The 142,594-nt window shown below is 38.7% G+C and overlaps 3 protein-coding genes across 8 annotated transcripts in view; 2 read left to right on the plus strand and 1 right to left on the minus strand.

Moving 5' to 3' along the window:
- Positions 1 to 18,446, plus strand: part of LOC108670635 (cytoplasmic protein NCK1-like) — a 28,147-nt gene extending 9,701 nt beyond the window's left edge. Inside the window, exons 3-8 of one of the 3 annotated variants that reach the window (XM_018158108.2) lie at positions 3,734 to 3,778; positions 8,395 to 8,588; positions 9,380 to 9,663; positions 10,219 to 10,383; positions 11,011 to 11,178; positions 12,256 to 18,446. In XM_018158108.2, coding sequence (XP_018013597.1) covers positions 3,734 to 3,778; positions 8,395 to 8,588; positions 9,380 to 9,663; positions 10,219 to 10,383; positions 11,011 to 11,178; positions 12,256 to 12,456 — 1,057 coding nt within the window. In that variant the 3' untranslated portion in view covers positions 12,457 to 18,446. Of the gene's footprint in view, positions 1 to 3,733; positions 3,779 to 7,498; positions 7,837 to 8,394; positions 8,589 to 9,379; positions 9,664 to 10,218; positions 10,384 to 11,010; positions 11,179 to 12,255 lie in introns of those variants that run through there. The other 2 variants (XM_047883867.1, XM_018158109.2) reach the window with 2 other exon arrangements.
- A 3,668-nt stretch (positions 18,447 to 22,114) lies between these two features.
- Positions 22,115 to 99,568, minus strand: LOC108670634 (chloride channel protein 2). Of its 4 annotated transcripts, XM_018158104.2 has the most exons (27): positions 54,194 to 54,450; positions 44,235 to 44,550; positions 43,651 to 43,799; positions 43,201 to 43,322; positions 42,005 to 42,219; positions 41,353 to 41,560; positions 40,888 to 41,013; positions 37,740 to 37,824; positions 37,119 to 37,220; positions 36,701 to 36,803; positions 35,283 to 35,435; positions 34,400 to 34,553; positions 33,746 to 33,861; positions 33,237 to 33,351; positions 32,804 to 32,944; positions 32,161 to 32,278; positions 30,718 to 30,897; positions 29,827 to 29,868; positions 29,387 to 29,461; positions 28,533 to 28,641; positions 27,813 to 28,211; positions 26,475 to 26,683; positions 24,555 to 24,663; positions 23,959 to 24,033; positions 23,407 to 23,562; positions 22,789 to 23,066; positions 22,115 to 22,665 (listed from the first exon to the last, which is right to left on the minus strand). In XM_018158104.2, exons 1-27 carry the CDS (start codon positions 54,208 to 54,210, stop codon positions 22,659 to 22,661), a joined length of 3,879 nt encoding a protein of 1,292 aa, XP_018013593.1. In that variant the 5' UTR covers positions 54,211 to 54,450; the 3' UTR covers positions 22,115 to 22,658. The 4 variants fall into 4 exon arrangements, with proteins under 4 accessions (XP_018013593.1, XP_018013594.1, XP_018013592.1 ...); XM_018158105.2 differs by having other exon boundaries at positions 22,115 to 23,066; positions 28,542 to 28,641; positions 54,194 to 54,449; XM_018158103.2 differs by having other exon boundaries at positions 22,115 to 23,066; positions 54,194 to 54,449.
- A 12,565-nt stretch (positions 99,569 to 112,133) lies between these two features.
- Positions 112,134 to 127,296, plus strand: LOC108670628. Its single transcript, XM_018158098.2, has 6 exons — positions 112,134 to 112,233; positions 116,346 to 116,462; positions 117,913 to 117,998; positions 122,618 to 122,777; positions 123,808 to 123,939; positions 127,127 to 127,296. The coding sequence occupies exons 1-6, from the start codon at positions 112,134 to 112,136 to the stop codon at positions 127,240 to 127,242; spliced, it is 711 nt and encodes a 236-aa protein (XP_018013587.1). The 3' UTR covers positions 127,243 to 127,296.
- The last annotated feature ends 15,298 nt before the right edge of the window (positions 127,297 to 142,594 follow it).

A 142,594-nucleotide genomic window follows, 5' to 3' on the forward strand; every position in this document is an offset into this window, starting at 1 on the left:
AGGTAGTAACACTGCGAAGATCGTTGTGGCAGGCAGAGCAGGTAGTAACACTGCCAAGATCGTTCAGGCAGGCAGAGCAGGTAGTAACACTGCAGAGATCGTTGTGGCAGGCAGAGCAGGTAGTAACACTGCAGAGATCGTTGGGGCAGGCAGAGCAGGTAGTAACACTGCGAAGATCGTTGTGGCAGGCACTGCAGGTACTGTCTCTTATACACATCTAGATGTGTATAAGAGACAGGTTAAAGCCTTTACCGCGGTCAAGGCGTTCAATGCAGTCAAGGCGCTCAATGCAGTCGAGGCGTTCAATGCAGTCAAGGCGTTCAATGCAGTCAAGGCGCTCAATGCAGTCGAGGCGTTCAATGCAGTCAAGGCCTGAAATGCAGTCAAGGCCTTCAATGTTGTCCTAACATGAAAGCCAACCAAAGTTGAATCTTGTCTAGACGCTTAATTGTTGTGGCGATGTTATCGCGTTACCAAGGCGTTCGAACGTTGGCAAGGGATTCCATTTTGCGCCAACCTGCGCGCCTGGCTTGCACCCAACCTGCGCGCCTGGCTTGCACACTCAAACAGATCACTGCGTTCCAGCGACGCGCGAAAGCGCTACTCTTGCTTGTAAAAATCATGCGGCAAAGGCGCGTAAAAAAACCTTGGCCAGCCGCTGCGCGTAGTTCGGGCGCCTGTGCACGCGTCGAATTGAGCGCTTACAATGGCGGCGCTTAACGGCACTGACGACGGAAAATAAAGCAGCTTGAGAAAAAAATTTTTATTTAAAAGAATCATAAGGACTATTCCCGCAGAGTCACAAATGTAATGCTAGTTAGTACTATATGTAGAATTTACGCTTGAGGCATAAAATGCTAAAATTTTAAGCATTTGAGAACTTTAGAGTCAAATAAAAGTATTCAATAATACAAGTCTAATAATTCATGTGCAAGATATACCTAGCCTAGGTATAACATTCTATAATATCATAAGCTTCAGGTTAATCTTTTGGCGCACTTTCTACACACAAACATTTTTAGAAATCATGAGTTTGAATTAACCGTCCATGATCTTCAAGTTGTCTCAGCAATAACACAGACTGCAGTCGAACGGCTGTGTGTTTCATATCCTATTCAAATCACCTCTCTATTCGCGGCAAAACAAACGCCAACGATGATAACAATAAAGCATGTGAATGTTGTCCGTGCGTTTAAACACTATTGCATGGCATTTTAAAGTTATTATACTATCACTATTTTGACATTGATGCAATGTAATTATATATGTTATGTGAAAACTTGCCGGCAAATTCAGCGTTTATGTTGATGTCCGGCTAAGACGACATCCGCCAAGTGGCTTCTCCCGAGCGAAAGTTTTATATATATTGAACGGAAACGGCGTACGAACATTTTTGGACGGTTCATTTAGTTTTGTTCAGCCATCTAGACACGTTAGCGGTCTACGCTCAACGCGCAGACTTCTTTCAGTGCACCCAACCTGTGCGCCTTGCTGCAGGTTGGTTACAAATGCGTTAGGTTCTTATCCTCTTGCAGGTGCAAATATACATAGCGTTTTTTATAGGCCTGTCTGTTGGTGATTATTTTATATTGACTTGTCATTTAGCTGCCAGCTTAGGTTTCAATGCCTGCAATGTTAATTTTGATTTACCAATTTATTGTACCCACAATCTAGGATTGTCGAACTGACGATAGAACTGGACTCCTAAGCGTTTTTATTTTTTTCAGCCGCTTCTTTAAAATACATCAAGTACATTATTGCAGTCAATATCCAAGAAAGGCAGCAAATTGTAATTTCACCTTAAATTTTTATAATCACTTTGATATCCAAAAACTGCTCGGATGAAATTTTCTGAACATGTTTAATGTTAAGAGACTTGTGACGACGACAGAAGATAGATCACGTGTACGTGTATGAATAATTCTAATGCTGTATCACATACGTTAGTGTGCTCCCTAGCCGCGGATGTGTTTAGCTGTGTTAATGTGCACACAACGAAAGGCTGTATAAGCAGTGTGTGCACAGCTTGTGTTTGCTACGTTGTCTGCTTACCTCATATGTGCCCTAAGCAGATGTTTACCACGCGCACCTCCTCTATATGAGGCGCTCACAACGCTAAAATGCGTGCACCTTTCTTGCCTTAGAATTACGAAAGATTTTCGTGCGTTTAGTATAGTTAGACATAATTTCATAAGGAATTACGAATAATTTTCGTGCGTTTAGCATAGTTAGACATAATTTCATATTTAGTACCTATGCAAGTTTTTCAAGTTGTCTATTTAGTCATTAGATGAGAAAAATGTAGTATTAATATGTTGCTAGAATATGTATTATTATGTAGCCAGTACCGGTATATGGTATTAGTATATAGCCAGTATATGATAATGGAATGGAGCCCGAATATGTTGCATTCATGGGTAGTATGCTGGCAGAATATGTTAGTAGTAGTCTATGTTGTTAAAAGGTGAAGGTCTAGAGAATGTCGTCTCGAGTGTACTTGTAATAAGCGTCGTGGACTTGAAGGTGTCAATTTACATCGATCACCGGAGAATTTTTCGAGTTTGTTCCTTTTCTTTAAAATAATTTTGATTTCTATAAGAATGTCTATTTCGATTTTGTGTTGATTTCCCGCGTTGCGCGTCGCTCGAATGGCCTGAGTTTCCCTGGCGTCATTTGCACGTTGTTTTGTGACATGAACTTGCCACTCGATCGTTTGTTCGTTCAGCATGAACTTGCCACTCGATCGTTTGTTCGTAAGCATGAACTTGCCACTCGATGGTTTGTTCGTTCAGCATGAACTTGCCACACGATGGTTTGTTCGTTCAGCATGAACTTGCCACTCGATCGTTTGCTCTTTCAGTTTTGAGTTGACTGACTTAGAGAAGTGCAATGGGTGTCAAGAATCCATATATTAGGTATGGATTAGATTTTTGCTCACAACATTCCTCATTATATGAATAGCTTATACTCTCTCTTGAGTGAAAAAACGAAAATTCTTGTTTATTTTTATTTATTTTGTTCGATAATTGATGTTACTTGCATTTGAATTTGATGTTCTGTAATGTGCACGTGTTCCGCATGCTTTCATTCACATCTTATGGCTGTTACGTAATTTCTCAAGTATCAAGTTTTATTTACTAAAAATAAAATTTTATTGATGGAGAATCCAGCATTTCGTAGCGAGTCGTTGGTTACAATTTTGCTTCGCAAAAGGCCATGGGCGTTACTCCAGTTATCTGGCGCACGAAGTACGTTTCAATTTAGTTTAAACACAAGACTATTTTTCTCTTGAAATATCACTGAAAATACATTCGGGCAATTACAGTGAAACGATGCATTTAGTTGTATAAACGACACGCGAGAACTCTCCAAATTTTTAATTACAGTTGTTTGCTGTTTAATCGGATATTGACTTCATTCTATTTTTTTAATATGTAATTTGTGTTCATTTCTTACGTTATAGGCTGAACTTTTAGCTTCTACTTATCAGCCATCACAGTCAGTATGCTAATAATATCTTGCATCACATGAAGTTCACAAGTATTCCAATGATAAGACTTCACTTTATTTGTGAACTAATCCACTGCAAGTAGTATCGTTATGATTCATTAACTATTTGCACGATAGCATTCAGCTAACCATACTACCCCCTCATCATGGCCATTAAGACAGGCACACAACCAACAACATGAATGCATCAACTCATTGGCAACATTCTTTTTCTGCACTTTAGATTGAGTCAAGCCGCCTCAAGCTTACTGCCCGCCAGTCCTGGACCGTGAGTAATTCTGATATGTCCCTCCGGGTTCTTTGGTTCGTCAGATCTTTTGCATAAAATTTCCTTATTGTTATGCCTAAGTCTGTTCATGATGAACTTTCAGCATGGGAAAACGTCATCGTCATTTGGTATTACGGAGAACACCACGATTGTGATCACGTGTCTCGCATTGCCTCACTGTCCTGATGGCAGTGCAATCATATACAGTGCGACTGATAAATTATTTCTGGTTGTCTGATTATTGGTTTCTTTGACTGATGATTGGTTCTTATCTCCATTGGTTGGTTTCTTAAGGAGATAACTTTTATCGTGTTTATTTCTCACCAATTTCCGGATGCATAGGTGCTGGCATTTCCTGGTATGTTTAGGGCATTAATATCGTTCCGGCAATAAATGTACTGTCTTGACTACATGGTATAACTTGGGATAAACTCTGGTGCCCTGTTAGAAAAATGACCGTTAACGGTATTACCGGCGTTTCAGTGGCCGGTTGGCACGTGAAGAGAAACACCGTTTCACCGTTTTTATTCCAATTTAACACCAGAAATCCGTAAAACATCTGATAAAAACGGCGAAACAGTTTATTTTCACGGGGCGACCGGCCACTAGGATGCCGGTGGGACCGTTTTTTCTAACAGTGTATATTCTGTTCATTGTTTGCATTTCACGATCTCATTCTTGTATGCTATCTTGTTATCAGCTATTCCCTTCGCTTAAATTGGCCATCTTCCCAATGCTCTCACTTCTATATCGTGGGATTCAGTTCATAAATGCATTGATACGGTACTCGTATTATTTGAAATGGCCGTGTACGATCTCATTTTATTAAAAGTATGCACTTATTATACAGTTCTTATTTTTTTTTGTTCATGGTAACGGATTTTATTATGCCGTTATCGTTTACGTACGCCGTATTCCGAACATAATTAAATTTGAAGTTTTGGAATTCCGTAATTTTAAATTACAAGTATAAGCAGTCGAGGCTCAAATTTCAATCGTTCAATTGAAAAGGAGCACTACAAAGTCGTAATAGCGCTTCTTGCGAAAAAATTCAGTGAGTAATAATTCGGCTGCAACATTAATTTTTATTCAAATCACTTTTGCAAAATATCGTTGTATATATATTTTTTAAAATGTTACTTCCACTATGGATTTGCGATCAGGTAAATCGTAATGCACGCGTCGCTAGGTTATGAGGCTTGCTTTATTCAGTGCACGTATTACTCGTATTGCTCGCACCTGCGTTGTTCATTCCGGTCACGATACGAAAGAGACCGTGTGCTCACGAGACCGTGTGAGCACGAGGCCGTGTGAGCACGAGGCCGTGTGAGCACGAGGCCGTGTGCTCGCGAGACCATGTGCTCACGAGACCGTGTGCTCGCGAGACCGTGTGCTCGCGAGACCGTGTGCTCGCGAGACCGTGTGCTCGCGAGACCGTGTGCTCGCGGGACCGAGTGCTCGCGAGACCGTGTGTTCGCGAGACCGTGTCCTCACGAGACCGTGTGCTCGCGAGACCGTGTGTTCGCAAGACCGTGTGCTCGCGAGACCGTGTGCTCGCGAGACCGTGTGCTCGCGAGACCGTGTGCTCGCGAGACCGTGTGTTCGCGAGACCGTTTGCTCGCGAGACCGTGTGCTCGCGGGACCGTGTGCTCGCGAGACCGTGTGCTCGCGGGACCGTTTGCTCACGAGACCGTTTGCTCGCGGGACCGTGTGCTCGCGAGACCGAGTGCTCGCGAGACCGTGTGTTCGCGAGACCGTGTGCCTTCTCAGCTGTGAGCTCGCCTTATAAATTGTTGTTGTAATAACGGCTTGTGAACGCTAATCGAGTGCCGACCTGTATATATACTTTCAAAAAAAGTTAAGAGATCGTAAGTTTATCAGCCAATCATTGACGGCCTTTCAAACAAAATCCACCAATCATAGACAAGAAAATAGAGCGTAAGTATTTACGCTAACTTAGCGAGTTTTGGTATGGCCCCTGTTCTCTAATACTGACACCTCTGCTTAGTTCTTCTATACTCGTAGTCGTATACACTTACTTAAATTATCACGCTTGGTATCTATCTTGCTTTTAAATAAACTTTTATTAACATGCTAAATTTTCAATTTTGCTTTTATATGTTAATTTGGGTATAAAAATGGTTAACTTGGCGTTATATAACGAGTCAATTTATGTTTAATTGTTTATTATGTTTTATTAAACATTACACTGCTATTGTGATGATAGTTTGATAATTCTTGATCTTGAAATGGTCTTACGGTTATCAAATTTTAAATATGAAGGCATGTCTTAAATCGATAAATGCTTAATTGTTGAGTTTGATTTATTTTCTGAGGGATAACTTGCAAACAATCTTCACACAGCCCGTAACAATGTTCTCTCGCAACTCGTCATCAATTGAAATTTATTGGCTGGCTATCGGCGTCGGACGAAAGACTTATTCATCAAGGACAGACATTATATCCTGAACTCGTTGTTTATCTTTTACCAAATGTTATTGCCTTAATAAATAATTAATACGTCAAATTGATTGATTGATAATGTAATTTAATGCACGGTACTTGCCTGTCGTAACTGAAGCATCTTACGTCTCTTACGGTTGCTAATGAAAAATGATGATATGCGAAGTGCACGATAGTTCAAATGTGAATTGGTAAATAAAGATCGAGTGAACGATGAGCATGTTAGTCGCCCGGCAGTTGTAGGTATGGCACGTAGCATTGGTCACGTAAACGTCTTGATGCGTGGTCACGGAGCGGCCCGATTGCGTGCACTTGATGCGTGTTGAAGCGATCAATACAGGGGGAGTTGAGGGGAGCGCTTGAGGCAGACGTGAGGGGAGTGCGAGTCATGCATATGCCCCAACACCCTCTCCTCAGCTCTACAATCCATGTCATATATGCACACGTTGCACAGTACTCGTACTGAATAACATGGTGAATAAATAATTCTGGTTTTGTATATTAATCGAGCATCAGCAAGATAAGAGAAAGAAAATTGGTGTTCAGGACGAATGCCAATGTGTGAAACACGTACGCAATGCAGCCGTTTCACGATATACATGGGGAAATGTTCTCGTCTTGCTCTAATTATCTGAAGGGATTATCCTTACTTTAGGGATTTTTCGTAGTTGTTTGCTGTTTTTGTGTCGGATTAGCGCAAAGAAAGGCACATAAATAGTTTCCACGATGAGGTATTGCTGAGTGTTGCTGATAGCCTGACGCTGCAGTAAACGATTTCGCCGCCCTTTCCCTCCTACCTGGCAACTTGTGATGGAATTTATATGTTTGCTGGTTAGTTCCTTTCACCGAATGACCCGCAACATTGATGCTAATAGAAAAGCTTATTAGCATTTTATACTCAAATCTAGTTCAAGTGTAAATGTCTTTATTTGTTGTATTGGTGGTGATGAATGAAATGAATCAAACCGTGATTACGCTAGTATTCTGTCTTGTGTTTATCACGCTGTCTGCATAACGGGAAAACTTTTTTCATGCAGGGCTGGCAGTACGCAAAGGATTGCTAATTTTTCTCGCTTTTTGCCTGTGATTTTCTTCAACAGGATAAAAAAAACAATTAGTGGAGTTTTCTAATTGCTAGAGATCCTGAAACTGATCTTCGAATGTACGAGTATTAAGAAAGAAAGCGTTTAATGCTTACAGATATACAGATATATATTCAAGCCGAGCCCTTTGAATATTCGAGGCTTTTCTTTTCTAATTCTGTATGACAACTCCATAAACAATGTTTTAGCACGTTTATCTATTTTGATATAGTTTTAGCTTTTAAACCTTATCGATTATCGAAGAAGATGTGCTTTACCAAAAAATAACCATCGTCAAATCTTGAAAAGGGCTCTGTGCCTCAACTGAGTAACCAAAATCGTCAAAATTTAATGCAGAAACTATAGTGACTCTAACTGCGTTTGTATGCTCTGGAAATTAACGTAAACTTGAATTTCTGTGAGTGAAGAAAATGATTCTCGGACGGTTCATAGCATCACGTGCACCGTATTGAGCGAGCCAAATCTCTTCGGCGGTATGAACTTTCTCCCAGAGTAAGTATCTGGTCCACGAGTCTCTTGCTTCCCATTATTCATGTATGAGCACAATACCACTTAATATTATAGCTTACTTTGTAATTGCCGATACTGATTTTGCGGACATGAATAATTTTTCTTGCAATGTATTTTCAAGTCACTCATCGTCGAAAGAATCAACAGCGTCTGCTATACTTAAGCTTAAAATGTTGATTTGTTTGTAGCGTCAACAGAGAAGAGGAGGCAGTTCACTGTAGCAGTATATAGTAGATGCCAGATCAGGCCATTCATTCTTTATACTAGTACAATGTTTAGTTATAAGTTCCCCAAACAATTGGTGCTATCGTTATTTCTTCTTATATTTTTTAATATAAAACATACCTCGATACGTGTCAAAAATTGTTATTTTGCCCCCGAATCCGGACAAAAACTCTTGTATAACTTTTTAGAATATCCCATTGCTTTTCGTGATTGCTGTAATCGTATTAACCATCACTAAATAATTTTATATTTGAGTATACTCTGTGCAATATAGATACCAGGTGCCGTTTTATGTAATATTATCTTATTTTTCAGCATTAAGAAGCGCGTAAAGAAGGGGAGCAGCGTAGGTGGGGGGACTAAGATGTCGGGAGGCAGTGGCACCCCCACGCATGGGGACAGCTTGGGTAAGGGCGGCGCCCCCGTGGACCTATCAGACGCCATCGGCTACGCCGTCGTCAAGTATAACTACCAGGCGCAGCAGATGGACGAGCTCTCGCTAGCCAAAGGTGCGTGTCTAAAGCTGCCTTCACTTGACAAAGGTGCGTGTCTAAAGCTGCCTTCACTTGACAAAGGTGCGTGTCTAAAGCTGCCTTCACTTGAACCTCGAACCATAACCTCGAACCATACCTCGAACCATAACCTCGAACCATAACCTCGAACCATGACCTCGAACCATAACCTCGAACCATAACCTCGAACCATAACCTCGAACCATAACCTCGAACCATAACCTCGAACCATAGCCTCGAACCATAACCTCGAACCATAACCTCGAGCCATAAACTCGAACCATAACCTCGAATCTTCACTTGCTACAACCTCAAACCTGGCTCTTGAATACAAAGGTGCGTGTCTAAAGCTGCATTTACTTGCCATAACCTCAAAGCTGGCTCTTGAATAAGCCATATTTTTCATATAGTAGTTGCTATTTTTTCTTGAATGGTTGCTACTTTTATCGATTTGATTTGTTTCTGATAGTTGTATTTCATCCTAAATTTGATGCCCAATGTCAAGCAGTCATTCGTCAAGAAGTGCAATGGAGAAGCCAGCTTCTAAAATAAAATTGTTTAAGTTAAATTTTGATCAGAATACTGGACTACTAAAGTTCACCTTATTTGGTTAGATCCCGTGTCCAGCCATAAGGTGGGATGTAACTTTTTGTCCGTATCTAGATTTCACATTTTACGAAACCATTACAATTTTCGCCCTGGTGTCTATTGCTTATTCATTCTATTGTCTACTGACATTAATTTCTAGCACTATTCATCAGATTTTGATTTTCGCGGTTTCGTTGCAGGCAGCCGTGTGCAGATATTAGAGAAAAGCAACGATGGTTGGTGGCGTGGCCACGTGAACGGTTCGGTTGGGTGGTTCCCTTCAAACTACACGACTGAGGAGCCTCCTGACGAGGACCATACCTATACCGTGGCCGAGAACGTCCTTGATGTCGTGGTGGCTCTCTACACCTTCACGGCACAGAACGAACATGAGCTGAGCTTCAGTAAAGGAGACCGCATGGAAATCTTAGACCGGCCTCCTTCTGACCCAGAGTGGTACAGAGCGCGCAACACGCAAAGAGAGGTGAGTGTTGAAACATCGGTAGACGGAACACGCCCAACGTTACATCCGACGACGACTCGGAGACGGAGGACGACGAAGGCGGCGCATCAGCGTGACCTTGGACTACGACGTCCTAAACTCATCATAAGCTCATAGTTTTTGGTTAGAGTTGTCTCCATTTGCAGAGTGGTACAGAGCTCGCAACACGCTAAGAGAGGTGAGTGTTGGAACACCGGTACACTCATAGTATTTGGCTAGAGTTGTCTCCATATGCAGAGTGGTACAGAGCGCGCAACACGCAAAGAGAGGTGAGTGTTGGAACACCGGTACACTCATAGTATTTGGCTAGAGTTGTCTCAATATGCAGAGTGGTACAGAGCGCGCAACATCGAAGCTTTTTACCTTATAAGATAATATCAGAACCGCAATTTTTCTTTAAATAAATCATGATGCCAAAAGATTTACTCATAGATTTGTTACATTTTTGCTTGTCTCATGTACTTTGTATTTAATTCATTCTCACCTATTGCTATAAGTCTTCATGCAGCTTGGTTTTAATGAGTCTTTGTTCGTCAGGTTGGTCTGATCCCGCGTAACTACGTGAAGGAGTTACACGAGGTCGTGGACACGCGCACGCCCAGCAGAGGAGGGAACGCGAACACTGCAGCCAGATCCTCTCAGGCGCCCCCCGCCACCAACGGCGGCTCCCACGGGGCGTCTGATGCCGCACACGTCACCCAGGTGACACGCATGCCCCGCACTCTGCCTGACGCCATCCCTTTGTGTTTGAAGCGTTAAATTACCTATAAAGTTACGCATATAATCAAGCCGTATTAAGTTACGCATATGATCGAGCTGTATTAAGTTTAGCATATGATCAAGCCGTATTAAGTTACGCTTATACTCAAGCCGTATTAAGTTACGCATATGATCAAGCCTTATTAAGTTATTAATTTCGTAAACTCGTATTGATCTACACTTATGATCAACCCGTGCGAAGTTACAAGTTATGCATGTGATCAAATTATACTGAATTACACATGTGATCAAACCGTAATAAGTTATGCATATGATCAAATCGTACAAAATTACGCACGGGATCAAGCTATCTGAACTTATGCTCATGATCATTTCGTATGTAAATTAACATGGATGAAAGTCATCCTTTCTCTGGTCTGCCGCCTAATTTTTCTTCTTGCCATAAAGATGGTCAACAATAATGTTAGCGTTTGTACTCTTACAAACGAATAACTTTATATGCTGGCAAGAGTCAAGCTATCATCCGAGCTCCAATTCTAGTTTGCAATAGTTGTTTGCAACTTTAGTTTGCAATTCTAGTTTCATATTGACGTGGCAACTCAATCGCAGGGCGTGAGCGGCCTGTCCATCAGCGGCGGTGGCGGTGTAGACAAGAGCGGCATGCCGCTGGCCGCCAAGGAGTGGTACTACGGTCCCATCTCGCGCGCCCAGTGCGACACACTCCTCAACACCCGCGGCCATGACGGCGACTACCTCATTAGGGACTCTGAGACTAACGTGAGGCGCCTGGTGGTGATGTGTACCTCATTAGGGACTCCGAGACTAACGTGAGGCGCCTGGTGGTGATGTGTACCCCATTAGGGACTCCGAGACTAACGTGAGGCGCCTGGTGTTGATGTGTACCTCATTAGGGACTCCGAGACTAACGTGAGGTGCCTGGTGGTGATGTGTACCTTATTAGGGACTCCGAGACTAACGTGAGGCACCTGGTGTTGCTGTGTACCTTATTAGGGACTCCGAGACTAACGTGAGGCGCCTGGTGTTGCTGTGTACCTTATTAGGGACTCCGAGACTAACGTGAGGCGCCTGGTGTTGCTGTGTACCTCATTAGGGACTCCGAGACTAACGTGAGGCACCTGGTGGTGATGTGTACCTCATTAGGGACTCCGAGACTAACGTGAGGCACCTGGTGCTTCTGTGTACCTCATTAGGGATTCCGAGACTAATGCCAAGCTCATGAATTTACACCAGGTATCCACATTATAGGTCAATGAGCAGGATTCTTGGTTTTACTCTTTGTCTGTCTTTACATATCCTGCACATCGCCTCTTGGTGTCAATTTTGCATCTTTGTATTTTCTTTCTGATGCTAACGTCACTTTTTGGCTACTATGAGTCGTGTGTCTCAGCCATTTGAGACATTCTGCCTCTTTCATTTGGCCCCCAAGTGAAATTTGTGTCCTCTTCAATTCCACCAGACAATTATTTCCACCATACATCCTCCCAAAGTATATATTAGGGCTGAAATATGAAAAACAATTCCTGTTCATTTGTTGCTTCATCAAGTCTTGCTTCATCAGGTATCAAATCAACGTTTGACGTATATACTCGAATAAAAATTACCCATATTAAATAAATAGTATTGGTCGTCTCGTGTCCGACATTCAAAAAATTGTTAATATTATTTTGTATTAATTAATTTTATATTAATATTAATTTTTTCGCTTGGTTCAATACCAGCTGGTATTGAACCTTATCTTAATGACGTGAAAACATCCGTGCTACGATCGTAATCTTAGTACAATAACTTGATTATTTGACTTACACAGTTGATAATATTATAAATGTTTTGCAGGCTGGCGACTTCAGTGTATCGCTGAAAGCATCAAACCGCAACAAGCATTTCAGGGTTCACGTGGAGTCTGGCTTCTACTGCATAGGTCAACGCAAGTTCAACAATCTTGACCAGCTCGTGGAACACTACCAGCGCTCGCCTATTTACACCAGCCAAAAAGGAGAAAAACTTTATCTTGTTAGGCCCTTGCCGAGGTTATAAGGCTCGCTTCTTTCCCTATCTGTGCCCTTGGATGAAGTCTCGAGCTTCATTCCGAACGAATCCGATGTCCTTTAATGAAGTCTAAGGATTTCATCTTCGAATGTAATGCTCACGAATAAGGACAAAATCAGTAATTTATATGATTGTGTTCAAGATAAAAAAACGATTGCCCTTCATCTTTTGATTGCTGCTAATTACCGAGTGAATGACAATGTGGAGACTACGGCTTTTAACGCTTATGATCTAGATCATCCTAGTATTTAAAATCGTGATCAAGAGATGATTAATGCTTTGATAAGTGAACAAATTATTAAGTGAATTCTATAAATATCGAGGAAGTATCTCCCTTTACAATTTTCAGTAATTCGTTGGAATGATAAACGAATTGGATGGAAAATGTATTCAGGTTCTTTCTTGCAAAATGTGTAATTTAATTTCAGTTTGACTAGTGGATTATTCAATGTGCTATAAAATTCTGGAGTTCAGAGAGTAAAACTTTTGGCCAGGGACTGCTTTACGTTAGATTGAACCGTGTCCGTGAACTGTACTGCCAGAGACTGCTTTGTGTGAACAAGTTCTGCAAAAATTATGTGGCCGACCACTGAGACGTTGAGTATATTTAGTCAGCCGCGAAACTGAGGTAACATTATAAATTATCAAGTGTGCGTTTCAGTATGGAAATCGATACCCGAATATTTTTTTCGTGAGCAGCATACAGTAAATGAAGGTATTTGCAGGGTACTGTGTGGAGTTGATGTGCTATTTACGTATAAGTACGTATAAGAAGCTCTGATTAGGAATGCCATCTAGTCGTCAATGGAATGGTGTGAAGTGAGGCTCGTCTTGGAACTGAAGCTAGCTTACAAATTAACTTCAATTTACCCTCAATATTTTACCTTTTACGGCTCTTTATGAAGGTACTGTACCATTCATGCAAGCACAACAGTTTGCATCAATGATTGCCAGACTTTGTATTCATGGATAATAATTCATTGTAATTATTATCATGGATGATAATAATTCATGTCCTAGCGTCGCCGTACGTATGCCCTCAATACGTGACTGCAGTTCTACAGAGTGCAGCTTTGTCCACAATATGCAGCAATATTGTCACTCATTCATGCTAAATTCATTTTGAATCATAGTGATAATGTATATGAATAATAATTACAGATTTATTCATCTCGAGAGTATCTTATGCAAAGACATTTTGTGTTTAGAACCAATCGCTTTTGTTACAATGGATGATTTTGTTTTGTTCACTCGATGCTGCTATACCGACCCCCCAAACGGTAGTAAAGTGATTCTCTTTAGCGTTTCTGCAGACTCAAAGTTCAAGACCGATGCTTCGGAAAGAAACATCTATGGACTTATATTATCTATTAAGGAACTAATTATCATGACGATAAGTGGAGGCTTCGCCTTCTCATTTTAGTATTACTGTTTTATACCTTAACTTTAATTAGCATGCTTATGATATTGGACTAGCCCGGCTACCAGTAGTGTCACTTGAATGAAGTTTAGCCCCTGCAGAGACCATTGAAAATGACAGTGGGGTCCCGGTGCTCAGTTCTGCAGCAGTGCCTCTTGGAGCCCCAGCACATCCGGGGAGTTTTATCACTGGATGTGTTCCGACGCCGTTATTCAAATGCTGATCCAACCTGTGACTCAAGTTCATGATGATTTATTCACCTGCGGTAACTGAAAATGATTAATTTTCTTCGAGACATTGAAGAACATTGCTGTTCAAATTAACACGAGTGACAATATTTATTCATGAAGTGTTGTTCAGTGTCCTACATTGCTTTAAATTCTGGAATGCTTGCACACGGGTGACGCTAGAGGAGTGTAAGACAAAGAGATTTGTTGCCTTCATTTGTAAATTGAGCTTCAAACTTTTAATTCAGAGCGGAGAAGTGTTACCGGTACTTGATTTCATTTATGTTTTTTTTTGTAGAAATGGAAAATTCATAGCTTTCTGGATTTTCTCAACAAAAAATTTTGCTTTACCGAGGCGCTGCTGTAGAAGTGAGATTTGGTGACCGTGTACTACTTTTTCAGTAGAATTTAAGGACAAACTATTTGCATTATTGTACTGTGCTAAGTGTCCATTGTAATGAATACTCTAGTGTTTAGTGTATGATAATGTGCCGCGCACGCTGCGGGATATGAGGTGTCGCAAAATCGGCAGCTATGCTTACCCTTCCATACATCGTGCAGCGATCCATACATCGCAACGCGTGAAGCGACTCAAGTGCGGAGCTTACTGGGCGAGCCCTATGAATGCCTGTGAACTTCAGCTTCTGATTCTTTTGGCGTATAGATGGTCTCGCGTCCGAATTGTGTAATACTTTCTATTGAACTCTTTGTGTTGACAGCGTCAGAAAATGTTTGGAGAGAAACTCAATCTTGTTAAATTTATTTTTTATATAAGCTGATGCCAGTCAAAGCAATAATTCCAGGACTCACGGTAGCTACAGAGTAAAAAGCAAATTCCGGTAAATTTTCCCTAAGCTGAACATTAAACTGACTGGCAGTGGAAGGAATAACCCATGGCGAATCTACATTGATATTAAGTACATGTCTCACAGCCACCTTGTACGCTGCCGGCCCCTGTGACGCATATTCTTCCCATTTATTTCTTATTTATATTATTCTAAAAAAGTCTTCTTTGCCTACGCTGACCTTATTCCTGGTGGGTAGAGGCTGCCTGATTTCTTCCTTATTTAGATTGTGTTGGTAAAGCCCTTACCTGCGCCGATCGTATTAATGGTGAGAAGAGGCTGCGCCCGCCTTGGATAATTTTAATGTATTTTCTGCTAGTAATTGTCTTTGCATTACATTGGTCACTTTCACAGAAATATCCTATGAGAAATGGTATGTAGGTATATGTAAACGGCATAAATAATCAATAATTACCGGTAGCTAGAAAGTTGCGTACGTATTGCTGGCTCATCTCGCCAGAACGAATGTTAAACTCAAATGACGCTCAATAATTCGATGACTGGGACGTTACGGTTCCTATTTAGCCTAAACCCAATTATATTTTTTGTCAATTTTTAAAAGCAGAGCATTACTTCATTTTATATGTGTTTTGATACGTTGCTTCTGTTGTAGAAACTTGTACATTTGGTGTGAAAAGGGCAAGAGTGATTTTATTTATTTTTTTTGCGACAAAACTCAGAAAATGTTTCAGACTTTAATACTAAAATTACGGGACGCCGAATTTTTATACGAAAATCTCCCGTGTCATTCCGGTGAGATCGATTGATCTCAGCATCTTAAATCAAAATCTATCCTAGGATTTGTGCTCTGCTTGTTTCACAAACACTGTGATTCTCCTCATAGGTAATCCTTAAGGAACGATTCGTGGTGCTTTCCTTACAAGCTCTTTCCAAGGTGCTCGTCTTCGCCCAGAGCTTCCAAGGCTTTCTACTGTATTGAAATCAATCCCTTTGCCTATGATGTCCTACTTGATGTTCACTTGAATCTTGTGTGGAGCCTATAACCTTGTAGTGTTCAGTTAGATACGTGAATTTTTGAGGACTGTAGAAATTCTATGTTACTCTTTCAATTGTTTTTTCGCCATTCTTGTCATCTTATCAGATCTGATCTAAACTCCTTTTATATTTCATTTTGTTTCAGGATTCTTTCAGGTGGCTGAAAATCAAATATGATGAGTGCTCATTTCTATCGTAAATTGTTTGCTCTTAATTAAGCGACGGTAGATTCTTAGCTCCTCATTCTCAAGGTGCATGGTTCATGAATTTCCTGCCGGAAAGTTCGGAAAGATTCGATGTTCAGTATTGGTGCAAGCAGGTTCCTCCTTTAGTTCTAAGTTCGAAGTCTGCCCTGCTCAAGTTTTCGCACCTTGATTGCTTTGACTTACAAAACAATTTTGCGCTAAACTCCATTGATAACTGAGCTGCTGTGATCCTTGTGAATTATAGCCTACCATTAACTTGATTTATCCCGCCTTGACTGTCCTATAGCTAATCTATTGATCTGTAACAAGGGATCTTCCTGTGAAAAGTCGTTGTAATTAATCAAGACGTATAAAATCTACTTATGTCTGTAGTTGTTCGAATAGATTCGGAGTACTAGTTAGAAGATCTAACTTTATCTATGGCTGCAAGACGTCGCATTTAGAACCGCGATTATGACTTCTCATTTGTTTATGCCTCTGCCCCGTCAATGCAGGGGTCGTCACTTTGTAGCTTCCAGATTTAAGTTAATTATGAAACTTCTCATTGAAAGTGCTCATTCATCACGTTGATTTACGAATATTCCTAAGAAATTCCAGCTGCTGAACATTATTTATTTCCCTGTTTATCCCTTGATTGACCTTATTTTATAAGTTACGTTTCCTTCTTAAACTGTCTCTGATTGAGTGTAAACCTCTGTCCAAAGATTACATTAGGTTTGTTGTTATGTTTATTTTCAACATTCGTTATTCCTCGTGCAAATATGGAGAAACCGCTACATGTGTCAATACACGTGTATGTATCACGCGTCACATACACGTGTATGTATCACGCGTCACATACACGTGTATGTATCACGCGTCACATACACGTGTATGTATCACGCGTCACATACACGTGTATTTATCATACGTATGTGTCACAATATGTGCATGGATTGCATGTATCACAACACGTATTGCAGGCCGTATCTATGGTACCACTTATACTCTTTACTGGCTCAATGTAACGAAAATACTTGTATTTTATTTTTTGTAGTTGCGCGTTGAAATTCTCTACCCTTTCATAGACTAATTATTGAATTTAGATTATCTCGTCCGCTATTTCTATAGACTTGAAATATAATATAATTTGCCATTCGTGGAATATGTGTTGCAATATTTCTTGTCAAGTCCGCGTCTGTGTCTTAAGATTTGTTGTGGTTCGTATATGCGTTTTTTCGTTACATCAACGCCCGTAACGTCAAATTGATGAACTGTTGTGTTCTTATCAAATCTTATTTGATTTTTTTTAAGCCTATTCGTCATGTTATTCAGAAGGTTCCTTCGTTATATAGAAATGTCCCAAATCTTTGTTTTCTGATGGCTATTTTATTCAAATTACTGTGAATATCTCGTTTAAAAATGGATCCTAAAAATTGATAACATGTGATCTGATTTAATTGCGAAGAAATTACTTTCAGCAATCAATTAGATATCGGTATATATTAGTTTGATTGAAATTAAATATTTATTGGTAATTTTCTCGGAGAAACACTGGGCCACGCTCGTATTTTCCCTCATTAGTTCAATTATTTTCACACTGACGCAATGAAGTTATAGTTAACTTGTTCTTGTTGCTCTTAACGCCACGGGAAGCCACTAACCTCCCGGCAATGCAAAGGCTTGCTTGTGACGCCGTCTTGGACGGCAATGTTTGCGTTACTGTGAATTTTTGTGTGCGCCGTCGCAATATTAGTTTCCCTGCCTACATATAAAATTCATTATTGTATGACGCGTGCGCGTATGCGTTAGTAATCCGCAGCTTTATTCATCTCGCTTTTCATTGAGGGACAAGTTTCGTAAATGTTGCATGGATACTCATTCGATGAATACATTTGATGTCCACTACATCTTGAACAAATCAGACAGCTTACGACTCAGCTTTATCGTATTGACTTGTTTGACAAGGTAGATTCAGTAATGCGTTCGTACATTATACGTTGTCGGGAAGTATGAGGAAAGCTAGGTCGCTCTTTGATGTCACCGACGTAATCGATGATTTAATGTCCCGTGCTGTGTTTTGTATTAATCCTTGCCATATTTTGCTAAGTTTGCGATGTAATGAGAGCGCTTGACACATCGTATTGAGGAAACGTTATCACAGCATACTGGCCGAGTGTGTCGCCAACGACGATATATCTTTAAGCATATTTCCGTTTCAGATTGGACTGGTGTAGCTTCTCCCAAAAATGTCGATAATTTTATGCTTGTACAAATGTAATTACGCAGTAAATCACTTTTGAAAGAAAATTTTGTATCCTTTTTGTTAAGAAAGTATATCCAGCTAGATAGAATAATTGTTGCTGAACGTTAGTAATTCGGCGTTCATGCAGTAGATCGTTAAGCAATTGATAGAAAATTATTAGGTCGAAATTACTCGCACAAAAATAACTGGTATAATAACTGGCACTACCGAAGAATAGCTATTAGCTCAAACCAAGCAGGCAATTAACGAATCCAGCTGCATATGCATAAATCATTCGCCTCTATTTTATGCTCCTTACACACACGTGTACTTGGGTAATTTAAAAACAAACATTTTATGGGAATTGTAATGCAGCTTACATTACAAAAATCAGAAGAAACTGTCTTGGTCGCTTGGTCAGGATAATGTCCCAGTTTCCGAAATAAAAATCCAGATCTCAAGAACTCGTGAGCAATGTGTCGTTTGGTGAAGACGAAAAGCTGAAATTTTCTCTATAAAACATGCTGATACAAATTCACAACATTCGTCTCATTAACAGAAAAAAAGTTCAATAGAGCCACATGGCCTATCTCAATGACTAAACATTGATTACAGGTTCGAAAAATATGTTCAAGCAACGCTTGATTCGAAAAAATAAAGTCGCGTGATGAATTTAGGCACCACCGCACCAGCAATCGAGTTTGAAAGCTTCAGCGAAAACGAATATCGTTCAGCCGACAATTCCACTGTGTTCAATTTCTTACATGAATATTTTTCCTGTACAACGAGATAGGCATAAACAAGTATACGCAAGAAATTAGTGAATCATCTAAGGATCGTGTTATCCGAAGTTAAGGCACTGATTCCAGAGTTCAAACGATGCTTCAATCTTTTGAATTTGAAGTTCCCATCTTAACAATTGTTCGCTCAGCCTATCAATACTTGAAGACACAATAATTATTTCTAGAAAAAATTAATATTACTTACAACATTGGCTGCAAGAAACAGGAACTTCAGTTCCATTAACGGTACGGGGAGAGCGGGACGGGTCCACATTATATCTTCATTACAAGATGGCCACCAGAACATTGACTGGATATGCGTATCACAGATTCAGATTTAAAGCGTTTCTAATTCAGACATTCTCATCTCGAATGCCTGGCTAGAAACAGGAACTCAAAGTAGAAGCCGAGCGAGAACCGAGTACATTTTTACAGCTTTAGCTTGTCTTAAGTTTATTGAAAGCGGTAGTACCCCTGAAAAATGGAAACGGGGTTTCGATGGTTAGAAAATCAAGGATTTTAAATACACTCCTTCTAAAAGAAAGGCACGTTTGAATGGGCCCAGTGGTTAACGAAAAAAGTTTCCCAGGATCACATAATAGAGAAATTAGCATTTGCGCTTTTCATCAGAAAAAAGTAGTTTTGCCGTCCAAAAGTACTAATTAAGTTTCACTTAAATAAAATTCTAAAGTGTTAAAGTCGTAGACTTATATGCATAGACATAAGCTTTTGTTTTAGTTACGAAACTCCTAGAAAAATGGAATGAGCCCTGAGGCGATAAGAATTTATTTAAAAAGAATATAAACATCCTAATTAACTTCGAGTGTCTGGTACTGCCGTACAAGACATTGACTCAAAATGTCGGAAGTCAATCTTGCACATGTCTCAAACTAAAATAATCGACCACGTGAATCCTCACAAAGTTAATTTTTGCAACAAATTAGTAAGCATTGCGCCAAGTCGCACGACTGCTACAGCGATCAACGCGTCATACTTATGCTTAATAAATAAACATAAAACACTATAATTATATTGACTTTCTAAGTGATAGTTGAGCCTAAGAAGAGGCCTTCTAGCCAACAGTAGGAATGATCACTCGTTTGCAGCGTTCAAAGACTCGATATTTAGGCCAGACAATACATTCGTTTCCAAATCATAAGTGAGAAACGAGTCAGGCATAACTGGAAAAGGCGAGTTTTTCGTCACATTAGAACATTCTTGAATGAAACAGGTACTGCATGTAAATACTAGTGATAGCCGGCAGGGAAATTTCTACACGGAATGGAAGTACAATTTCACGGCTTCATCGAAAAGATACAGGCAATCGGAAATAATACGAGGTCTGAATTGAACGATGAACTGATAGGGTACAGGCAATTTGAACTAAGGTCATGTGTGAAGTAATGTAAGGTCTGAATTACTCTATGCAAGGTCTGAACAAAGTTAAGGGCTGAACAAAAGTAAGGTCAGAGGTAAGGATCAAAGATAAGGTCAAAACTCGAAGAGACTTAAAGAGCGCAGGTAAAATGTCTGAAAATTTAAAGTAGAGAGCATAATTAAAGCCTGAATTCTCGTACTCAATAAATGACTCATTTAGTTGAAGATAAATATGGCTTCTCAACGCATGGAATGATTCATTACCTACATCGTAAGTAGAAATGATTATGTGATAAGACATATAAATTATGACAGTTCATATACCACGACAACGTAGCGATAACCTAAGGCACGACACATGAATCAAGTACAAGCTTATTGCGTCGAATATATAGTACATTACCAGTATTTACAAGCGACAATAACAAAATGACGGCTTATACAACAACAACAACATGTTATAAAAGATAGATATAGATACATATTATATCCTATGATAGGATATAATCAGTCAGACATGCGACATTGCATATAAAGTGAATGTATAATGTAGCAGGATATATATTGTCTTAACATAAACTCTGCACATCATGAGCAAACTGGCGGTGGTGTCATTCACAATCGACACGAGAAGAAAATGTTCAGTTCGATGGATGAAAAAATATAGTTTGAAGACGAGAAAATATTTAATCATTTCGTGGTCGTCCCAGAGCCAAAAATCGCGGCATTAGAACGTGTCGCTCGCACTGGCGAAATTTGCACAGTGCTGAAGCGAGGACGGAATTATAAATTAACTCAGAAACTGATATGGATTTTGTGAAGATTTACTCTATTTCATTATTAATGAAACCTTCACACTCTCAACACATACACATAAAATTATATTCAGGAATTAGTGTCTTTTACAAGTTGCGTGTAGCATATGAGAGTCTTGAGCCATGTTACGCAAATGTTTACAGGAATGAACAAATTTCGATACCAGAAAACTTGAACCTTTTAAATCATGAATGAATTTTTTTGCTCCGCCACGAAGACAAATTTTCATCTATTTTGATCTATCTACATTTTTGATCTAAAATCAATTCAAATCATAAGAAACCTGTTCAGTTCTAAGCGATTATTGCATCGCCTCAGCACTCATGTCGTAGGCCTTTGAAAGAAATGATTCATTTTGCTTACAAAACTGAGGTACAATTTTCCAGCACGATCGAAAATGCTTCTTACCTATAATGAATTAAATTTATCTTGGCTATTAATATTATCTCAGCTACTAATATTATCAAATCAAACCCCACGAATCTTAATTCTGACCAGTATTATGTGGTTTTTAGTGACGATAGGCGAGGTAAGTGCAGTTTCTGCAGAGTGGCGACCTATGTGTCATTGACGATAGTTTTTCTAGTAAAATACAGGAGGTTAAGAGGTATCCCCCCGAGTGTTCTAGGGTAAATACTGATAACTTTCCCCAAAGTCAAGGGAAATTTTGGTCCTTCATTTGTGCCGGAAACAAGCTTTGGTGCATAACGTAGACAAGGCACGGTTTTTTCAAGCCCAAGTTAAGGCTTTAAGAAACAATGATTAATGAATCAGTCGACTAAGCACGAACTTAGAAATGATTCCTCACTGTAACTAGTGACATGTTCCTGAAGTGAGCAATGCTTAGGAGTCAAAGGATAGGAAATGAACCAATTGAAAAATTTCATTTCCTTGTCCAGAAGAACCAAAAAATTTCCTTCAATCCGTTGACTTGTGCTGAGCTTCGCTAGAGAATAATAATAAATAGATCTATTTTAAAGATTGATAACACTTAAGTAGAGTTCTTTCATTTAGATGGTAACTTTATAATAAGGATTCGGTAACAGCAGCTAAAATCACCGAATAACGTTAAAATACCGTATTTTCATTCCAGAATTCGTGTGCAACTGTTGTCTTAAAAACATGCTTCTGTATTCAATTAATCGCAAGATGTTGCCAACAATAATAAAATTCTAGGTATATCCTAAAGGAAATGCGTAAAATTTAAAACATTGGATCGCGGGTCATTGGAATAACCTATGACATGCGTCCGTTATCATGATGACGGATGTTATTGCCCCATCTGTTGTTGATGACATCATGACATGCGTCCGTTATCGTTGATGACATCATGACATGCGTCCGTTATCGTTGATAACATCATGACATGCGTCCGTTATCGTGATGACGGATGTTATTACCCCATCTGTTGTTGATAACATCATGACATGCGTCCGTTATCGTGATGACGAATGTTATTGCCCCATCTGTTGTTGATAATTCCAGCTTCTACGTCGTCAGGGACGCCTTCTAGTCTGTCGTTAAGTTGGATGGCGACGTGGGCATGGCGACTCTGTATTGAAGAGCCATTAGATTTGCTATTTTCATCAACGTCTGTTGTTTCAACAGCTTTTGTTGCTGCTACTTCAGGTGTTTCTGCAACCTGGATTGCCACGGGTTTCTGGCGTTGCTTGTCTTGTGTCGTGCCTTCGATTGCGAGACGTAACTGAAAAGTTCAATATTATGTGAAATGTTGAAAAAGTGGGAAGCCTTGCACGAGCCCACATAAAAATGATTGAACTGCTTTAATAAGGGATTTGCATAGTTACTTAAGGCATATCTCTATAAGCGCACAACGAAGCATGATAAAACAATATCAAAATGTTAACAGGAATTCACAAATTTCGATACAAGAATATTTTTACCTCGTAAATCAAGAACGGATTTCTTACACCACCACAAAGACAAAATTCGACCTATTCCAACCTGCAGTTAAAAAAAATGAAAAAAAATGAATTTTGACTACTAGATGGTTATTTTAATGGTGAATGTTGAGCAGCACTTACCTCTTTAAGTGCTACGACCCCCCTAAGTCTGCCTATGTTGGTGACATAAGCATGGTTGATGCCCAGTAGGGAGAAGAGCGAGTGTACGCGCAGCAAACTAGTCCGCTCCACGAGCTGGAACGGCGCGGGGTCTATCGTAGTCTGCTGGAAGTCAACCTGTGCACAGTAATAAGTTAGTACCTCAACTCTCATTTGCCGTCAATGCCAATAAACTCGCCACAGCACTATAATCGCTGGCTTTCAATAGAAAGGAACTATTTTATCAACAAAACTGAACCACATATTTCTAGCGGGACAAAAACAGCTTCGTAGTTATCCTGTGGTTCTGATTAATATTATACGATTTTAAGTGGCGAACAGCGAGGTAAGTGCAGTATCTGCTGAGTAGCGACTTATATGTCATTGATGTTAGTTTCATCTCAGTCCACCGGGAGCCATCAAACGAGCAAATTGGTTATAAATATGACTATCATTTTGATATAAACATAAAATTGTATCAAATTTTAGTTCTTCATAAGAATTTCGTAGTTATCGATAAAAATACACACGTACCTCCATGGCCAGCTGTAGATGCTCCCACTCTTCTCTCTCTTCGTCTGTAAGATCGACGACTTGCCGCTTCACCGGCTGTCAATAAAATTATTAAGTAATTAGGAAATTTGTCTCTGATTGGCAGAAACCCGAATAATTTTACGAACAAAGCTACGCAGTGTTTCATTATTCACTCTGAACTAGTAAAGAATTGCACAAAAAGAATTTTTTTAGCGAGAAACACATTAATTACTAGCGTCGGAAGATTACGATGTTAATGATTCGAGCGTCAGCAAAATACGCCTTAATTAAATTCTATACTTCAATCTTGCCACCTAAAATGAAGGAACTAGTGACACCTGCACCAACGCAAGGCACTCATGTGGCACTCACGTATAAGTACCAGGCACTCGTGTATCCACACCAGGCACTCTCGTATTCACACCAGGCACTCATGGCACTCTCGTATTCACACCAGGCACTCATGGCACTCTCGTATTCACACCAGGCACTCATGGCACTCTCGTATTCACACCAGGCACTCATGTGGCACTCTCGTATTCACACCAGGCACTCATGACACTCTCGTATTCACACCAGACACTCCTGGCACTCACGTATTCCTTCTTCTTGGGTCTGAAGAGCGATATTTGCGAGAGCTTCAGCTCCATGGAGACCGCCGTGTCCATCTTCAGCTTCCGCACTTTCTCGAAGGCGCTCCTCAGTCTGAAAAAGAATCAGCGATTAAAATCTTTTTATACTACGAAGTTCTAGAAGTAATAGTTCGCTGACTTCTGTTTTCCTATAAAATACTCCTTTTTGAAGGAAAGAGCCCCGGATGTTATTTGATTTTGACTACAACATTTGCTATTTGCTGTAATTTATTTACTACAAGAGATATAATGTTTACAGAATCGCTGTGAACATTATTTAAAAAAATCGCTTGATAGCTAAATTTTGAATGTATATTATGAGGCTTATTGTTCAAAGCTGTTATCTTCAATCTAAAGTCTTCCATTCGTCGATCAAGATTTTATTGTCTGCAATTTAACATATAGGTAAATGATTGGTTGTACTTGTGTTCTAGGATTTTGAACTGACGATGGAGGCTCAGAAACGTATCCTTCTATAAAGATGATCTGATTTTAGATGCCACTTTGACTTTTAAATTCTTAGTAAAATCATATTAAACGATCAGGTATACGTACCTACTTGTCATAACCATTAAATAGCACTTCCTGCAGAAATATTATTCTATTATGGTCATAGAAAACGAGCAGGAAGCGAAATTTACAGCCCATAACAACAAGTAATTAGAACCTGTTAAAACAAATGCCTGTCTTGATCCCTATTTTGAAAGTAATTAACAGGCTTTTTATTCGTACGGTGAATTCGTTCTAGTATATAATGGCGAAAACCTGGATTGGTATAGAAAGTGATACTATCACTATAATGGTTCAAGTTTCATAGTCGTGGCCAACTACCGTGAAGGCTACCATGCAAGTGTAGCGTACGATGGTGCACTTCGCTTCTAAGTATCATGTACAGTAAATAGTATGTACAGAAACTATCATGTACAGTAAATGCCCTTCATGCTGGCATAATTGAAGTCTTGTATACAATAGATAAAGTCTCGTATACAATAGATAAAACAGTACAGTTAATGAGCTCGTACATTTTTATGTCGTTTGGCTCGAAGAAAAGTACAGTTGATGTGTGATTAAAATGTATAATAGGATATAAATTTAAGAAATTGCATATTCTGATCTAAATTTAAGATCGGTGACAGAAACTTTGTCAGTTCTCACCTGACATCCACACCTTTCCTTTTACTAGAAAGCAATAACAAACAATGAAAGAAAACGTCGCAAGAGGAAATTAATAGAAAAAGTAATGAAATGCAAAAGAGCACACAGGAATTCAATGCAAATTCAATACGCTTACTCATTTGCCATTAAAACATAGCTAAACTAGCATGCGTTATTTCACGATATGATAAGCAAACTTTGGAGAAATCAGGCACAAATTTAATACGAAAATGGTACTCTTAGATGCACGATTAAAAACAGTTCCGCAATTTTACAATTATACGATGGCTACATTATTGTACCGAAAAAACTGTGTATTTTATTTTGTATACTGGCAAAATGATGCTGCGATCATTATCGTGTATTGTATCCCTGTATATAAGTATTAATGGGCAGAGTGTATTTACTGTTAGAATTATTCGGTATCGGTAGCACTTTTATGGTCAGGAGTAATTTGAGCAGCAGCGAGACACAGTCAATAAACGCATGCTTTTTAGGGAAGAAATTAATTAGCAAACTCTTTGAAGAACAGAAATTTTCCCCGAACGCCTTTATTGTGATAGCGGATCCTAGTTGTCAAGTGTTGTGATGTCCGATTATGATATTGGATCCCAATTGCCAAGTGTTGTGATGTCTGATTATGATATTGGATCCCAGTTGCCAAATGGAAGTAGCTACGTAGCCATTTTTGTACCAGCACTGACAACAAAACCTCCGTAACAAACTCACTTAGTGTCTGCCGTGCCTATGGTCTGGTAATGGCCATCAGGAGCCCGAGGTTCAGGGGCAATATTGATGGCGCCGAGGCTGAAGGAGTTGCGTCTCTTAAGGATACTCTTCATAGGAGGGGAGTCCATCCTGCGGCTGACGGTGGGGGAGCTGTGGGTCGAGTCTGGGTCGTCCTCTGCGTCAGATCCTGCACCTGATCTTCTCTTATCCTGCGCATGCAAGGGATCGTAAGTTTATATTCCATCAGGTTCATCCGCATCTTCCTCCATTAACAAAGATAGGAACTAATTAAAATAGGCACTAACAGATTCGTGCTTAGCTTCGAGCTGTTGGAGCTCAGTTGAGCGTTTGTATATGTCTACTTTAAAATTGCAAAAGATAAAAAAAATAAGCGAAGTTGTGTCATGTCAAAGAAAAATCCTACTGGTTCGCCAGTTTGTTTTAGCAAATGCACGATGTATATAAAAAACGTTATATTTAATACCATCAAGGATTTTTTTATATTTTATCTAAATGAAATTCACCAACTAGGTACGAACTGGTTGAAAACGAAAACTATAGTTTACGTCGTTCCCGCCGAGTAGCAGCATCGACTTTACCCTCTACCGCCTGACATGAGTAACCGGAGCAATATTGTCACAAGCCTACTTCCTCCAGAAGATACGTTCTAGTGAGCGCAAAATGACTTGCACTGATGGTTACTGCCACGTACAACAACTTTAAAATGTTCTTCGTTGCGTACAAACTTTCTCAAGCAGCTACACTCAATAGTTTACGTATAATTTAAGTTGAAACTTATGTTCCCGGAGAGTGACATTCGGCGGTAGAGGGTTAATGTGAGAATGTACACAATCTTCGATTAAAATATTCGTGGCCGGTATTTTGGCTGCACTGGATGTCTAGATGCATCCTCATATTACTGGCCTTTTAGGCTCCCAGACATGACCGATTTTTTCTTTTTGGGGTTGTTTGAGCAATCCGTTTACCAAAAATATATGACGATCTGAGCATAGCTTAACAACTGCTTGAAATAAAGATGCCAAATCAGATGTTTCTACTGATCATCTACATAGTGTCCGTAAGGTCTGGACACAGTAAAGTTAAATATTTTTCAAAATAGTTTTCATCAAAATTTCTAATATATATTTTCTGCATCCACAGGTCAATTATGGCTTAGACAAAAGAAGAATGAAGATGTTACTTGAATAAAATAGTGAAAATAAGACCTAATTTTAATTATATACCGAAAATATTCAACTATCCTATGTGTCAGAACTATATGGACATCCTGTAGAATGAAATTCTAATGTGAATAAGTTAACAGACTCGCAGTTATACCTGCTCATCGTCGGCCTTGCTTCTCCTGCGCAGAGAGTCGAGCGAGTTTGATCTCTTGATCGCGGAGGCGCGTCGGGCGGCAGAGAAAATAACTTTCTCGGCTTCCGACTCAAGCATCTCTGCTCTTTGTTGCTCCTGTTTCTGTTTCTCATCTTTAGTCTTGGATTTCTTGTCCTTCAGTTTGTTCTGAACTAGTTTAAATGGTGACTTGGTACGGCTGGCATCATCTTGGTTGATCTTGGGCTCGGGTTTGCCGCTTTTTACCGTAAATACCGAGTTCCTGTCACTTATTGAACTGCGCGTTGACTCTCCGGTCGACTTAGAAGATTTTCCGTCGTCTTCACCGTCGGCATTCACGGCGATCGTCGGAATTGGCACTTCAGCTGCGGCAGCTTTTACCTGTTAATATGAAGATTTTCGTCATTATTTTTTAAATTGCGTTATTTGTTGAACTCTGATATATAACAGATAAGGTCAATAACAATAAGGAAATGAATAAATAACATTTGTCCAACGATTCGTTTTTTAATTGTTTCGAAAAACCTCGTTTGTACATCTGGGTCATTCGGAACAAACTGGGTCGGAAATATGGGCTATTTCGACCCGAAGACTACAGGTGAGTTAATTATTATTATTATTGAGTTAATTATTAATTATTAGCATGACCTGTTGGGCATGTTAATAATAAAAAAAATTATCAACTTGAATCAAGACACCCACTTTACTGACGGAAAATCTGGACGACCGGCGCTCGTCTAGCTGGGAGCCCCGGGCGAAAATGTCGCGGAGGTGTGCGGGGGGCGACACGTTGGGGGAGTTGCCCCCCAGTCTGAGATAGGGGGTAACATTATTTATACTGAACATTAGGAATTGAAGAGTACAAGTTTATGTAGTGTGATGAGTAAAATTTTTGAATTGATTAAAGAAACGAGCATCACATGTGGAAATCATTAGAAAAATATTGAATAATACAAATCCTTCGTATAATAAAAATTTAAATATTTATAATTGAGATGAGTAAACACATGCATTTTTTTTTAGTCATGAAGAGGTTCAAGTAAAAAGCACCGATGAGAATCCTCAGAGATATCAATAAATGAGATTAAAATTGAGATGAAATACAAGTCTTTCACGAGAACCGAATTACCAAATATCTATTGTCTTCGTTATGAAATCAAGTAAATGTTTTAGGTGTATTCATTTACTAGCAACTAATCTTATATTTCTTCAAACATTCAAGCTTATTAATTTTATGTGTTTAGTTCAGTTTCACTACCTTCAGGTCAGTACGTTGGTTTCTATCAAAAGATTAGCATGAATAATTTCACACGATCTTACAATTATCACATGATATTAAAATTTTCACATGATCTTGAAATTATCCCATGATCTTAAAATTTTCACATGATCTTAAAATTATCACATGATCTTAAAATTATCGCATGATCTTAAAATTATCACATGATCTTAGAATTATCACATGATCTTAGAATTATCACATGATCTTAAAATTATCACATGATCTTAGAATAAATGAATTTATGGTGAAGAGGAAGGTTCTGAGCAGCACATACTTGGCGGTGGAGGCGCTGCTGTGGATGGTGAGCTGATTGTTGTACGGAGTTTCATCGTCGTCTTGAGCTTCATCTCTGCAGGAAAATATTCAGTCAGTGGCGAGGAAAAACTCGACAAAAATTTTACGCGACAGGTGCAGTTACTTTTAAACGTATACCTCATTCATCAACAGATAACTTTGATCGAATCAGTATTTTCATCAAATCGTTGCACTCCTTTTCTCCGGCCTAAAAAATAACCCAAACACTTGATTGCACAACTTTTTGGTACGGTGAATGGTTTCTAATAAGTTAATGGAAACTTTTTATTAAAGGATTTTAAGAAAAATGTACATTTTTTCATTCCAGTGTTGTAATATCCAGTGTTGGGGGCACCCAATGAAATCTTACCGAATATATTTTTCGTAATTTTATGCAGTAAAAACTTCTGAATTACTCACTCATTGGGAGGCAGTTGACCTGCCGAAGTCGCTGACGGGGGCCTGAAACGTCGACATAAACCGTTATTATATTGAAAATAAAGCAATGAAGTAAAATGCTTAACGAGCTCTAATAATTAACGAGTGAATAATTAGAGAGTAACAGTTGATCTTCAAACGTCTTATTCTCAGTATTGAGCTCGGTGAATGTTAAATGTTAGAGTCAAATAAACTAGAAATTTTGTTAGTACACAAAAATATATTGATCGAGAGTGAAAAAGTGAATTGAATTGACAACTGAATTAAAAATACAAATATTGATCGGGAGTGAAAAGTCATTAAAGAAAACAAGTTCGATAGTTTGATACTTTGCAAGTTCAAGCATTACTGATTGAGTAGTAAAACTATATTGTATTGATCATGTCTTGCGAGTATCGATGAACTCATGGGCTGAGGGGATGAAAATTAAATTCTATAAGGACGATACTCTAATATTGGCGAAAATATTGATCATAAAATTATTCCTCATTAATCGTTCAAAGTGCCAAGATTTATGAAAGTTATCCTCAAGATAACTGACTGATCACCTCTAATGCATTGCACGATTTGATAAAATAGGGAGCAACTGAAGATTGAGCCACGTTGAACAAAAACCTGAGGCACAAAATTCAAATTTAAATTACATGATAATTCATAGATCGTAATCATTACCGTGGAAACCTTGTAAAAATTTATAGAAATGACTCACGGCAGACCAAAAGTGAATCTCGTTTGATATGCACCTATTAGTTACAGATTATATTTTTAACAGTATATTCAACGATCATAGACGAGTCAAAAATATATTTTAGTTAACAGTATATTCAACGATCACAGACGAGTCACAAATATACATTTCTGCGTAACAATTACCTGCAGTTAACAGATCTTGATCTGGACAGAGACCGAGAGAAGGACCTGCCCATCCTCTGCAGGAGTCCCCCGCTCACGGTGGCAGAGTTGCCCTCAGCGTCGGTCATGGCGCGCACTTCGTCTTCGTACCTGATGCGCGAGTGCGCGTGCTCCGACGCATCTTCTTCCATCCACCGCTGCCTGCAGCAACAATAAAAAATATTTAATATTTAAATTTAAAAAAATATGAAGTATTTAATAAAATATATTAAAGAATTTTTTGAGTTTCAAATCTGTTCTGTGGTTACATTAAATATTGAATAAAATACATTAAAGAATTTTTGAGTTTCAAATCTGGTGTGTGGTTACATTAAATAATACATAAAATACAATAAAGGATTTTTCGGCCATAAAATCTTGTGTGTGGTTAACAGAATATCAGCCGTAAGTTGATTTATTGGCGACGCAAGAAAGAACTAAGCAATAACTTGTCGCTGCAAGAATGTAGGGCAGAGTAGCGTGCTAATTTTATGCCATATAGCTGCGGCTCATTAGTAACATAGTGGGTTTGAATTCATGTGAGGGTGCCAGGCTCGATTTATTTACAGAAGCAAACGTCTGAATTAAAAAATATTTAATTTTTAATCCGAATATCCACTGAAGAAACCACTCTACGCTTAACACGTTAACTACGTATTGGTACATACAGTGGGGGGAAATAAATATTCGTACACTTGAAAAATCGTATTTTAATGTATGTAAGTACACAAACTTAACAGGAAAATTGATTTAAATTATGTATAGAGACGCATAGTATTCAAAAAATATGCGTACCACGAAATGTATTTCTCCAGGAGGTAGTGGTACATAATTCAGGTTGCCCAAAATCGGCCAAATCCGAGAACAAAAAAGGCCAAAAAAGGCCGATAATTCAATGTATACTACTTTATTTGTAGGTTCCGCTATAAAAATTCCATTTATTTTCTTTTTTCAGTATTTAAAATTTAATTAGGAAGTATTCCTATCATAAATTTTAGCCGGCCAACGCAATTGAGAAAACTAAATCACGGAATTTGTCTGGAAAAAATGACCGTCTGGCAACCCTGCTTAAAAAAAGTACAAAAAATAAAATAATAGTACAAGATGAAGCAATCGTAGTCAACGTATTAAACAAGCGTTTGGTCTGTTATATCTTTGAGGAATCTCATCAGGATTAGAGCCCAGTTTCAGCTTGCAGTTTGCTAAAATCGTTTATAATCTAAACTGCACAGATTTATTTCATTACAGTGTATATGTTACTTTGATACCCTACTGCCCTTGTTTTATTAAAAAATACAATGTAAAAAATTAATAACTTCTTAAGTACGAGATGTAAGGTGATTATTTAGTTAACGATGAGGTAATCAATTAATATTTTATAACTATAAATAATCATGCAGTACAAAACATGAAAGTGATCGTTACTTGAGAGCCTCAATCTGCCTCCTCTGTGCCTCCTTCCTCCGCTTGTCCGGGGAGATTTGGTGCAGCAGGAGCCTCACCAGCTCGATGCGCTTCACCGAGCCAAGCAAGATCATGTGAGCTGAAAAATATATCAATTTATTTTTTCTATTTTCAAAACGTGAAATAAATATTTTTATGATTCAAATGCAAAAAATATCAATCCATCTTTCAAAAATGTGAAACAGATATTTTTATGATTCAAAATTGGTATGAAATAAATTTTCTTTCGTATTCACACGTGACCATGTCTCGGTTTCCACGTCGTTGCTATTTATTTTCACTTTTCAGGAGTTTTTTATACATATGTTAAGTAGCTCATTCAAAGAACGAGCATAGTTAGAAAATATGTCTGATTTATAAGAGACATGTGCTAGTATGATTTTTTTATTTTTAAACATCCTAATCCGGATGTCTGAATTCTAAAAGTTAGTATTCTGAGAGAAATTTATGTTCATTCAACAGCAAAAAAATGAACGAATACCTTCTCTTTTAAATGCATGCGTTAATAATTCATTATACAGATACATTATTAACTATGCGTTTTCGACATATTTCCTCCAATAAATTTTTCTCCTATGAAGAGACAAATTTTCGGTTCTCTTACTATGGCTATCGACGACAGGAAAGAACTTGATGCGTCTGTTCTCCTTAAGAACTTTCTTGAGCTCTGCGTAGGTCATGCTGTACCAGATGTAGCCGATGTCCTTTACCATGATGTCCTCTACGAATGTGTTGTACACGTCAGCTGCAGTCAACAATAACTATTTAATTACAATGATATTACATTATTATTACGATATTCCACCGAGAGTAGGAATTTCAACATCCGAAAAAATAATATCAATCAAGAGTGAATTCAAGAAGCAACAAAATTAAATAAATACATAAATTGATCACAGAATAAAACAATAGTGGCAAGGTGATATCGTGTAAGTAAAGCGAGGTAATTCTTCATTAAATAAATAAACAAGTTGATCACAGAATATAACAATCAGTGGTAAGGTGATATCGTGCAGATAAAGTTATGTAATTCGTACATGACGTGGTGGTGACGATGTCGGGAAGGTAAGGCAGCTTCTTGATCCTGATGACGCTGTCGTAGATGGACGGCTGCAGCAGCGACGCGATGCAATTGGACACCAACACGCCAACCTTACAACACACAAATATTATCCACTCAAGTTATCTACAAACTGACTAAAGTTCAAAAATACTAAGAGATCTTAACCCTCTACCGCCGCATGTCAATCTCCTCTGTGACTTTCAGCTTAAATTATACGTTAAACTATTGAGTGTAGCAACCTGAGGACGTTTGTACGCAACAGAGAACATTTTAAAGTTGTCGTACGTGGCGGCAGCCATCAGTGCAAGTCATTTTGCGCTCACTAGAACGTATCCTTTTTGGGAAGTAGGCGCGTGACAATTTTGCTCCGGTTACTCATGTCAGTCGGTAGAGAGTTAATAAGTACGTGTACGGAATGTAGCAAGCAAGAAGCCATTCAAACTGCTGTTCTCTAAATAATTTGATTGTTTCCCGGGTACTCACAATGATGGGAATTGCGTATGTAATTTGGCCGGTGAGCTCAAACATGATGACGGAGATGGAGATGGTGTGGGTGATGGAGGCGCAGAAGGATGCTGCACCCACCATCGCGTATGCGCCTGTTAAATAGAATTGCAAACTGAATAAAAAATATTGAAATAATTGACATGATCAGGACGCTTCCTAATCAGGAAACCCCTTGTTTTTTTAATCTGATCAACGCTAGAACCACTGACTAAGTACATACACAGCGATGTACGCGCATTTGTAGGAAGTAATTCATTAGGCATGAAGGTATAACTCTTTCATACAGGAGCATTACTAAATTTTACCAACTCGTTGATTTGTTTAGCATTCAGCAGAAGAACTTAAAAGGACCGATACTAGTCACGCTCAGAGAACAACACGCACCAGTCGTCAGCTACACGCACCATTGGTCATTTTCACGCACCAGCACTCATCTTCACGCACAAGTCGTCATCTTCACGCACCGAGCACACGCACCAGCACTTAGCCACTCGCACCAGCACTCATCTTCACGCACAAGTCGTCATCTTCACGCACCGGGCACACGCACCAGCACTTAGCCACACGCACCAGTGGTCAGCTTCACGCACCAGCACTTAGCCACACGCACCACTGGTTAGCTACACGCACCGGGCACGATAGGGAAGCCGGGCACGATGCCCACGGGGTAGAAGTAGACCATGAGCTCGCCCACGATCCTGCCGAACGCTGCGCCGACTTTCATCAGCGGCACGAGCAGCCCTGTGGCCACCGGCAGCGTCGACGCCAGCACAACCTGCATCAGCTGTTGGCGACGTCACGTCAATGAGGAAACATTGTGACGTCAGGGACGCAACATTGTGACGTCAGGGACGCAACATTGTGACGTCAGGGACGAAACATTGTGGCGTCAGGGACGAAACATTGTGGGTCAGGAACGCAACATTGTGGGTCAGGAACGCAACATTGTGGCGTCAGGGACGCAACATTGTGGCGTCAGGGACGAAACATTGTGGGTCAGGGACGCAACATTGTGGCGTCAGGGACGCAACATTGTGACGTCAGGGACGCAACATAGTGACGTCAGGGATGCAACATTGTGGCGTCAGGGACGCAACATCGTGACGTCAGGGACGCAACATCGTGACGTCAGGGACGCAACATCGTGACGTCAGGGACGCAACATTGAACGCAACATCGTGGCAACAACATTCTCGACAATTCTGTACTCTTTATACACATCAAGAACTTGATATTGACCGATTAAATTTAAAGCTTATCAATTTAAAATTCTTCAGAGGACTGATTGACTGCACTTAATGATCGATTAGACCTGATTTTGAACTTTTCGTGTACGGCTGTGATCTCTTCTAGATGTCGGAGAAACTTGTCAACATCAACAGGCATAAAGAATATCAATAGTCTTCGAACAGGGATCATCTTTAGAAAAAAATATGGTAAATAAATATAAAACCAATATAACCATCGTTTGATGAGAAAAGTAATAGCATCAACAGTAATAATTTAGACTTACTGTAACAGTTTGGAATATAAACAGGCTGAGCTGGAAGCTGGGATTTTCCTCATTGACCCAGTTCTTGAGGATGTCGTTCTGAGCTCCAGTTTGAGCAGTCGAAGCTTCGGGCCCGTATTGGCCCCACGTTACGTTGCTGAAGATCTGCAGGATCTGAGGAACAACGAAATACATGAATCTGCTCCCTGGAATGTATTTTTGAGGCAAGGCTGCCAGAGGTATTCTTAAGGCAAGGCTGCCAGAGGTATTCTAAAGGCAAGGCTGCCAGAGGTATTCTTAAGGCAAGGCTGCCAGGGGTATTCTTAAGCAAAGGTTGCCAGAGGTATTCTTAAGGAAAGGCTGCCAGAGGTATTCTTAAGCCAAGGCTGCCAGAGGTATTCTTAAGGCAAGGCTGCCAGGGGTATTCCTAAGCCAAGGCTGCCAGAGGTATTCTTAAGGCAAGGCTGCCAGGGGTATTCTTAAGGCAAGGCTGCCAGAGGTATTCTTAAGCCAAGGCTGCCAGAGGTATTCTTAAGCCAAGGCTGCCAGAGGTATTCTTAAGGCAAGGCTGCTAGAGGTATTCTTAAGGCAAGGCTGCCAGAGGTATTCTTAAGGCAAGGCTGCCAGAGGTATTCAGAAGCCAAGGCTGCCAGAGGTATTCTTAAGGCAAGGCTGCCAGAGGTATTCTTAAGGCAAGGTTGCCAGGGGTATTCTCAAGGCAAGGCTGCCAGAGGTATTCTTAAGCAAAGGTTGCCAGGGGTATTCCTAAGGCAAGGCTGCCAGAGGTATTCAGAAGCCAAGGCTGCCAGAGGTATTCTTAAGGCAAGGCTGACTGTATTTTTTGCCTTTCATTACCGAGTGATCGTTTGTAGCTCACAGCCAGGTAACGGGTATTTGGCGTTATCGATTGATCATAGGCAGCTTACGGCCTTTCTTTTGGTATCATTGTAGTAAAGCCTGGCAGTGGAATACAAATGATCGCTGGGTAACGTTAAATACCTGTTACGTACTAGGCTCCGTGTAACAAATAATCACTCGGTAATCCCCAATACCCGTTGTCTGGCTGTTAGCTACAAATTATCACTCGGTAACGCAAAATACCTGCTGTCTGGCTGTGAGCCACAATTATCACTCAATATCGCTAATACCCGTTGTCTTGCTGTGAGCTACAAATTATCACTAGGTAACACTAAATACCTGCTGTCTGGCAGTGAGCTACAAATTATCACTCGGTAACACTAAATACCTGTTGTCTGGCAGTGAGCTACAATTATCACTCAGTAACACTAAATACCTGCTGTCTGGCAGTGAGCTACAATTATCACTCGGTAACACTAAATACCCGTTGTCTGGCTGTGAGCTACAATTATCACTCAGTAACGCTAAATACCTGTTGCCTAGCAATGAGCTACAAATTACCACTCAGTAACGCTAAATACCTGTTGTCTGGCTGTGAGTTTGGATGCCATGAACTGTCCCAAGGCATCAGGGTAGGTCACCAGCGATATGGACACCGCGACTATGACGGGATACAGCATGCGGCTGTCGAAATTATCAAGATATTAATGGAATGAAAGAGTATTATAAAAATGTTTACGATATTAATGGAATGAAAGTCACTGCTGTTACAACTACATTATAAGTGTATTATAAGTGTATTATAAAAAACATGGTTTAGCCTGTCAAACTAAATCCGCTCTACAGAGTTTGTTATTCATTGTGAGCTACAGGCCGTATCTTTAGAAGCTAAAGGCTCGAACTTGATGAATGAAATGAAAATAATGTAGAAGATTTTCAATGGATATTTGTTCAGATTATTTCAATAAGGAGATTTTTCTGGAGAGAAATATAACTCACTTCTTCATGAGGATGTTCTTGATGAACTTGTTGTGTCGCATGAACATAACGTAGCGTCTATGGCAGAACACAAACGCTGCGCCCAGGAAGCCATTCACAATGCTGCCGTTACAAACCATTACAAAGAGAACAAAAATTAGCAATAACTAGCATTATGAATTTTCTAATTAAACTCAAACCCATTTATGTAATCGTAACTTTGGAAGATCAAATCCGGGGTAAGGTAATAAGCATTCCAAATTATTTTTGGTAATAAAAAATTAGTACAAATGGGCCATAAAGATTGACAAAATGCGTAAACCCTTCATTTTTACACAGACGCTTCAACAAATCATCTAAAAGACGAAGCAGAACGTTCACGAGCTGCAAGCTTGGCCCATTTCTGAATACATCTCAAAAATATTAACTATAGAAAAAATTTTTCGACTAGGGTCGGTACAAAGAAGAATAAAAAGAATAAGTTATGCATTATAACTTTATGGAGTTACAATGCATAACGACATAACTTTTTCTTCTATTTAACATGGAAGAATAAGTTTGTAACTTTGTAACTAAGTTTGACATTGTAACGATGTTTTTTCAAGCATAATAACTTTATGAGTAATGATAACTAGTTCTCACCTCAGACAGATGAATGGGAAGAGTTCGATGACATCATAAGGGTAGACGTAGTTATGGCTGACCTTAAATAGTGGGTAGATGGTCTCTGTAGGCACGACAAGAAGCAAAGCTACGTAAAATAATGACACAATGCAAAATAAACCGGCAGCAGAATACAACATTAATACTTGCATCGAACGAGTTCAAGCTTAACTAAAAAACATCGACATTTAAAATAACGGTCATAAGACACCGACTTCATACCTGCAAAAGCGAATTATAAGCAATTTGATAAATTTTATTTGATTTTTGCATGCATGAATGCAATTTGATGCGGATTTAGATAATTCAGTTATGATTTTAAATAACATGACAGTACGAGATTTGAAAATTTCAATCGTCTAACATAAGTTCAAAATCACAATAAGAAGATGAGGCAATACTAAAAAATTATAACTCAGTACTCACTGCAGTGAGTGACAGAGAGCGCATTTTCTCGTAGACGAAAACATGAGGTCACGGACGGACAAACGGACAGACAGACATACGGACATGGCGAGCACAATAGTGCGTTTTTTCCATAAATGAGAAAATGAGCTAAATATGAATTAAAAATTAAGATTTCTTTCCAAATTCCGAAGCAAACGACATTGCCGATAAAACTTAGAAATGATCCACCGTCACGAATTAGGGCAGGCAGGTAAAAAATCGGTACATAAATAAACTAGCGTTACGTAATCCTGATACAAATCAAACGAGTGTATGGCTTTCCAACAAAATATTATATTTTTTTCAGCTTCTACATTTAACCAATAGCAAATTTTTTTAACTAACACTCGAAACAACTAACAACATCCGATGCAGTTTAACATAGAATATTTCGCACCAATATATTTTGAAGATACGCTTCAACGAATTTTAATCTATGATAACTTCGGTGCAATTGTGAGAAGCATTGCAGTGACTCAATCGCAATATCCTGTTCTAGAAATTTGGAAATATTGCAGGGACGCAACAAACTATCTAGGAATTTTTGTACAATTGTAAGGAGTATTGCTGGGACGCAACATAACATCTAGGACTTTTTTTACAGTTGTGAGTTCTGTTAATTGGGACGCAAAAAACCATCTAGAATTTTTTTACAATTGTGAGTTCTGTTAATAGAGACGCAAAAAAACATCTAAAACTTTTTCTTACAGTTGTGAGTACTGTTAATAGGGACGCAAAAAACCATCTAGAATTTTTTTACAATTGTGAGTTTTGTTAATTGGGACGCAAAAAAACATCCAGAATTTTTTTACAATTGTGAGTTCTGTTAATAGGGACGCAAAAAACCATCTAAAACTTTTTCTTACAATTGTGAGTATTGTTAATAGGAACGTAAAAAACTATCTAAAACTTTTTTTCAATTGTGAGGAGTATGGCTGAGACAACATGGCGTCCAATAAGGATAGCAGGATAATATACGATCCGTGGTAAATTTGTTCAAATGAAATATTCAGAAAATAATTAAGATACTCAGAAGTCTGGCAAGCAGGGAATAAGATTTTCTAACAAATTGAAAAATTAAGCAGGGTTGTACAATAACATTTAGAATCTTACTGAAAAGCTCCAAGTGGATTCCCTGTAACTAATTTAGTCAAATCAATTACAAAGGATTCATCCATTTCTTAATCCAATTCAAGTAGCTTGTGAGGATTAAATTTTATTCAAAGCTATCCATTGGAACATACACAAAGGGAACATAGAAAGCATCAGGATAAAATACAAATTAATACAGCGAGGAAATGTACGAAAGAACTACTACCTTCAACACCGACCTCACCAAACATAAATTACAACACAGAAATAATATTTATACATACTATGTAAGGGAAAACTTACCTCGATCAAAGTGAAGAAAGGAAAGCTGGTAATAAGTTCAAAATTCGAGATTAAATTTATGTTTTAATCCTATACTAATGCTCACTAAAGCTACGAAACGATCTTCAAATGAGCTTGTCATAATTAGAAACTGGAGTGACATTGAAAACTTATTTTGCTTCACCATATCAAATAAATATACCTTATCTAAATCGAACACTTTGCGGAGACCAGCTTCATCATCAATGTAACAAAAAAAAAAGATTTAAAATATGAAGCGATAATAAAATCCTAAAATCGCGGTAATCAGAAGTGAAACTTATTATTTTAAAATAGCACTGACCCAGCGAGATAGCAAGCTTTCGATAAAGATAAAGGAAATTTACTAGGCGTCTTCTTTGCTTTCAAATTTTTTATAGAAAATATATCAAAACACAATTTTCGCGCACATTAGTTTCATCAGATAAATTCAGTTATTTCGACCCTTAATTTCGGTTTTTCCCATTTCACATAATTTTCCGAGGCTAGATAGACTTTAGCAGCATTAGGCGAAATATTGTAACCGAAAAACAATCGCTCCACAATGTCCATCGACATAAAATGATTCAATTATGTTGCATTCCAAGACAGTCTTTCACAAGTAATCAATACAGTGGAGAAGTAGCAATACTTAAATGGTTAAAGACCACTGCCAACCAGAAAGAGACATCCTTACCTTAGGCTAAATAAATATTCGAGAGTACTACTGACCTAGACCAAGGAACTAGACCTCAAAACCAGATGTTATTCGATGGTGCCACTGACCTAGGACCAAGGAACCAGACCCCCAAGACCAGATATTCGATGGTGCCACTGACCTAGACCCAGGAACCAGACCGCAAGACCAGATGATATTCGATGGTACCACTGACCTAGACCAAGGAACCAGACTTCAAGACCAGATGATATTCGATGGTGCCACTGACCTAGACCAAATAACCAGACCTCAATAAGAGATATTCGATGGTGCCACTGACCTAGAACCAAGGAACCAGACACCCAAGACCAGATATTCGATAGTGCCACTGACCTAGACCTCATGACCAGATGATATTCGATGGTACCACTGACCTAGACCAAGTAACCAGACCTCAAGACCAGATAATCGATAGTGCCACTGACCTAGACCTCGCATGACCAGATGATATTCGATGGTACCACTGACCTAGACCAAATAACCAGACCTCAATAACAGATATTCGATGGTTCCACTGACCTAGACCAAATAACCAGACCCCAAGAACAGATATTCGAGAGTGCCACTGACCTAGACCAAGGAACCAGACCCCCAAGAGGCGGTAGAAGATGGCGCCGACGACAGCAGCGAAGAAGCCACGCCAGTAATTACGGACCGCGAAGTATGTGGTCGTGACCTCGATGCTGAACAGCACGCCTGTCGTGTCAGGGAATGGGATCTTAAGATCACTTGTGAGGGTTGGTCATGGGAATGGATAAAGGGTTTTTGGAAAAATATTACATACACACAAGCACAAATATCGCTTGTTTAAAAATTAACTCCAAAGACTAAAACAAGAGACTTCGCAAGAATCAAAATTAACCTTATGATACGAAAGAAATTACTCCATAATCAAGGTATAAAATCGGCGGCAAATAAAAGACAACGAAACAAGTTTAAATAAATAAAAAAATATAGTTTTTTTAAGAAAAAGAAGAAAGTGTAAATAAAATCAAAGTTACACGACAAGCCTAAGCTTTTCAGAGAGCAATGTACCGCCCACAGGAGCGGCGTAGCACGCAGATACGCCCATGGTGCAGGCGGCAGCGAGGAGGTCTGTAGTGCGCTGTTCGTTCTCGACGGTTCCTTTAATGATCTGAAGGAGTTTGCTGAGCAACGTAGCCACGATACTGGCCATGTGCATCACCGGCCCTTCCTTGCCTAGTGGCATGCCTGCGCCTATCACAGCTGATAAGCCCACGATCTGCACCGGCCATCAAATCTCATTTAATGCACTGAAGTTCAAGCGACAGAAAACACCGATATACAGCATTTAATTGAAATAAAAAAAAAAACACAACGTTCAGTTGCTATGGAGGCCAGCTCATTTTATCGCGTAAGATGTATCACATCATCCACTCTCGTAGTTCATATCGCCGTTTCCAATCACTCGAGTTAGTAACAATTCTCATCAAAACGAGGTATTTCAGGTGCATAAATCTTAGTTCTTAGGTACGTGATAATTATGATCGAAGTGATAACGAAAACATTAAGAACCAATCATTTCATTACATAATTTACAGTTGATGTACTCATCCACAAGTACGTTATTATAAAAAAAAAACGAAGCAACGGAATATGTAGATCTTACTATCCCAAAAGTTTTCGAATTGAGGTACTAATACATCAAAATGTCCACGAGACAAACCTTAGCGACTAGCGTCCTCCAGGTGAGGTACTCCTTGAGCACGACGCCCCTAAGGATTGTCTTCATTTCCGGGATGCCGGAGCCCGCGGCGGAGGGCGCCACCCACTGGGTGAAGCTCACGGCGAACGCCACGAGCATCGTGGGCAGCAGCAGCCACATGAACACTGATAAGCCCCAGTGCACGTCGTGCAGGATCTCGTGGAAATACATCCGCGCTGGCAGGATAAACAATTATTGGAATTAGTGATCGGATATTTGAATAATACGAGATGTACAGACGAGCTGACAGGTTAAACAATTCTTAAAATTAGTGATCGGTTATATGAATAATACGAGAGTTACAGAGGAGCTGACAGGATAAACAATTATTGGAATTGGTTGGTGATCGGTTTTTTGAAGTTATACTAGCAGTAGGTACAGTTGAGCTAACAGGTTAAAAAATTCATTAATTAGTGATCGGTTATTAGAAATTATTCGAGAAGTACATCCGAGCTGACACGTTAACCAATTCTTGGAATTAGGGATCGGCTATATGAAATTATACAAGCAGTACAGCCGAGCTAACAGGTTAAACAATTCTTTAATTAGTGATCGGTTATTAGAAATTATACGAGCAGTAGCGGGGCTAACAGGTTAACCCGTTCTTAGAATTATTAATCGGGTAGAGAATAAATTTTATCTGTTTTATAAGTCCAACCATTGTAACAATGAGATTGATAATGCCGAAGCGAATCTCAGAAATTTTTGCTAGAGACAGAAGTATACAAGCTCTTAACCGGACTAGTTATTTAATACCAAATGATTAATAAATAAAGTAGGAGTTTACATAACCAATTACATTCCATGTAGGAAAATCATTTGGGAAATATTTATTCACACCGTTTAGAGCTTTTACTTTACCCACTGCAAATTGTAAACGTAAATGAAGCCAAAATTTGGTCAAATACTGTCGAGCATTATATAATTTCCTCTACACAACATAACCGGCTTGATTATTGACTTGCATGTATCATTATATTATTTCCTCTACACAACATAGCGAAAAGTACAGGAATCGGCGACAGGCCACATCAGGCCTACTCTTCAGCGCCGACATCACAATGTTATGTTATGTTATAACCTACTGGATTATTGACTTACCTGAATCATTATATAATTTCCTCTACATAATATAAACTGCTGGATTATTGACTTACCTGTAAAACATAAACCTACGATGGTATCAATTCCGAACGAAATCACCGCCACGACGATGCCTAAGACGAACAAGAACACCCAGTCCTCTCCGATGCGGGCGAAGGTGTGCTCCCAAGCCGGTCTACAAATGGATGCATAAAAAAACTGTTCATTAACTTCTTAATGAAGTTATAAATGTTATGATATTTGTCTATTGAAATAATAATATTCAATGTAATTATGCTTGGTCATTCTCGACTGATCCTAAACTACTCTCTGGGCACGGTGACTTAACTCGTCGAGCGCCAATAACGAACGCATTCAATAGAATAAAACTCGTATCTTCAGCAACGTACTTAAAAATTTCATAAACCACAAATAATTTAAATCTAGGCTATATAGATTGTTAACTTGATTGGGAGCACAGAAATAATCCAAAGAGTTATTAAGTAATTGCTAGAGACAATCACCTGACAAAATTGACGATGAAGCGGGATTTTTCAGCCTTGTATTTGTGGAGTTCTTTGGTGAGATCGTCGACTTTCGCCTTATCGTCCCGTATTCTCTTGCCTTCAGCGTATGCGTATTCTGCGAGGTCGGCCGAGTAGCGACCATACATCTGTACGCGGCGTACACGTAACAAAAAATTGTTAACTTCATACAATAACATGATAATTGGACTCATAGAGTATTCTGATTTATAAATTTCAACATAGAAGGGCTATTGATACTGTATTACGGGATACAATGTTTCAAGAGATGTGAGGCAACATCGAAAAATTAAGAAAAATAAATTATGTCAACATATCAATTACCTGCAGAACATACAGTGAATGTAAAATAGTTTACCCTTTTACCTTACCCTTCAACTGTCAGCTACGACGGTGGGTGATGATTCTTTATTTACAAGCGAAGTACGTACCTTTCAAGATTACTGAATAACCAAAGAGGCTGTAAAAATTTACAAAAAATGCAGTCAAGCATCACCTTAGTGATAATTTTATAGAACAAGTATGCCTTTCCTTCACAATGAATATGTTCAACAGAAACTTACGTAGGAATGTTCGTAATGCAGAACCGAACTGGTTCCAGAAGCATCGTGTTCTCCCCCTGCATCGCTGTCGTCGTCAACTGACGGCATGAGGTTCAAGATAGAGCCATACTGCATGGCATTCAATCGAACGGTACTCGCACACGAAGAATAATCATCATCGCCACGCAAGTCCGTGAGGGACGAGCTTCGTCTCATACCAAACCGGCCTGTGTAACCGTTCGGTATTTGGAACGGATCCGGGACGGTGAGGTATTGCATGGACGACTTGCCTCCCGCGCTGTCGTTGTCGCCCGAGTCTCCAGCATGGCCTTGGTTGCTGTCAGAAAGATCCCACTTGGTCACAATGATGGTGGGTAAAGACCAGAGACGTGGGCGAGGATCATACCTCTCGTCCACACGTTCGAATTCGTGAGCGCCGCGAGCAACAATATACGTTTTATAAGCTACGTTTCCTCGGTAAATATCCGTCGCCGTTGTGCTACAAACTCCACGATATACAGTTTGCCGCGTATCAGCGTAAGTTTCTTCCGTAAAGGGACTACTCGGACCAGTAATAGTTCCTTCGGACCCGCCGAGTACTTCATTGCTGCAAGTAGCTTTTGAAACTAAACTACTCGGACCAGAAATAGTTCCGTCGGTCTCGTGCCCTTCATTGCTGCTAAATGATAAATCGGTTTCCTCGTAATCTGAATCGAATGACGACAAGAGTTCTAATCGATACTGGGCTTTCTGTACCAAATAATCACGTAATTGTTTCGAAGTCCAATCATGGCAAACATCAGGCGTACGCGGCGGTACCCTTGTCCTCGATGAAGAAATTGGTAAAAGAGGAGCAAACTTTGAGGAACTAACACTACTGTCAGAAAGTGAAGCTTCATCTTCACTGGAAGTCCGTGACAAGTCTCGTTTGAAACTTTCTTTTCTAGATCTTTGTAACTGCGAAGGCACTTCATCATTAAAACGAACAGAAGAACCTCGCCGGGCCTCAGACTGCGGGATCTCTTGATACTGACTTCTGCGGCTTTGGACCAGAGACGGAAAACGGTAGACTGGAGGGGAGCAAAAGCTAGCTTGCTCTTCGAAGTTTGGTGGAGTGTTGCTACTGGGGAACGGGTAGTCACGATGATAGTAGTGCCGGGTTCGGGGCGTGACAGAAGAGGAACCGGACGGCGAAGGTCGCCATCTCTTCCATCGCGCCCCTTCCATACTCGCTTCTCTTCCTCCTCATGCCGGAACTCAGAAACTTTCCACCAAGTCAGCTATCAAGTTCATGCTTAAAAGATGAACTGAAACCATCGTTAATTAGATTGACGTTCACTCGCCCAGAATTACGGAGCGAAGAAGTCGATGATGATGAAACTACAAACAAAGTTTGCAATTCCAAGGTATGATTTAGAGCTCCAGATATCGATCTTGAACGACAACTTGTCATTTCGCCGCGCAGTTTATGGTACAGCTAAAAATCGAGGCACCACCAATAATACTGAAGTATGCGCCCCTCTATTATTTTTTATTATTGTCCAGGTCCCTGTTAATGCACGAATCAACGTTGGAATACCACTTTGATTTTATCGGTCAGCGGTTACTTTCGAAATCGTCTGTGTAGGCACTTATTTATATGCATACATCAGAAATTAATTCACAATTTGACGGAAGCAGGCATCATTTGAAAATGTTTTGAATGATAGATAATGGAGAAATGATGGAAAATATGAGTGAATATCACAGTATAGATGGAATATAGTTTCTGCGCAATGCATAAAAATACTTAGCACTGCTGGCAGTTAACCTGAACGTGGCTAAAATTGTTTATTGTCCTCTTGCGAAAACTAAGCAGAATGAGTACAAGCTTCAGCAACGTCTTGTCGTTGAAGAAATGTCATTAAATAATTCGCTGTCAGTGCGATCAAATTCATTTTAAATGAATATATATTGAATGAAACGACAAATGCGAATGAAAGAACAACAAAGAACTAGTCACCTACGTGTGAAAAAAAAAACAAAGTTCAGGAACAAATTTAGTAAGAATTAGAAAATAAGAAATGGAGACAAATTTAGCCAGCAATCGAAGTCACGTCGAAGTGATGATACGAGACCCAGCGCTGGACTGAGAGGCGCGTTTTTCAACAAAAACAAAAGAATCTTGCGAACGGCTGTCCGTCATCACTTTCATCGAACATACAACCGTGAAAAATATTTTTATAGCAGAAACAACTGGCATCTACTCTTAATTAATAATAGATTTTAGCGTTGCAATCAACGCGACTGTAAGTGAAGAGAATTCTTAAGAAGACTGTCATATGGGAGACTCGTTCACGCAACCAAGGAAAAAAATCAATATCAACAACATGCAAGATCATCAAATAACTTGATAAAAAATAGCGGTCAAGTGCACATAATGTGAAACTTTAGGCAATGCTAATATCTTAAACAGTGAGTTACATGCGAGGTTTTAGCAGCCTTAGTATGAAGCTGGAGCATGAGGCATCATGTATCGTGTCCTAGGCTTGCACACGTCCAGCTGTCAGGCTAGGTCAGATCAATGCCTTAATGCCCACTAAGTATTGAGGTGCTGAGAACACTGCATAATAACGGTGCAGAGCACTGCACCATGCATTCTTCACATGTGCTTATTGTGCAGTGCCACAAAAATGACGTGAGATGCACTGCTTCATTGCATCATGAGGTGCAGTGACCCGCAGCTGTTCCGTTACTTTGTTAAAATGAAGTATTTTATGATATATTAATTTTTTCTCAACAAAAATTGCCAACTTGGTACCGTATATGCCCTAGTATTAGTAGGCCGCCACCGTTGCACAGTAAACGCCTCAGATTTAAATATGAACTTATTATGCACTTTACGCGGTGCAGACAATTGTTTAAGATTCAAATCCAGCTCATTTTAGTCGACGCATAAATCCGTAAATTTTGCTGGTAAAATCGACCCACATTTAATTCAATTCACTGAATAGAGTTAAACGTGGCAATTGTCAAGAGTCATTCATGAACAAAATCTTCAACGACTTTATGGAATGGCATGATTAAAAAAGCACGATACAATCATACAAACTGAACTGCCCTTGTTGCAGGTAACGCCGTAGAATAGTAGAATGCATATTGCGAAAGCTGTGAATGGAGTAAAGAAATAAAAAAAAATCGTACAAATAGTTTTGAAGAATGAATCAAATCTCTATTCATAAATGTATGATGCATTACTCAAAATGACGCACAGGCAGTGCAGTTTAAGGCTCGTGACATGAGCGTGCTGCGTGAGCTGCGGGGGCGGCTGGAGGTGGGGAGTGGAGGGCTGTGATCAATGCAGGGTTGAAAAAAATGCTTCCGAGAAAAGGAGTGGGGGTGAAAGAAGTGGGTTGAAAGAATGAGTGGGTTGAAAGGAGAGGGTTGAAAGAAGTGGGTGGAAAGAATGAGTGGGTTGAAAGAATGAGTGGGTTGAAAGAAGGAGTGGGTTGAAAGAAGGAGTGGGTTGAAAGAAGGAGTGGGTTGAAAGAAGAAGTGGGTTGAACAAAGAAGTGGGCTGAAAGAAGAACTGGTTGGAAGAAGAACTGGGTTGAAAGAAGTAGTGGGTTGAAAGGAGTGGGTTGAAATAATGAATGGGTTTAAAGCAGGCGTGGGTTGAAAGAAAAGGGTTGAAAGAAGTGGGAGAAGAACTGGGTTGAAAGGAGAACTGGGTTGAAAGGAGAACTCGGTTGAAAGAAGTAGTGGGTTGAAAGGAGTGGGTTGAAATAATGAATGGGTTGAAAGCAGGCGTGGGTTGAAAGGAGGAGAGGGTTGAAAGGAGGAGAGGGTTGAAAGAAGTGGATTGAAAGAAGGGGTGGATTGAAAAAAGGGTGGGTTGGAAAAAAGGGGTGGGTTGAAAAAAGATAAGGGTTGAAAAAAGATGTGGGTTGAAAAAAGATGTGGGTTGAAAGAAGAAGTGGGTTGAAAGAAGAAGTGGGTTGAACAAATAAGTGGGTTGAAAGGAGGAGAGGGTTGAAAGAAGGGGTGGGTTGAAAGAAGGGGTGGGTTGAAAGAAGGGGTGGGTTGAAAGAAGGAGTGGGTTGTAAGAAGGAGTGAAAGAAGGGGTGGGTTGAAAGAAGGGGTGGGTTGAAAGAAGGGGTGGGTTGAAAGAAGGAGTGGGTTGTAAGAAGGAGTGGGTTGAAAGAAGGAGTGGGTTGAAAGAAGGAGTGGGTTGAAAGGAGTGGGTTGAAAGAAGGAGTGGGTTGAAAGAAGAAGTGGGTTGAAAGAAGGAATGGGTTAAAAGGAGTGGGTTGAAAGAAGAAGTGGGTTGAAAGCAGTGGGTTGAAAGAAGGAATGGGTTGAAAGAAGGAGTGGGTTGAAAGAAGAAGCGGGTTGAAAGGAGTGGGTTAAAAGAAGGAATGGGTTGAAAGAAAGAATTGTTTGATTGAAGTAATTTTTTGTTCTCGGAGAAAAGAAAAGTTCTCAGAGAAAATAAATTTACTTAAAGGAGTATGTTGAAAAAAATAGTGGTTGGAGTGAATGATTCGGGAGACGACGTGTTTTTAAAGAAATACTGGTGGTCTGTCGTAATTGGTGGGCTGAAAATGAATTTTCTGATCAATGTTGTGTGGTAAAACATTGTACGTCGATATTAGGAAGACGTTGAAGCAGTTAGTCTAAATGATGGGGCGGGATCGGAAGATATGTTCAAGCAATTGCGAAACTCGACGAAGGCAGACTTTACGGGTAAAGGAAGTAGGGAAATTGGAAAGCCAGACGTGGAAAAACAAAGCCTGTGAAAAGCAAATAGGGGATGGATTAAAATACAATGAAACAATTGCATACTTTAGAAAGAAGATGTTGAGAAATTAGAGGACTTAGTGCAGACGAAAGAAAGGAATTTTAGAAGCTTGTTTAGCTTGTTTATTAGTTAAAATGGTCCCACGAGTGTGTAATTGTTTAGGTGTTACGGTGCAAAGCAAGCAACTCTGCTTAGCACAAACATTGTAGCGCAGGTGCACTCAGACCGTCCTGACCAACGCCGGTATTGACGCAGGTTGTTGCCAGTATTTTCCGGCGCCAGAAAATTAGCTTAAACTGAACAGGATTATAACATGTAAGATGACGAATTTGTTTCAAATGCCCAGGTTCCCCTGCAATACATGTATTACAGGGACATGATAGCAAAAGTTCATCAACAATATTACAGCAAAATGCAAAATACTAATGCGAGTTCTTCTGCATTATTACAGTGAAATGCAAGATTTTGGAAATAGTTATCAGCAAATACAGAATCAAATTTTAGCTGTAAAATAATACAATAAATCAATAAGCAGACTATTTTCCAGGTTCAATAAATCTACCTAGCCAATAACTTTACAAACATTTTACAGCGTTACAGAGCCTTCAAGCCGTGCTATCTATGGTAGCGCAGTTCACATTACAATGACACTGCGGACATAGCGTGATCTTCACACCGCGCGTTTTAAAATGTATTAGAATAACTGTATCACTGCAGCATGGATCATGCTGAGAGCTCGCGCCCACGGATACCTGCAATGCTGCACAAGAATCTACGAAGAAGCTCGGGGTTAAAATTTAGCTTTGACGAAAGGAAATTCAATGACTTCTGTGCTTCGCAATTACGAATGTAAGTGTTGAAAATATTAGACACAATTTTCATTGTTTCTGCTGTATAATGAAAGAATTTCCACTCAACTAATTTACCTGAGTAATATTGTTGTACATGAACGATACTGGCATATTAGAGCAATACTGTCATACTGGGCTATGAATTTCACAATGAATTTCTTTAGGCTTTAACCCTCTACCGCCTGACATGAGTAACCGGAGCAATATTGTCACAAGCCTACTTCCCAAAAAGGATACGTTCTAGTGAGCGCAAAATGACTTGCACTGATGGTTGCCGCGACGTACGACAACTTTAAAATGTTCTCTGTTGCATACACACGTCCTTAGGTTGCTACATTCAATAGTTTACGTAAAATTCAAGTTGAAAGTTATGTTCCTGGAGAGTGACATACGGCGGTAGAGGGTTAACGTGCTCCCGGATGAACGATTACAACACTCTAACTAAGAATAGCTCCGTGCATGTCAGCTCAGTGTAGAAGTTCAGATGAATTATTACAAGTGCTAGAAGGCATATCATGAAACATGCAAGCGGGTGGACCGTTAGCCACACGAGATTCTAGATATGACACCAACACTCAGATTGTAAAATTCCGTCATCACGCCAGCATTGGTCCTACGTTACTGCCAGTCTTGAAGTATAACATCGTAATCGTTACAGTGCCTTTTCATACGATGTAGCGAGTCCGACTATGGAAACACACTAGCAAGATGACCTTGACGATATATCCTTCCCTTACACACCATCTTCATAATTCCGTACAGTAGAAATTTTCAAGTTGATAATGAGATCAAATCGGAATCACACCAAGCAGAAGAAATAGTGACGATAATGAACATTTTGGAGGCTGACGCTCAGCCGTAATGCAGCGGTCGTCAGCACTGAAGGAGCATGCACCAGACACGTGCATAGTGCACCAGACACGTGCATGTTGCACCAGACACGTGCATGTTGCACCAGACACGTGCATGTTGCCCCAGACACGTGCATGTTGCCCCAGACACGTGCATGTTGCCCCAGACACGAGCATATTGCCCCAGACACGAGCATATTGCCCCAGACACGAGCATATTGCCCCAGACACGTGCATATTGCCCCACCGCATTTCAGCAGTCAGGAATTTTCACGATGAAAATTAAATGAATTAAAAAAGAAAGATGGCGCATTTTCGTAATGAAAGTCCTACGTAATATCTTTGAGATGAAGCTGCGGTCCATACATCTAAAATTAACAGAATCCACCAACTTATTTGCAACAAAATAATTCCTCGGAAACTTTTTTCGAGTCGGAATTGAGTTTTTTTCAAATTTCTGAAGCTAACGAAACAAATCGACATATTCGAAGTAACGATTTCATGCAGGCATGAAAATTGAGCACGCAAGAAGTGCGCCTTCTGTAAGTCGGATGAATCTTATCCGATAATCACATGAAACTCTGCGGAATTTGCAGCCACTATTCAACTATCACGCGAATTTGAGCCACATATAACATCCTATTCGTAATGAATAAAATTTATACATTTCCCATAACAATATAAAAATACATTTAGGCGAGTGATGACAATTTAATTGGTTCAAAATAAGTGTCACTCAAGTTAAGGAAAAAAAACACTTATCAAGAAATATTTTCGAATCACCACAAAATGACATCCAACACGACCAACTATTTCTTGCTTTAGTATTGACTGCGCTTCCGGACCAGCAAGAGTGACATGCCTTCCCGACGGCGCATGAGGCAAAACTGACCACACCGGCTCAGTGGGACCGGCCTCGACAAATTGCAGTGTGATAATACTGGTATCAGTGTATTGTTAGGAGAAGCAATAGCAATATAGCGCTAGCAACAGTGCAACAGTGCTAGCAACGTCAGCAGCAGTGACAGTGTAGCGTCAGCAGCAGTGACAGTGTAGCGTCAGCAGTAGCGGCAGTGTAGCGTCAGCAGTAGCGGCAGTATAGCGTCAGCAGCAGCGGCAGTGTAACGTCAGTAGCAGCAGTGGCAGTGTAGCGTCAGCAGCGACAGTGTAGCGTCAGCAGCAGCTGCAGTGTAGCGTTAGCAGCAGCGGCAGTGTAGCGTTAGCAGCGGCAGTGTAGCGTCAGCAGCAACGACAGTGTAGCGTCAACAGTCGCAGCAGTGTAGCGTCAGCAGCAGCGGCAGTGTAGCGTCAGCAGCAGCGGCAGTGTAGCGTCAGCAGCAGCTGCAGTGTAGCGTCAGCAGCAGCGGCAGTGTAGCTTCAGTATCCAGTCAGAAGATATGTCAATATGAGAAAATACTTGTAGTTTATACAATTTTTGTTGAGAAAACAAAACGACTGGTTTTTCGTTGAACTGTAACTTGTTCAGCAATCAAGCCATTGCACACAGGCGACGAGAACTCTAAGTTATGCAAAAATTGAAACCAAACAAAGCGTTATGTTTGCTTCAACGATTTGTAGCGGCCACGCGGTACAACGCAGTGTCCTGTTAGGAAACAAAACAGGGACCGGTGCTGCGGGCACGCACGGTTCATGGCATAGAATGTGACATGAATCACGATCTTGCCATACCAACACGTATTATAAGCAAGCAAGAGAAAACAGAGCAGGCACAAGTACGGCTAAACATTTCCAGCGGTGACTTCATTAGAAGCAGTAATAAACATCGCTGAACATGTCCAGCGGTGACTCCATTAGAAGCAGTAATAAATAGCGCTGCACATTTCCAGCGATGACTCCATCAAAAGCAGTAATAAACATCGCTGCACATTTTCAGCGGAGACTTCATTAAAAGCAGAAATAAACATCGCTGCACATTTCCAGCGGTGACTTCTTCATTAAAAGCAGTAATAAATATCGCTGCACATTTCCAGCGGTGACTTCATAAAAAGCAGTAATGAATATCGCTATACATTTCCAGCGGTGACTTCTTCATTAAAAGCAGTAATAAAAATCGCTGCACATTTCCAGCGGTGACTTCTTCATTAAAAGCAGTAATAAATATCGCTGCACATTTCCAACGTTGACTTCATTAAAAGCAGTAATAACCATCACTACACATTTCCAGCCGTGACTTCATGGAAAGCAGTAATAAACAACGTTGAACCTTCTATCAATTTATTTCGTCAGGCAGAGCAACGCTATCAAAGATCAAAGCAACGCTAACACCTACATAGAGCAGTGCCTGCCCAATACTTCTTGCTGAGTTTTACGATTTTAATTCGAATGCTTATTTCTCTATAATCCATTGTACCTCTTGTTATGTTTGGTAGGGATGAAAATGTTTTATCGATATCTATACTAGAGTTGGAGACGATCCATAGATGTTGATGGATTGGAAGCAAGTCTATTGGAAGCATAGTCCTACAGGGTACAGTAGAGATGATAAGCTGTGCAGATTTGAGTTTTTTTAATCGAGATAAAAAATGTCATTAGAAATTTAAAAGCGAAGAAAACACCACAAAAATTTAGCATATCTCTTTTGAAAACGTTTTGGAGACCAGCTCCATCGTCAGTTCGATAAATCTAGAACACAGATAAATGCAAAAATGTCATTTACGATGACTAAAAATCCGAAAACATGCGATGGGTATGACGAATCTTGTGTTATTGCACTGAACGAATAACTGATGATTGCAATTAACGAATAACATAAAAAAAGTTATTTATGGTGAGTGTGAATAAATTTTAGCTCTGCACCAAATAGATATTTCCAATCGAATTAGATTCGAGAATAAATGGCAAATTCGAAACACAAGCGATTTTTTACTAAACAAATTTTCAGAAGCGATTCATGATTATGATGCACCGTACAATATTTCTTTTTATGCAAAATGCAACAACAACATCCTTAACTTGCACACGGGTTAACGACTTGGCAACCAACGGGTTAACGGGTTAACGTGGGCAACCAACAGAACGACAGTACCGGCAACTATCATTATTAAAAGTTTTGTGTAATCATTAGCGGCTGATCGTCGGCCATGCAATAGCTTCGAAAATATTTTAAAATTCAATTTCAATTATTCGGAAGAATTTTTTTTGGTGCCACCTCAATGGCCAGCAAGAATTGGCATAACTAATTGATTTGAAGTGATTTATTAAATTTTTTCAACCATTTCCGCAAATAATTAAAAACTATGCATATAACGAGAAGTAAATCTTATAATTACATTTATATCTTATGATTTCATTTTTTGTTCATAAAATTATATGAAATTGTATAACACTGTAAATGCTTAAGTTTATACGTGAAGGGGATTTTGAAAGTGAATTAAAAAAGTGGTATATATTCCGGGAAACACAAGTTCAGCCAGGAATGGGACAACTAAGTCTAAATTACGTGCACCGAGTTGGAAAAAAATATCTCTTAAAACATACCTGTGATCCGACGACATCTCCGAGGTTTTTTTTAGCAGCTTCAGTGAGTTATGCTTTGGCTAAATCAGCCATCAGGTTGAAAGACACATCATATTCTACACACACTTCTCTTCTTGAACGAAAGATGTCTCTCGATGTTGATGAACTTTCTCTTGATCAAATGGTCAATGAATGTTCACTGCTTCTCAGTGCATATTAAGTTCATTAGGTTAGTCGTGAAAAGTTCATCTGCTGCGAGCTGGAAAGCTGACAATCTCGCAAGACTAGAATCTGAAATTTCTCTACTATTTTCCTGCTTAAATTTCGAACTTATATTTTATAGGCCGAAAAAAAAGTTTAAACTAAGATTATTCCTGCAAATAAAGTAAAAGATTGTTCTCAATATTTGATTGTTGATAATATTTGGGAATCAAAAAAGTTTGAAATGAATTCTGCACAATTGTTCAGCCTCAAATGCGCCCAGTATTTCAATTCACAATGACAGAAGTCCAAATAAATTCACAAAAATTAGCTGTTGCTTTCTTATGAACATCGTAAATTCTCACAATAGTTCTTATCTGAAATGTTGAAATCGAGAGCGACAATTCCAAGACAACTGAAGAAACTTTTTTCCACGACTGAAATTTTAAACTTATTACATGAATGTTATTCAAGACGGAAGTTCTTCATAAGAGAATATTTTAAAATGACCTTCAATAGCGCACAGCTCGTTCGCGCACAGGATGTCTGTACAAAAACAAATAATTTTCCGTGACGCAAGTCAAGCGACGAACTCAAACAGAACTGCGGTTTGGGTTCACATCAACAGAACTTTTTAAGGAGTTAAATTAATCGAACGTGAAGACTCCTTTAAAAGTGGACATTTTAAAAGTTTTGTTTCACTGTGAAAACACTAATTAAAATTAAATAAGAGCGAAGTTTAATGGATAAAAAATTGACATTTTCACTAATAATTCAAAGCAATGAGAAACGAACATAAGAGGGTAAAAAGTCAATATCGACCATAAGGTTGATATTGACCACTTTTGGAAGAAATTTGCCACTTTTTTTGCTTAATCACCAGGAGACTTGAGCGGTCATGGGTCGATCAGAACTTTACATGTCACCTCGTGTACGAAACGACATTCCTCCATCATGCACCGATAATTGTTTACAGGTGAAGTACAACATAAAACATAACGTATCACCATCGCGCAGAAATGAAAATTCACAAGAAGTTTGCTGCTCTAAGCCTAACTAACAAGCAACCGCTTATATTTTGTCGTACCAATGATAAGCAAGCTGAAAAAGTGTCAACAGTGAAAAAAACGACAATAAACCACGCCCATGCACACAATCAACTGAGATTGGTTAGTTCAGACAACGAACAGACGTGAACCACTTATTGATGTACCAGAAAATGTTTCAGCTGCAACTTGATTTTCTGAAATTTGTGTAAAAAAAACTGCCAGCACGAGTGAGCTAAGATTCGAAACCTTCTCTGGTGACGTTAACCCTGCTTACCGAGCCTCCAGACCCAAACAAAATTGCTGACGATTACTACATCGATGGACCATACATTTATTTAAGCAGGACATTTACCACGTTGATTTTTTTTTATCAACACGATGCTTCGTACAAGGCTTGAAGTTTCAAGGATACAGCATACAAAGCACCATCATTTCTTATGCTGGGCTCTTACAAATCAACATGCGTTCAAATGTGGACGTAAGTGGTACAACATTCATTGAAATATAGAGAAAAAATCATAACATTCATTCAGATGTAGACTAAATGTTATGGTCACTTCGCATGCGAGAAAAACCGATCTTTGCACGTTCTACGCTGTACATTTGGAGCCTCGTTATGCAGACATGTAAAGCACGACTCAGTCATAAGTAGAATCCTCCTTTATCACCCACCAATACAATTACCTATGTACAGAATCTGACGTTAAGAGTTGATAACAAATTGATCTTAAATCGATAACAAATTGATCTTTATATCGATTGACAGTTACTAGCATACGTTTAGGCAAATGATTAGTGCTCAGTAAGATCAAGCGTCCATTAGTTCCTAGTATTACAAAGCGTTGAATTATAAGATTTTCTTAATAGGTATATAAATAAACGTGGCGACGTATACAAACAAGTTCCGTAGACCGTTTTTGCCAGAATCGTGATAAACTCTTTACGATGAAGTTCGGCAATGATAGCCTATTTGTCTCACAAAATTGTTAAATGTCACGTATAATGGTCTACTAACACATTCCCTAACACGTTGTATAGTCAAATGACACTACAGGATACAAGCTCACATTCTCAAACACGCTCTATGGTCAAATGACACTACATGTCACACGCACGTACACATTCTCTAACACGCTGAATTTTTAAATGACACTACAGGTCACGAGCACACGTTCTCGAACACGCTGTATTTTCAAATGACACTAACAGGTCACACGCACACATTCCCCAACATGCTGTATGCTTTAATACACTCGGACCACACACACACCTTGTATAACACTCGAGCAACAAGGCGTCAGGTTGAGGAGGATGCAAGAGTCACAGTGCTGTGCAATTGAAATGTCTTGAGTGGAAATTTCCAGACAGGTTACCTCACAACCTGGGTCATAAAGTGCTTAAGAAGTGTGCTGATAGAAGTGGGCGCCAATAAAGAAATCATATAAGAGTCAATAAAGATTGTAATTCACACCAGGTATGACTTTTCGAGATGAATGTCCCACTAAAGACAAAACTTTCATCACATATGTATTTTTATCACTTCATCTGCAACAAGAAATACAATATATTTTAAACAGCAAATTACGTAGTGTGGATAGTAATTATAATACTAGCGTGGATAGTTGTAAATAGTATGTCGTGAACTCTCCAAGAAATTGTTAATAATTCATCCTTAACTATTAATGTCAATTTTAATGGCGTTCCAGGAGCTTAATGAAGTTAACCAACGACAGTGACGGTAGTTCATGAAAATCTAACATCGCAGGCCTTCCAAAACTGGGAACAGAAATCCTTTATTAAATAAAGAAAACTTACTAATAGACAACGAAGTTTATAAGATTTGAGAATCACTAATAATATTAACGTGAACGCGTAAAATTTCCGAGAATTTTCCGATACTAAAATGAAGTGTTGACGTTCAAGCGTAATTTTGTCATCAAATTCCGCAAGGAACAACAAATTACTATTCACTAAATTTTGAATGGAAAGACGAGAATAAAGAGAACTGCTTTCAATTATTAATAACGAGTTTTTGGAAAATATTTGACTAGTTGCTTAACGTAGAACATATTTCTCTAAGTTGAGTTCGTTACTGATTATTGAATGGATTCCGTCGACATTCTTCTTGTAAATTAATGATATACACGGATGAAATATGCCATGCAAACAAACAGCAATAGAGCAGTTGGGCAAATAAATGCAGATGCTCGCTCTTACTGTAATTTTAAATGAATCGAGCGTCTCTTGATCATATGTAGCCTCGCATGAAACTTGTACGAAAGAACTGCAGATGCTATAGCAGTTCTGAGCGTGCGATGACTGTACGTCCACAAAAAATTCATGTATGAAGTAAGTCACCAGACAATCTGTATATTAACTACTATATTCGTACCCGCTGCCATGTGTTTGAATCTTGTTAATGTTTCGCGTCATACCTATCTTATAATTAACGCTGACGTTTTTGATAGTAGATTATCGACTGGTAACAATCTTTATCATGAGATCAAGCAAGTCAATTTACTTGTGAATCGCGTGAAGCCGAAGGAACTTATTTCAGATATATCGGTAAGACCTTTTTTGAAATTTACCTGCAATGAGACGATGAATCAATTACTTAATAATATTAAGTAACTCCCCATCATCCCAATAAAGACACAATAACGTGAAATAATGTTATGTGGGTGTGTAACGAAATCAATCAGAGTAATAATATAATTCTTTAGGATATAAAATGAATAAATAAAAAAATGGTGAACTTGCAGATTACAAAGGAGGAGAGACGCGTGATCTAGGTGGAAGACGCGTGACCTAGGTAGAAGACGCGTGATCTAGGTGGAAGACGCGTGACCTAGGTAGAAGACGCGTGACCTAGGTAGAAGACGCGTGACCTAGGTAGAAGACGCGTGACCTAGGTAGAAGACGCGTGACCTAGGTAGAAGACGCGTGATCTAGGTGGAAGACGCATGATCTAGGAGACGCGTGATCTAGGAGACGCGTGATCTAGGAGACGCGTGATCTAGGAGACGCGTGATCTAGGAGACGCGTGATCTAGGAGACGCGTGATCCAGGAGACACGTGATCTAAAGAACGCATGATCAATAGTTCACTGACGTTAGCCTAAGAACCGAGACAAAATAACCACAAATATTCAAAGAAAAAAGACTCGATAACAAAAATGCAGCAGTGTATTGCAGCCGGAAGTAAACTTCTAAATGACATTGAATAAATACGTTATTTTAATGTTCATTTTTATTGATTCAAAATATCTATGAAACATATCAATATCCTGGTTAAGTGATGCACTTATCCTATATTAGAGCGCAATCAATGCAAGCAACAGCTAAATATCAAGCAATCCAATTATCATTTTTTAATCAATACACAAATCAACACAATCCACTCAGTTCGCTCCATGGGGCCAAGCCCAAAAATCCCAGGTTAAGGAAAACCAGGAACAGAAATTCGCGGAACAGCAATACTAATGTAATAAAAACAACGTACGACATGAATTGAAATCATTGTGAATTAATTTGCAATGAGATCATACATTAGAATTCATGATTGGACAGCCCTACTTTCAGTGTTCACTCATTGCTTTCACATGCAAAATGTTGGTGCAGGCGGAAAATTTATCGTTCTATTAATTCACTAAGAGTTGCGTCAATATTATGCTTCCTATGAAAGCATGCAATGTAAAACAAATGTTGGCTTAGTCAATAAAGTGAAATAATGAAAAAATTTCTTTTATCGTCGAGGAGGTACTTGCCTAAAATCATTTTCCACTGTGCGATTCAGAAATTTTTAGCAAATTGCATACGTTACAAAATATTACTGTACCTGATCACGAATACAAAACAGAAAATAATACATGCCGTTCGTGGAATGGTTAATTTCCTCGTTTTTCATACAATATCCAGCCCCAAGTCTGTAAACAAGCATCGAATACAAGGATTGTAGGTAACCACGACGTCATCGGCAGCAAACACACCGCGATGACTTAAATGACTGGCAAGTCTATTCCAGCGACTTGACGTACATGCCGAAGATATTCTCATAACCACATTCTTCCCCTATCTTTCATTCTGCCGATAAAGAAACAGTGACTTAACCATTCTCCATCATGAGACTGACGTCAAATTTTTTGGGCTGTGGTCACTCAAAATGAACACGAAATGCAGTTCAGCGCGATGACGTCCTTGCGGCGTCGTAACGGTTGACAGTTCAAACAAGCGGCAATGAATATGTCCACGCAGAAGGCCATTTCAGCGTTTAATCGAGTAGGAAAATACGTGACAATTAATTTATATAAAAAATCAATCTAATACTAAAAATCAACCTAATAAATACAGTAGAAGTAAGCATTAACGCAGCGACCTATAACAAAATAAATATACAGCAAAGTCTTTGAGTAACAAGCTTGAACAACTAAACGGACGAGCAGGTTTTTTCTACTAATTTAATTCAGATGAAAATACAGTAAGACGCAGAGATGCGCACGTCTAAAAACAAAGAGTGACGTCAAACGATGATAGAATTTATTTGTTAAGCCAGTAGTGATAAGTAGCCTCGCAGCATTCAAATTGATGCCGCTCTTCAACTACAATCGTGGAATGTAGTAAGCAGTCGAGAGGAAATGATAAGCCTATATCTACGCAACAAATTCAGTGAATGACGAACTTGTCTGGCAAGGGCGACGATAAGCGCATGAATTAAAATATTATGAATCCCAGATAATTGAGCCAGCCACTTGTCACGTACAGGAGAACAAGGGCAACCAGATTGCTTTATTGCACCTGAATTGTGAACAACCGGCTTCCTAAAGATCATAATCTTGGCCTACGTAGTAGAGCGTCTTCCGTAAGCGGGAAATGCCAAGTGCATTAATAGGTGTGAAGAATTGTACAACGATAGCACCATTACGCATATGGTGACGTGGTTCGCTTTTATGAGGGTTTATTGACAGCCACTTGTTTTAGTACCCTTTACAGTCAGTTTTTATTCTATTATATATAACATCAAAAAAATATGACAGGTAACTTTACCTCCGTATTCTACTTATTTTCAACTCCGTCAATTCTGCTAAATATTTGGACACTAAACATACAGTATCTTGGCTAATTGTTTTGCGCCGACTCGTGTCTTTTGCAAGGGTCTGATTACAGATTCTATATAACGGTAAATTTTTCATTTTCTTTTTGACCCGAAGTGTGTGAGTGAAAATTAATTGGCATAGGTACACGTTTTTAGGCTTAGGCTTAAACATTGAAATTTAAATTGAATTTTTTGCTTTGCGTTACCAAAACATTGAAAATGAGGACATTACACGTAAAATATCGGTAAATGCCTCTTGAAATAACCCATTAGGTATGATAAAATAATAAGTTATACAGATCATCAAAATTGCCAAACAGATGAAGAGATCGAAAAATAAATGTTATTATAGACGACATTTTCCCTAGTACTATACAAGATTTGCCGAAAATCAAGCTAAAATTGACTGACAGAACAAAGACATTTACAGGATCATACGCGTCAAAACGTCGCTGGAGGATAGATACCCTCAATCATAATGATCATCTATAATTACCCTTCAATCAAAGGAAACACGAGCGAGCTCTAAAATTAAACGACCAACTCTACGGCAGAAATCTTTCATGTTATTCACAATTCATCTAAGATCGTTGTACAGTTGAGATAAATCAAGTTGTCTGATAATCCAAGAAGAAACATTCGACGTATCAGGGTTGAATTCAGCAACAATGTGGGATAAAAAAAGTAGATAAGTAAAAAAAAGTACGCCTTAGTCTCAGCTAAGCAGAACCCCTATCCTTGCCCATGGAAAGGATTTATTGTGCCTGCAGCGGATTAGAAATCTGTCACATCTATGCATTAATAAATCGTGACTGCATTCGTAAATCGTGAATAAATTCGAAAATGGTTGGTAACTGATGGCTAAAGAATGAACATAATGTAATTAAGAGAAATACCGTAATATTATTCTGTTTCCCGACATGCAAAACATGTCTCTAGAGTTAATATGGTTACATGATAATCGATGGATAGCAATTGTCAATATTTGACGAACCCAATATATTTGAAGAATACATTATAAGTTAGCCATGAAAGATATAATCTTCGTAAAAATATTCTACACTAGAATTCAGTACGATTGAATATTTCTCAGATAAGTCATCACCCAAATGGGGCGGGAGGTCTCGAGTGACCAGCCCTCCGAAGCTGGCTCAAAAGAAGCATCGTTAGCATCTCAAAGAGACGAGGTGACAAGGAGCGACAGGTGAACTCGTACGAGAGGTCGCTTACACGGGACGTCGGCCGCCCGCACGAGAGAAATGTAAGATGTAGATAGTAGATGTAGATAGTAAGATGTGTGTCTCTTCTCTAATGTGTAGAGAAGAGAAATGTAAGGTATCCTGCCTACATGATAGCGTAACCCCACAAGTGACCTGCATACATGATAGCTTAACCCCACAACTGACCTGCCTACATGATAGCTTAACCCCACAACCGCAACGCCTACATGATAGCTTAACACAACAATTGAGGCTCGTGGTTAGGCACCGCGAGCTGTGGTGGAGCGCTCAGACATAAAACCTCTGTAGGGAAACGAAATCCCATAGGACACCAGAAGAGGAGGACTTCTGACATGTCAGAAGTCCCCCCTGAGGAGGTTATTGGTTATTAAAGTTATAACCAAAATACAACATACATCATGTACCTTAAAACAGTGAAAGTAGCAGGCCTCATATACACGAACTAAATGTTGATCACAACTACTCGCTTCATTTATTATACAGTTGTAAATAAGTTCAATGAATCATATTGATAAGCAGACACGCTCACCAGAGTACACTATAAATTTAATGGGAAAATCAATTAAAAATATGAGTAACACTGGTGGAAATTTAGCATCAGACTGCCAATTTGTGGGTAAACTACACTGAGCATTTCAGCTGGACACTCGGCATCGAAATCGTACGCGTACTAAACAGACTAAACAGCGAACATAATCACTTAACAAAAATCAGATCACAGATTGTAAATTGAAAAAATAAGAATAACTCTAAAAACATACAAAGGTAAGTAAGACCACAAAATTTCTATAGAAACACAAAACTATAACCCACTTAACAACAGAAATCCCAAACAGGGAGATTAACGTTAGTCAAATAGTTAAGTTAAACGTCATGCCGGGGGAGTCGGCAAAGCTACAGACACAGCACAGCGCAGGCGCCGGTAGCGCACGTGGCCGCCTGGAGGCAAGTGACTAAGCGTGGCAGAGCAACATTGCGTCCCTGTAGCTTAGCGCGTCTTCTATGCAGCTCTGCTGCAGCTGCGGTACTCTTCCAAGGTAATCTGTAGCTCTGCTGCAGCTGCGATACTCTTCCAAGATAATCTGCAGCTCTGCTGCAGCTGCGGTACTCTTCCAAGATAATCTGCAGCTCTGCTGCAACTGCGGTACTCTTCCAAGGTAATCTGCAGCACGCAGCTCGGCAGCTGAAAGTCTTGCATGTACTCAAGAGTTCAAATAATAAGGATAATACTCATCGAGAGACTCTAGTTATCTCCGTAAGAATTACCATTGGCGATCTGAACACAATAAATTTGAAAAAAAAAACAACTATAAAATGATCGTAAACGAAGAGACCTCAACGTAGCATCAGAACTTGCTTAAGTACACATAGCGGTAAATTCTTCGTCTACATTTGGTGGATTTGGCTAAGCCGTCAGTGATTGGCGGACGAGTTACGAACTCGTAGGAATTTTCAATAGTACGGTCTCAGGAATGCTTCGCTTGTGAGTGTATTCCTGGATTGAGCGCTTGTAAACAGTACGCCAAAAGGAAATAAATACGAATTGCTGCTTGAACGTCGTTAAGGCTTATTACATACAAATAGATTTTCACAGAGAAGAAATATACATAGGCCTAAAAATTAAAAGCGTTTGAACTAACTCAAATCGAAACTGATAAATCTATCTCCTAGTTGGACCAAAGCGCTGGTCTCTCAATGCATAGTTAAGCCAACTGCAAAACTTTAATTGCACAAAGCATTAAACCTGAAATTTCAACACAGTGTTGTCAGAATACAAATAATCGTTAATTGCGAAAAAGTTTGTCGGATTTGCATATCGCGAGCATCAGGCTCGCCGACGGCTGCTAGCAGAAGTGGAGTCCGTTTCTCCAGCTTTGGAACACCGCACTGTAAATCTCGATCAAATACTTCAAAAGGGCCCATTGTTTCCAACAATAAGTTTTAGTGCAGTAACGCGGAACAGAAGCACAGTTCACAGTTTGTATCATACTTGTATCATGTTACTCTTTTAATTACTTGGTTCAAGCGATAGGTCTATGTAGACTTTCCATGCTCTGCGAGCATTCCATTATTGGCTAACTGACGGCATGAACTATAAAGTATCAAAATGACATTTATTAGTTACAGCGTAGATAATCTGTTGTGCAAGGAGTTATCGAGCGGCATAAATAATAACTAAATAATAAATTAATATAAATCCCCATAATAACCATAGTTATTTCGTCATGACGGCGAAAAACGAATCCAACAGTTTAATTTGACATCGATATATTGAGACATTCAGAGAAATTTTAATGGGGATTTAATGTAGAATAGTTGACGGGAAAACTTAATTTTTGACTGATTAGTTGTGGCCCTCGTTTTGCCAATTAATCCCTAATTTTTGGATTGTTTCATATAAGAGAAAAACTTTATTTTTTCCAAAAAGTAAAACATCATAATTTTGTGGTAATATACGTAGGTTTGCACATTGTAACCCACTTGAAACTCTTCACTGTGAAGCCCCAAAGTGACCACTTAAATGGGTGAGAAAACCGTTAGCGCCATTGTAAAATGTAAGTCACAAAAAATATTGAAATATTCATGTGAAGTATTGAGAATGTAAATATTTAAAATTTTAATTTTCTTTATATTGTCTAGAATCGTTCTAATTTCAACGATACTTTCTAAAATTTTCCGTCTAAAAATTAGCTGGCGCACGGAAGCTGAACGACTTAGGAAAAATGTCTGACCGTTAGCTGAATATTTTCATATGATATAAATTTAGTAAAACAATATTCAATTACAAACAGACTGAAGACAGTTTCCAAGACAAAACGATTTTGTCCAAGCTTCAGCTGATTACTGACCGGTTTTCTTTGTAAAGAAATCTTAACAGAAATATAAGAAATTGAATTCGCTTGAAATGGTATATAGCCGAGTCAAGAAGAAAGGATTTGACCATTGATGAAACTGACATGCCTGAAACGTTCGTTGTGTTCTTTCTTAATTTATTAGAGAATTTAGATCAAACTTAGCATAGTTTCAGAGGTCAACGTACTCTTCTAAAAATTGGAATTTCTAGTGAGACATGAAATTTCCGTTCAAGTTCACTTTCCCGAATACCTTTCACCTCCACATCATTCAAAGAATATTTCTGGAGCCAAAATTTTATTTTGAAGTATTTCCTATTCTAATTCTTTTCATTCCAGAGAGTTTCTAGCCAGACAATGAAAGTTTGTATGTGATGCCTCAGTAGACTATAGAATGCATGCATTCAGGGACGATTCATCGTCAAGTTAAGATTGAAATTTATTACTTTGATTATGTTCACAAGTTAATTAGTTATTATTATCACTGTTATTTAGCGAACTTTTAAATTTTACTTGAATCCATAACAGTGCTTTATGGTATGTTATTGTTGAAGAAAATGAGTGAAAATAAAATATATTGTGAAAGGCTGATGTCACGAAAAAAAAATGCTTAAAACTTTCGAGTGCTTTGAAATTAATGAATAAGCGAGACAGAAATCTGAACATAGTTTAAACTTGATAGTAATTTATTAACTATTGCAGTTTTTTTACATTTACAATGACCAACATCAATGTATGATAAAACTACCCTTGACCTGTCCGATGTCAAGGTGCTGGATTTTCTAAACATTTGTTGGTAAGTTTTTAAAACCACTTTGATCAAACAGAAAGTTCATTTTTATTATCGTGTTATCAGATATTGGAATACGAAAACAAGAGCACACCTGACATGAGCTGACGTCCGAGGTCATATAAGTTCTTCGAAAGTAGATCGTAGTTGAAACAATAAAGATTACAATGAAAATGTAAATTAATTTAAAATTCTTAAATTCATATGCGTCAAGTATAAAAAAAATTATGCAGCAGTGGCAGTATCATGCAGAGCAAAGTTAATACAAGTATTAATATAAATAATATTATTAACTTATTTGTTATTAATAATGTACGTAGTCGCCGCTTCAAATAGTGTTGCACAATTCAAGTTGCGCCTAATGCACATTCGGTTATTCAGTTACCTACTAAGCTAACTTGCACAAAAATCAAGTTTGGAAAGAAATATTTTACTAATTAGAAATATCATAAACGGGAGAGCGGAGAAAAATAAAAAATGAATACACTGAGAACTTGATAATTATAGTAAATCATCCATTATCGACATTTTCAATTAATTTCCATTATCATCTTGGAACAATTACGCGTTAGTTCGATATTAAAACAGTTTGACCGAAAATTTTAGAAAATCATCTAGGCGGAGAACTGTGCGCTTTCACGTCACTCAGATTGAAGTTTTTTCTATTAAAAAAATATAGTTTTATCAAGCTTACGTCAATGAAATTTGTGTTGTCATGCCACGGCAGGAGGAACGCAACCAGATCAGAGTAATAAAAAAATTTCGACCAACATGTGGACAGATGTACATAGTACAGTACATGCTGGAGCTACAGCTGCACGCTACACCGGCACCACACTTGTGATGTTTAGAGAGGAGCTAACAAAGACGCTCGGCGTATTGCTGATCACCATAGCCAGAAGATGGTGTGGTACATAGATGGTAATAATTAATGAAGGAACGTACGAAGAATAAAACAATTGTATAAACGAAAATTCAATAGAATGGGAAAAGAAACTAAAATCATTCTGATATGATGATGAAACCTTAAGTTCTGGGAACGTTCCTTTCTAAATTTATAATTGCAAAAAAAAAACATTAAATCAGAGTGAATCCTCGCTTGAACATTGAATGTGACTTCGAATTCATCATGAAACATTCCACAGGAAGCGCAAGTAAGAAGAATATGTTCCTGTTACGACGCAGCGCGCGTGATCTGAAATGCCAACAGCAATAACACTTACAATGCCTTACAAATAGCATTCGTGTTAATGTTGCTGCTCTTCCTCGTGGTGTTGCTGCGAGTGTGGATTTTTTAATGCTGTTAGTGACTGTTTGTTGTTGATAATGTTGCTCGTTATGTGAAATGCCGTTTGTTGTGAGCAATGCTGAATGTTATTTGTAATGCTGAATGTTGTAAGCAATGCTGAATGTTGTGAGCAATGCTGAATGTTGTGAGCAATGCTGAATGTTGTGAGCAATGCTGAATGTTTTTGTAATGCTCAATATTGTGATTATTAGTAATGCTGAATGTTGTAAGCAATGCTGAATGTTGTGAGCAATGCTGAATGTTGTGAGCAATGCTGAATGTTGTGAGCAATGCTGAATGTTGTGAGCAATGCTGAATGTTGTGAGCAATGCTGAATGTTTTTTTTAATGCTCAATATTGTGAGCAATGCGCTGAATGTTATTTGTAATGCTGAATGTCGTTTGCAATGATGCACATTTTTTTTAATGCTGCATGTTGTTTGCAATGATGCACGTTGTTTGCGATGCTGCACGTTGTTTGTAATGTTTAATGTTGTTTGCAATAATGCTCGTTGTTTGCAATGATGCGTGTTTTTAGCAATCCTGTTTATTAGCACTGCCAGTTGCATGTAACGCTGTTCCCAACATCGCCTCCTATTCTGTGCGAATGGCGAGATGTTCTCTAAACCATCTTTTTTCCATCGGCCTTGAATCGTCGTGTCCAGCTGCACTGATTTGACATAAGTCTGTCACTAGAGCATCGATTTCTTTGCCCTGGAACAGTTGCGATTTGACGCTTTCAAATACACGGTCAAATGCATTCATCAAACCTATCACGCTCAGAGCCGCCGCTATTTGATAAAAGAGCTTCTGATGACACCGGTGGACTCAAAGCAAAAATATCTTGTGCATGTGGAAGCAAAACAGATTGAAGGTTCGTGTATGAAATCAACTTGAAGTCCTTGGAATTTCACGTACTGACGTCAAAACTGTATAAAGTATCACTTGTTTGGTTTATGCGTTCTCTTCATTTCATACGAACACTGCAATAGAAGAATTGTTCAATTGCAACTAGTCCCTTGAATCTTCTACACAAGCTTTTGTTGTGTAACCTTCTACATGAAATTTTATTGGGAAATCTTATACATGAACCCGGAAGTGGTAGAGAGTTTTGTAGACAATGACTGGCTTGTAGAATATAAATCAGGCCATATAGTCTATCAATATCCCTAAGTAATAACCGATTAGAAACAAACTATGACATGACTGAATACATTACAAACTGAATGTTGCAGAATTAAACTTAATCATTTCGGACGATCCGGTAGAATGATTAAAAGTAATTTATAATTTCTGAAACCACATAGACGAGCCCCGGTTATGGCTAAGTTTTCACACTAGTGTAGTCACTGTTTTAACAAGCCAATTTCAACAGCATAATTGCAATTGTTTTAGCCGTCACATTTTTTTAATGAGACGTTTGATATTCTCTTATCAGTTAGCATGTGTTTTGTTGAAGTGGGTTAAGGGCGATTGTTAGCGAGGTACTAAGATTTATTCAGTTTAAACATGGAGTTTTGTGTGAAAGAATTATTTTAATACCATCCTGATTATAAGTTCAAGAAACTTAATTGACAAACGTAGGCCTAAATTGAATACACTAAGGAAATAGGTTAGTACTACACTAATTGAATACAAAAAATACATTAAGGAAATACTAAAATTAGTACCTATTCCTTTCCTTAAGTTATAACATTGGCTACTTTTATTTATAATTATATTATATAATGTTCAATGGTCACTAATTAAATTCAAATCAAAGACTTGTCAGTACAGTGTACTTCTCATCTTATAAATGGAACAGAATATCAATAAATAGTTTTCTGCTCACAACAAAGAAAACTGCCATGACTAGCGTATACTCCTTTAAAAATAAATCGGCCATCACACCTGTTGTACGACTGGTGGACCACTGCATGACTGGTGTAGCAGCTTCATTTACTCCAATCAGCTTCATAATTTTGAGTACATAATTAGCTTAACCAGCTTCATCATTCCGAGGATACAATTAGCATAAATAGCTTCATAAAAAAACGATTGCTAGACTTGAATTGAGAAATAGGAAAAAATGTAGTGATTTTTTGAAAGGGCGTCTACGTGTCGCCCGTTTATGGCTCACGGCGCCATTTATTTATTCTGGCTCTTACCACTGCAAATCTAGCTAGTTTATTTCGTAATATCCTTCTAGATCTACTTATGACCATACAGTTTTCCACATGTTACATAGTAATGAAGAATTTTTTGTTCGTTTTCATGGATTTAGTTAATTGAAAGGCAGTTCGAAATAAAAAACATCACCTCATCTAGTATGCAAGGCTCAACGTGCGGTGAGTGGCTAACAATATTCCCAAACCCTTTACTACTCCTGAATTCATTAATAACCCTGAACCCCTTTATATTCTTGAACCCATTAGTTTTCTATTCTAGGGACCCTTTATATTCTTGAATTCAGGAATATTACCGAGTCCATTAATATTCCTGATGCAATTCCGGAATCGCACTTTCCATGTAGAGATCCCGCACACCCTCTGTTTTCTCCAGTACCTCCTTGAGCTTCCTATAGGATATATAGTTGGAAGTCTTATCTTAATACGCATCAGATAAATGTCAAGTAATGTGTTTTCAGTAAAAATAGCGGAGGCTGTGAAAAAACATGTGATGAAAGGAGGAAGGGACCTATAAGGGGACATGATACTGGAGATAATGACTTATTTTTTATTTATTCAAGGAGTGTGGGAGGCTTAGATATTAGGAGCAGATGACACGCATGATAGCCGTATCACATAGTCGAAATAACTAACTACTTGAATACAGCCAGAATAGTTTACACAAGCGTTTATTTGCGTTATATTTCTATTCAATTTAAAATATTTACTCGTATAATCGGTTTCAACGCGTAAGCGATGCACTGCGGAGATGTTCGGTGCAGATAGAAAAGTTACAAATCTCACAATAAATAAAAATGTCACAATTTTAATAAATTCCTAATTTATGTTCACACCGGTTAAAAATCCATCGCTTGACTCGCGAGAATTCAATTAAGAAGTCTTGTGCTTAGAAGTAAATTACATTGAAGCAGATTCTCTCCGGAATCTCCGCAACGAATTTCCACAATATTTTACCAACTTAATTACTTATAAAATTTTCTGTCAATTGAATAATTAGAACAAAACCGATTGTCGAAAGCAACAATAGTGAAATAGAAGTTACAATTTTATTCCCTTTAATACGAATATATTGTAACTAAAATATTTTCAGGATACTGGTCTAAAAATACGATCAAGTAGGGTAAAATACACGTACCTGCAATCCTCGTAAATCGTTGGTTTAATCATACTTGTGAACGAGTAATAGACGAGTAATAAAAATACCTGGAAGTTGAGGCCCATCCATTACTCACCGATGCAACTCTGTGTGGCAAATGCTGTCAATTACGCGGCCAACTCACCTGCAGAAAAAGATCAGGTTTTATTCAAAGAAATCTTTAATGATGGATCAAAATTAGTGTACGGAAAGCGGCAATTCTTTAAATTACATAAGGAATAATAAAACACCTTATCAAGCCTTCAGTGGTAAAAACAAGCATCGAAAAAAATTATACGGAAAAAAATTCGAATGGGAATCAGAGCGATCGATAAGTTTCATAAAATCAAGTACCATGGAAGTAAATCTTATTATTGTAATCAATGAATAATAAAAGCATTCGTCGAATATGGCGCATTCAAATTATTGATTGCTCAATTCATTTCGTTTCATGAAGGAAACTGCAACGTTTGTATAATTACTGGGTAACCAACAAGGTCACAGGATCAAGTGAAGAAATATGGACACTATTTTTACTTCGAGACATCATTTTTAATTCGAAACTATAAATCAAAGAAATAGTATAGCAGGAAATTTAGAAAGAATATTCGAGCGAGGGTTTTCTCGAATGTGTTAACTTAATATGAAACCCTCAAATGTTTAAATGATACCAGTTAGCAAATTTGAAAATTATAAAACTTCTTTTGGGATACGTAAGTTACATGTTACAATTCATCAATTCTTTCAAAAATTGTGTCAGCTTATCACATTCTGACCCAAGCAACTCCTTCCACCCGACAGATCTCTATCAATGTTGATCGATTCTTCGTAAAATCGAACCCGTGATCTTCCGTTCACAGTTTTTTACATTAGTGATTTAGAACTCATTTACACTCAATTCTCTTCCAAGCACATAATACAGTAGTAACTTTGTACATTCATGCAAAAAAAAACATTTTAGAGTATAACATCTGAACGAAAATTCCCTATAAAGATTTCGAATCGTGTACGTTTGAAGATTCCAGAAAACTTGCATTCTGATTGTCGGCACAAAATAATAATAATAGCTAATAATGAAAATAGTTTGAAAAGTTTCCCTTAGAATCTGCAAATACTGAGCTCCAAAGATTCATTCGCTATCTCTATAAACATGCATGCACTTGTGCATTTTCTTATTCACAAATTCCTAATATTCATAAATTAACAATAACTTTACCACGAGTTCCAGAAAACCGTGTATGAACGGAGTATTTTTTTTTATAACCCAAGCAGATCTTGCACACACGCAAACCTCATAACCGTTCGAGCGAATATTTTAATGTCGGTTGTCGGGTCAAGAGCGAGACCTTTGCTGCCTCAAAACAATAGCACGGACTACGACACGAAGAACAATATTTAACTTGACAAATTAGGGCTAACTTAGTAGTGAAAGATTTTCATGCGAGAACATCTAATAATGAAGACTGAACATTTAAGGTAAATTGCAGGTGATTAGACTGCAATATTCTACGTCCAAAATCTCTTGTTAACTTTAGCAATAATCACTCGAAAATATGATTGGCATTGCACGGCAACATGAATTATGTGGAATGCGCACGGGCATTTTGTGACAACGTCTATACTGCAGAATGCGTGTTGGCATTACGTGGTATAACGTCAATTATGCGCAGTGCGTGGAATGCGTGTCGGCATTGCGTGGCAACGTCAATAATGCGAGGAATGCGGGTCGGCATTGCGTGGCTACTGTCAATAATAATGCGGAATGAGTGGCTACGTCAATAATGCAGAATGCGTGGCTACGTCAATAATGCGGAATGCGTAGCAACATCAATAATGAGGAATGCGTGCATTGCATGGCTGCATTAATAATGAGTGGAATGCGTGTCGGCATTGCGTGGCAATTATGGGAACGTGCTAGGTCAATAATGCGTAATGCGTAGCTACATCAATAATGAGGAATGCGTGCATTGCGTGGCTACATTAATAATGCGTGGAATGCGTGCATTGCGTGGCTACATTAATAATGCGTGGAATGCGTGTCGGCATTGGGTGGCTACGGGAAACGGAGCCAGGTGGCTGCAAATGACACGGCTGCGGTAGCCTAAATGACGGAGCAACTTGCAGGACTGGCAATCTGACGTACACAGGGACGAACGTCGCTCCGTTTCTTAACCCCTTGTCACTAACTCGGTCTAGTGAAAAAAACTATCTAATCTTAATAGATCTCAATCATGCGAATGGATCAAAAAATTTTTCAATAATGCAAATAGATTAATATAGTTTCTGCGATCTTGAAACTTGATAAAATAAATTTACTCTGAAGAAATTCGCATTCTTCTCAATAAAGAAAATGAACTTTTTTATCGTGCACTTACGAATTTTTTTTACAAATTTCACACGCGATTGCTGTAAAGTTACTGGCGCCTTCAATCTATCAGCATAACAGTGTTTTCATTTTTTGCAAAGGTTTCGCAAAACAATTATTTTTAGATGTCCAATAGCATAGCAATGTGTTATTTTCACCAAAGATTGCCGAAAATAATTTTCCTTTGTAGATTGCGCTGCTCGAAGTGCAATTGAGAATCGATCGTCGTCGCATCCAATGAGCGATTCATGAAACTTAGCTAAGATGGACGTTGAAAAGACGAAATTATTCTGATAATTCACGCGAAATTGCGTCATTTAAAAAAATTAACAAAGAACCCTATTGTGCAATTTCAAGTGGACGAACGAAATATGACTACCCATTTTCAACTACGCCTTTTACTCGTACATTACATTCTGCGATGAAATAGGGTTTATATCATCGTCTGCTTATATCGCAAGTTCACAAGGAATTTAAAAGAAAAGAAAACGCCAAGAAAATTCACCATATCGATATTGAAAACGTTTCGGAGTCCAGCTCCATCATCAGTTCGACTAAACTAAAAATGAATAAAATCATTTTATAAGTCAAAATTCAAAGACAGACATAAAACCTAAACAAGACCTAACATTGTATAGAAAAACAGGACTAGATTGGATCTGATAGACTAGATTGGGCTAACTGGTGATGGAGCTGGACAGGAAACGTTTTCAATATCGATATGGTGAATTTTCTTGGCGTTTACTTTGCTTTTAAATTCCTTTTGAAATAGGGTTTGACATGCGATTTTAGCCAAAGAAACACGACGATGACTCGCCAGGACTACATGAAAGACGCTGGGCGTCTAAAACTCTCAAGGACTAGGGGATAAAAACACGAAACCTTCGTCTTGGCCAGCGGGCAAAACTTCATCATCGGAGCAGCCTACCTATAGACGCCATCAGCGGATGATCAGCCTCAAATGCATATGTCTGAACTAGTTTTTTTAAAAACGTACTGTTTTAGCCTCAAATGGAATTTTAAGTGATAGAAACAAAAGAATCCTGATCAAGACGGCGTACGCAAAACCCAGCAGCAACACGAGGAAGTGACATATTCTGAGGTAATGTAAATGATGAATTGGATTGGCAGACATTATTGAAATCAGAAAATTCCTAGATTTCCTGTTATGAGAAAGCAGGGAATTGGTTGATAGGTTGGTTTCGAAAGTTTGCAATCGCGTAATGTAATCTAAAGATCAATTATACGCCGAAAAACATTAAAAAGAATGTTTTTAATCATTAATAATGGCAGTAAGTTGTACCGTGGCCGAGCAGAGGAGATAAATCTGGATAATTCCGCCCAGCTACCAGAGGCGCTTGTCACTTCGTCGCGGCCAGCGGCGACGGCGACCGCGCTTAGCGGATGCGGTGACGCTGCGCACCATTTCCAAAATGCGACACGTATTTTTTCGACTTTTTTATTCTACTGTAATAGCTCCAGCTGATGGTTGCGCTATTATATTAATACGATTTGGTAGTAATGAAAAGTTGATCCTCTCCAAAATTAACCAGTTTTTATTCGACTGTAATAGCTCCAGCTGATGGTTGCGCTATTATATTAATACGGTTTGATAGTCAATTAATAGTTGTTTCTCTCCAAAGTTAACCAATCAAAATTCAAGGCACTATTTTTGAGTTTAACTACAGCATTATAAAAAATAATTTTCATCGACTAGTATAGAAATATCAACAATCCACTTAAGTTAAGATTTGTTGAAAAATTGCACTCACTAAATTTGAAATAATGCCCATAAATAATACAAAAGCGAAGACGTGAAGAAGTAAATTATTCAATCTATTAATTTACGAGAACGTTAAACACTGAACGAAATCTTGCTAAAGTCACTAACCAATTCAAGATACATTGCACGAAACCCGGAGATCCATTTTAACGAACAAATTAAAACTTAATCATTGCAATAAAACAGCGACATATATTTACCGCATTACTGTACACTTACTGTACCAAAACCATACCGGATATAAAACTGTATGGTTTACCGGATTACTGTACCAAAACCATACCGGATATAAAAAAAGCGGACCTCTGAAGATTGATTTGAGAATACGAAAACAGTGATCTCGTTGATTATTGGAATTAATTGTACACGAGAATCGGTACTTATCATAACTAATCCAGTCCTGCAAGGAAAATAAGCGATTATGTAACGCACGTTCCATAAACTGACTGTACATGGAATACCTCGCACGGCTCTGGTGCCTTGTTATTTACCTACGAATTTACCTATGTTTTAACCTGTATAGTTATCTGCATAGTTAGTGGATAAGATACGGGGATCACATCGAGCAGTTATTCAGTAGGATGTATGTCAACCTGTGAGGGACATTGTGGTCCTTACATAATCCCACCTTCAATCAATTTACTTCAAGGCATGGGCAGGAAATGTTGCGAATAGTCATGTCGTAGTATTAGGAACTAGAAATACTCAGCTACAGAAATTCAGACTTTATTGTTTGGACGATATTAACAATTATCGATAAATCAACGGCGTTTTCATGGGCAGTCTCCAGGGTACAACTTTGCAGAATTTTACATGTATAAGAACTGGAAAATCGAGTGTTCGACGTGCAGATCAAGCCTGAGCTTTACTGCAAACACGTCGGCGACAATTTAGTCGTCGTACGGGATGAAGAGCACATGGCTAAAATGCGAGTTGTCATAGGACACAACTCAGCTTTAAAGTTCACTCATGAACTCAGACGAAATCGTACGTAACCCTTCCTTGATATACTAGTGCAAGTTAAAGAGAATTCGTTTGGCACATAAGTTTACCGAAAACCTACAGAAGTTGGAAGGGTGATTAACGGATTAATGAAGCTATAGTGAAAGTCCAAACCATTGAGTACCGTGCGAGACTTCGTACATCGTGGGTTCAAAAAGTGTACTATGTACATCCAAAAGTGATCGAAAAACTGAACTCCGAACCTTAAAAGAAATCTTGGTTAACAATGAGTATTCAAATAGAACAATCGACGCTGAAATTTAAAATTTTCGATCAAGACAAACAGAACAACGAAATCGCATCAAATGGAAACAACACGACCATTTAATACCAAAATCAGATGATCATAGGTTTATAGGTTGATGGACAAGTTTTGCAGTCAATCTTTCAGAATCCGGGGCGCAGCGGAAAATGATAAAATCAAACTTCTGATTACGGTAAAGTCAATCACTTGTCCAGAATAATAATGCATGTAAAAAATCGTTACTCCTATACAAGAAACAAATGTAGTTAACAAATTTTCTTGTAATAAAGAAGGCTGTCGACTTCTTCAAACATGAACTAAATTGATTTGACCTTAACAACAGTAAGCCGTCGCCCCCACATTCCACCTTTATTCCTACAATCTGGAGGGCCAAAGAAGGCTGAGGGAGACTCGCAGCAAGACCATCCCCTGAACGATTGGAGGCCTGCACCAGCATCATCATGCGAGGCCCCGACGCTACAAGACTGGCGATTGCTGAAGCCCATCATTATCAAGATTGAGTCTCCAGCTTTCAACCTACAAACCTCCGGATTCATCTGGACGTTGAAATTATTTTCCCAGCAATTTCAAGCTCTAATTTCTTATTTATATCCATTATGCCCATTGTTTGTACTATTTACACTTCTATTACTTAAATATGCATTATTCTATTACTAAAAAATGATTATTGAACAATAAATAGTCGATACGTGGAATTCTGTTAAAAATGTCATTCGGTAACATACTCTTTGATGTAACGGCACCAACAAGAAATTTTGTTTCAACTCGTAAAAAAACAGGAAAATAGTTAATAAAAAGCATGCGTTTTTCCTCAATTATACTAGCAGAAATTGGTAAAATAGATACTATGCGAAAATTATAATTTGAAAACTACTGAAATAATTTTCAATTCCCACCGAATACTGAAGTTAGAAGACGGGTAGACTCTGATCTTTAATGATGAGGTTTCCAGCAGCTCGTTTTGTTACATTTGAAACGTCTAGTTTGAAAGCCTTATTTTCGATATAGTTAGGCCAACAAAAAAAAAATTAGCACGAAAATTTACAATAAAATTCATTCTATGTTCTGCAATCGTACTTGCGTAGATAAATATTTGTACATCGGAGGTTACGTACGCAATATGATTTATCTCATTTAGATAATAATCATTATTTCGGTGTTTGAAAACTCTCACAGAGAATAGGGACGATAACCGAGCCTTTCTCAAACTGAAAGGCTATCAATAGAAAAAAAATCACAATGAAAGCTAGCACGAGATTGATTAAAAATAAATAAAATTAATCGTGACCAGGCCAGCAGGTCGATTCAGAAGAGGACGTACGTCAACTGTGAGGGACATCATGCATGATACCTACATAGTTCAAACTTCAATCGATTAATTTCATGGCATGTACAGGAAATATAGTGAATCATGCCATAATATTAGGAACTAAGACTTGTATGGAACAGTAATTCAGAAACTTGTTTGGACGACATTAATATAGATTAATATATATTATATACTTGTATATTATTAAAGAGTGATGAATATGTTTCAATTCAGAATACTTTTCGAGATGGCCGAAGTTTTTATCACATAAAAAGAAACCACATAATTGCGATGTAATGCGCCCCTCAGCTTTGCTCAGTTAAGCGATTATAATTTATAACCGTGAGAGTAATTTCAAAAATTAAATCCTGCATGTATTCGAGAATTGGATGTATTCGGTTGAAATTTAGATTATTTTAGGAAAACTTTATACATGCGGAATGTATAAGTTTTTTCAAGTAAAAGTAGGACATGAAAAATTAGGCGCAAAAATTTTGCACAGAAAAAACTGTGTGAGATAAGGCATCATAAAATTAATACAAACGACGGTCGATGATAAATGTACGTAGAACTTCATGCAAAAAAATGGCAATGAAACTCAATTTTCATTCGACGCGTTAATCTGAAAAATAGTCACCCAATATTTACTTACCATAATTGATTCACCAGTCAAAATAAACTACGCGTTCGAGTGAAGACACATTAAACGGCATGCTGCAGGCATGATAGCATCACATTGAGCGGCATGCTGTAGGCATGATAGCATCACATTGAGCGATTGTATATGTCCCGCACTTTATACAGGATACTAATCTATGTTCTCACGCTCAGACCGTTGCAGTCATGTTGCATACAATCCTCACCATTTGCATCATTTCATTTTTAGACGTTACATACTCAATCTTCACAGCAAGTATATCCTCGCTCATCTCGCTTTCACTAACACTTATTTCCTGTAAGTCATACTCATACCCAGCCTCCAAACGCACAATAACTCCTACTCCTCCTTTTGTTGCTTTTTTTCTTCTCTTATAAAACATCTCATACTTCCCGCTTTTCGGACAACCACTCTCTCTCAGTTGTGTTTCAGTTACTCCTACTATATCCATCTGATGCGCTTCCAATTTCTATCATACCTACAGCATACCGCGCATCAAGCGTCAAAATAAAATACAGCTTCGAGTGGACATTGCCTCGAAGTGTTTTTAATATCATTGCTATTTCTTCAGAGCCGATACTTCTATTCATTAACAGCGAAAATACGCCAGCTCACGTACCTGTATTTCAGAATTCTCAAGCAGGCCACCAATACACGTAAGCAGCACTGCGCTATTAAGAGCCACGTGCCCGGACCTCACGGAACTATTCTCTGGATCCTCGTGCAGGAATTCTTCGTCATGGTCATAATTATTCACGGTAACTACCATAGATCGCGCGCGGTGGTTCAGAGATCGCATGCTGTGTTTAACGGCATGAACCATCGGACTTATGAAATTAGGAGACATTGTTATGTTTGTTATGTATAGTTTATAAATTTATATGCAATGGGGGATTTTTGATATGATACGATTTCCAGAGCTGCAAAAAATCCGGAGGGGGGTAGAGTTCACATGTATAAAAGGAGCTTCTTTTCATCGACCTGTTGGAATAAGTGTCAAGGCTCGAATGGGGCATATGCCACGCCTCACGTCCTAATATATAGGCTCACAAACCCGGTAATCCTTTTCAAAAAGAAAGCACTGGCGAAAGACAGACTATAGTCTGCTAGGCGCCGACAGGACATTGAAGCGAGTTAGTCTCGGCGATAGTGCAAAGCCCAGACGGTGCGAAGAGCTTATGAGGGACAAAAAACGCTAAAATAAAATAACCAGCTAATTTTCACTAATTATTGTAACCAATTCACAACAATCACATTCACGAAATCGATATATAGTAAAGGTAATTCTTCGGTCATAGAGGCAGTGGGAAACGCTCGCGGACACGGAAATTTCAATGCTTAATCTATAAGTATCCAGAAATATATTTGAAAGCCTTGACACCATTACTGAATTATGGACGAAAAGTGCTAGTTTTAAGCAGTGCAGTAAATGTGAATGAAAAAAATCATTCACACAGCTTAGCGAAGTCAAACTGAAATAATTATCTAAAATTTAATAATTGCAAATCGGACCACGTCAATAAGTTCACTCCGTAATCTTAGAATAAAATGCCCAACACGGATCACTTAATCTACAACCTGGAGTTCCAAATCCCTCATTAATGATAAGTGACATTCCAGAAGGCGGATGTCACAGCAGGTCAGGCGCCACGGCGTTTCATGGCCCGCGGCGTTTCGCTGGCGCCACGGCGCGATCTGCCGACCGCTCGTCCCGCGCGCTGCGTCTGGGGCGATGGAGCTATCATGCCTAGAATTAGAGCTGGGCAGCGCTACTTTGAAATATAGCGGCCGCTACCGCTACATGCTCTAAATGTAGCGGGCGCTACCGCTACCGCTACACCCACTAGATTGTAGCGGGCGCTACCGCTACTGCTACAGTAAAATGTAGCGCCGCTACATTAGCCGCTACAATGGCCAAAATTATTAGAAATCTCTAAATATTTATTGTTCTGCTATTGGGATTAACTCATAAACATTTAATGATAATAAAACATTTTCAAAACATGTCAATGCAACTTTATTGCAATTAACCTAACCGAACTAGCACGGGTTAGATACAGTAAATAAAAGTTACAGTTATTTTTATGTTTTACGTTCCCTACATGGATGTGTACTTTAATCTACTAATCTAAAAAATTATCCACATATATACATATAAAAATCAGTCTTTCATTTGTATATATATGTGGATTATTTTTGAGATTGGTAGATTAAAGTAGACATTCATGTAGAGAAGGTGAAACATAATAATAACTGTGTAAAAATAACTGTAAGCAAACTGAAACATGAAAAAATACCTGTAAGTGGTAACTGGTAACAACTTAACAAGTAACAACTAACATGTTGACACTAGTAACAGGCTGAGGTTGACTACATTGCACCGAAATCTTTCGTACAGTTTTATTCTGTAATATAAATTATGTATGTATCATGCTGGTTTTTCAATAATATTTAATTCTATTAAGTAAAACTCTAAAGGCTTTATCTATAAATGTAGCGGTAGCGCCGTAGCGGCAAAACCTCGTATCGCTACTTAAATATGTAGCGGGTGCTACCGCTACATTGCCTTAAATGTAGCGCCGCTACCGCTACTGAAAATGTAGCGGCAGCTACATGTAGCGCGCTACTGCCCACCTCTGCCTACAGCATGCCGCTCAATGTGACGCTATCATGCCTATAACTTACCGCTCAATTTGACGACATCATGCATACGACTTACCGCTCAATGTGACGCTATCATGCATACAGCCTACCGCTCAATGTGACGCTATCATGCATACAGCCCATCGCTCAATGTGACGCTATACCGCTCAATGTGACGCTATCATGCCTACAACATGCCGCTCAATGTGACGCTATCATGCCTACAGCATGCCGCGCAATGTGAAGCTATCATGCCTACATTCTACTGCTCAATGTGACGCTATCATGCCTACATTTACCGCTCAAAGTGACGCTATCATGCCTACATTCTACCGCTCAATGTGACGCTATCATGCCTACATTCTACCGCTCAATGTGACGCTATCATGCCCACATTCTACCGCTCAATGTGACGCTATCATGCCTACATTCTACCGCTCAATGTGACGCTATCATGCCTACATTCTACCGGTCAAAGTGACGCTATCATGCTTAATTAGGCATGATAGGCCTGGCGCCTATCATGCCTCATTCTTATTGACGGAAACTGGACGAAATATAACATTCCACCTAAAGGACCCGCAATGAAGTAAAACACATCGGAAAAAATATTATTAAAGTTTTCCCTAACGGTTATGGAATTGCCTGAATGCTGGAAAGTAAAATTTTACCTCAAGTTTCAAATCTTGAAAGAAATATGTGATCCTGAGTATTCACAGTCAATGCATGACTTGGCAATGCAGAAACAGACCTCACTTGGTCTGTATCACCTTTCTTACCTCTAGACGGAGATCATTAGCTTTTTTACATTCGAATCGTGTATAAGTGACTTAATAATGCAGACAACTTTCATAGTGCCAAGTATGAGAAGCAAAATCCATCATACATAAGAATAATAAATCGATCGAAAAATCCATCAAAAGATTATTCGTGACAGTGGCCAATAATGCGATGGTCGCAGCGGTCGCTGCAGTTCAAATGTCAAAGGTACAAAGAAAAGGTCAATCGGAAACTTACTTCTGTGATATTTTCGGCCTGTCTGTGACGGGCATCAAGTCAACACGGAACTGTTGCATGCTAAAAATTAATAAATGACCGTAACAACACTAAAAAAATTGCGGAACAGGATATCAATTGTAGAGGATATTACTAAAATAGAACACAGTTATTTAACGAGAAAAAAGTAGGAACTAGAACTAAAATAAAAGGCAGTTATGCACAAGGAAAATGTGCACTATATCGTAATCGTGGAAGAGGACTTAAATATAATATATGAATCACACTGCAATAAAAAAGTAGAGGCTGGGGGCTATAACAAATAACAGTTATATTTTGCACTAGAAAAAGTATAATCGCACTTCAAAAGCATTGAAGTTGCGAATAAAATTTTAGGCAGTTATTACTCATATGTTACAGTCGCATTACACAATGGTTATATAAGTTGAAGCTAGAATAAAGCGTGGTATAATCTGGTACATGTCCCAAAAGTAATGAAATTCAGAGAAAAGTCAATCGAGGAAAATTGAGTACCGGTACATCATAACAGCAAGAATTCTGGAAATCAAAACAACGGACTGGGCTGCTGAGTGACAAAGCCACTGACAAATCTCAAAACTGCACAAAATAAATGAAATCGTGATAGCTTGGAATAAACTAGAAATGGTGTATAATTCAGTCCAAACCAAGCTAAATGCTGGTTTTGGAACCATTCACCGGGTACATAACCTCTCACGGTTTAGGGAATTCAATATTCTTATTTGTAACATCTTTCAACAAAGATGTTTCAAACAAGGTCGCTGAATGACCACACAAGAAAGCTCCTGTGTCATCGATGCAAACAACGCCACTCACGGCGAACTAAGGGTTAAGGTTGACCCTTAACCCTTAGGTAGACGCAGGCGAAGGTTGACGTCTCGCGCGGTAGACACACGTTGACGTCACGCGCGGTAGACACACGTTGACGTCACGCGCGGTAGACACAAGATGACTTCACGCGCGGTAGACACAAGATGACGTCACGCGCGGTAGACACAAGATGACGTCACGCGCGATAGACACAAGATGACGTCACGCGCGGTAGACACAAGATGACGTCACACGCGGTAGACACAAGATGACGTCACGCACAGGATGACGAATAAGGTCATCCTCGTAAGTGAGAAGGATAACGTCACGCACGCACAGCTAACGTTGCCGTCACTAGAGCCGTCACGGCCGTTACGCTAGCGGTATTTCCTCCAGACCCGCGGTGCCGCCGCTTCCAGGAACAGACCTCGACACCATGAGCCTGCGGCAGCCTGAGCCTACTGAGCGCTACTTACTTTCAGTTCGGCACGAATTTCACAAGTTTATTTTAAATTACAGCTTTCAGTTCGGCACTAATATAAAATATTTATTAAATTACAGTTTTCAGTTCGGCACTAATATAAAAAATTTATTAAGTTACAGTTTTCAGTTCGGCACTAATATAAAAAATCTATTAAGTTACAGCTTTCAGTTCGGCATTGATAAGGGTGGCTCAATGGTTGAAGTTCAAAGAACCAAGATTGGCGCAGAGAGGCGCGGGTTCGATCCCAGCTCTGTGCGCCAGTTTCTGGTCAGAATCGACAAGGAGGCCGGGCGGTTAAGCACAGCAGAATTGTAGCAGTGAATGGCGAGTTCGAGACTTCACCAAGCTGTGAATATTCTGTGATGTAAGAATCGGCGACAAGCCTACGGCCTACTAAACGCTGAAACCGCTATTATTATTATTATTATTATTTTTATTATTAATATCACAAGTTTATTTTAAATAACAGCTTTCAGTTCGGCACTAATATCAGAAGTTTATTTTAAATTACAGCTTTCAGTTTAGCACGAATTCAAACACTGAATATTTATTTATCTTTCAAATTACAGTTAGTGATTTAATTAACCATCAGTATTTTACTATTTTCAACAATATGTTTTGGCTGAATTAACTCGCAGGTTTCCAAGTTTCTCAATCAGTAGTTTATTGAGACTCGATTTTGAAAGAAGACGTGATGTCTTCTTTCATCAACCCATTAAAATGAGGATGTACAAATACTAACACTTCTAGCTAGAAACTGAACATTTGTGCTCTATTATAATGCTAAGTCTTCGCAAACACGGTGGCGTTAATTCCAGCAAAAATAGCAAGTCTTCATTGAGCAAGATTTCAAGAAGACTTGTGACCTGCAGACGCCGGTCGTAAAGGAGCTAGCCTAACAAAATTTAGAGTCGCCCCAGCTTCTGGTAATCCAAATCAGAAGCTGCCGCGTCTGTAAATTTTCACTGGGTAAGGAGCTAGACCTCCAGCATGCATGGAGCGCGATGGCGTCCATGACGTATCCAAGTGCTAATGAATTTTTTCTTCTAGTTTCAAGTGCTCCATTTTTTTATATACAGGTTTTATCCGCTGACAAACTTGGTTTGGCTTAGCCAGCGGAGAGGTCGTACAGTTTTTAAGGTTTTACTTTGTCTAATGCTCATAGTGGATCTGATAGTTGAACAAAGGACAAAGTGAATAAACTAATTTTACGGTTGGAAGTAAATATAATTGTTTTTTAATATGACTGCCTTGAAAATTTATCACAATCGAACAACTCAAGTACCTACGTGCTTGGTTCCAGATAAGAATATTGCCTCAAGTTTTGTAAAAATATATGAAGGGAACTGACGATTTCATCGAAATTTGCACAAGCAAATTGAAATGAACATGCATCATATATGAACACTGAATTAAAAACCCACTTAAAGCTCCACATGGAATATGCCAGGCAAAAAGAAAAATTACATGACAAGATTATTATATGACGACTGACATAATTTTACTCAATTTTATTCAATATTAAGTGAAATAAAAAGAAAAAAAACTTAATAGCTGCGTCCGCGTTCATTAGGCCAGAGGCCTGTGGCAGATTGTTAACATCGCAGAACATTCACAGCTTTTAGCGGTCTCGAACACGCAACTCACTGCTCTAATTTTGCTTTGCTTAACCGCCCGGCCTCCTTGCCAATTGTGACCAGAAGCTGTCGCAGGTAGCTGGGGTCGAACCCGCACCTATCTACTCAAATCTTAGAACTCTGGGCCTATACTTTCAAAAAAAGTTAAGAGATCGTAAGTTCATCAGCCAATCATTGACGGACTTTCAAGCAAAATCCACCAATCATAGACAAGAAAATAGAGCGTAAGTATTCAAGTTCACTTAGCAAGTTTTGAAAGTATGGCCCCTGAACTGTACCCACTGGCCTACCTGGGTTCAGGGCCTCCATCACGAACGCTGAAAGTATTGTTTTCATCATAACATTAAATTCGACAAGAACTTGTGTCGCAGAATTGCTATTGACCAATTACTTTTTCTATGGGGAAATTTAAACTGCAATTTACTTCAATTTGTAGAGAAAATTCTCCCGAGGGGCCAGTTTATGGGGCGGTGGCCCGATCGTAATTTGATCGTGCGACAGGTAAGAAAGATGAATGGAGAAGAGTGAAGGTTTAATTTAGGAGAGAAAAGGATTAATTTAGGTTACTGATGGTTTAAAGGAGAGTGAATGTTTAATTCATGAAAGTGAAGTATTAATTTATGAAAGTGAAGTATTAATTTAGGAGAGTGAATGTTTAATTCATGAAAGTGAAGTATTAATTTATGAAAGTGAAGTATTAATTTAGGAGAGTGAATGTTTGATGGAAGAGAGTGAAGGATGAAAGTGCACCTGGTGGAGAAAGCTGATCAGGTCAGCGCGACGGCAGACGCCGGTGCCTGTTTTGTGATCACGTTCGTGCAGGAAATGCTAGTGGCTAAAACATGAGTGGATAACATCTTAGCGACAACATTCATAAATTATTATCCGTCTGTTGAAAATAAATGAGAAATAATTATTTGAGACCACCATAAGACTTTAATTTTCGGTGAAGAATATTTCATCGAAAAAAAATTCCTCGAAAAAAAAACATTCATCAGAAAAATAAAACTAGCAATGCTCGGCCAGACCAAAGACAGGATGCCTCATGAGCATAACGCATCGTGTGCAGATAATCACAAGAAAACCAAATAAAAGAAGAAATTACTATTTTAAAAAATATTCGTTACTTTTGAAAATTTTATATTTAAAAATTTCAACACTGAAGAGATTTTTGTAATATCTGCCCGGTTCTTCAGTCGCACCTTTAGGGTAATGGCACAAAGGGTGACGATCCATACTGCGTCAGAATAATTACTAAAGACTTTACTGCAAAATAAAATCGTGCATTACTTCCACAATTGTTTTATTGTTGATTGAGTGAGTGATTCATTGTCTTAGTTGATTTTTCACAGAACAAACGAGTGTGAATGTTTTCGTTCGTTTCCGTGACCTCTTACATAATTCAACCGAAACTATGACATGCTCAGGTCGCTACAAGACAGCAAAAACAGAGCACGATTCACTAGAACAGAAAAGAAATAAAAGATGGGATTAAATTTCGACAAAACATTTACAAGGAAAAACTTCAAACTAGAAACCGAATAAAGAAGAGCAGCCAACAAGAAAAACCGGTTGAGCAGACAAAGATCCAGACCTAAACACGACGCAAGCAGCATCCTCCAGACGTATTGGCTAAATTTACGGGTTCGTCCGCTTCATCCAAGCCAGACGAACTACGTAGGCAAATCTCAATATATCCAAGAATTACGGAGAACTCGCCCATGAGGTCACGTAGCCGGACTGTGCCCAGAAGAGAACAAGCATCTTGTGATAAGTCATTGCCGACCACATGGCTGCAGCTAAACGCCAAGAGCATTTCTTGACATATATAATTGAGTATTGCAATAGCAGTGAAAGTCAAGACGTTATTCCCGAGGTCTTCAAATGAATGCTCAGCTCAAACGTTGTAATTCACTGCCGACGACATTCTAAATAGAGCCGGAAGTGAATTCAAATTGAATAGGAAGTGGCTACTTCTCAACGTAATTGTGCGACAATGATAATCACAACTGCTCACCGACCATCAATTAAGTAAGCCTTACTAGACTAACGCTTTTGACTCAAGCGAGAGGATAAGTTGGTAGCACTTTATGACGTACTCTTTTTTGAACCATAAAACAATGGTGCAAAAATTGTTGCAGCATCACTTACGATTGTGATGACTGCTAATAATGATCTCATATAGTCGTAACGACCTGAATTTGTTGGAGGTACAATGAATGACGGGATGATTTTACTCGTCAATTAAGGATCATATATTCATCTTACAAGGCATACATAACGTAATAATTATTTGATTCAATGCCAATTCTTGTTGCAGTTGCTGTATGATCAGACACGCGCAGGCACAGAGGCCCCTGAAGCTGCGTCGGCATTGAAGCCCCCACACAAAAAACTCGATTGACTGCACGCGGCAGAGAATGCATGTCCGAACTGTAATGATCGACGGACTCTTCATTATATATCATAGCTTACAATTTAACTTGTGGAACAGAGCTTAGCATTAGCATTTAGCGTATGGAACAGAGCTTAGTATTAGCATTTAGCGTATGGAACAGAGCTTAGCATTAGCATTTAGCGCATGGAACAGAGCTTAACATTAGCATTTAGCGTGTGGAACAGAACTTAGCATTAGCATTTAGCGTTTGGAACAGAGCTTAGCATTAGCATTTAGCGTTTGGAACAGAGCTTAACATTAGCATTTAGCGTGTGGGACAGAGCTTAGCATTAGCATTTAGCATACGGAACAGAGTTTAGCATTAGCATTTAGCGTATGGAACAGAGATTAGTATTAGCATTTAGCGTATGGAACAGAGCTTTAATTTGCAGTTCATGTTTACAGCCCAAGCTGACGTCACTGTGCTTATATGCTGCGATAAAAAATGTAAGTTCCGGGATGTACATCGAATAGAAATAAGAAGGTTGAACTCTTTCCATCAAAGAATGAAGAATTAAAATTCTATATATCTTACCATGCAATCAATCAACATCGAGTGAACCTTTCCACATTTTAAACCTGTTAATCTAATAACGAGTCCCTCATTAAAAATGCATTTCTCGTGCATTATTTCGCGTAAAGAAATTCTCAAAAATTCTCAAATCAGTAGCTCAAAAGAGAAGCAGTAAAAGGTCAAGCACTTGCCTGAAGCTAAGCTCAACTAAAAATAGTTGATAGCTCAGAGGCAGCCACTAGCCGGCCCTCAATCTCATTACCTGTCACTGGTCAAGAATTCGAATAGAAGTTTCGGCGAAAAGTTTCCAGTAAAGAGTTTCGACTAGAAGCTTAGACCATAAGTTTCGGCTGGAAGTTTCGACCATAAGTTTCAACTGGAAGTTCCGACCATGAGTTTCGACTGGAAGGTCCGATTGAAAGGTTCGATCGGAAATTTCGACTGGAAGTTTCGACTGGAAAATCGATCGTAAGTTTTGACTGGACGTTTCGAGTAAAAGTTTCGACCTGAAGTTTCGATTAGACGTTTCGACTGGATTTTCGACCGTAAGTTTTGACTAGATTTGCGACCATAAATTTTTCGATTTTAAGACCTAGACCTTCATATTACATTCGACAAAGATTTTCTATTATTTTCGACCCTATTTTCCAACTAGACCTTTCGACGAGAAATTTCGACTAGAAGTTTCGGCTCGATGTTCGACTAGAAGTTTCGGCTGGATGTTCGACTTGAAGTTTCGACTGGAAGTTCGATTAGAAGTTTCGACCAGAATTTTCAAATAGAAATTTAAACAATTTTCAACGTTGATCATGGTTATTGTGAGCGAGAACGGTCCAAAAGACACCCCCCTCCGGGCCTCCAGTCTAATTACAGTGAAGGTAGCGCAGCGATGTCGCCTCCGGGACACATCCAGCCGCGATGCAAAGACTAATGGCCAAGAGGCTGGTGGCAAGAGAGCCTATAGTGGCAAGAGAGCCTATAGTGGCAAGAGAGCCTATATGTGGCAAGAGAGCCTATATGTGGCAAGAGAGCCTATAGTGATGGCAAGAGGCTGGTGGCAAGAGAGCCTATAGTAGCAAGAGAGCCTATAGTGGCAAGAGAGCCTATAGTGGCAAGAGAGCCTATAGTGGCAAGAGAGCCTATAGTGGCAAGAGAGCCTATAGCGGCAAGAGGGCCTATAGCGGCAAGATGCCCGGCCTATAGTGGCAAGAGAGCCAATATAGTGGCATAAGAGAGCCAATATAATGACAAGGTTCACTGACTTCTTCTGTCACCTCGCAAGATAGTCGAATTGTTTTAAACGAACTTGCGCCGAAAATCAATCGGTGTTCAGCTGTTCATCCTAGGGTAATTACAGTTGCAGTGACGTTATATGCATATGTAGCGTCCTACACAGCAGCTGTAATGCAGCTACAGCCGCTACATCAATCGCTTAGCTGCAGGAACAGTGACGTATACAGTGTCTGCAGCAGTACTACAGCAGCTGTAATGCAGCTACAGCCGCTACAGCCGCTACATCAATCGCTTAGCTGCAGTATCAGTGACGTTTAGAGTACCTGCACCAGTACTACAGCAGCTGTAATGCAGCTACAGCCGCTACATCAATCGCTTAGCTGCAGTATCAGTGACGTTTAGAGTACCTGCACCAGTACTACAGCAGCTGTAATGCAGCTACAGCCGCTACATCAATCGCTTAGATGCAGTAGCAGTGACGTTTAGAGTGCCTGCAGCAGTAATACAGCAGCTGTAATACAGTCACTGCCGCTACATCAATCGCTTAGATGCAGTAGCAGTGACGTTTAGAGTACCTGCAGCAGCAATACAGCAGCTGTAATGCAGCTACAGCCGCTACTTCAATCGCTTAGCTGCAGTAGCAGTGACGTATAGAGTGCCTGCAGCAGTAATACCGCAGCTGTAATGCAGCTACAGCCGCTGCACAAATCGTCTCAGTTGCAGTGGCAGTGACGTATACCTACAGCTAGTGTCTGCAGCGGTGATACCGCAGCTGTAAAGCAGCTACTGCCGCTACATCAATTGTCTGAGCTTCAGCAAATTCAGTGCAGCAACGACAACGTGGTTGACGTCTGAGAAGGCGGGATGGCTCTTCCTTTGGTCAGCCCTCCTCTTTACCAACCAATAATGACCGACAAAAGGGGAACGTAATTCCAAGAAGCTCAAGGGGATTCCCGCCCGCGACTAAAGCTAGCAAAGATCGAGCAGGTCTGGCGAGGACAGCAAAAATCGAGCAGGCTTTGCAAGGAATACAATGATAGAAAAGGCCTGGCAAGAACCGCACAAATGATTGGTGTTTGACGATATTCCTGGTTAGCTACGTTCAAATTAATGGCATTACCAGTAATGAGTACCTGAGTGATTATAATGTGTAGTTCAATATATTGGCGCATGCAGAAGCCAACAGCTCTTAATTGTTATGAATGAACGAAACTTAGCGAGCAGGCAAAGAGGCCACGAAGAGATTCATTCCGGTAGATTGTATTCACTAACCTAATGTGTGAACATCTATCACGCGTATATGACAAGCACCAATTTGTAAAGATTTTTCAACAAAAAATTCACGTTGTTTCGAAGTAATGCCAACCAAAATTCAACAAATAAATTATTCTTGAAGAAACCACACTGGAAAACGATTGTCTTCGTCACTTAAATAATCATTAAGAAATTATAATTTCAAAAAAGTAATACGATGAGGTCATTGTTCCTCTTAACAAACGACTTGCATCATCTTACATCATTATAGTAAGTCATGGTTCCTATGTATTTATAGTAACATACCGGCATGCATAATCTTACATCAACATCATTGTAAGACGTCGAGGTCAAGTTTCCCAGCACCCTAGAAAATTTCGGTCAATGTTGACCAGCCCTCCTAAGTCGGACGCAACGCAAACACGGTTTTTCATGACTTGATGACAGATAACACTAGATGACAGCTCTTGCATTTGCTTGAGCATTAACATTGTTTGCCTCTAAAGGACAAACAGACTCGTGCATAGAATTATATAAGAACAGGCACGTGAATTTTCAGCATCAAGAATTGGATGTCGGAATACTCGAATTTCTGAATTTCAACTCAATTAGTGAATTTTGTATATTTTTTTACTGTACTGAATTTCAACTCAATTAATGATTTCAATACATTTAATAGTGTATGCAAATAGGCTTAGGAGATTTCTACTCCAGCTTCCGTGAGGTAACTCACCGCATGTAATTCGTAACTTAATTGCGTGGTCGGAAATACCTGAAATCCACTATGAGCTCAGGAATGAAAAGCCAAGGCTAGAGCGATCATTTACCGCGCGCCTGAAACGCGGAAACATGAATCTAGGCATACCCTCGGCTGGAAATCAATGCCATATCCGGGAAAGCTAAACATTTTCCATGAAAAATGCATGGAAATTTGCACTAATTCGAAGCTGAAACTTAGAAAATTGACCTTTATAAAGCACGTGCACTCTTTCATAATCAAGAATCGTCTCGAAAACAACAATATTCCAATACATTACTCCTCATTAGATGAGATATCTATCTATCTAACATCAGCCTTCCTAAGCTCATGGCTTGCAAATAAATTTAAATTTTAGTTACAACTCTGGGAATCAGTTGATAAAAACAATAATTTTTCATGTATCAGAAATTAAATCTACATTAAAAACAATACAGCAAAGAACTAATGATTACAAGGGTTGTTTTAAATGTATTATGTAATTTTCTTTTTATTGTTGTCACCTTTTTATTGTTGTCACAAAATTCTGAATACGTGAAAGAAAATATGACAGATGTACACGCAACTCCAACTCCAATCAGGCTACCGCACAATAAATTCACCGTTTAACTAGAAGTTAACTTTAAATTGTTCAAATGTTTAAGAACTATCTTTTAAACTTAGAGTCTGGTGATTGATGTTAAAGAAAACTTTTCTTCACCTTACAATCAACTATTTCATCACATGAATTGAATTACGAGGCCAATAAATGTATTAAAAGAGTAATGTATTGAAAGAGTACGTTCTCTTTTACATGTCGTGACATCACCGAAATACCAAGTCCCTGTCAACCCTGTAGGCATTACAACTTCACACCTTACGACCTTGCGCTACCATACAAAGAACAGTATTCTTCAATAATAAACTAGATCCTTCAGTAGCCACTTCACGCCTCATCAAACCTTCATCCGCTCTTAGCCAGAAGTGTCAAAAAATGCAATTAAAATCGTCGGTATCATATTTCATAACCAATAAAAATGACGTATCGGCGTCCGGTTGTTGTTATTGGCTATGAAATAATTAAATTGTTAGTAAAGACCAACGTCAGTAAAATTTTGAATTATACGAGTAAAACGCGGACAATGGAATATTCATTGATATGAGATCAATAATAGGCTAAGCGGAAACTCCTGCCATACCAACGCCCAGTTACTTCCAAGCAATCGATGAACAATTGCCCATGCGTCAGAAATCGCACGACCAATCCGGAGAAAACTGAACTAAATAAAAGCGCATTTGCATCTTTAAAAAATCCTTCTATTTTATTGGAGTGTTGATAACCTCTGAATTCAAATGGCTTTGTTCTAAAACTTCAATTATACATTATCCCTGACGACCTAAATTTTTCGTTAATTGAGTCTTCATCCCAGAAATTGAGCGTTATCATTTTTATTCTTGGCTTTATCATCGATGTAGACGATTTTTTTTTCAAACCTTCAAGAAAAATTTATGCAAAAACAAATTAAACAATTAAAAGTTTGTAATCAAATCCGATGTTTGCAATTGTTTTTTATTTTCAATAGACTTCTTCATTCAGCTGAAAAACACAGAATATAGGCGAAGTCAAATTTACCCCAACAATTTTTCGTATTATTATTTGTAGCAGGGTTGGCAATGATTAAATCAAAATGATTAAATCATGTGATTAAATCACTTGATTTTTTTATAAAAAAATCATGATTTTTTTTGATTTTTTCGATTTTTTGATTTTTTTGATTTTTTCATATATATAAAAATATTGAGTGGCAGTCTTTAATTTAAATTGAGGTATTGTTATTCATGGTTTAGTATAAATGTACTATGAATGACAAATTGGTATATAAACTTGTTGCCTTTAGTGTGTATTAGGTTCCAATAAATTGAATGTTTTTGGTACAGAGGCATCAAGAGTGAAATTGCAACATAAAAAATAACACCTCAAAAAGACAAAAAAGCTGAAAAAATAAAAAAAATCAAATAAATCAAAAAAATCATGAAAAAATCAAATAAATCATTGATTTTTGATTTTTTTGATTTTTTTAAAAAAATCAAAAAAATCGCCAACCCTGATTTGTAGCATTCTTAACAGAAAACGAACGGTAAAATATTCTCTCCCAGAACTATTAATAATAATGTGTTTTAGAACAACAAAAACGATATGCTATGAACACAAAATATCATATGATTTGTAGCATGTTTCAGTCAAACTGCATTGCGGCCTCGTGGTGTCGTTGCGGGAGAGCTTTTAACACACTTAGGCTATCCGTCAATATTGAGGACGCGACAGAGATAAGGAGTAACTCCTCAGAAACTAGAGGTACAAAGCTTACATTGGGCTTTTCAATAAACCTCAAACCTAACTTGTCTCAAGTACCATTAGCTTCTACAGACAAGACATGCCAACAGGTGTACGCAGGTGTACAACTACAAGTTTGTTTGTTTCAAATCTTCCATTACAGCGGGAATTTCAAGGAGTTTTACTAGAAGTGCTCTGAACCGCGAGGTAGCAAGTAAATCTGGTACTCACGTCCACCTGGGATAACCATTAAATACACATAATGGGTTCAACATTTTAATCAAGCTAAGCTCGGCAACAAAATTACAAATCGACCGGGGATGTATGCCAGTATTTATCTTATGCATATTCACATGTTGGAAATTGCGCAAATCGACAAAATAGACTTCTATATGGTCATCGATCGTTAGGTCACAACTGTATCAAAAGATCCAAAGGCTTACCCCCCACTCAAGAGATCATGAATCACCGCTGCGGCAAACTAATAACCATAGGAATGATCTGCAGCAATGCATATAAATAAAATTACTAACTCCTTTTACGAAATTCACGCGACATGAGATTGCAGTCACTCCCAACGCTGATCATTAGAAAGGGCCAGTGCGAATACGGCGCATCCTACTCGTTACCAGCGAGAACCTGGACAGCAAAAGACGGGAGTATAGCGCACCTACATCGTGCATTGAGATTTCAACTTTACTCAAGCGTATGCCTATTTTGTATACAGATATAATTGGCAGCTTTACGCGGTAAAAATATCCATATTCGAGCGAGCGTGGATCATCATTTTGAAGAGTTATAAAAATATATAATCATAAGGAAATAGAATTACCTGAAGAGACCTTTACTTCTCAAACTTACAATAAAAAAAACAGTACACAAATATCAAACAATCATGCGAATACATGACAAAAAAAATCATGTTATATATTACAGATAAAATATAATTATTTCGTTACGGCGATAACCTAACCTAAGCACAGATGCCAATTCTTCACTACAATTTATTCAACTCGCTGAACGGGCAGAAACTTCCCGAGACGAGCAGCCACGAAACTTGCAGCGGGGGCGGCCAGGGAGGCCGAGGGCGTGCGCGGTCGCGACAACGGAAGCGAAGGTTCGGCAGCGCACGCACGATGGTCAACGTAATATCCGCCCTTCAATTGCAAGCAAAAAGCAGGTCTCGTCATAACCACATACGGATGATTGCCATTACTAAAACTTGGTTCAACAATTCATCATTGAAATGGAGTTTTACTGCAGGTCAAAAATCAGATCGTCACAATTAGAGCGAGTAATAACACCAAGCAGCATCTCTAATAGTTAACGTCTCATGAGTGTAGGCAAAATTGGTTCATTTTGATGTATATTTATAGATCATTTCAACAGGTGACAGAAGATCACGAGTCAAGAGTTGCGGAAGATCATGCTAAGCGGTGATAAGCAGTCGCGAAAAAACATCAATCATTGCATTCTTTCTGAGTTTAACGAGGCTTTGCGCACGTCAATTTGCATACAATGAAGTTAAATTCTACACTCTATAAATTATTCGGTATTTATGAACACATTTTTCCTCGCAACTTGGTGCGTAAATTTATCCCGAGCTTCCCGGAGAAAAACGTAACTTGTTTAGTTTAAACATACTTGTTCACTTCAAGTTTAGCGCATCAAGTGCGTTCGGACATGTTCACTTATTTTGATAGAGATGATATTCATCAATTCGCCAGTAGACCTCTCGACTCTTCTGAGATGCAGGCAGAGAGATGCTTCGGGCAACGTATGCTCAAACAGTAGATATGAAATTTTTGAAAAGTGACAGTTTTGCATTCTTCGGTTGTTTACTTTGAATGCTACTGTTTGCTTGGCTGTTTAATGAGTGAGCGCAAACTGACTGAAAGTCAAAAAATTATCTCGCATGCAGCAATGATACCGTATTGTATCGACGAACGGGGGAAATCGTGCGGCGAGCTCAACGAATTGTTCCAAAACCGTTCCCAGTCACGCGGGATGCGTAAGACCGAAGTGATAATTTATTCACGTCTTCACAGGCACCCCTGCACGCATGACCGTGTATAATGACGGTATTATGTTGACCATTCATTAATATGAATAAATTCGATTGTTGATAGATGTTATGAAGGTAAGTTATTCAGTCCAGCAAACACTAACGTGTAATCGGAGTGCTGCCTCGACGCTGCCGTTGAGACCAACGAAAAACAAATTTTATTTAATAGTAACACTAGCCAAAATCTTGACGGAAGTTACCTATATGGTCGCTTAGGATGAGCGCTTGCATCGCAATAAATACGTAAGTGTGCGAGTACAATCCATTCAATTATAAGAACACAATATAAGAAATGCAAATAAATAAGGATGAAATAGGACCGAAAAGTTTGCAAAATATTTCAAATATAAGAAAAGAACTTGACTTAATTCAAAAAGTAATACCTACAACTTTATAATACAAATCTACGTGTTATTTTAAAAAGCTAGAGGATCAAAACGTTCGGCGTGAAATGGGTGCAGAAAACCATAGAAATAATACGGAGGTAGAAACTTCCTGTTGCTTATTCTTGTTTATAAACGCGCTGTTAATTGCGAGTTGAGTCTGTAAATTCGCGACTGAAGTGCATTGTTGCTTGCCACCAGAGGGTGAGGCAGTACAGCGCCGAGCGCGCTGTGTTCAGGCATCGCTTTCACTATTATCTGTATTATCGAACAAAAAATGGTGACTCGAAAAATCTTTGCGAAAAATGGCACGTTTTGAGTAGTTTGAAAGATAGGGTAGGAAAGGTATCTACGATCTAGGAGGAAATTCAGATAACCTTTCGCACCTTCAACTTGAAGAGTTCGGAATAAATACCGCTGGTGAAATAAATGAGATCAGAGCAGCGATGTTTAGAAATAGATAATTCAAACAGAAAAAGTGATAGATGTTTGAAACCCTCGTCACTATAAGAACAGTCTTATTTATGTGACTATTACTGCCCATCACAGTGAACTGGCCACGAGATGAGCCGCGTTAGGAGACGTAAGTTGGCTTCAGGTGTCACTCCTGTAGCAATTTCATGCCGCTAAGAAGTAATTACTGAAAGAATACTGAACATATGACGAGAGCTGTAAATTTCATGTAGTCTGCTGAACGTGATGATGCATTTTTATGCTTTCGACGATTAAATTTCATGTTAATGCTCATATCACAGTTGCATTTACAATTGATGCGCCATCATACTCTTGATGATTTTTCCATCACTCGTATCTTTAACTAATTAATATTCACTCATTTCGCGCAGCTAAACTAGCCTACCAATTATCAATGAGTTTTTTAGTATTACTTGCAGTGATGGATATATTGTTTATCAGTAGAAATTTTAGACTGATATAAAAACTAGGAAATGCTAACAGCGTTAAATTAATATATCTAAATGTATCAACTCATTTTTCGTTCGAAAATTTTTTTTGCACGTTTCTGGACTAGCTGTAAATTTAAAATGAATTGTCTAAAGTACGTTTTAGTCAAATTTTAATTACATGAATAAATATTGGCGATAAATAATCGGGCTTCTATACAAATTTATACTAAAACCAAGAAAATGTCAGTATTTAGGCCTAATCTGCGCACTTATTTCGGGCACTTAGCAAAAAATTGAAGGTAAAAGTAGAAACAGTTTTGCGGCGAGGTTTACCAGTATTTGCCAAGTTCACAAATTAGATGTGAGACGTGACCTGACCTCAGCTAGAGGCATTACCAACGTATTTATTCGTGATCAAGTCAATAAGTGGCTTTATTGAGCGACAAAACATTTGGACGTCTGTGACGGTGGTTAAATTAACTATATTACGGACACAGTGTAAGTCTAGAACCCGGTGGAAGTCTAGTAGCTATTTCAAACTATCGTTAGTTTTGAAAAATTTCGGTCAAATGAAATGCTTTTGGATTTTCTGTGAACAAGTTAAGAAAAGTACAAGAATCAGCGACAGGCCACATCAAGCCTACTCTTCAGCGCCGACATCGCTATATATGTTATGTGATGTTTTAAATATTACGCAGCGTCAAACATTTAAACTTCTGTGACGATTGCTAAATTAACTATAACCACTCTGAAGCAACAAAAATTCAAACGTCTGTTACGGTAGTTACAAGGACTTGAAATATCACTTAACAAAATATAGCAGCAAAAAATATCGGGAAATCTTCATTGATCATAGACAGAGATTTTATTTTTTTCACACGTTTCTTTATATTAGCTGCTCGGTCCGGATTAGTTAAGTCCTAATTACTAATATAAAAATATTTTACTGACGAATATTAAACAATACTCATCAAAGCAATATTCATCTTTACAATATTAAAAAAAGTGAAAAATTCAACAATAATTTTTGAACAGGAAGGGACAAAATTATTTGTTCAATTTTGCTGACCACAGCATTTCTTCTTACTCCTACCAACGTGACATTGTTTCCAAGAACCCCAGACTAAATCATTCAAGGACGGCCTAAACATTATCTTTTTCAAGCCGGACATCCGAGTATCGAAAAAAGGATCCACCAGACGACGTAAATTTGCGCTGCTGGACCGACTCTTGCATTTTTATTGCATAAACCACTATTTTACCTAAATACATCACGCATTTGATAGCAATTGAGCAATCAAGTACCTATACAACAAATTTACACGATGAAGCAAATAAATCAATTTCCCGATCAGCATTTCGCAAAAAATCAGTATGACACCCATGATTTATAAAGAATTGGGTGATAAATATGTCTTGATGTCTAGCAATATGATAAGAAGCCTTCGTATTCTAATTTCCGGGAATGCACTTTCTTTTCCGGAACATCACTTCGCAGTGAACTCGTCAAACCGCCCACCTACATGTAGTAGGCTGCAATGTAGACAGCCGAGGCTATGTATTGCATCATTGAGATATGCACGTGTTCGCTGGACGCTCATACTGATTTGGAATTCAACGCTGCATAGTAATAATCCTATCCAGGTTGAGCCGTCGATTCGCTTTATTCTTAACATGCAGCACAAAATATAGTACCTACGAGAACATCAATGAATATGTTCGCGCGAATTCTAAGGCAGCCCATAAAAGTTTATGAAATCAACATCAAACGACATTTTTCGATTCTTTCATATAATTCGCCTAGCTAACCTTTTAATCTATAACTGACTGCAGTAGGTACGTTATATTTCACTGATCACTGGACTGGGAAAAGTGACTTGGATGGTCATCCTGGCCAAAGGTAATGGTAAAAATCAATTTTCAACAACATTCCATCGAGATAAAGATTAGGTAGCTATTTGAATTACAGGCGTTACTGGAGGGTTGCACAGGCCTACAGGCGTAAAGAATTGGGTTGCAATTACAAGTAGATTCCTTAAAGTTGGCACAAAAGATTAGGAAACTAACATTCGCCTTTCGGGCTGAAACCCACAAATGAAGGACATCAAAATTCATGTACAAATCTTTGCCATTGATGAATTGCATGCAAATGAAAAAATTCCTTCAAGGGATGAAAAAACCCACAAGCACTCTTGAAGTTCAAGTTACAGATTTTCTAAAGTCAGCTTTAAAGAATTTGTGGTTACTTTAGGATAGGCAAACTCATTTTTTTAACTAACGTCGAAATACCGTATTGATGAATGCTGGTATAGAAAAATATCCGAAAATATGAACTACTATCCTTTTCAACAATTCTAATTTATAGAAAAAGGAACTCGGCTACCCTGGCGTAACACCAGATTCTTCAAAAGCTACTTTTCTGAGTAATTTCACAAAAGACATGCAGCAATAAAAAAAAATTCCGCACCTGCTAAGCTGGCCAAAGAGACAAAGCCGCAATAGACAAATTAGGTTCCGAGACGATATCGAGCAAAACTATCATGACTGTTTGTGTACAGCTTCGTTTCACCAAGTGCTTTGATCACTAGTCAGTTTGAATCGTAAGTCTACCAAGTAGTTAAAAGCATAGAAATTGTCAAGCAAATTCACCATGTCTTAAATGAAAGAGTTTTTGGGAAAGATTTCATGGAAGAGATGGTGAACTTTCTTGGCGCTCTCTTTGCTTCTAATTTCACCAGGTCTTTTCTCGCGGTTTTTAATCCCATTCCTGTAAAACTTTCCAAGTTGTTTGATTGACTAGAATGTGGATTGTACAACGGTCATTAAACGTCAATATTTGAAAGAAAACTAAGTTCTACGACTAGGTAGTTAGATTGGAACCAATGATTAATTTGGTTGCGAACCAATTCCACGCTGGTAAATTCAGCCTTCGAACCCAATTACGATATTGATACGCATAAAATTGAGGGAACAGTGAATATCATACGACAGGCAGGCCCTCGGATGATTCCACCCATGGTTGGTAGCCTTCCAGTGTGTTCAGATTAACCTGCGCCACAACTATCACCTACAGATCACGCCTAACTAGCTCTAGTCAAACCATGAACCCAAATAATTTTTGCTGTATATTTGGAGGATATCTGAATCATGTTAATGAAGATGTACTCACCAAAGTTTCGACGTACTGTAGATTCTTGGCGCTGTCAGTGTCGTAGGACACGCTGGAAGCACTGCCGGGAGCCGCCATACTGTCCACACTGGCGCGGCGCCTAGCCTCTCCCACCGACACAACAGAACTGCTCGACCCGCTCCGCCGCAGCCCCGCAGACTGCAATTGCACCGCTGCTGCCGCTGCAGCCTTTGATTTTCTAGGACTCATTGTCCGACTATTCGTGAAGCTTTCGAACACCTTCTGCTGCACTTCTTTGCATTTACGTCTATTTTTCCTGCAGCATTTCAAAGGCTACAGCAAGAAATTAAACGTTAGGTGCCTGTTACTATGGTAAGTCAAATTACATCAAATTGTAACTAAAAAAAATTTATAAACTAATTAAGCCTTTAAGTTTCAAGTATTCCACATCTATTCGTGAAGTTTGAGCAGAATCTGATGTTCAAATTGCTTGCAAAATAACACTATAGTTACACTTTGACGTTTGCATTATACTTATTTTTAGAAGTACTTTCACTCAATTTCACAATATAACTCACAATTTTATATTGTCTAGCATGGATGTATGACAGAATAAATTCATAGCATCATTTGACTTCTAATTTGATCATTATAGAATCACCCACGTGCAGGTAAATTCGAGTGCACGCAATTGTTTTTTGCACTTCGATTGCACAAATCTGAAAAAGAGAAATAATATTGATATAACAATTCATACCAACAGCAAAAAAAAATATGCGGTTTATTTCTGATGTACTTATAGATATTCTCCGTGTTTCTCGTCTAGAAAACCTTTCATTTTATGATAGATAAGAAATGAGTCATTCTCAATAACATCAATCATACGGATACGACACAACCACAAAATTTCAGTCGACAAGCACAAAAATTCAATCGAAGAGTCAACGTTTTGTTAAAAATGCCTAACAACTGATTTTATCATTGTCACCTTTGATGACGAATTATTTACGTTACAAATGAAGCAGTTTTTTCCCTCTACTATTTCCTTTGTAGTGTAAATCATTCAGTGCCGAATTTTTTTAGCTTGATAAATAGCCGGTATGAAATCAAGAGATTGACGGAAATTGAAGTGTTTAGCATTGCACTGATTTTTACTACATAGAAACATTGACCGTTAACATCTCTGTGAGAGATAATACTACGTCTCCATCCTGTTGAAGTTTCCCAACAGTAGCCAGGCGCAATCCCAGCCTATATCTAAAGGTTTATCAGTTGACTGATAAGCATCAGAAGCCTCTACGATGTTGGTTATAGAGACGCTGGCAAAAGGAAGCATAATACAACGCAAGCATACAGCCTACGCGCAGTCCACGATCATATACAGTGGGCACACAAACTACAGACTGTGGTAGCCGGCTCATAGAGCAGCACACTACAGACTGTGGTAGCCTGCTCATAGAGCAGCGCTCGACAGACTGTGGTAGCCTGCTCATAGAGCATCACTCGACAGACTGTGGTAGCCTACTCATAGAGCAGCACTCGACAGACTGTGGTAGCCTGCAGGTAGCCTGCTCATAGAGCAGCACTCGACAGACTGTGGTAGCCTGTTCATAGAGCAGCACACTACAGACTGCGGTAGACTGCTCATAGAGCAGCACTCGACAGACTGTGGTAGCCTGCTCATAGAGCAGCTGTCGACAGACTGTGGTAGCCTGCTCATACAGCAGCACTCGACAGACTGTAGTAGCCTGCTCATACAGCAGCATTTGACAGGCTGTGGTAGCCTGCTCATACAGCAGCATTCGACAGACTGTGGTAGCCTGCTTATAGAGCAGCATTTGACCGACTGTGGTAGCCTGCTCATAGAGCAGCACTCGGCAGACTGTAGTAGCTTGCTCATAGAGCAACACTCGACAGCCTGTGGTAGCCTGCTCATAGAACAGCACTCGACAGACTGTGGTAGCCTGCTCATAGAGCAGCACTCGACAGACTGTGGTAGCCTGCTCATAGAGCAGCACTCGACAGACTGTGGTAGCCTGCTCATAGAGCAGTGTTGTGGCCACCTTCCACTCTAGCACTCAACTACTTACATCAGCTGACTTAAGTGCTTCTCATCATGCCTCCGGCGCTAGTCCGACATGTACCGAGTGTTCGGTGTGGCTAGTTAGGTATAAATTGCAGTTCCCCCCCCCCCGTCCCCCCAGGAAAACGACTAGAAAGTAACGTTAATTAGGAGTTGGCTCCCTTAAAAAAACGTTTAATATTCGTTATTTCAACGTCATATGCCTGCTAGAGCAAGCTTTCAACAAATCATTTAGCGCTATATCTGTGCATACGGAGAGTCGAGAAGATTTTGTGGTCACTAAAAACCCTAATAAGTTTATTTATATTCCATCTTGTTCTGACTCTGTTATCACTGTCGAGAGAACTTATTAGCAAATGGAATGAAATTTTCCTAAGATAATTTTTTATTACGATTGGACCAATGCATTTAAAATTATTGTATAAAATTATGTGCAAATTTATCTCGAGCTCATGTACGAGCGGTAGGAACTGAAGTTGAAATAAAATCGACACATTTCTTCCGCATCTGTAAAGAGACAAATAAAAATTAAACCTTAAATGGACCTATCCGAATAAAGGATACAAGCCTCATCTACTATAAAACTTGAAGGTTAAAGGGCAATTAAGTATGCACAAAAAGTGGTCAGTTCATATATGCTTCCATCTCTGCTAAAACCTGTACACGGACAGAAACTGATATTTACCAGCTTCAAGGAAAAAATTTTGCATCGCCAAAACTTTCAGAAAGATGACAGGTTTGAACCCTAGGGTGAATAAAAAAAACTCAAAAGTGTGTCAATTATCTATGCGATAGTAAGATCAGAATCCTCGTACGAGAAATATGACATTGAAAATTTGTTTTAAAAAAATAGTAGAGAGAAGGGATTCACTAAGTGCACTGTTTTGTGAGTGGTTACATTTGAATTTTTTTAATTCAAATGTAACGTATCGTCTCTAATTATCGCGATACAGAACTGACTGAACACAGTGAGCCCCACAACACATTTCGTAATCATACTTCGATTACTGCACTGATTTTTGGCCAGAATAACACTAGTTAAGTCTCAGATTTTGAGTACCAAGCATCGTTAAAATTAACAAAAAAAAGTCATTAATATCGAACTATTTGACAGGAAATATGCGAAACCTCGTCAGAGTGTGTCAACGCAGTGTCACCGGTTTCACATCGTGACACTTCAATGCTACTTGCACAGCATCGTCACAGTGTTACACATCGTCACTATATGGCACCATTGAACCTCTTATGTGTTGCAGATCAGCTCTGCGCAATTAGTTTATTGAGTGATGACACTGAGGTAAGACACACACTGTAACAGACCGACAGTCCAGATGTGTCTCACAGAGAGCGCTGCTTAATTGTTTGTTCAGAAGACGGCGCGTCTTATCAGGGTCTGAGGATGTGATAGGTTGTTAGCTCATCACGCTCAGGTGCCCCTGTTTTTTGTGCTTGATACTTCCGATCGATAAAGGGCACTCCACATGACGGAAACGTTCACTTATGTGTACCGCAGCTGAGTCCAACAAAGAAATTATTATTCTTTGTTTGAATATTTGCGCTATTATTATTGTTTGAATAACGTGGCTCAATCTAAAAATATCTAATAGAGACAAGCACATATAATCGTTTTAGCCTCATTGTTTCAAATAGGCAGACTAGTTTTCCATTTTCAGCACGACATTGGATAGGCTTCGAGCAAGAATGGAAGTGCAAATAACATGGAGAAGAATTTCATTAACGACGCGAGGGTCTTTTAGCTATTCAAAATATAAGTATCAAATGAGACCACGCCATTCGTTTCGGTAATATAAAATTATGATAAACAATCAATTTTGTATGATGGAATCTATTTGGAAAGTGTGAGAAAAAACTAAAAAACTAACATAAAATAATATTTTTTCTATGCTTCATACATAAACTAATTTGAAAGGGAATTAGATCAAATCAGAATGTTCACTCTTCAGCATTCAATTCCATGGAATTCGCCACTGAATAATGCTGCAAATCTAGTTTTTTGACACTTTTTTTTGGGAATTAATCGATAATGTTATCCCGAAAAAATTATTTTTGAGCCAGCATTGTAGAATGGTATACGGCTGCACTATAGGGCACTATAGACTATAGCTGGTGCAGAGTATAGATCCAACGCCTGATATATGGCAACACTAGGGCACTATAAGCTGTTACAAGTGCAGAGCATATAGGTGCTCCCTCCACTCATTGCAACTACAAACTAAATGCGAAGTGTTGCAGGCGCCCAGTGAACTCGTCCTAGTGAAAGTTTCTCCCCCGAACAATCAGCAAGTTTTTTCAAGGGGAAGTGCAATTTTCGTTTGGTCAAAGAAGTCTCTCCGCTGACCCTTGTGGATGCACAACAAACATTGTATTGTCCGGGTATAACCTGGGGTACAAAATGAGTAAATCTAGGCCGCCTAGGCGTTATACCGTAAAATCCTAAGGATTGCAGGAACATGAGCATGAGCGTTTCAGGTATTGAGAACAAGCTAGTAATATGAAAATTGTATAAAAAATAGTGAATAAAATCAATATATATGAGCGACCAAAGAACAGAGATAGGCGGATAGATAATTATATATAAAAGAGATAAGAATATACAAGAAGTATAATGAAGAATTGAATGATTTGGAAAGGAGCAAAAAGTGAATTGGTCAAAAAATTCGGATGTAAGAGGGGTTGAGCTGAAGATATCATTGAATAAAAAGCTCGGTAAGAATCTACAAATAGTAAATTATAAATTATATTATAAATAGTAAAAGAGTTAAAATAGTACGGTTATAATCAAACAGAAGCTGAAGTTGAGTTTAAGCAATCCTATTTTAGTTATTAAGTTGGCTACCTTTAACTAATATATGTTAACCTGCTAATAACCTAGTTTGATTGTGAATTGAGCAATTAATCGTTCTTGTGAGTTCAAACTTTTTTTTCATTTAATGCTCCCTGCACTGAAAAATGCATCCCACAAAGGCTCAAAAATAAAAAAATTACTCAAAAATGTTAACATGCGTTAACGCGATGTATTACATCGACGTGCGTTATGCAAGTGCAAAAAAGTAATGTATCCTATTTCTAACATACAAGCCTAAATAATAAGTGAGTATTTTTTTATTTAATGTTCGATTGACGACTAAGAAAAATTTTAATAGGACAAACCCGGGAATCGGAGCTTTAGAATGTGACACACGTCACGCAATGCAGGATCTTGACAGCGAGTCTGGCCTTGTCAGAAGCTCTGCTCACCGAGGGGCTTTCACATCGCCATCATCCCGCGTGCATTTCCCTGCATAAAAGATAGGTTGTTTTGACGCTGCGCTCCTTGCTATTTAAGAGGCACGTTTATCATACATGGCGCGATACTTCCCCGTATATGGAACCTGGAATCTCGCTTTTCTTCAGTTCGGAGCTATTTATTTTTCTCTCAACACTTCGGAACTATTTATTCTTCTCTCTTCACTTCGGAACTATTTATTTTTCTCTCTTCACTTCGAAAATATTTATTTTTCCCACATCACTTCGGGACTATTTATTTTTCTCTCGTCAGTTCGATAGGCTATCTTCAATTAAGTCGTCCTGTGATAAAGAAACATTAAGGTTGTTAGCTGAGTTGAGAAGAAAATTGTGTGAATAACAAATTATGGCTCCGATCCTGTTACGAAAACAGATGTTCATCGTGGGACTTCCACCACATTTTGATTATTACACTCTTTATATAAAGCCTTGCAGGTAATTTATTTAAAGTAAAGTATAGCAGGTCAAATTAAGCAGGTATTTTTCGTACATTCAGATTGACATACGTCAACTGAATGCCTGCGGCTGATACGTATTTTTCGGTTATGCTCAGCTGTTTATTTGAATAGAATAGAAATAGAAATGTTTATTAGAATATAATATAAAGCTGTTTATTAGAAATAGAATAGAATAGAAATTATTAGAATAGAACAGAAGTGTGAAGAAATAACTGAAGAAATGGCCCCATGGCCTGTTGCTGATTCTATCTGTATTTGACGTCTGAACCCGAGTGATATCTCAATTTACACTTTCGGTTAATTCAAGGTTGCGCAGATACACGGAAAAGCGCTGAGTTTTATGCGGATCGTCGACAAGTCGTTGGAATCCAAGGCGGAAAGTTCTCCTTCCGGACGTCTGAGAGCGAGCGAGTAATTCCGGCTAAATTAGTCATGCGTCACGCATTAGATTCGGCACAAAAATTATTGATGTCATTTTTCAATTTACCGAGACATTTTACTTGTACAAGTTTCAATGTTGCTTATTTTCAACGCAATAAACTATATTCGAGGAATTACGTTGAAATTTCGGCTTGTTTTCTATTTTTCTCTTTGTAATTTACCAGGGAAACTTTTGTGCTAAGCATCGGTCAAAACATTTATTCTAACGCAATAGGCATGTTACGAGATGATGACTTCTCTATTAGTGATAAACAGAGATGAAAACTTGAGAGATGAACAATTCTCCAGTGCATTAGACGTGATCGATGCAAAACGAACACTTCACTAGCATTCGACTTCGCTCTGGTATACACAAAAAAATTTTATTCAAATTATCTTGAAATTTACACATAATTTGCATCATCAGAAATTTATACACTGCTATTTTTTGCCTTCTGCCAACTTATTTTCTGCCCATACGTAAGCCACTCTGCGAGGTTCCACTAGCCAGGCTTGCCAGATTCTAAATGCCAAGTTCATCGCGCGGAGGCTCTACGCTCGCTGGTAAAAGTGAGGCTCGATTGTAAGGCCCAGTGTCGGGAGACTGAAGTGGAGGATATGCGGTAGGAACCATACTGCACGTGGTAGGAACCATACTGCACGTGGTAGGAACCATACTGCACGTGGTAGGAGCTATACTGCACGTGGTAGGAGCTATACTGCACGTGGTAGGAGCTATACTGCACGTGGTAGGAGCCATACTGCACGTGGTAGGAGCTATACTGCACGTGGTAGGAACCATACTGCACGTGGTAGGAGCTATACTGCACGTGGTAGGAACCATACTGCACGTGGTAGGAACTATACTGCACGTTGTAGGAACTATACTGCATGTGGTAGGAACCATACTGCACGTGATAGGAACTATACTGCACGTGATAGGAGCTATACTGCCCGTGGTAGGAGCTATACTGCACGTGGTAGGAGCTATACTGCACGTCGTAAGAGCTATACTGCACGTGGTAGGAACTATACTGCACGTGATAGGAACCATTCTGCACTTGGTAGAGTGTGCCACGGAGCCTGTTGAATTCATCGCGGATCTTGAGATGAAGCTGCTCGATTTAAATATTTTGAGACTGTTCAAAATGGTTTTCTGAGTCTTTCAAGTCACTGTTGATTGGTGTGATTTTTTCGGAATTAGTTCAGCTATGTGTCTCACAGTTATCATTTCACCTTCTGCTGCCTGTTCATGACAGCAGAAATTAGGATTAGATGGCAGAATTAGCTTGTTTGAGCAAAGGCAGTTGACCAGATAATTCATTAATACAAAATAATCAACCAACGTCTTCTTGAGAACTGTTCGACACCGACATTTAAATTAATGTATCATGCTGTTGTGCATCCTTAATTTGAGTTCCGTTTTTTTCACAGCAAAATGAAAGCATCGTAAAAAAAGATTGCGTTCACGCTGCACGATGCCCAAAATATATTTTGCGCTAAGACCGCACAGAGGGACTACTGTATAAATGCATTTAATTCTTACAATAATTTATTCAGGGCAATGAAGTGCCCTCAGTCTGAACTAACATGAATGCGAGCACTGAAGCCCAGATCATTATTTAGGTATGTGGCGTGTGCCCTGCTGTACCCAAGCTGCCACATGTGGCGTGAGGGTATGTGGCGTGTGATCTGCTGCATGTACCCATGCTGCCACATGTGGCGTGAGGGTATGTGGCGTGTGATCTGCTGTACCCATGCTGCCACATGTGGCGTGTGATCTGCTGTACCCATGCTGCCACATGTGGCGTGAGGGTATGTGGCGTGTGCCCTGCTGTACCCATGCTGCCACATGTGGCGTGAGGGTATGTGGCACAAGAATCGGCAACAGGCCATGGGCCTATTTCTTCAGTGCCGACACTTCTTTTCTATTCTATTCCATTCTATAATAATAACTTCACACCTCAGTGAACAGCCTTACGGGTGTGCGTGGAGAACACCTCAGCCAAAAGTGCTGCACTACAGATCAGCTGGCCTCGATAAATGTACGGGCGACGGCCTTAGCTAAATTGAACCATCCTTTTCCTCAATTTAAATGCCGACTCTTCCATATGTAATCGACAGATGTTCTATTCTAGCACAAACCTGAGATATTTTAGACATAAATCAATATGTATTATCTATTTCTCAACATTATTTTAAATTTTCATTATTTTCTGTTATATGTCAATAAAATTCATTAATACAGTATAACGACATGATCATTATTTATCATCCATCAAAATGAAAACAGACTTCCTAAAAGGCACAGCACAATTAATATTTATTAAGGTTTAAGCGTTTAAGGAATCACAAGCTTAAAATTTTGTTCATTTTGGGCAAAGAAATATAACTTCTGAAACTTTATAATGAGTCACTGTACTTTCAAAAATGCTTATTCAACTATGGCTAAAATTTTTAATGAACGAATAGTAATTGTTAATATATTCGATGCAGGCATTTACAATGAAGAAATGCAAAATTAAGGATTAAATGTAGGACACAATGACTGTGACTTGTAAAAGATTGTAGGTTTTTTCCAAGCGATTCCGGCTTAAGCATCAATTTTAAACCTAAGATTTTATGCAGTTATTTGTGTAGTTATTGTAGCATTTATATATTTTGCAGAAAAAATTCCGGCTGATAATCAGTCATATTTCGCAATAGTTTGAATTTGTGGGGCTCAATTTTTGAGATTTTAATTCTGATACAGTTTGCGAAAAAATACAGCGAAGAAGTTGTACAAAACCTCTGTGATGGGAATCTTGAAATCGAATTATTATGATCTATTTTAAAATTACTTTGTTTAAAATTAGAACAAAATTAGGTGAAAAATTTTATACTCTTCGTACAACTGACTAGAGCTCAAAAATCTTCACCGAGAGTGGCACAGGCTTAGTCACTATTTCAAATTATGCTACTTATTAGTTATGTTAATTATTAGTATGCTACCTTTTAGTTATACCTGTAATACCGTTTTCTGTTATACATATCGCAAATAAAGGTCCAACTGTGTTGAGAAGCACCCTGCTTTGGTCATTTTAAGTTAAATTCTGTTGCGAATTTTACAGTATAAACCAGAGGTCATAATATTCTGATGAGTGGATTTGAATTTAAACTGTACTGATTACATCACTGAGGTGATTTGGTAGCGTCATCAGAACGGTTTAAATTAAAATCCTGGCGCGTTGCTTTTCGTGAATGCTCCAAAAATTTCAGAATTACACAGCACTTGTTTACCATGCACAATGACTCGAAACTGGTAAACCAAAAATTTGGCGAAGTGCTGAATGTCATTAATACGCAAAAGAGTTCAAGCTATCTGCCTTGTAGGGTTATCTATCAAAGTGAAATACAAATAATGAATTTATGCATCATTCCTGCACATAACTTTATGTTCATACCGTACCTGTAGTCTCCAGATAGGCCGGTTTGGCGTAAAAACTATTCGTATGATTGAACATGTTTGATTTCGGGTATGTACTCTGATTTTCAACAATACTACGATGCTTTTGGGAATGATTGTATTGAACTTAGAAATAAAGCCTGTGGCATTGATTCAACCAAAATTTCAATCCTTCGATTTTAAATGTATTTTCAATCCTGTCAACATACGTCTATGTCACCCGATTAACACATCATAAAAATGTTGTGCAATTAATTCATTTTACTGTGGTTCGTGCGTAGAGTTTATATAAAGCTGTTTTTGTTTACGGTGGTTGGTAGAGTTTATATCTGCTTTGTTTACGGTGGTTGGTAGAGTTTATAGCTGCTTTGTTTACGGTGGTTGGTAGAGTTTATAGCTGCTTTGTTTACGGTGGTTGGTAGAGTTTATATCTGCTTTGTTTACGGTGGTTGGTAGGGAGGGTTGGATTCCTGACAATTAACGACTCACTGCCTGTAACGACTCACAACGGGGACGCAGCCGTGCACCTAATGCATCAAGTATTGATTATTAATCGCGACCACGTGTTTTATTCAACATGACTAATATTGATTTGATTTACCTTTGTTTATAGACCATGAACTTTGGGCCTCCATTTCTTGATGGGCAGTGTGAACAAAAATGGTTGAGTTACTATTTTTTTTATTGCAGATGTGTTCAGTTAAATGTAAACTTGAAAATGCAAAATCGTTTGTAAACGTGTACTTGAAAATTCATGAACAAACAATTAGCCTCTATGTGTTCTAGATTAAACAATATTTACGTGTTTCGCCCAAATTTGCATTAATTTAAAGCGGCGATAATCAATTCCACGGTTGTTTTCTTATATTAAAGACAAATTTTCGAATTCAAATTTGAAACAATTTCAGTTGTGCACAAGATATGGGTCATTTTCTGATTCAAAGTGCTGAAAAATTTGTGTGTCATTTGAGGTTGCGAATTATTCAGAAATATAATATATTTATTTTCACATCACCTGCTGTTTTTAAATATTTTGCATGGTAATTTATTCTCCATTTTTTAATGTAGAACATTTAGCGATCATTTAGCTGCTAGAATCCTGGACTCGGTATGAATTTAGCAGCGAATAATATGCCAAAAAGTAAGTTTTTTCTCCTGACACGTTCTCAAAAGCAGCATACATCATCAGTGTATTTCGTCAAAGTATAACCGTTACTTCTCAGACGTGATGCAAACATTATTTATCCATGGTCAAATTTCAAGAAGTGAGGACGGAAGAAATCTCCACTACTTTTTCATTTTATTAAGCATCATTTCCGGGAATTTAGGGTTTTAAAAATTTTGTATCGAGTTTCAGTGATTTCAAATTTCAGATACGTAGTGATACTTAATTTATACAGTACTTACAGCTACTTGAACATTGAGATTTTGTTAAGAATACGCACCTCAGACGTTACCGGGGTGCGTATTCTCAAAAAGAACATTACCGAGTTGCGTTCTCTGAATAAGGTTGATTTAATGAACAATACAAACAAATTAGGTCTATTTAAACATTTTTGTTAGAATTACAATTCAATGTAAAAAAAATACCTTGCAAAACATCGAATCCCGAATGAAAAGCTAAACATCTTAGTCAAAGTACTGACTGGGGTGCTTATTCTTAATAAAATCCCAACATTGTAAGGAAAGACGCTATCTCGTAATCTAAGATTGGTAGAGATTTAAAATGCCAATAAACAGTTTCATATCAGAACAAAACGGCAAGATTATTGACTATCGAATGAATCATTTCAACGACTCCTTTGTTCTCACATATTAAAAAATTCGCTTAGCATGGGAAATCTTAGCCTAAGATAAAGATAATTACATCAAATCAACACGTGCAATGATTTGATTCTATCAAACCATCATTTTCTCTTTTATTCCACGCAAGAGAGTGAAGACTTCCGCGTTTGATAGATAAATTTAAGTCTATAAAGATTCAAAATCAGAATGAATGATGATCACTAAATACGCCGAGCGTCAATAACTCGATATCAGACAGATTATCTGTTATCTTGTTCTGAACGCTGAATGATTCTCTGCTATTCTCTGCTATCTTGCAGCTCATAAGGAACGAGATATTAGAATTACAAAGAACCTTCAAATCTCTCTCGTTCGTATTAACTGACAACACAGAAGGGTTGCCTGATCATTAAATCCAACGAAAGTACCTAACTTGTCTTTTTAATCTAGACACACGCATTTGGCTACAATAATCTCAATGGTTAAGTGAATACAATAATCTCAAAGTGGATAACATAATCTCTCAGTTGATACAATAATCTCAAAGGTTAAGATTCCGACAGTATCAAATTCGTTCTCGCTTTGAAGATTCGAAGACTCAAAACTGTTTCAATATCTACAGGTATATCAGTAAACTTGCAATACATATGAGCGGAGCAGAGGAAATGAACAGACAATGATAGGTAGCATCTATTCACTATCATCATCTTATTGATATTAAATTGCAATGCAATGCACCACTCACCCGGCGAGAGGTTTTTGCATAAAAGGTCTTGGTCGGCTGGACGCACTGCCAGTCAAATCCTGGGTTGCGTCTCAGTTCGTTCAGTTTCTTACGTTTGCACTGAAACTACGTGGTGGTGAAACACTTGACGTCTCAGAAAATTGAGGTTAGTACGTTGTTTTTCTTAAATTTTGTTAATGATTTCTCACAAAACCTATCCCTTCCTTTTATGCCTTGTAGATATTTGGTTAGCCTGACGAACGCTGTTTTCCGATTGTTAATGGTAAGACCGAAACGTCCATTGCCAGAGCTGTGTTCAAGTGGTGGTTTATTATATAGTAGCAGCTGAACATGGCATTCCTAGGTATAGATAATTATTCTTGAGATTAGAAAGTCACGAATCCCATTACAAATGTTTTAAGAGAAAGACCAGCTCAGACCATCCATTAACTTTTAAATCCAGTTTAATAAATATTCGAAGTTTGAGGCAATTTCGAATTTTTTATTTAAAAAAAATGTTACTCTAAATCAGAACCAAAAATTAATATTAATATTTTTTAACTAAAATAAATGGCGGATTGCTACTGTCGTACAAAGAATGAAGAGTTTAGAGAGACATATGCCAAATAAATATATATATGTTCATTATTTAATACACGTATAAATTATCTTCTATTTATTATAATTACAATTTCCCCGTGCAATAGTAACACAGTAGTAGTCAATCAAAGATGTTCATTATTCTCAATCTCACTTCATTGCCTCAATTTCTAGTTATTTCTCTTTACTCTGTTGAAGGAAAGATCTACCGTAAATATTCTTATTATTTATTGGAAAACCTTTTGAGTATTCAATCTTAACTGATTAATTGGCTTAAAAATGTATAAAATATATAACCACACTTTCATGGAATAATGTAAAATTTTTGTATGTTAGGACAATGATGACCCATCCTCTACTGCTCGCTGGGCTCTGCTTCGCCTGGTATCTCAGCTACGCGTCGGGGCTCGGCAATACAACGACGTTCACTGCTAAGTCTTCGGGTGAGTTCTCTGTATGGTGCTCGTTAATTATGTCTTTGATGGTATTCATGTATCCACTGTATGTTATGCTCATATTAATTCAGTTCAAATCATTACTCAATTGCTCAAATTTCAATCAAGTTTTCCACAACATGTGATATTAATTAATCAATTATTGCTTTGCAATTAATTCTGATATCAATGTAAATGTGAAATTTAAACAAGGAATAACATTACGTGACGAAAGTGCATCCATTTCGTTATTACTACAATTACAATTAACCTATTGTGTGTGATTAAATAAGACGAATGAGAATAATTACAGTCCTGAAAGCTTACTCTTATGGTCTGGATCATTAATTCTAAAGTTTTTGTATTTGCATATTATGATACAAGGTGCTATTTTATTTTATGTAAATTAGGAACTTCCCATAAACTTTCATCAGTTTCGGTTACCTAAAACTGAAACAAGCAAGTGGAAAAAAATGAAATAGCAATAGAAAACAAGCAACTAAAAAGAACAGAAATAATAAAATATATCCCTAACTTTTAATCCAAATCAGCAAAAAAAAATAAAAATTTCATTTAGATATGTGCTATTTCACCAGCGAGGAAGCTCCACAGGCCACAATAATCTTGTATCATATTGTTAAGCAGCACATTTATAATGTACTCACTACTCATGTTAGTATAGAATAGTATCTTCTGCATTGAAGAATAGGCCTGGATAGGCCGGTCGCCGATTCTTGTTCTTTTCTTGACTAGACTGGCCTTTTAATCAAATCTTTTCAACGGACGGTAGGTTTAAAATCGCTTCTAGATTTCAGTTGTTCCGTAGGATACGAGGCATTTCAAAACTAAACATATGCTCCTGCATGGCCTTGTCTAGTCTATTCTTGAACGCGTTCATACTCGGAGCGTCAACAATATCTTCAGGGAGGCTGTTCCACATGTCGGTGACTCGAAGCGAGAAGAAATGTTGTCGCATGGATGAGTTGCACCGCGTTTTTTTAGTTTATAGCTGTGGCCCCTGGTGTTGGTTCTTGTTTCAAATTCTAGTAATCCTTCTGGGACCTTATACAAACCATGTGCATACCTGTATGCTTCAATGAGGTCACCACGCAGGCGACGATAACGGAGACTGGGAAGATCCATATTATTCAATCTTTCTTCATAAGACTTACCCTTTAAGCCTGGAATTATCCTTGTTGCACGTCTGTGAACACTCTCAACTAAATTATTGTCCTTTTCAAATCTCGGAGACCACACTACGTTTCCAAACTCTAGGTTCGGGCGCACGACAGAGGTAAACAACAGCTTCATCATTTCTATATCTAGGTACTCGTAGGAGCGTCTGATCAGCCCAAGCAGTTTATTGAATTTATTAACTTGCGTTTCAATATGCCTAGAAAATTTTAGCTCATTGTCGACACAAACTCCAAGATCTTACTCCACGCAAGACTTCCCAATCATAACCCCCTCGTTGCAACCATGTCTTCTCATACTGTAAGCTTGCTGTTCATTGTTCTTGCCAAGGTGAAGTACTTTACACTTGTCAGCATTGAAACGCAGCTGCCACGCATCAGCGCAGTCAATTAAACTATCAAGATCATTTTACAGTTGCATTTTATTTGACGCATCCTTAACTGTATTATAAACTTTTGTGTCATCGGTATACATGGAGCACATGCTTGACACTACTACATTTCATTTACATTTGACACTACATTTTACACAACTGATGATAACTGATCTATTTGAGTACATTTCCCTCCATTCCCAAAGAATTCATTTTACGTAACAGTCGCTCATGCGGAACACTATCAAATGCCTTGGCAAAATCGAGGTACGGTGCGTCCACTGGCACCCTTTGGTCCAGCAGGCGAAACCAATTATTCAAGGTAGACAGGAGATTAGTGGTGCATGATTTGCCGGCAATAAAGCCATGCTGACATTCCGATAGAAGATGGTTAACAGTCAATTGATCGATAATCCTATCCCTCATAACCGATTCCATCACCTTACACACAACACTAGGAAGACTTACAGGACGGTAGTTACCGGGGTTACTTCTGTCACCGTTTTTGAACAGGGGTGTCACTTGGGCTTCTTTCCAGTCGGCCGGTAAAGTCCCTTCGATTAAGGTTTTTCGAAAGAATACTGTTAAAGAGCCAGCCAGGACGGTTGCTAATTCGTTGAGTAATCTATTGTGGAAACCGTCTGATCCAGATGCCTTGTTGGGATTCAGGGAGACCAGGCACTTGAGAACCTCCTCTTCATGTATCTCAAAACTAGTTAACTTCGAGCCCACTGGCCGCTCCTCAATAGTTGGAATACTGTTCAATTCCTCGTCTGTGAAGACGCTGCTAAAGAACTGATTTAGAACATTGGCCTTTCCCTCCTCAGAAGATATCTTCCGTTGCTTTACATTCAAATCAGCAATACCGTCTCTTGTCTTACACTTCGAACTAGCATACAAAAAGAAGCTTTCGGGTTCTTTTTTGAGTTGTTGTTGAAAAAACATTCTTTTCAAAGTTTTTGACTGCGGTGCGACAAGCTTTTTAGCTTAATTTCGAGCTCTTGCATACAGGTTATACATAGCATCGCTACGAGTTCGTAAAGAACGCTTGTAGGCTTCTCTCTTTGCCTTTAGCTTTGCTTTGACCGTATTGTTCATCCACTGTGTTTTTTCTGCCTCCACCGAGCTTTATCTTAGGTACACACGCATCAACTGCAGACATAACTATGTTCTTGATGAATGACCAAGACTCCGACACATTCATGTTCATAATACAGTCCGAAATGTTCGCTGCACTCACTAATTCACGAAGTTTAACATAGTCGCCATTTGTAAAGTTGAAGCGTTCACGCTTCCGAGGTGTTTTTTCTGTATAGCACATAATACTGAAAAACAATGACTGGTGGTGACTTGCCCAACGGAGCCTCGTGGCGAAGCTCTTCTACCATTGATTCTTCACTAGTAAACACTGGGTCTAGAGTATTTGGAGTCTGATTACCTCTAAAATGGGTTGGCTTTGTGATGTGCTGGAATAAAAATGAGTCTCTCACAGACGCCATGAACAAGGATGAAGGGTGACTCGTATCCCTTGGAGAGGATTCATCTGCCCAGTCTATTTCTGGATGGTTAAAGTCGCCAACGATTAACGTATGCGACCTGCCGAAAGTCATGCTTGGTAGACGACTGTTCAGTACTTTATCGTTATCAGAGGAACTGTTAGGTGATCTATACAGGACATCTTTTAGGAGACTATCCCTGCTTTTTAGAGAGAGCTCACACCACACTGATTCTCTAGCTGATTGGTGCTCTGCTGATAACTTGTTGGGCCCCATAAAAGGTTCTAACACACAAAGCTACGCCTCTACTACACTGCTCTTCGTTTAAATTATGAAAGCAATCAAAACCTGGCAACTGAAATTCAACTGGTAAAATTTTCCCCCGTGATTTTTAGGGAGTGTCTCTGTAATACAAATAATGTCTATACACTCGTTTCCGATCACAGTTAACAGTTCATTTCTTTTGTTCAAAACGGAATCAGAGTTCGAGTAGGAACGTTTCAAAACTTTTATGGACTCAAAAGATATTAGGGACTCTAAATGTGAGAAACTTAATTCATTGCTGATGACAAATATTATGGGATTGTTGAAGAGATTCACATGTGTACTCCATTAGCTTCTATCATGCTGTGGGTGCCAACGAGCATACCGGAAGATGTTTTGGATAGATGGTGGGATTTTTGGAGATACTAAACTGTTATCAATCCCTGAAATCTGTAAATGCCCATTTTTATGAAAATCTAATAATATATTTTGAGTGCTGAGTTTGAAGCCATTTGTGTTCACTGATTTTTGTTCATGCAACAAACGGTTCAGCTTGAACAGTACTTCAATAATTTCTTTATCACGTAGAATTCGTAGTACTGCACGTGTGGAAGCACGCGAGGAATCCATGCGGCGGGAATTATAAGAATGTGGTTCAGATGCAATTTAGGAAAAAGTGTTATCATTTAAGGAAGTTGAATTCTTTCATTCTACATCACTGTCCTAAGATATCAAATTATTCTTATCTTAATTAAAATTTACCTTCTAAATTTCATGTTAAAAAACAATTTCAGGAAATGGAAAGCGCTTCTCTGGAAGTCCTCTGCTGAGCACAAAAGTGAGCCGTCCACTGGAGTGCTTGCGATTGTGCGGCGATGCTGCGCCACGCTGTTTCTACTTCAACTACAAAGGTGATGTACCCTTAACCAGTAGCTCAACTAGCCTCAGTTTAAATTGGTGTCCAATGCTCAAGAAGTGCGCTGCTATCATTGATCGACAAACAAATTAATCAATAAATAGTGAGAGAGAACTTGGTATGAGAGATTCTTCATAGAACATGAGATGTAGTGATTTAATCGGAATGATTTCCCTTAGTAACCTTTTCTGTTTCATGCAAATATTAAAAGCCTGCTCATTTGAAATGAATTAGCAATGGACCTTATAGCAGAGCCCTCGAGTGAACGTTAGCAAGCCATTTTATGGAGGACATTTTCATGCTATAATGTAGTAGCCATGAAAATGAAATCTAACATCGCTATTGAGCCAGATAATACATCACTATAGAGCCAGACAATACATCACTATTGCGCCAGACAATACATCACTATTGAGCCAGACAATACATCACTATTGAGCCAGACAATACATCACTATTGAGCTAGGCAATACATCACTATTGAGCCAGACAATACATCACTATTAAGCCAGACAATACATCACTAATATGCAGACAATACATCACTATTGAGCTAGACAATACATCACTATTGAGCCAGACAATACATCACTATTGAGCCAGACAATACATCACTATTGAGCCAGACAATACATCACTATAGAGCCAGACTATACAGCACTATTGAGCCAGACAATACATCACTAATATGCCAGACAATACATCACTATTGAGCCAGACAATACATCACTATTGAGCCAGACAATACATCACTATAGAGCCAGACTATACAGCACTATTGAGCCAGACAATACATCACTAATATGCCAGACAATACATCACTATTGAGCCAGACAATCCATCACTATTGAGCCAGACAATACATCACTATGGAGCCAGACAATACATCACTATTGAGACAGACAATACATCACTATTGAGCAAGATGGATGACAATAATGCAAAAATATTCACTTTGAATTTCCATGCTAGAGATTGTCATAGTACAGCTTCTTTTCCTCCCTAAAAACATATTCAATGTGACAATTAGCGATTAAAAATAATCTTGTACAGTTGATGGAAACATAATTTTCTTTCGACACCCGTGTGCCTTTTTGTCACACTCTGTTTACCATTGAGCTCTCAAATGTTGACCTCACAAATGTTAAGCACATATCTATAGGAATTCTTATTATATGTCTTTTCATATTTCTAAGGAATCGCTGTATGGTAGCATTCGCTAGGTCTTTAATTTTTTCAATGTTATTAAATCCGATAAATCACTCCGCGTGATAATGTTGTATTCGGGTGTAACTCCTTATTCAAGCAAAATAAAATTGTATAGGCGGATATGTTAATTGAAACGCCTAAGATAATTGAAATGAGATCAATTTTTCATGGGTTGAGTAGGTTTTTTTATTATGGCCGGACATTAGAACCACTCAATTATTATGTCTGGTTTGCAGGCGGTGCGTGTGAGCTGATGAACAACTTGACGACTCTTGTGGCTGCTCCAGGCTGGGCCTATTACTCCATGGTACCGCCACCACCTGTAAGTTCTCATAATCTAAGTTCTGATAATCGAAGTTCTGATGATCAAAGTTCTGATAATCAAAGTTCTCATAATCGAAGTTCTGATAATCGAAGTTCTGACTCTCATATGAAAATTAAATTAGTCGTTACGATTTTAACACATTTTGTTACCATGAATTTGAAATTCATCTCTCCGATAACGCGTTGCTAAAGGCCCAGCTGGGCCTCCGATAACCCACCAATGCATGCGCCGCTTCGTGCACTTGTGCGAGTTTTGATTGTAAGGCTTTTAGTTGGCATAGCGGCGAAGGATCAGAGCGCGGTATTCTGGACTACGTTATGAAATCCTAGCATACTTCTCAGATCGGCAAGTTTTTACTCTTTGTCTTTGTACGGGCAAGTCTTTGTAAATCATTAGCATCACGGGCTGCCATCAAGCGTCAGTTGCCTCTCGCCGATGTCCGTTCGACCACAAGAATCCTCGTGTAGCGGCAGCAGAGTAATTTACGACATCTGTGTGTAGTGTGTACCCTCATGTGTGTAAATGCCAATATCACATTAAGGAGGCTGATCGAGAAATGCCTGGTATACCCACCGATCAGTGGAAATTAAATATTTCAACCAAAAGACAATTTAAAAAATAGAATGTTTAGTACAATACATAAACATGAATGTGCGCAAATTTAAGTCATCATAAATGTTGTAATATAAAGCTTACATATTTTTTAGGACGGTTGCGGAGTTGCTGTAGGCAAGTAAAAAACTGGATAGACATAAAAAAATTTAGATTGATATCTTATTCACGTGTGGAGTTAGATCGAACCTAGTGAATGAAACAATCCCATTGAAATTTATCCGGGTTCGCCGCAGTCACAATTAAATCGTACTCAGAATTTACCGCTTTGTGAGTCTGGGCCTCAATCCCAACATATAAGTCACCATGTAAATTTTATTTATCACAGGGAAATTGAACTAGGTTAATAGCTTCTAGACAAATTTTTGGATCAGTCCGATGACTCTTGTGACTTTAACGGGTAACAGCTGCTAGTACTTTAGCGGGGTTGGTAATTAATGAGACTTGGGCGGCAGTCCCACTAATGAGAGTAAAAGGCCGCAATAAGATTACGAAGGTAGTTTATTTCAGTAAAGGGGTCATAGGGCGTTGCAATCAGCAGAAGGAATGATGGCCAGATATAAGTTAAAACTCAGCACCAGTCTGAGAATAATGGATCTAATAGCCAAAATGACGGCTTCTAACAATGCCAGGAATAAGGCGTTCAAGAACAGGAGTTAGATCATGTAATATGTGACATTCACCGGTAGAGACCTGCAAACAATGGTTATCATTAGATCATGATCAATGTCATTTGTTACGTTCTTTGCAAGTCTAACGTTCTTAATCAGTTCTTCAGAAGTGTGTTCACAGATTAGGACTTGAACAGTATTCCAGATATATGGAGCGCCCAGTTCTCTCGAAGTTAACAGGTTTTGAAATACACGAAGAAGAGGTTCCCAAGCGTGTATTCTGGTAGCTCTAAATCCCAACAAGTTATGTGGACCAGACGGCTTCCATCCCAGATTGCTCAAAGAATTAGCAACCGCTCTGGCCGGCCCATTGTATTCTTTCAAAAAACTTTGAACGCTTTTTTCCGATTGGAAAAAAGCTCAAGTAACACCATTGTTCAAAAAAGGTGACAAAAGTTGCCCCGGTATTTATCGCCCTGTCAGTCTGACAAGTGTTGTTTGCAAGGTAACGAAATTTGTTGAGGGATAGGATTATCGATCACTTGATTGTTCACCATCTACTATCAGAATGTCAACATGGTTTTATTGCCGGTAGATCCTGCACCACTAACTTATTGTCTACGTTGAACGATTGGACTCGCCTGCTGGACGAAAAGGAAGCAGTGGATGCATTGTACCTCGATTTTGCCAAAGCATTTGACAGTGTTCCGCATGAGCGGCTGTTGCGTAAAGTGAAGTCTTTGGGAATTGAGGGAAACGTACTCTAATGGATCAGAGATTTTCTAGTAGGTAGATGACAACGTGTCAGTATTAACGGAACCGTGTCAGACTGGGCATCAATGCGCAGTGGCGTGCAGCAAGGAAGCGTTCTTGGGCCTATTTGGTTCGTTGATTTTATAAACGATCTGCTAGAAGTAGTGTCTAGCGTGTGCTCCATGTATGCCGACGACACAAAAATTTATAATACAGTGAAAGATGCGTCAAATAAAGCGCAATTGCAAGATGATCTTGACAGTTTAGTTAACTTGGCTGATACGTGGCAGCTGCGGTTTAATGCTGACAAGTTTAAAGTACTTCACCTCGGGAAGAACAATGAACAGCAAGATTACAGTAAGAAAAGACATGGTTGCAACGAGAGAGTAATGATTGAAAAGTCTATTGTGAAAAAATATGGAGTTTGTGTCGACAAGGAGCTGAAAAATTTTAAGCATGTTGAAATGCAAGCTAATACATTCAACAAACTTCTTGGACTAATCAGACGCTCTTACGAGTTCCTAGATGCAGAAGCGATGAAGCAGTTGTTTGTTGCTGTCGTGCGCCCGAATCTAGAGTTTGGAAACGTTGTGTGGTCACTGAGATTTGAAAAGGACAAAAATATAATAGAGAATGTTCAAAGACATGCAACAAGGATAATTCCAGGCCTGAAAGGCAAGTCTTATGAAGAAAAATTAAAGATTATGAAGCTTCCAAGCCTCAGTTATCGACGTCTGCGTGGGGACCTCATTGAAGTATACAAGTATACTCATGGTTTGTACAAGGTCCCGAAGGATTACTAGAATTTGAAACAAGAACCAACACCAGGGGCCACGGCTTTAAACTGAAAAGACTGCGCTGCAACTTCTCCAAGCGACAACATTTCTTCTCGCTTCGAATCACCGACATGTGGAACAGCCCTCGGTAATTTTGTTCTTTGACGGTAATTTTGTTCCCTCGACGGTAATTTTGTTCTTTGCATGGATTGGTGTGTGCCATTTTTCTTGTCCTCGGTAGATCTAACCCGGCGCTTCTTTTGACGGTAATTCATCTATTAGCTTTCCTCCTTGTGTTTTAGTTGAGTGTTTGACTTTGCAGTACGTAATCCGAGGAACGGCCGTCGTTGCTGCCGTTAAGCCTTTTCGGTCTCGAAAATATGGTGGGCGCAGCCGTAGGCCTCAAATTTCATTCCTAAATAAGCCCTGAAGCCAACGCCCAGCTTCACCATGCATTAACTTTAATTAGCCTCAGAGCTAGAAGCCGCATACTACGCTTGAAATCCGTTATCCATACAAGCGACTCATTGCCGAAAGATATTTGGCGCCGTACCCAAAATATGGGTAGACATGAAAGTTGGGTGTTTTATTGCTCTAATAACAACATTTGGTTTACGCTATCACTGATGTAATTCATTTAATATGTGACTGACTGGTGAGCTCGGCTACTTGGTATAGATAATTTGTAAGCTGATTCAGCATGAAATTCAGTATCATGTGTATGCTACAGTAGCATAAGTAGAAACAATGAAAAATTTTACCGAGTAAGCCTAATGGAGGTTTGAACAAACAACCTCAAAACACAATGTGAGGCTTGTTCGAGTGCCATAGAGTAGCTGTTTCAAAATTATTCGCTCATGTATCGACTTGCAGGCGAGGAAACAATATTTTAAAAATGAACTAAATGAAGCAAAAGGGAACAGGTCCAACGTGTCATTCATCAATAATAATTAAACTCATTTGTATGGGCACTAGTACTTAGCATGAAAAAAATAGTTGATATTATTGGGAATATTCCAACGCTAGTGTAATTATTCCACTATAATATTTTTATTCGGAATCCTAAGTAGTGGGTTAACGGTTCGAGAAAAATACTATTATACTGAATATTTCAGAAATTTGAGAAAAAAGAACGTATTCCTGAGGAAGAAGGAATCAAATTCTCAGCAAGAGCTTCTTTTAGCAGGAGCGCTTCGTACGAGTTAGTTTGATCTTGTAACTGCACGTATAAGGCCATTAAAGTGAACAGCAAAAATTGGGCCATTAACTTTTTGATGTTCCATAATTAAGGTTTGAGTTAATTCGATCTTAAGATTTAAGGGTGCGGCACTAACGTGTGAACAAGTAAATATCAATGGTAACGGGAGCGTTGTGCACAATAGAATAAAAACTTTTTAATACATTGAGAGCAATCGTACAATAAAACCAAAGAGCGACGTTCAAACTGAACGACAACGGATAATGGAGGAGTAATAAGAATTAATGATCGGTTGTTGCGCCTCGGCTCTGTACAGTAACGCGGGCACGACTTTTTCTGCATCTTCCATGCCCCAAGCATTACGGGCCTTAGTGCTCAGAATGAAATTCAAGATGGCTGAACTAAGTACTAAAGGTTTTAAAGCTAGGCTGTCGTACGTGCTTCTTTTGATGCCTCGTAATGACAAACCAACCATTCAATACTGTTATTTGTTTGCTTAGATTTGAATAAATTTAGCACTATCTTCATATAATATTATTGGCATGAAGATCCCTGCCAAACTTTCGCGCCAATGCGGTTATAATGCAGCGGCGGTTGCTATCAGCAACCTGCTATTAAGTGACAATAATTAAATATTATGATTAACATATCCTAATTGATTTTCAGAAACAGGATCCTTGTGCTAGCAACCCGTGCAATGCAGCAAAAGTTTGTGTGCCGTACTCTCTGGAGACCGAGCTGCCGTACAACCCCGGTGTCCTGCCCCTGCCAGGTTATATCTGCTCCGGCGCACAGCTCTATCTTGACAAGCGCAGTCAAGGCAAAAGTTAGTATTGATATATTTTTTTAATATTTAACGTCCTCGATCTGTTAATGTAACACAAAACAAATCAGACTAAAACTTAGAATAAATACTATATCTTTTCTTGAATCACCATATTTTTCATTTATACTTGCGATTAGGATTTGCTAAATCGTAGAATATAATAGACAGACGTTAAAAAAACAATTACCAACATCTTAAAATGTTCTTTTTATAAATTTTAACTTTTTTAGCGGCCATTTCTTGCATCTTTGTTCTGTAAAGAAGTGAGACACGTTGTATAACCCAGAACCTAGTATTCCCAGGCTAGTTTAAGATTTAAATTTGTGACTCACGGCTGCGCTCTCAGACAACACATGCTAGACACAGACCGACACACAGACTCAGCTCATGCAACCTCATGGGACTATAAAAAGCGTGATGCATGTTATACCATCTACAGTTGTACGCAAATGCTCACCTATTTGATTAAAAAAACTCGTGTTGTTGCAATTAATGGCTGTTACCGCCAATGTGGTGGTTGGAAAAGCTACAAATTAATGATTCCACGCGTCCATAAGAGACATCAATCCGTACTTTCCTTTCCTGAAGAAGTTGAAAAATCTAAAAAGTTTTTAAAAATATTTGAATATTTTAAGTTTTCATGATCTAGGTTATGAAGTTGTGTCTTGTTAATATCGTTTAGATTCTACGCCGCAAAAAGGGCCTGAGTTAGACAATTAATTTCTAATGAATTAAACTAAAAATTTTTTACGTAAATTGGTAAATAACATTCCTTTCAAACTTATTGATGCAAAAACCCAATTCTTATCTAAGTATCATTGTGATCTATTCGCATGCGTTTCAATTTTCTGACATATCATGCAAGTTATATTCGAGTTAGGGAGCCATAAAAATACGAGTTTGAACTAATTATAGTTGTTTGACTACTTTCTTATTGTTCGTTACGTTGTAATTTTTTCCATGAATAAACAGATGACTGAAAGCATTATTCATACATAAATGAATCTCTGATTGCTTTTCCGTACGTTAGGTTGCGAACTTGTGGTTGTCAAAGGCGTGGACGTCTACGGGCACGACTTATACAATGGGTATAACCCCCTCTCCGAGGCCTTTTATCGCTGCTCCGACTACAACTGCGTGATGTTGCTCATTGTTTTTTTCTGTAAGTTTTGACACAGATGTGCTCATGGCGGCTTTTGATCCACGCTCGAGTCTTGCGATTGATTTTTTGTTATAAAGCCATATACTGTATTATATGCTAAATATTCATGTTATTTCTTCGTTAATTAAACAGATACGACAGTAAGTGGATTTTGAGAATTGATATCACTTGTTTGCTTAAATCGCAAATTAACTAAGAATTTAAAAGAAAAGAAAAGTCCACAAAAATTCATATCTTTATAGAAAACAATTCGAAGACCAGCTCTATCGTCAGTTCGTAGAATCTAGAATCACAAATCAGAAGTCACAAATTAATACATTGGAAGCACAGTACGAAATTAAAAACCTAAATTTACAAGTAATAGACAGAACAAAAATACTATCTATTCACAATTTCAAGGGGATTGGAGTTAACAGCTGAATTCAAACTTGGGCCTAAGTTTAAAGATGTGCAATGATTCTAAAATGCGCAAATCGGAAGTCCTGGAGGTGGAAGCTAACACTCAAAAGTCACTGTCAGAAATAGGGACATCTTACTGCTCGGCGTGAGCGCGCACAGCTGAATGAGGGGGGCGCGATAGCAACTGTCCGGTTCTACAACTCCTGCCCTCATGCTCAGAGACCCTGGAATAAAGATTGCGTGACGTCATCCCGACGTACGCAGATGCACATCGTGCACAACAATATTGATAAACCAGGGACGATCGCATATGAACAGAGAGCAAATCTTTATATCTAAAGAAAGAACCGATTGTGAAATTGTTTACCAGCACAATATGAAGATTTTGACATTTGGGAAGTATCTATTGAACAAGACTTTTAATTCTCTTGACATAGCTTCGGACGCGGGGCCGAGGTATGGAAAAGAACAATAAATAACTGTCCTATCATCGCGCTCAGGAGCAACCTCACTGTATCGCTTCAACATGAATTTCTTGATTTGGGTTAAAAACTTGCCGGAAATCCATTAAGCGAGAAAATATTATTGCGTAAAAATTCAAATTCAGCGTGCATAGCATGGTATGTAGAACAAATGCGAAAACCTCTGTGTAATAATGTTTGAAGCCCATTTAACTTGAATCGGAACGAACAAAAACTAAAGAAACTGGTACTTAGGCCGGTGAAAGTCGGTTTTCGGTACACAGAAGTCAGAAAACGGCCATTAGATTTGGTAACATTGCAATCGAGGAAGGACAAACTATTGTTAGATTCAAGCTCCATAGTAAATTTGATAGAATTATGTTGTGACGATTTTGTAAACTCACAACATAATTCTATAAAATTCACTATGGAGCTTGAATCTAACAATAGTTTGTCCTTCCTCGATTGCAATGTTACCAAATCTAATGGCCGTTTTCTGACTTCTGTGTACCGAAAACCGACTTTCACCGGCCTAAGTACCAGTTTCTTTAGTTTTTGTTCGTTCCGATTCAAGTTAAATGGGCTTCTAACATTATAACACAGAGGTTTTCGCATTTGTTCTACATACCATGCTATGCACGCTGAATTTGAATTTTTACGCAATAATATTTTCTCGCTTAATGGATTTCCGGCAAGTTTGGTTTTTACCCAAATCAAGAAATTAATGTCGAAGCGATACAGTGAGGTTGCTCCTGAGCGCGATAGTATGAAAGTTATTTATTGTTTTTATTCATACTTTGGCCCTGCGTCCTTAGCTATATCAGGAAAATTAAGTCTTTTTCAATAGATACTTCCAAATGTCAATCTTCATATTGTGCTAGTAAACAATTTCACAATTGGTTCTTTCTTTAGATATTAAGATATGCTGCCTGTTCACATGCGATCGTCCTTGGTTTATCAATATTGTTGTGCACGATGTGCATCTGCGTACGTAGGGATGATGTCACGCAATCTTTATTCCAGGGTCTCTGAGCATAAGGGCAGGAGTTGTAGAACCGGACAGTTGCTATCGCACCCCCCTCATTCAGCTGTGCGCGCTCACGCCGAGCAGTGTGATGCCCCTATTTCTGACAGTGACTAGGGTGTTAGCTTCCACCTCCGGGACATCCGATTTGTGCATTTTAGAACCATTGTACATCTTTAAACTTAGGCCCAGTTTGAATTCAGCTGTTAACTCCTATCCCCTTGAAATTGTGAATAGATAGTTTTTGGTTACGTCTATTATTTGTGAATTAAGGTTTTTAATTTCGTACTTTGCTTCCAATGTATTAATTTGTGACTTCTGATTTGTGATTCTAGATTCTACGAACTGACAATGGAGCTGGTCTCCGAAACGTTTTCTATAAAGATATGAATTTTATGTGGACTTTGCTTTTAAATTCTTAGTCAAGTTGATTTAACTTTGAATTATTTGACAGAAATTCTAGGCTCTGATTGCTAGAAATATCTGTTCGACTAAATTATTTAAAATAAAATAAGAAATTGCGCAACTACCTTCATGTTAAAATATTTAGCCCCATAATCTAAGAGGAACATTGGGATACAGATAATGAGCTATATATTAACTTGATAAAATGTATATAATTCAATCTAAACTAATCACGAATGAATATTTACAAATAATTCACGGATGAATATTCGTATAATTTATACAAATCTCGTATGAATGTATAAATCTTGCTTGTCAGGAAAACTTCTCAGGAACATTAACAATTCGGGATCAAGCTCGAGTTCGGTCTCAATGAGTTATGATCAGAATAAAAGAAGATCAAACCAATTCGGCACTGCTTTCGATGCTTCATGCATTGTAACTTACCTCCATTTATCTTATAATTCACACTCATTATTTGCTTTTCTTAGGAAATGAAGGAGCAACGTAAAATAAATAATAGAAATAAATTATGAAGCCAGAAGATCAGATGCTCTGTGAATCACTTTACGTTGCGTTATGGGAAATGGTCCGTTTACTCATACCTCCGTTGAAAAAAGTCAGTGTAAAGTTATTTGCAAACTATCATTCCTATGTTCAAAATATAAAAACCCATATTAGTATTGTTTCAAACGCTTCTGTTACGAGAATTTGATGCCATTTGACGCAATTTTAGTTGGTCTGATAGTCCATTTTTCGGTTTGAAAGCAACTTCATAGCTTAGTAATTCATAACAGTGATTCGGCTGCATTATGCCCCGAAAAGTGTAGTGATAGGATGCTAACTTTGCGTTGGAGTGGTCGGCTTCATTCGATGAAATTTCTGTGTTCTGTCACAGCGGACGGGAGGACACTGACACTCATCAAGTCCTCGGCGCCTATTCTGGGTGCCACAAACTCTTCTTACGTGTACCCGGGTCTGGTAGTGGTCGGCTGGTTCCCTGAGTGTACCTGAAACACGCACCGCCGGAGCGGCTTGCGGAACATCATATGTGTATCTGGAGGGCGAACCTTTTAATTGTGCTGTTGGTGTCGCACGCGGTGCCCACGTGAAATATACTAGTACTAAAACTCACGTTGGCTGCTACATCCTGCGGGAATTAGGGTACATTATACATCATTTGCTCTTGCTGAGTATTTTGGCATGATATACTATTAACCATTTGCTGATGTGAAGTATTTTGGCACCAGATTTTATTCACCAGTTGCTGATTTTTGTTTTTGCTGATTTTTTTTTTTTGAACGATGATTGATTAAGGATCATGTTCGAATTTGTCTCATTAAGTATACACGACAATTTATGTTCAATATTATGTTTGGTAATATAATTAATTGTATTCATCTTTGTTGGCGAAATAATTTTTGCTCAACATCTTATGCCCAATTCGCTGTTGTCCATTATTTTTAATTGTTCAATTTATCCGGAATTTCGTGGTCATGAAATATTTTGGCGCTATAAGTTCCTCATAATTTCCTTTGGAGAATAATTTGTACAATTTTGGAATCGATTACTGTCGTTAAGTATTTTAATTTTTCAAATAATGCGCAATAGCGTGCTGAGGAGCATTTTTGCTTGGCAATTTATGAAGTATTCTGGTTCACGACTTTTTTACACGACACGCTTTCACCGTGATTACGATTACCGAGGCGTTAAGGTTGCCTAAAATAATAATATTATTATTTAAATGAATGATTTATTTACTGTGGCACTGGATTCCAATATATGTAATGCTCACATTCTGTTGCGAAGTATCCCGGAACAAGTATATAGTTGCCTGTTTACATGTAGTTTGATACATGTAAACAGGCAACCATCATGTTAAATGGCATATGCTCTCGACGGATCAAATTCTTTAAGACTCCAACGATTTCTGTGGGGCCTACGTCATGTAGTCTGTGTCCCGGTCTTTCCCGCTGGTCTGGGAAAGCTTGTTTCCGGGAATTGCAAGCTGCCCAAATAAAAATTAAGAGTGGAGCACCTATGTTTTTATGCCCAAATAAAAATTAAGGGTGGTGCACCGATGATTATAGGTGGCAATAGCAGTTTATAGGTGGCGTAAAAGTGGGTAGCCAGATCTGTCAAAAATCGACAATAAAACCTCAATAAATCGAGAGGGAGACGAGTATAGGTGGCAGTCATCGATGAATCATTGATGAAGTATAGGGTCTGAATAATCGGTAGCGCATTGCAGGCAAATCTCTTTTAAGCCACTGAAAACCGTTTGCCTACACTCTGCACGAAGGTATTTGCCACTGTAATAATTTATCCAACATAGAAAGGTGTTATTGGGTTGCGGGTCATTCGAGATCAAGACGAAACCATGACTTCGTTCTGTGTGCTTGGCTTTTAAGATTAAGTTGTGTCAAGAAAATTTAGCGTGAATTCGGTAGGTACCAATAAAACTGATAGACAGAAGCAAGGATTTCACAAACTTTTCAAGCCAATGTGAAGCCACTGGCCATGTATCAGACTGTTCCCTGATATAAATTGTCCGAGGAACAATGGAAAATTTGACTGCAATAAATAGTTTTTCCATAGATGACAGCGAATCCAATTTCTCATGTTCACCTGAAATATTGCGTAAATTTATTGTGAATTTTGCGTATGCGCCAACTGGGTGTGTTGGAAATATTGCGATCAATTGAGACTAATTATATAATTATTGCTTCATTAAGTATAAATTGTACGGGTCAATTAAGTGTGTTCCATAATATTTACAATTTTCTCAAGTTGCCCCATTTATCTAAATTCAAAAGCCACGTTGACGTAGTCGGCAGCGGCTCGGCATCTTTGTAAAGCACAGCGGAGACGTCAAGCGCAGCGAGAGATTATAGAGTCCAGTAAGCACACGTTCATACCGGTTGGGGTTGGGTTGACGCACGGGTTGGCTTGACGCGCGTCGGAGTTGAGCTTTCTACTAATCTTTACCTCGTCCTGCTTGAAACAAGTGCTTTCCGAGTAATTTGCTCGTCACAAAAGTATCCTTTTTACGCAAAGGATACGAGTAAAAATTCGGTTTTCCATCCTGACTTCAATAGTGAAATTTTAGATCTTCTGTGAACAAGGCACGAAAAGGAAAATAATCGGCGACAGGCCACATCAGGCATACACTGCAGCGCCGAGATCACTATGTTATGTTATGTTATTTAATATACAGTCAGATAATTATTTCGATTTTAAGTTTAAATTTCTAATAAAGTGGCCCCGGTATCTTTCCTAAGCAAAAAACTAAAGATTATGCTAGAGAAAAATAGTGACTAGAAGTGGTGCATGTATTTCACGCCTGACATTTCAAAATAATCATGTAATATCAATTCCTTATTTCACGTAAGAATATTCTTGGTGATAATATATCGAATCAAACCGCAGTCAAAATTGGTGTAATGTTCACATTACGAAACTTCGATACATATTAAGCATTTTCCCGTGGCCTTTACTCTGAGCTGAACAATCGTTCGTTATGGATAAATGAAGCTTCTTTTAGCGGCTGTTTTATCGAATATAGCAGCATGTTCAAATAAAATCGTAGATGGAACCATCTAATCATCACGGTGCTAGCATTAACTTCTCCCATTTGATGAAATTAATATTTGCAATACTTCAGTTAAATCTTTCAAAATTACTCGACTGCCATGTCCCCTCCGATGGCTCAACGGTAGAGGCTCGGCTTCGCGTGGGGGAGATCGGAGTTCGAATCCTGCAGGCAGGGAGTTTCTTCAAGTCGATTTCTCACGAGGTATGTGTATGGTACTCTGATAATTTGTTCCTGCTGTATGTCTGACATTGTTACTTGTACTGCCATGGTAGATTAGCACACGTAGCCCTTAGAATGGTGATTGAATGAAGCAATATCTGTAAATGCAGAAGCATCGGATTTGAAATTAAAGGAAAAATTGTTATTGACTTCATTTTAAAGGTGGCCATCGGTGACTCATTGATGCGCCACCGGTGCCAAAGGGTAGTTATTAGCGGAAGAAGAACTTTACGGGTAGGTGGGCCATCGGCAGGTTATAGGTGTGGGATAGGTGGTGCACGCCACCCTTAATTCACTGTATAAATCATAGTTGCTCCACCTATGGCGTCCGCCGATAGCCATCTGGGCTGACCATTGGAGGCGCACCTACCGCCATTTGTAACTATAATGCGCTTTGGTTATACTTTGCTGCTCAGGGAAACTATGTTCTGCAGATAATTTTTTGGACTGATTACTTTTCTTATTTTGGACTTCCTATGCTGGTTTTCCTTCACGCCTCATCGTCCTTTTGTTCTCTTTGGAGAGCACAAGCCGGCCACGGCTTATTACACCCCGTTCCACCAACGTTTTTTGTTTCCGGTGTAAGGCTTTACCCATAACATGTTCGGTCCATCCACCACTGCATCGCAGACTGTAAATGTCTCTGCTCTTTTCCAATTTTCTATTCCCGCGTATCCTCTTGCCCAGGGGTTTACAATCTTTGTGTGCTCGCGCAACACTTGGAGGTCCAGAAGAGTATCTTTGCACCACCTGGTACCACCGCGTACCATCAATACGATATATATATATGTATCTAATGTGCACTATTGTTTGCTTCATATGTTCTTACTTCGGTAACAATTAGTTTATTTGAAATGTGTGCTGTGTGAATTTAATGCTGGGCTCTGATGTCAGAAGTAGTACAGCGGCCTCCTCTATCTCGCACGCCGAGACAGGATACAAACATTATGGCCATGGATATTGCCATCCCATTAACAGCTCCCCTCCCGGCACCGTTAACCTCCATATACTCTCTTAACTTTTGCCCTTCAGGCTACAGCACAGCCATGGATGTTATTTTCACCATCTTGAACGATTACATTATCGTTAGGAACTTCAATACACGGAATGCCTCCAAGTAATTTTTAAAACACAAGAGAGCCTTTACAAAGAGTATCGTCATAAAAAGAGTTGATCTTCACCTACTCCTCAACCTTCGGCCCTTCTTTCTTGAAATGTGGCTTTGAACTCTAACCACACCTAACCTCCACGATGTGCCCCTAATATTTTGTAAGCGGTGCTTATATCTTAGATTTTCTCCTAACTGAACGGCCAGTTTCATTGTCATCCCTTCCTTCTTCTGAAAAGGTTCCTCCCCAATCATCAACTGAAGAGCTCTTGGAATTGTCTTGTATCCGGAGGCCAATGTTTTGCGTCACATTAAAGCTGTTGAGAGCTCGCATTAATGACTAGGTCCAGCGCAAAATATTCACTGGGATAATCGAGTTGTCTATCTCGTTTGCCAGTCAGAACTGTGTCACATTCAGCTGTTGCAGCTCGAATTAGTAATTAATTCCATTTATAATCTCGAGTAATTATATTATCTGATGATTCGGTAAAAGCTTCAGTTGTACGTTTCAGATCCACCAATATATACGGTGTGCTTAAATGAAATCATGCATAAACTTGTAACTTTGTGTTTCTCCCTCAAATTGTTACAGAAATTTATGAACTTTGGGCCTTTTTAAGTGCTAAATTAAGCGTAGGATTCCATAGAATTGAATTTGTAAAGTGATCGTTTAAAATTAAATTGAGGAGTTCAAAAAAGTGTTAGATACTAAGCATGTTTCTAGGATCATAGTACATTTAGTTGAAAAGAAAATGCGGAACCATTAACATCGGATTGTTAGATACTAACGTTGCTAGGGACGGAAATTTGAAGCAGATCTTCTGGCAAAACAAATAATCCTGAACTGACATATTGCAAAGACGAAACAATTGAACTGATATAAACTGTACTGAAACAGGCAACGTCTTACGTTGACTAACAGAGTATCTACTCTGACTGATAGACTAAAAAAAATAATTAGACCTTGTGATGAGTTTAGGACGTCGTAGCTCACGGTCAAGCTGATGCTCCGCCTTCGTCGTCCCCCGTCTCCGAGTCGTCGTCGGATGGAACGTTGGACGTGTTCCGTCAATTTGCCCTCCTTTGGGCCAGCTGATGCAAGATGCTGTTGCTTGTCACTTGCTGAGGGTGGTTTCCCATTACTGGACAATCCGGGATCTTTCTCAACCACTTGTCCAGTCGTCCCTTAAATGTTGCAAGGATAAACTCCCCTCCTCTCAGTGCTTTTGGCAAGACATTAAAGAGCATCGGCCCTAAACATTAAAGAGCCTCGTTTGGGGGCCAGTCCGTTTATCATCTTCCAAGTGTACAGTATGATATAACTTTCCCTTCTCTCCAGTGAGTACAGTTCCAGGTGTTTCAGCCTTCCCCAGTAGTTCAGGTTCAGCTCCCTCATGCCGCTGATCCTGTACGTGAAGGTCCGCGGCACTGCCTCCAGTTTTCGCACCGCACCAGCCTTGAGTGGCGACCAAAGTTGGCAGCAATACTCAAGATTGGGGAGCACGAGGGCTCTGAAGAGTGTAATCATTGGTGCTGCTTTTCTCGTTCGAAATGTCCGCCATATCCGCCCCATCCGTTGCCGGCTGCGCGCAACTTTTTCCTCGATTTAGGCATCGAACGTGGCTTCAGTACTCATCAACACTCCGAGATCCCGAACTAGTTGCTTCTCCTCAATTTCTGTGGCATCTGATGCCAAGTAGCGATGTGGCATCCCGATCTCTGTGCGGACTCTGTATCTGATTACTTCGAACTTGGTGCCGTTGAACTGCATAGTGTTCACTAGGGCCCAATCGTAGATTGACGATAGATCATCCTGTAATCTCTCGCAGTCTAGGTCATCTGTGATCTTCATCTGCACTCTTGTATCGTCCGCAAATGATGATGTAGATGCGTGGGTGAGTTCCGAGTCTATATCGGCAATGTGGATGAGGAAGAGGATCGGTCCAAGCACTGAGCCCTGCGGGACTCCGCTTTTCACCCTCGCTTCTCTCGATTTCGAATTTCCATTTGCGACAGCTTGTACTCTATCTGTAAGGAAGTTGTGGATCCACCTCAACAGGCTTCCTCCTACCCCCAACAGCCTCAGCTTTCTAAAGAGCACCCCATGGTCAACTTTGTCAAAAGCTTTAGCAAAGTCCAGGTATATCACGTCCACGCCAGCTCCCTCTTCCAGCTGGGCCACTAGACGGTGATGGTGCTCCAGTAACTGCGACAAACAGGAACGATTACCCCGGAAACCATGTTGTCCGTTATTATACAGGTCAGCCTCTTCCATATACCGGGCAAGCCTCCTGACCACTACCTTCTCAAAAACCTTGATCACATGTGAGGTCAAGGTCACAGGTCTGTAATTTTGGGGTCTGTCCCTCGCACCTCCTTTGTGGATTGGCGTTATCAGTCCTACTTTTAGGCCCTCAGGAATAATTCCCTCCATCATTGAGGCTTTCCAGAGCATTGTGAGCGGAGCCTTCAGTGCTCCAACACACTTCTTCAACGGCACTGCCGGAATTCCATCGGGTCCTGGTGCTGAGAACGTCGCCAATTCTTTGATATTTATTTCCATATCTTCTGGCCCAAACTCAATGTTCTCCAACCCCCCTCCTCCTGGTAGTTCCTGGAGAACTTCGATTTCATTCTCCTCCCTTGTGTAGCGAGGGTTACTGAAGACTGATTCAAACTGTGATCCCAGTAACTCACACATACCCTTGTCATCTCCTACAAGGACATCGTTATCCTTCAGCGGACCCACTGGCGTCTTTATTCTAGCCTTGAACTGGGCGCATTTGAAAAAAAGTACGGGGCAGAACAGCGATTTGAGCAGAATCTGTATCACTGGAAATTATGGGCATACAATAGTGGTTAGTCAGATTCTGACTACTGAGCAGCACACGGTACACGAGTGTTATGACTGCAGTGGAAATAGAATAGAGGTGCCAATCACGAGGTGCCTTGCAGCCGAAGTGGAAATGATGGTAGTACCCGTGCATAGAGGCAGGGCAGTCGAGTGGTTATAACGTTGTGAGTTTGCATTGGAGCAATCAGTTTCTGGTTCAAACACATCAAGCCGCGATAATTCGATGATATCAAGAATCGGTAGCAGGTCTAATTTGACCTTAAGAACGCTGACACTATTGTTACAGCTCAGGGTGCAAGAGTAGAGGAAGAGCATCAGGAACTGTATCGGTAAACAGCGCGTGACGAAGAGTGCAAATTGAAAGTGGAACGAAATGTTTGATATACTGAACATGGAGGACTTCACATACTGGACTGCATTTTGTGGTAATAATACCGGGTTCATTGTAGTGGAACGAAACATTGTACTTTTCTCCTAAATCTAATATGCTAATTTTAGACCTCATATTTTTAGTGAATTTTTCACCACCATTTTGAACATTGAAAGATATGTTCACAAGCATGAATATACTACTGAAAAATTTTATTTCCAGAGTTTTCTCAAAAATACCCAAGCATTAATTGTGAATAAACATCAAGATAAGAGTTCAAATGAGTCTATGTTTTGTCAAGATAAACTCGAATCTTAACAAGAAATGACCATTTGGGCGAACATATGGTTCTGCTGTAGATCATTTCCTTTGCAGGACCAGTCAAGATTGCGATAAAGTTTATCTTCTAAGAGCAGTAAATTGACTCTCAGATATTTCAAAGATAAACTTTGCTTGGTACAAATGATGAATACTGATTGAGCAAAAACGCTTCCGAAATTATTTGACTTTGCAGAGCTGATTTGCAGAGCCTTCACGTGTGGCATTGTGAATATTCCCTGTTCTTTATAAATCAATAAAGATCAAATGAATACCGTTCCGGCAGATTCACAGTGATTGGGAAAGGGATACGTATTTGTTGAGAAAAGTTATATTATGGGATGTCTGTGTGATAACCCGTCGTGTGTAATCCTCAGAAATTATGAAGCTTGACAAATCATATTGGGCTCGGCAGGCACTCCATAATAGCGGCGAAATTTGTATATGAGTTGTTTGCATGGCGATTCTCTATTGAATTATGGACCCGACCAACAAAAATAATCAAGTCTTTTTAAATCCGTCAGCCAGTAACTGACGGCTTCCCAAGCTAAACCCAACAATCACCGACGAGAAGTTCGCTGCTACGTGTACGTAAGACGTTACGGAAGTCCGAGCAAGTCTTGATGGTTTGGCCGCAGAAATATACAGCTATTTTTCTGATAAACAGTCGCAACGTAAATATGAGACAAAAGTATCAAATTGCAGGGTTCTACCTATCTCAGAATATAATAATTATTTCGTTATAAGCCCTTAAAATTTGACTAGAAATTATTATTTTCCGAATAATTCGGCAACGTGAATAAATATTATTTGAGTATTAATATATACATTCGGCAGGTAAACATGAGTGGAAAGAAATCTTGGTGTTGGAATACTATTCTAAAGTTCGCAATATCGTTGCCAAATTCCGCCGCCAATTTCACTGACGATCCTAAACCGAACAATGAGTGCAAAGCCAGCTTGCGGGTCGGAAAGATATCCGTATATTTTCTCGTCATTAGCAGGTTGTAATGAATATCAATTTAAAGTATATTTTACGGATGCTAAATATCATAATTTATCACGATAATTCTGAATTTACATTCACGGCGTTTAAATGAAAGTTTTCAATTTTGTCCCTTCCACCTACGGTAGCTCGATGTATGTATTTACGTCATGAAAAAATGTAGTAATTAGGAAGCTCCACAATCATTGTCACATTAAATTGTCGATTGATCCCTTTCTTTACCGCATCACCTTTTCAGTAGAGCTATTCCTGGAATTTATACGACACTGTTCCGCTAACGATATTTTTTTATCTTACCAAATTAAAAAAGTAAAAACGGTAATACTTGCAGACTATATCCACAAGATATTATTCAATACATGAAAATTCTACTAGTCACATGATCATTTATGCTATGGTGGCTACAGCGCGCTAAATGACGTGGTGAAAACTATTGTACGGTTTCATATTAAATAAAAAATACTTACATTATCTATGCACAGGATTGCAAAGTTTTATCTGGAACTTTTTCTTATCATGGATGTTCTCCAGATAATGAAAATCACTTTCATTCAATTAGATGCATCTTTTCGTATCACTTTAATACCTAACATAAAAATGTAGACCTCGGAGTGATATTTAAATTTCGTCAAAATGATGTTGAATAATTTATGTCTTAAAAGTGTTTATGTAGTAATATCCGCGAAACTGCAAAAAATTGTTAACGTTTGTTTAAATCGTTAATTATAAAGTTTATTAACGCTACAATTCTATACATCGTGCTCGAAAATTTTTAGCGAATGTTTGCAATGATGAATTTCAAACATTGGAGGTCAAACCAATTATTTAAACTGTAAATATCAGGCCAAAGCGACCGAGCAAGGCGATGTTCCGAAACATTTTTTCTGAACACTTAGCATAAGCAATCTAAGCATTCAGTGGAAGTTAATGTTCCATATTAAAATAAGTGCAATCATTTGTTTGTAAGAAACTCTCATATCCACTCCTAGCTTACTTTTAAGCAGAAAATGTTCCGAAATTATAGTGAACTAATTTTCATTTTACCGTCAGTAATTTTAGACATCAAACAGATTCGCTCGCTGCTATTACTTCCTCCTGAAATATTCCATGGAATTGAATTTGGACTAAACGAACTTCTCTCGCCTTTTGCATGCCGCTCAGTAGAAGATCTATCGAGGCGTCGAAATTATTTAGTGGATACATCGTTCACGTGCGTATTTATTATGAGTGAAATAAAGATCAAAGGTTCAACCATGGGCGGATTAACAGCCTCCTTAGGAAGATTACCTACTCAAAAAGTCATTCTAAATTATCAGCCCGGCAAGATAATTTTTACTGATTTCTTTCATCGCTCGTAGAACGATAACCTTTCCTTTATCTACATATATCAAGGAATACGCAATCACTTGCCTAGGTAGTTGCAGTCATCAGATTATGATATAGAGGCATTTTGGAGGCATTAGCCTATCGCGCTCTCAGCAGTGCAATAAGTAACGCTACCTGTGAGTTATTTTAGCAATATAACTCAAAAAGTTCAGACTAAGATGAGCTTATAAAAGTTACTGTTCAGATAAACGCGTTGCCAGTTGTTCTTGAGTAGCGTCTTTGTTTGCAGCTTGGCTTTGGATAAATATTGTTCTTAGGTTTAGTAGGCTTGGATTCATGGTACTTAAAAAAATACGGGTGTTTCTACATATCCTTTCATTTATCGGAATTGATAGAAACTAATTCATTTTTTCTTATCTGAACTGTGGACGTTCGTCTATTATCACAGGCTTGCAAAAAAATGTTCCACAAGCAGTTTAGCCTATTCCATCCCTGCTCTAATGATATTATCCTCCTATCCTATCCTCAATAACTCACCACAGTTCGTCACACTTCTTGCAATTCATTCTTTTTTTATTTTTTCATTCGGGATCTTCCTTACTATCTAAAAAAAGATTAATGAAAAAATATAATGTAATTTGAATTTATTTGAGTTAAATTTTATTTCATTAGCTCCTAAAAGATTTTTTAGTTTAGAGCTACGTCATTGTATTGTATGTCATTGTATATCTCGACTGCATTGATGTGAATTATTAAATTTTGATTTTGATTTTATTTAAAAAACAGGGGATGGAAAAATAAAAAAGTAATACAAATTATATATTAAAAAATAATTTGAGATTTTTAAGCACAACGGACGTTTAGAATTACTTCATCATTTTTCTCCTGGTTAGCACACCAAAATACATGAGAATTTGCTGAAAATGATCCAACAGCATTTGGTTGCAGATCAATGTTATTAAAGATCTTCATTTAAATAAATTATACTTTCTTCAATGTTCAAAATTATTCGGTGTCACTTGTGAGCTTCTTCGTGAATAATCAATGGTCAGTTCCATATTACCACGTAAATTCAATACAGTAACTAATTGCTTAAATGATTGGGACGATTTCTTCGACTGGAATGATACTCAATCCAAAAAGTATTAATCCCAAAAAGTAGTAAAAGTAAAGTAAGTTAAATGTAAACCCCAAAATTAAATATCCTTTATTTTTTTATTTAGAAAGATAGTTATTGGGTTTGAAGCCTGGCACTAAAAATACATAACGCCCATTTAATCGTAATTAAATTTAGTTGCCACGGCATATTGCCTGGCATTGAAATGTAATTTCACGTGATGTAGCATCGCAAACCCTTTATAAGGGATCTAGATTAGAAATTCATAACATATTTTGAATTTATCCGAGCCATATTTGGTTTTAAAGTAATTATTATAAAGTGAGATAAAATAGTGCTTAGTGTTAAACGTGAGGCTGAACGCGTCATTCTTCAGATAACAGCATTCTAGTTTTAGAAATAGCTATGGGTTTCTAGAAAACGGAATTAAAAAAAATGTAACTCAGTATTCACTGCAGTGATTGACAGAGAGCGTATTTTCTCGTCGACGAAAAAATTAAGTCACGGACAGACAGACAGATGGACGGACGGAATTAAAGACGGACATCGCGAGCGCAATAGTGCATCTTTTCCATAAATGAGTAAATGCGCTAAAGTGTTTCAGTTCTCGAGCTACCCTAGTTTTTTGGCATAAGTGGCATGCCTTCCACCATAAGTGCACAGCAAATCATCTTTTATAACATTTAATTTACCAAATCTTATCTGAATTTAAGCGGTCATAGCCTAAAAACAAATTGAATCGTGTTAAATGTCAAACAAATGCTCATTTTCAGAAAGTAGTAGCAGCGGTTTTTATTAACGATAGTCAAAATACGAGTGCTGTTATAATGATGACCCGTCCTCTACTGCTCGCTGGGCTCTCCCTCGCGTGGTATCTCAGCTACGCGGCGGGCAATCACTCGACCTCTCTGGCGAAATACTTGGGTGAGTTATTCCATTGAGTGATCTTAATTACGTGAAGCTCTTGATAAAGTCTATGTTGAATTGTTTATAGCTTCGCTACGATTGGTTCAAAATTATTTAGCGTATGTCTTATGTTCGGTTTCGTAGAGGTTATATCAATTACATATGCTTTTTGCGATTTCAATATTAAGAAATAAAACGAAAGAATATTTCTCATACTATTCACTGCGCTTTGCGAGATCTGGAGATCTTTCATCGAGATTAGAACTTATCTTTAGAGAGATAAAACTGACCATTTTTGATCTCGAAACTAGGCAAGATCATCCAATTGATGATTAACCAGTGCAAAAATGTATTGGAAGTCAAGCATTCTGCGACGCTCGTCATGAGCATAAATGGCATGACTCCAATTTATAAACTTCGATATAAAGCCACAAACTTTCAAAGAAAGATAAGAGATGTATTTCACCCAAGTAAATGTCCATTGTGTGAATTAACCAGAGCATTTATATCTTTTATATATATGTTTCAAGAGCAAAAAGGAAAATGCACTACCTGTTAATAATTATTATTTATTATATATTTTCATATACATTGTCTTTAGATAGAAATTTAAAAGCGAAGAAAACACCACAAAAATTTAGCATATCTCTTTTGAAAACGTTTCGGAGACCAGCTCCATCGTCAGTTCGATAAATCTAGAACACCGATAAATGCAGAAATTTAGTTTGGAGTTAATAAAAAAAAACACAAACAGAAGTTAAAAATATATTTTTAAAGAGAAGCCTAGTTTAAATGCTGCCTATAGTTCTTATCCATTAGAAATTGTGAATAGATAGGTACTTACTTTATTATTCTGCCCTTTGTCTGTAAATTTAGGTTTTTAACTTCTGTTTGTGTTTTTTTTTATTAACTCCAAACTAAATTTCTGCATTTATCGGTGTTCTAGATTTATCGAACTGACGATGGAGCTGGTCTCCGAAACGTTTTCAAAAGAGATATGCTAAATTTTTGTGGTGTTTTCTTCGCTTTTAAATTTCTAGTGAATCTGCGATTAAAGCAATCTAGTGACTTTTTTACTTGTCTTTAGATGTAACATTCTTATCTTCAAAAAAGTTTCCGCCACCAAAATAGATGCAGGTTATTTATATATTATTATAGATTATCTATACATTATATAATAAAAGTCTTATATTTCTTATATATAATATAATTATTATATTATATATTAAAATTGAATCCATTTCAGGGAAAGACATGCGCTTCTCAGGGACTCCTCAGCTGAACATTACAGTCAGCAGTCGGCTGGTCTGCTTGAGCTTGTGTAATGACGTCACGAGGCTCTGCTCATGCAGGCTTCAGCTACAACGGTGACGTAATAACTAGCTTAGGATTTTCTGTTCAGGATCTAATGCTATAGTACGTTGGGATCAGTGAATAACGAGCCAACTATTCGATTTCAGAGATGATATATGTTATAATTTACAAGTATGAACACTATTTACAAGTGCGAACACTATACTAAACGATCGTTTTAGTAATATGATTTTAACACTAGTTGTGTATTTTGAATATTGTGTTTACGTTTGCAATTAGATTTGCCTTTTTGCCTTGGCTTTGTCTTGCATTGCTCTTGGAAAAACGATTTTGAAATTTTTTATTGTACTTTAGCTTTATATTAACTAAGCATATTTCCAGATGAGTAGTAAGAGGAGTTTCTAGAATAAGGCAGTATGGAATGAAATCTTTTATTGGGCATTAACTGTTGATCAAGCAGCCAGCCGAAATTCTTTAATGACATCCGAAGCATTCCAACTATGAATTTGGAATGTTGTATGAATATCGCTATCTATACAACAATATTAATGTGATATTAATAAAGTTATTATATTTGTAATTTTATTAGTATTAATTCATACAAATTTAATATTAATTGTAACGCTAATCTATCTATTAATCTTATGAAAGTTTCCTGTATTAATTTGCTAGCATCGTCCGCTGTAATATGTTTGTATGCTTGGCTCCAGCTGCCCGAATATTAAAAAATTAATCCCTATTCAAATAAAGAAATAAATGGGGATGAAAATGCCAATTTTAACTTTAAACATGCTAGATTTGATCAGATATCACTTCGGTGATCTGTTAATAATTGTGACAATACATTCGGGATAGGCACTAGCATGTCATTGTCTGAAGTAAACTAATAATTGACGGTTATGTCCAATAAGTTAACGCCCTTGCTGTGACTTGTGGAGGTCTGTAGGCATATGAATATCAAAAGTAAAGAAATAATTGGACGTTTATGTCTAAAAAGTTTACTCCCTGGCCGTGATGTGTGGAAGTCTGTTGACAGGAGGTGCGTGCCAGCTGATGTCCAACCTAACGACGCTCGTGGCAGCGGCAGGATGGGCTTCTTATTTCATAGTTAGTTTCCTAGTTAGTTTCTATAGTCTAAATTTGGACACTTATTTATCGAAGGCTTAACATGTTCTGATAAGTATTTTTTGTGAGTGGAAGGAATCGTTTAGTCTAGTTACTAAATTCTGATAAGTAACTTATACAGTATATGAGTTAGTCTGATCTTGGAACGGCTCGTATTGGGCTATTAAATTGAACTGCAAAAATTGTGCCATTAACTCTCTGATGTTCCATAATTAAGGTTTGAGTTAATTCGAGGTTAAGATTTAAGAGTGCTGGCTGTGAATGTTCTGCGATGCTGTGATTGTGCTGAATCAAAATGCTGTGAATGTTCTGCGATGTTAAGAATCGGCGACAGGCCTACGGCCTAATAAACGCTGACACCGCTATATTATAAGAGTGCGACACTAAAGAGTAAACAAGTATATATTAATGGTAACGGGAGTGTTGTGCACAACAAAATAAACACTTTTTAATAAATTGAGAGCAATCGTACATGAAAACCGAGGAGCGACGTTCAAACTGAACGGCAACGGATAATGGCGTAGTAATGAGAATTAATGCCCGGTAATGGCGCCTCGGCTCTATGTAGTAACGCGAGCACTACCTTTTTCTGCGTCTTCAATGCCTCACGTATAATGGGCCATAGTGCTCAGAATGAAATTCAGAATTGCTGAACTAAGTACTAACGGTTTTAAAGCTAGGCAGTCGTAGATGCTTCTTTTGATGCCTCGTATTGACAAACCATTCAATTCTGTTTTTTTGTTTGCTTGGCTCTTGAATAAATTCAGTACTATCTTCCTATAATATTATTGGCATGAAGATCCCTGCCAAACTGTCGCGCCAAGGCGTTTATAATGCAGCAGCGGTTGCTATCAGCAACCTGCTATTAGGCAGAAATCATTATATATTATGATAAGCATATTTTAATTGACTTTATGCAACAGGACCCTTGTTCCCGCAACTCGTGTCCAGGAGCACAAGTCTGCGTGCCGTACTCTCTGGAGACCGAGCTGCCGTACCACCCCGGTGTCCTGCCCCTGCCAGGTTATATCTGCTCCGGCGCCCAGCTCTATCTTGACAAGCGCAGTCAGAACAAAAGTTAGTATTTATATTTTTTTGGATATTTATC

This window comes from Hyalella azteca, unplaced genomic scaffold (assembly GCF_000764305.2).
Source record: "Hyalella azteca isolate HAZT.00-mixed unplaced genomic scaffold, Hazt_2.0.2 contig13886, whole genome shotgun sequence".
Classification (NCBI taxonomy): Eukaryota; Metazoa; Arthropoda; class Malacostraca; order Amphipoda; family Hyalellidae; genus Hyalella; species Hyalella azteca.

Excerpts from the sequence above, each read along its gene's own strand:
- LOC108670634 (XM_018158104.2), bottom strand. Across the intron at positions 28,212-28,532 it reads CCAGATTTTCCGTCAGTAAA|GTAAAAGCTGCCGCAGCTGA; the intron begins GTGGGTGTCTTG and ends TCATATTAACAG. Across the intron at positions 24,664-26,474 it reads ATAGGCACGGCAGACACTAA|ACTGAGGAGCGCCTTCGAGA; the intron begins GTGAGTTTGTTA and ends ATTCTTTTTCAG.
- LOC108670628 (XM_018158098.2), top strand. The coding sequence starts at position 112,134 with ATGACCCATCCTCTACTGCTCGCTGGGCTCTGCTTCGCCTGGTATCTC. Across the intron at positions 116,463-117,912 it reads TTTCTACTTCAACTACAAAG|GCGGTGCGTGTGAGCTGATG; the intron begins GTGATGTACCCT and ends TCTGGTTTGCAG. Across the intron at positions 122,778-123,807 it reads CAAGCGCAGTCAAGGCAAAA|GTTGCGAACTTGTGGTTGTC; the intron begins GTTAGTATTGAT and ends TCCGTACGTTAG.